The sequence below is a fragment of the Triturus cristatus genome, chromosome 7, assembly GCF_964204655.1.
Source record: "Triturus cristatus chromosome 7, aTriCri1.1, whole genome shotgun sequence".
NCBI lineage: Eukaryota > Metazoa > Chordata > Amphibia > Caudata > Salamandridae > Triturus > Triturus cristatus.
This window is the reverse complement of record NC_140590.1, coordinates 1,185,224,789-1,185,368,967: the sequence shown is the minus strand read 5'-3', so window position 1 is coordinate 1,185,368,967 and position 144,179 is coordinate 1,185,224,789. Positions and strand designations below refer to the sequence as shown.

Here is a 144,179-nt window from a genome sequence, read left to right as displayed (position 1 = left end):
CAATGATATTTTGTTGTTTGTTAAAAATTCAAGCAGGCATCTTGGACCTATAATCCAAGACACTTAACAATTTTGGGCCTTCTTGAGGCTTCAAATCAACTGGGGCAAGTCTGAGATATTCCCTCTTACTGATGGCACCAGAAATCCAAGGCTGGAGTTTCCAATGACCTGAAGGGAGGACTCTGTCTGCTACCTCAGCATCCTCATTAAAATCAACCGGAAGCTGAACCTCAGAGAGAACTATGGCCAGCGTTTGACAAACTGGCTGCTCAGGATGTACATTGGATTCAGCTGCCCCTATCCATGGCCTGCTAAATTACGCTAGCTAAAATGTTGGGGCTGTCCAAGTTTCTTCACCTCTTTGTCAATATTCCAGTACCACCTGGCAGGCCCATGTTCACCAGGCTGCGAGTTTTGTTCCCTAGACTTGTGTAGGGTGGCAGGAACCCGTGGATGCGTTCGAAAAAAAGTATTCAACCATATGATTTGGGTGGCTTTGCAGTACCTTATCTTGAGGAATATTTCTTGGTGGAACAGTTGCACTTCACTATTTACTTCATAATAGAGAGAGATCAGACTCAGCCGGGGACATTGAGTACTGTCCTTGCCACTAATTTTCTGAAGCCAGGCAGGTTCATAGAAACAGTCAGGTGTACACATTGGGTGATGTGGTCGATAGCCAAGAGTACCAGCAGATCAGGGGTTTATTCCCCAGAAATGTCCATTGCTGATAATCCGGCCCTACTGCTGTCACCTGCCAAGTCTGTGCAATTCACACCAACTGTCTAGGCTTGCTGAAACTAGGACAGTTCTTTCCTGGAGGAAATTTCCATACTCGAAAGTAGTTCTGTGAATTTGGAGACATTATTGTGCTAGATATATTTGCCTTTCATAGACAATGTCAGGCAGCACTGGCATGGTGGGATAAGTTCCCTCACAAACCTGCAGAACAAGAGATCTTGGACCGTTGTGTATCCAAATGACACTTTGGCCTCTTTGGAACTGTTGTTAGGCCTACTCTTCTATTTGTACATGAAGCTCTATGTTGTGAATGTAAAGCTATTAAATATACATATATGACTATACACTTTTCCTTTCCTTTTCGTCATATTTGTACACATGGAATTATATTGTGGCCCATTCACAAACTGCATTTTGTACTAGAATTGTAGTACTAAAGTACTACAAAATGCTATTCACAAACCTACAAGTGTAAATATCCACTTCCACCTCTTTTTTTCTAGTGGAAGATCCTCACATATGTAAGTTTACTATTTAGCAGTAAATGTGGGTGGTACCGGGGGTGGCTGGAAACCACACATAGCCAACCCCTGTTAAAGCACCACCCGCCTATAGAAAATAATGGAGGTCTGCGCCCCATTGCAAATAATTGCAAATTACATTATTTGAACTAGTTAAAAATATAATGCAATATAATTTAATGCTAAATAAAAAGAAAACAAATGTATTTTCTAATTATAAAATATTTTAACAAACTTTTTTGAATATATAAATTAATGTAACATTATATTCTATCAAAATAAAATGATATTACTTTTATTTAATTATTTACACCAATTTTTAAAATTATTAATGCAAAGTATTTTTTAATGTATGTGGGAATTAATTTTTTAATTTAAACTTCAGAAAATAATTTGTATTTAATGTAACATATATAAATTATTAACAATTTAATTCAAAATTTATTTAGTATTGCTGAAGATTGTTTTTTTTATTTTGTTCTACATTTAATATAACTAATAACATTAATTTATATTATTATTTAACATACAAATATATGTGCTTTTTTTTTGTCAATTAAATGTTTTACTTTTCCCTACTGTAGGGAAGCTCCACAGTCAAGGTCCAGATTTCCCTATAGTAAAGTAGTGGTACAATCAAAAATGTTTATTACACTTTATAATAAATTAGTAACAAAATTATATTAAATATTAATGTAAATTAATGTTAGATATTTATTTTAAATGTAGAACACTATTAACTTAATTGTGAATTAAGTCTTCATTTAAATACACATATAAAATTACATTAAAATTACTTTTATAAAGAGTAAATTCAAAATGAATTCCCACCAAACGTTAGAAAATATATTGTGTTTAATTATGGGTTAATAGTTATTAAAAGAGATTGATAATAAACATTAAAAGAAAAGTAAATGTAGTTTAATAAAAACAAATGCTAGATTTACTACTTGTTTCTGTTTCTGCAGTAGTAACTTACACTCGTAATTTGTCTCTACTCCTTTTTTCACGGGGTGGAGATGTGTAGGGCTACACTTTTGAGTAACTTTACAATCAGATTTTGTGAATAGACGACAGTACTAAAGTTACTCAAAAGTGTAAGAGTAAGTCACACTTGTAAATTACTCACAAATGTAATTTACCCTTGTGAATAGCCCCATTTGTAAGACCGTGGCTTAAAGACATGTCAAGTTACACTTGACCATCTGTCAAAACTCAATAAACCGAATTTAAAATAAATAAATTAGAATGGGTTTTCTTTAATATAAACCCATTGCCAAATTTCCAGCCATTCTTGGGGCATTCGCAAAGCCAATATCTTGTCTTTTGAAAGTGAGAGCCATTAGCTTTGCAAGTGCCTATTCTTGTGTGTTGTTTATTGCAGCATTGCTTCCTTCAAAATACATCATAGTTTCAGGCAGAACTTCTCGTATATAATGCCAATCCAGACAGTGACTTTTGTGTTTTTTTTAATGGATCTTTGCCACGTATGTTGTGGTTTTTATATTGCTAATCTAGCTGAAAGGCAGCTGAGCACTATACAAATTCAGAGGCTGGCAGTCAAGGTGTCATTGGATGGTTAGCTTGTATCGAATGGTGAAAGTTGACTGTTACTGCATCATGGCATAGTGCTCCATGCAAAGGTGCGTCTTCAGCTCCCTCTAAATTGTGGCAGGGCTGCTCAGTTCTGATCAATACGGGGATGTCATTCCAGATCCTGAGTGCATACATTTAGAAAGCCCAGTTTTTATATTTTTTGTGCTTCTTTGTCCCTCCTCTGATGGTGTCTTAGCTGAGCATATGCCAAGAGCCACTGGATTTGTGAGCTTGTCAGCCAGCTAGGCAGGCATGTAGGTTGTGATGGCTTTGTAGATTATACAGCTTGTTTAGAAGATGGTCCGAGCTGGCAAGGAGAGCCAGTGGGGTTCCAGCATGATGTGGGGAATTTATGACATTACATCGCATACAGTCACAGCTTGGTATTTTACATCACGTTCGTTATAACGCAAGTCGTTACAACGACTTGTGCCGGAGGGCGCTGGACTTAGGAATAGTATGATTTACTATTCCAACTCCAGCCTACGTAACAGTAGGGAAAGGGTTGGAATAGTAAATCATACTATTCCTTAGTTTAGAGCGCCTTCCAGCGCAAGTCGTTGTAACGACTTGTGTTGTAATGAGCGCATTGTAAAGCTATCGTGGTGTAACGAGCGCGTTGTAAAGGTCGTTCTCCGGATGTCGGTGATACGGTCATATTTCTTTGGGCCCTTGTTGAGGAGTGATTTGCAATGTAGGATGCTCTTAAATGAGGGCAGGGGCCTGGGAGGAAGTGGGGTATGGCATTGTAACCATTCAGATGAGAGTTGCTTTCTTTTTTTTCCTTCTTTTTCCTTTTTTTTCTTGAAGGATGATTACAATACCACCAGATGTGCTGATTTTTCTGTCAGGATTTAAAAAAAATGCATTCCACATAAGTTACGATCCCAACAATAATTCATCAAATCATTATTCAATCTCCATAATCTTCTTCGGAAACATCCACATGCTATCTTGTACTTATCCCAAGAAGCCCATAAAAAGAAAACTCTGACAACCCTCCCCGTCATACCCTGCCCCCTCTCTAAAGTGACTGTGGCAATATAAAAGGGAAAGAACGCCCACCTACCCCTTAGCTTCTAAGACCAACCATCTTCTCTCATTCTGCCATCTAAAGAAACAATACCTCTGAGAAATCCTTGTTACCACTTACCAATAAAGTGTCAGTGGATACCCTCTGACCTCCTACACTGTGCAGGCCAAGTCTCTCCAGTTCCTGTGGTATATGGTACATCTATTCACCTTAGCGTGGAACCATGCTTCCCGCTGACTAGTTTTCCTCATTTTTGTAACCCATTCCTCAAAACAGGGGATACCAACAGTCTTCCAGTAGGTGATCATTAATGACCAAGCCATTAACTTTGCTGTAGAAACTTAAACCAAGAGACCTTGTAAAAATCCCCTATCTTCAACATAGTTAAATCTAACTATTTCTGTATTATCCTCTTAGTCAAACCAGGAGACAGAGAACTACATTAGCATAGCATTGTTTCTCTGCATTAATAGTAGCTATGCCCTGACTTGAGAAGATTTTTTTGCCACTGAGCCCAAATGTGGGTCAGCGTCTTGTATCTCCTATTTTTTGGGAACTTTGGAGGTTTTGACACATCAGGAGAGGTATGACATATTCCTCTGTTCCCATTCAAAAACCTCTATCAGGACCTATATTGCTTTTAACAGAGACCTATACAGGTTCTCTCCTGCCAACCAGAATTGAATGATTAAGGATACATCCAATACAAAGTATTATTTAGTAGTCATTTTATTTTTTCACTTTTTTCAATTTTATAAATTCTACTTGAGTAATAACATCAAATATTTTATATACAATAAACCTACATATTCATTAGACCATCTAAGACACAAAGAAAAAACGTATTCTTATATGTGAATACCCCCGCCACTAATATAACACAAAACATCTCTCATCATACTCTCATTCTCAACCATACATCAGTCATACTCATACTGTTAAAATAGCAAAAAAACATTCAGAGGCTGAACACGGTCCCACAAGATTGTAAAAGGAGAGAGACAGCCACTAGAACAGTTGTTTTCTGATGGTGCTATTGTCTCTTCCATCAATTCTTGTACCGAACCACTCTCGAAATATGTGGATTCTTTCCTCTGTCCACTCACTAAACTCTATGCCTCTAACATCAAAGACACTGGACACATGATAACGACTGTAGAGCACCTACCCTTCAATCATAAGACACAATATCTGGTCACTCTAGATATAGAATCATTATATACAAACATTCCCCAAGATCAAGCTTTAGAAGCAGTGGCAGCGCTTCTAGCTAGAACCCCGGGTGAAAGACCCAATGAATTCATTCTGGAGTGTCTAGATATTGTATTACATAACAACTTTTTTGAATTTAGAGATGATCTTTTCCAATAGATCAAAGGCACCAGTATGGGCGCTTCATGTGCTCCCAGTGTAGCGATCCAGGCCTTTGAGGTAATCCTTAATTTGTTGTTCCATGACCCCCCAACCCTCCTACCATCTCTCCATGATACAGAGCAGAGTAATAGTGGTAAAAAACTTGTATAGTTTCCTCTGCCTCGCCTGTGAGCCAGTTAGTGCAACAGTTCCTAACTTGCGTGATTATGTTCTGGTTTTTTTTATCTTCTAGACTCACTAGGCTAAGAATCGACCAACAGATTCCCTTCTTCGTAGACCTGTCTCTGGAATGTCCGATTGTTTATTGACAACCTTTGAAGGTAGAAGTCTCTCACCCTCTCCTTTTTTAATCCCATGCCTCCAAGTGCTTCGCTTTCTTCTTTCTGGTTACCCAACGTGTTTCCTGCAATAAAATAATGTTAGGATTGAACTGCTTTAGCCAAGCAATTGTGAAGGCTCTCTTAACCCTGTTATTGAGGCCATTTGTATTAATGCCAACTAGTGACACATTTGTCATCGTTCAAGGTAAGCGATCAAGCCTCTCTTGAATGACCTTGTCCGACCCCCTCACCCCAAACAGCAGGTTTTGCACAATCTTATCAGGATATTCATAATACAGAACCTCATAACTCCTCAGCCCTTTTACATCAGAAACCCTTTTCGATTTTTTCAATGTTCTCCCCACTCCTGTTACTTCTCAGCCCCTCCAGCAGAGCTCCCCCCCCGGATTGACTGATAGGCCCGCCCTCCCACCCGACCAGATAGATGTGATGCCTTACATCTATACCCAAACATGGGGGGGCACCATCCACCCGGACCTCTCCACACACACTTCCACCTTGATTGAGTCTTGACAACTGGCAGTGAGTTTAGAATGATGATGTGAAGCAATACAAAATGCACAGAGGAGGTGTGCTTGTGTTACACTGCAACAGATTATAGAGGCAGCAGACTTCACAGTGACACTTTATTATCTCTGCCCAATGCCTACCTCAGACAAATAACCTCCAAAGGTGTCTTGCTGCTGGAAGAAATTGGTGTTTGCGCTGATATGTTGGTTGTGTGACAGAATATCGAGAACAACAATATCGACTTACCAGAACATTGTGTCAAAAATATCATCCACAAAAATATCGAGTTTACATACAATTGGGCCTATACACAGAGGTACCATACACTTGCGAGTAATTTACATGTGTAATTTACTATTAAACTTTTGAGTAGCTTAATTGCTTTTAGCTAATCACAAAATCGGAGTGTAAGGTTACTAGAAAGTGTAGACTTACATGTCTCCCCCCCCCCCCGAAAAAGAGGGTGGAGCCAAATTTACAAGTGTAAGTTGCTCCTGTAAAAAACGAAACAGTTGTAAGTCTAAAGCCACATGTGGCCTACCACAGACACTGCAACTCTTTTCCACAGAAAATATTGAGGTTAAGGACTTAAAATAAAACCTGTTAGCCCTGTCAGCCTTAGACTGGTGTTCCCCAAAATGTTTTGCCTTGCTCCTCTTGTTTTTGCTGAATTCATACTGTGTTGGCCTTAGGACTCTGCAAACTTTATCACTGCAAACCAGTGGTAAAGTGCTTATGATCTTGCCTTTAAACATGGTCCAATTGGATTGCACCCATTTTACACATTCCATTAACTTATACGTTCATACTACAGTGGTACTACAAGTACCCAGGTCCTGTAACTTAAATGCTACTAGTGGACCCACAGCACTCATTGTGACCATTTAACATGTCTTAGGCCTGCCACTGCAGCCTGTATGTATATCTTAAACTGCCTTTTCAACCTGTCAAAATAAACCTTTTACCTGGTCGAAACCTTCCTTTTTAATACATGCATGTCAACGTTAGGGTAGGCTCCAATCAACTCATAGAGCTCGGTGCAGTGTATTGTAAAAGTGGATATGTACTTTTAAGTTTTACATGTCCTGGTAGTAAAAAACTCCTAGATTTGTTTTTACTACTGTGATGCCTACCTCTTCCATAGAATAAGATTGGGTAATCTTAGCACATTTAATAAGTGAGAACATTTCAGTTAGGAGCAGGTAAGAAAGTTGAGTTTGGTCTCTAAAGAATTGTAATTGAAAAACCTATTAAATGGTAAAGTTGGATTTTAAGTCACAGTTCTGAAAATGCCACTTTTAGAAAGTTGTACGAAAAAAGAGTTTACAGTGCACACCATTGTTTTTGTTAGTTTCATTCCATTGTTTTGATGTTCATATTCTTTTTCCATTAGTTTAGCGTGCAACCAGGACGGCGAGATCCACCCTGGCATCCCACATTGAATTTGCAAAATAAGGAGAAGGAGCGAGTTTGTCACTCCAATCCGGTGCACAGTCTGCTTCACCATTTACTGAAACTTGGTTGATAATCCAATTTTGAAGAAAAAATTCCAAAATACTTCAAATGAATTTCATGTGTAGATTTTATTCTTCATGTATAATCACACGTAAGATGCAGTGACATTTAAAAAGCTTCTCATGCTTCAGATATGCCTATCCAGGCCTTTTTCTGAGCACGCGGAAAATGCAACGTACATCCCAACCTCAAAGCTTCTATTACCCAATGGGCCGTAATAGACCCTTCCTCAGGGGTTAACTGCGAGTGAAAGAACATAAGTGTTAAAATCGTGATTATTTTATAAATACTATTTTACACTGTTTACACATATAGAGTGTGATCTTAAGTATAAACACAATGCAGCATTTTTCCCTCTAATATAATTACATTCCAACAGCAAAATTGCCTGACCCAGCCTCTCTCTGCACTACTTCCCTGCCCAACAACTTTCAACTTTACAGATGACAGGTAAACACCCAGATGTAAAAACCCTCATATTTCCATTGACATCTCCCTCTCATAACACAATATGAGCGTGAAACAACCTCGTTCTCCCACATACCTGAATAGCTTTTAACAATCAAGTCTATTTCACTCAAGTTCTTCTCTGGAAAAAACAGCCCGCCAAAATGTGATAGTGACTTCCCCCTCTTTAAATTAAATGATCGTGACTCCACCCCTTACTTTCAACCAATGGCGTTTCACCCCACATGTTTACGATTGGCAACTTAAGAAACTGCTATATCCATCATTCACTGCTGAAAACAATACGACATTGTGAACGTGATATTAACCCACTGCGTTTACATGCAAATGATTACAGCCCCACAAACCTCAATCAAAACTTTCGCAAAGCAATAAGCTATGTATATCCCGCCCACCCTTCGGATGTTCAAAATGCCAATACTGCCGTAGGACAATTTCTTCAATGGTTACACGTCTATATCATCCTTAATTGATTTTTCAAGGTGTGTGATTCAAAAAAGTTCATAATCCGAAAGTAATCAAAACACAGAAAGTTGGCATTTTCATGTCCTAACCGTTTGGTGCCTCCAACCTGTATCCTGGGTCACATGAGTGTAACTGTCAGTTGGTCTTTGTGTATTACATCCAGTCAGTGAGACAAAGGGGGAATAGGTGTTAGAAGGATGAGCCATCTCTGTCAGGGTGAGTGGCAGGAGCTGTCGCCGACCACACTTGCAAATCACTTAGTGCCATATTATGAGTTTGGCGGTGTGGGAACAGGACAGACCCGCTCCGCACTGCCAAACCCATGTAGGAACGTCTACCTGATCAGGAACTTTCTTCTGTCTGGCAGGCAGTTCTTTGGTGTTCCCAGGGCGGTACCTATGAAATAGGCACTGTGTTGGACTTGGCCCTTTTTTGCAGGGTCATCCCTGAACTTTTTGTCTTCCTCCTATATTTTTCTGACCTGTTGTTGGCTCTTTTATGACTCTGGGCACTTTTATCACTGCTGACCAGTGCTAAAGTGCATATGCTCTCCCTATTGTAAATTGATGTATGAATTTGTGATTCCATGATTGATTGGTTTGGTTTACATGTCAGACCCTAGTACAGTGCACCAGGAGTGCCCAGGGCTTGTAAATCCAAATGCGGCTGGTGGGCTTGCAGCACTGGTTGTGCCCCCCACAAAAGCAGCCTGTAAAAATGTGTCTAAGGTCTGCCATTGCAGAGCCTGCGTGCAGTCTGGTACTGTCATGCTGACTGGGCAAGTGCACCCACTTGCCAGTCCCTAAACCTTCCCTTTTCTTCTTATCAGACACCCCTATGGTAGGCCCAAGGGCAGGGTGCATTGTAAGGATAAGGTAGGACATGCCCTGGTGTGTGTGGCATGTTCTAATAGTGAATTAAAGCCATTTTGTTTTTCACTATTGCAAGGCTACCTGTTCTTCATAGGCCAGAATGGGCAGTTTGGTTATTACATTTTATAATCTTAACTCAGCTCAGCTTATTAAACTTTATTCGGATAAACATCGTATCCATAAAAGTACATGATAAAATATAAATAACAGGAGAAGAGTAACAATAAGAACAATGAAAATTGACAATTTGTAGAACACAATGTTGCAGATTCAGAAATAAAAACGATAAATTCATTAACAACAATTGTAAAATGTATCCATTCGTACTTCAAAGGCTCAGGGGTTAAACATTGACTTGCGTGCCCGAGTAGCAACCCTCAGAAATGTACTAATACGAAAAATAAGCTCTTCATCAGTCAAGGCGCGCATACTCGAAAAGGCAGAGTCCAGGCTAATGGGCCTGCTCCTGCTGAAGAAAGGGTGAAGGAACCCCTTGCTATACTTTGTGTAATATATGCAGAAAAACAGAAAGTGAATGATAGATTGGCCACTCACACCATCACATGGGCAGGGTATCCAATCAAGTTTCGGGTGGTGACCAAGGGGAAAACACAATGCAAATTTAACAGTCCCTGCTAAGGCTGAATAAGAGGCTCCTTTCCTAGTGACTCATAGGTAGCATTAAATAATTTAATAGGGGGAGGCAGCACCGCTCACGGGACATATAGCTGGAAACAGATGATTTCTTCGATTCCAATCTTAACTGACTCAGGGAACATGGTAGAAATTCGAATTTAGTATGCCTGAACTCAGAATGATAAAGTACATCTTTTAGTGAAGTTGGTTTTAACATTCTGTGTTTGAAAATACCACTTTTAGAAAGTAGGTATTTTCTTGTCTAACCATTCAAACCTGCCTCTGCTAGGCTGTGTATTCCCTGTCTGGAGTTTGAGTGACAGGGCTGGGGAATTCCAGGAGACAGGGTGAGGTGTCCCAGTGGTGAATAGAGAGATCTGCATCTCGATGGGAGGGAGGAGCTGCACCTGGGACCTGAATAAGGCTGTGCCTTCCCTCTACAATGCTGGCTCCACTTCCTGTGGTGCGTCTGATGTCTCTGCCCTGCACTCTGAAAGGAAAGAAGGAGTCAGGTAAACAAAGTGCTCCAGGACTGACCAGAACCGGTTTGAACAAGGCAAAGGCCCCTCTGCCCTCAGAGGACAAAGGATTTTGGAGTATAAATATTGGGACCCTGATCCCAAGAAATTAGATAACTTTGGGAAACAAGAAGAAACTCTGCTGAGGGGAGGAACCAAGAAGAAACTGAGGAGAGTCTGTCCCTGAAACTGGGGGATTGGCCTGCAGGGGTTGCCTACTGCCAAAGAGAGAAGAAAGGAACTTTGTGTGTACTTTTGCTCAACTTGTGAAGGATCTCCAAGGGCTTGGAAAAGAGCTTGCCTCCTGCTGAAGTCTCAGGAACAACAGACTTCAACCCCCAGCTCCCCAGAGTTCTTTGGAAGTGCCTGCTGCTGTCTTTGGGCCTTCTGAGGGACTGCGTGTCGCAAGGAGCTGGAAGCGCGACTCAAGAAGGAGAAGCGTGCCGCCATCGGAGCTGTTGTCGCATCGCGTAAAGTGTGTCGCAGCTGTCGCATCGAGCGGAAGCGTCTCGCATCATCGAAGAAGTGTCTCGCAATGCCGAAGAAGCGTGTCGCCATCGCAGCCATCGTAGCTGACACATTGCACCGCATCAAGAGAAGAGTCTCACATCGAGGAAGAAGCGTGTCGCCATTGCAGCCATCGTAGTTGTCGCATTTCACTGCATCAAGAAAAGCGCCTCACATCCATGGAGAAGGGTGCCGCCGTCAAAGCTGTTGTCGTCGCATCGCGTAAAGTGGGTCGCCGCTGCAAGCTGTCGCATCGAGCGGAAGCGTCTCGCAAACGTCGGAGAAGAGTGTCGCCGCCAAGGCTGCTATCGTCGCATCGCGTAAAGTGTGTCGCCGCTGCAGCTGACGCGTCGAGTCTTCTCGCAACATCCGAGAAGCGTGCCGCATCTGGAAGATCTTCACGTCTTTATTTCTTTGCACCAAAATCTTCATCGCATCAATATCGTTGCAACACTTTCGTTGCCCTGCGTGTCGCATCTAAAAGGTACATTGACTTAAAGTGTCGCAATTAAGAACTACAGAGAACTAAGCTAAATTCTACCATCAAAAGTAACAGTATTGTGTATTTTTGTCGTTTATGGTCTTGTAGTAAATCTATATAAAGAATACTTATTTTTTATATAAAACCTGTGTGGTGTCCATCTATAGTGTTGTCACTTGATTACTGTATGTGTTCACAAATGCTTTACACACTGCCTCTGAGATAAGCCTGTCTGCTCGTGCCAAGCAACCAAGGGGGTGAGCAGGGGTTATTTTAGGAGTGTACCCCTTTACCCTGACTAGAGGCGAGGGTCCCTATTTGTCACAAGTGCATACCTGTGCCAACTAGAGACACACGGCAATGGGAACGTCAAAGGCAGTACCTGCACGGCATGGACTGCTGCAGTCCATGCCGTGCAGGTACTGTGTGCATGCACACAGGGAGCACATGTGGTGTCCCCCTATGTGCATCCACATGGCGTGAGGCACCTGGGGGCCCTGTAGGTCCCCCTTTGTTTCCTCACCGCCACACTGTTCATGGCGGTTGCACTGCCATAAAAAGTGTGGCATGAGGAAACTTGTAATATCTTGGTTGGGCCACAGTGGCTCCACAAAGCATATTGCAGCCTGAAACAGTCACACACATGCCAGGGATCTCTGGCCCCTGGCGGTTGCGGTGGTCCCAGAGCGGCTCAACCGCGCTAGTCCTAATAGGGCAATCAGAAGACTGCCACCGCCCGCCCAGCGAGTCTGGCGGTTCGTCGACAGCCAGACTCGTTATAAGCCCCAAAGACTCAGCCTCAGCACATTTGCAAAGGGTTTCACACCAGTTTATTGTGCCCCCAGACAAGCTGTGGCCAGGGCAGAGGGGCAGGTAATTCCAGACACCTCGGTAGGAGGAGCACTCTGGAAGCTTTGCCTACCTCGAAGTGGGCCCCAGGTATAACTATTGGACCCTTAGACCCAACTCTTTAGTACAGATCTGGACGTATGGAAAGCTCAGAAGAAGGACTACTGTGCTGTTCTGCTGCAAGAAAGACTGCTACTCTGCTGCCTTGCTACACTGTTGCCCTGCAACCCTGCTGCCTGAGTAAGAAGGACTGGACCTGATCTGGAACCCAGGACCACCGGAGTGACTCCAAGGGCTAGTCCTGGTAATGAAAAACTCCTAAATTAATTTTTCACTACTTTGAGGCCTACCTAATCCATTGGATAAAGTTTGGGTTGCCTTATTATATTTTTAATAAGTACTAACTTTTGATTGGGGCAGAAAGGGTTTTTCTTGTTTGGTGTCTATGAAAATTGTTATTAAAAATCCTATTTAATGGTTAAGTTAGAGTTTAAATTGCAATTTTGAAAAATGCACTTTTAGAAATCTTCCAGCCCTTTGCCATTTAGTGCCTGCAACCTGTTCTAGGTCACATGACTGGGTAAGTTTTGCAGTTAGACTCTGTGAATTCCTCCCAGAGTGCCATACAATAGATGGAGTAGGTGTGCCTGAATGTCCAATCTCCTGTCAGGATGAGGGGGGAGCTGGGAACAGCCCCACCTGCAAATGAATAGACTATGCTCTGACTTCACACAGGGGTCTAGTCACCACTGTGTTGTTCCTGCAGCCAGCCTGGAGCCAGGGGAGTCAGGATCAGGAAGTCCTGAGCACTTCAAAGAGAAACCACTAGAAACTTCCCCTACTTCAAACAAGACACTAGTTATAAAAATTGCACCCTCAGACCAACTCTCCAGTTCACTTTCTGGACCTGTGGAAGGACTCTCAGTGGACTGCCTGCTGCTGTGGCCTGCGTGTACTCCACATGACTGCTTTGCTGAATGTGGAATGGCTGCTTTGCTGCCTCGAGCCTGCCTTGAACTCTTAAAAGCCTGCCCTGCTGCTTGAGCCCTACTTCTTCACCTGAACCCATGTCTACCAGAGTGGCTCCAAGTGCTAGTTTTCAGGCCTCCTGTTCAGAGCCACAGGGACATAATAGGATCCCACCATCTTGAATCCACACCTGGACCTAGCCTGAGTGAGTCATAAGCCCCCAAGTTGTGCCCCTCCTGTCCTGGACCCTTGGTGATGGTGCTAAAGGTGCCCAGATTGCCAAACTCCCAAACTTGGGACTTATGAAAAATGTTGATTAAAAAACTGCTCTGAGAACCAAGAAGACCGTGACCAACCTGCTCGTCTGTCTGCCAAAGGCACTTTGCTGGTCAGCCTGATTCTGCAACAGCTCCTGCTACTTTCTTATCTGCAGCAGCGATTCCTGTTCAGCGGTCCTTCACCAAAGGGGTTTCCGGCCTCCTGGAACTCATTTTCTACAGCCTGCAGCTTTGTCCCGCTCGAGATTTTCGAATTCCAAAAAAGGGACTATGTTGAACATAGAAACTTCACCACGACTTCGTCCAGCGGCTCCCTGACGAGGATGCTCCCTCCTCAGACACCAACTGCAGCCTTGCCCCACTGACTTTACCTTCTTTTTCTTCAAAATTTCTTCCGAAGCTAAGCGCTGAAAGGGCTCATTCCACTTATTGTATCTGACTTGCACTTCATCATGGTCAGCAATATTTTTCGACTTTGACCCGGTCTCGTGTGACAAGATGTCCGCAGTGTGCCCTTTGGTCTTTTAGGCCCTAGATAGTCGCTTAAACTTTAAAAAATTGTAACTCTGGTTTTACTGCTTTGATTTTTGTCATTTGGGTGTAAAATAATTAATTAAAATGTACTCTGTTTTTCTAAATTGGTGTGGAAAAGTTCCTGTTTTGTGTTTCCACTTTATTACTCTGTAGGTGCTGCATAAATACCTTAAACATTGCCTGTAAGTTAAGCCTGACTTATTTTTGTGTCAAGCTACCCAGGGTTAAGCACAGCTTAATTTAGCGACTTTAGTGGTTCACCCTGCCAGGAATTGCGGCTGTTGCTTAAACAGGGATCACGCCCTATTCAACCAACAACCCAATTTCTCACACTCATGATTCGTGCATGTTCCCTTTTCCTGCTGTTCTCGGCCCCTTTGTCCTCTTTTAGGGTTAACGATTTCCTGCCACCCATGCTTTATCCTCCTACTCAATTGCCCATTCCTCAATGATTCACTTTACCGCTCCCCAGCATTTCTTATGTTGTTTGTGTGTGGGCATGTTTTCTTGTTCACGAATCCTTGCTGCAGGATGCCCAACTGAAATTGTCGCTGCTGTCGGGTTACCATTTTACTTTACATCAGTTAGCATAATCATTCTTTTAATATTGATTTTTCAAGAGGATTGCAAAACGAGTGCATCTTCTACAATTGCCTACTGAAAATTTTGCACACATTTAACATATATAGTAGGGAAGTAGAGAAGGTAGTTCAATTTGTTTCAACTGAGAGTACCAATGCAATCGTGCATGACTGTGGAGTTTTATGAATCTTCAATGTCAGTAGATTGTTGATATACCTGCTAGTTAAGTGAGAATAGCCATTTAGTTTGAAGATGCCAAAGCTTGTGTTGAGCTATGGACATAGATTTTTTTAGAAGTGCTTCCAACTTACAGCATATAAACCCAGAGGCCTTGAATTCAGCTCTTTATATTAAACTATTATTTTACTTTGCTCCAAAGTGCCCTGTGCAAGAGGCAACAGCTGTTCTAATAACTAAGCATAAGGAGATGAGGGCAACCAAGAGGGATTTTGAAACCTAGGCCAGATAGGAACCATTGGGGAATTGAAAGAAGGCTCCCTTGAACTAAAGTGCGGAACACACGGAAGATATTCTGACTGTCATCTCCAACCTAGAGACTAGTGGATCACATTATGCTGTCTTGCAGAACTGGTTGCCTCCTCCTCTTGGTGACCAAGGAGAGAGGCCAAGAGAACATCAGTTGTCCCTGTTTTGCCTCTCTCCCTCATGCCCCCCCATGACCCCAGAGAAATTTCTATCCAGGGCCAGACTGGGAACCAAAACCGGCCCTGGCAAAGTTCTCGGCCGGCCCCCCTGTGGTTTGGGGGGTGTCGCCGAGCTCTTTGCCGGGGCCGGTTTTCAGCCGATTTTGTCACAGGGCCGATTTTGCAGCTAAGCTGCAAAAAACGGCCCTGTAACAAAAACGGCCCCCAGGGGCCCAAAACCGGCCCCCACCCGTGCGGCCCACCGGGGGATTGCCCGGTACCCGCTACGGCCAGTACGGCCCTGTTTCTATCCAGTCTAATGTCCTTATGCACATTCCTTCTTCCCCTGCATACCAGTTATAGATGTTTTTAGGCAGTGGACAGTCAAATCAACAAATGTCCTATATGTGAAGTTCTAATATCACTAGTTTAGTTGCCATGTGATTTAAGCAGAATTGAAAATAATCTGTTATAATTTTGCTCTAATTCTTGGACAATGTGCATCTGCCAAACCAACTTTCAGTAAGCAGTTCCCACCTCTGGCAAATTACTTAGTTCCAATCTGAGGATTATGCTACAAAATGGTTTACATGCTGATGTTCTAGTGCTTGGAATAATTTTAAAATATACAATTCAGCATTTGAAATATTTGTCTTGAGTGTTTTTTGAAGTTGAAAATGCACACTGGAGAATATCAGAATTCAATTAACATCCCCTTTCATAAAGTATATGTATTTTGTGTGTGGCAGAAGACCGTGGGAACGAACCTGGCTGTAATGTATCTGGCTGGCTAAGTCATTACATTCCACGTGACTTAATTACAGGAAAAAGCCTTTACAACAAGGTTTTTCCCACGTTCTGCCTTTCCCATATATTTTTTACCGCGCATGTTTTTACTCTATATATACCTTTACAACGTATGCCTTTACCATGCATTTAGGGTAAGCTGGGCGGCGTGGGGAGTCTCCCCCCACAAATACATTTTTTATAAATTTAAATATATATAAACAATGTATGGTAATGGCATGCATTGTAAAAGCATTAGCGTTCCCAAAAAATGCTGGGTAAACAATGCGTTGTAAAGGCATGCAAAGTATTTCCCTGTGTTGTTCCATCATACAACCCTTAACCCGTTCCCCGCTCATGACGGAACCACTCCGTCATGAGCCACGGGCGCTGTGTGCTCATGACGGAGTGGTTCCGTCATGCTGCGGCCGTTGGCGGCCGCTCCTCCCACGCGGCGCTAATTCCCCGCCTGTGCGAGCGATTAGCGCAGTGGGTGGAGTCATGACGGAACCACGCCGTCATAAGCACAGCTCACCCGTGACTCATGACGGCGTGGTTCCGTCATGAGCACAGCGGCGCCGTCAAGCCCCCAAACCCCCCCAGCGCTGCGGCGGAATTCGCGCCGCAGCGAAGGGGTTAATTACACCCTTAATTACATGCATGTGGAATTGACCATTGGGGGCAATATTTAACGTAATGCAGCAAGACAACTTGCAACGCTGTGTGAAAGGGCAGAAATGTGCCATATTTAAAATTGTCTGGGCTTATTCTTGTCCTATCCTGGCCCTGGCACACTTTTGGCTGCTTAGAGCCAAACCAGGCATCCTTGCGTCATGGTGCAAGGGTGCCTGTGTTGCAGGCAGGATTATTTTTGTGCACAGAAAGACAACTTTCTCAACAAAAGCAATCCTCCGAGGCTTTTTCCTCTTTATAAGTATGCTGCAGAATGCACAGGTGTAGAAAGAGATAAAGACAAGGGGAAAATAAAGATATTTCTCTTCATTACACATCCCCTGAGAAAGCATAGCATTTTGAAGCATCCCTGGGTCTACCACTCATGGTAAACCTGGGAATGCATCAAAATCCATGGTTGGATGCGTGGGAACATCCACAAGCCACCCATGGAACGCCTCCCTTGGGCACAGTAACATAGGGCAGCAACTTACACTGCATTGCATTACTCCACATTTGCCAAGAACCACAGGGCCACGCAAGGTGGCCTTGCGTGCCTTGATAAGACTGACTTTAGTGTTGCTTTGCCCTGGAGTTCCCTTGCATGAACCAGCCAAGGCCAATGCAACACTGATAAATCTTGCCCTTGGTTTGGAAAGCTACATAGCCATGAGTATACTATATGTAGGCCCTCATCACTCCTCCCATGCAAATGTGGACTCATACATAATCAAAATTATCACTCAACCAGGGTCATTAATGGTGCACTAAAATCACTCCCCACAGTTTGAATCTACACAATTTTACCAGGAAAACCTGACACATTGTACAGGTAAGCACTGCATATTCCAGATTTCCACACTTCGGAATTATGGAAAACACACTTTTTAGGTAACTAGTTCAATACTCTGAATAGTGCAATAATTGTGAACTTATTGCATTGGGCTATATGGATATTTACTGGGTACATCAATAGCATACTGTACAGTGCACTAAGGGGAAGGTTTCAGAAGGTGGTATTCTTGCATTTGATTAAACATGCTGATCACCAAGGGTGTTACATTTGCGCAATTTCTTCATATCTTTGCCAAGAGCGACTGGGAGCACAATTCTTGGACCTTTGCTGAGACATAAGCACTAGAGCATCTAGTGAGTTTAGGATTTTAGTCATCCTCACGTGGCAATCCTACCTGAAAAGTAACTAAGATGTGTGGCCTATTTGGCCACAATGCAAAAAATCACAGAGCTACAAATGATTAGACAACCCAGAACACAGCACTCCAGACTCTCTCAGGAATCGTGGTAGCAAAACCCTTTCACTCTCTCACTCGTACTTGTCCACATTAAGAATTTGGCAGAGTCACTGTAATAGTTTGAAATATTTATTTTAACTATCGTGCTCTACAATACATTATACGAGCCACTACCAGCAGCAAAATGCATAAACTCTGAATAATTAGCATTGTTACAATTCCATAAAACACAAAGGGGGAAGTAATTTTATGAAGACTGTGGAATAAGGACTATGAGGCCTAACCACCCTCCCCTTGACTGGAAGAAGTTTATTTATATAAAGGAAGATCCCTGGGTTTGATAGCAGACCCCATACATTAAAGCCTAGATGCAAGGTTTACATCATAGGAACAGCGTAGCTCTTCTCCATGGAAAGGGCTCTCTCCAATTGTGTGTTAAAACAACATGCATCCCCGTAATATCAAAGCACGTGTCTCCAGCATTGCAGCTGTGTTTAGCATGTTGTGTCTAGGTGCTAGGGACTGACCAGAACAGAATAACAAGGGGCATTGTTTTTCGACAAAACTTCAGGAACTCGGCAGAAAACATGAAAAGCAGACAGTTCTCATGTGAAAGGCATTTACAGAGTCTTGCAAAAATAAAGTCATGTAGTAATGTGCGCAAAAGCAGCATCATGGCTGCAAAGCTCATGCTAACTTAGCAATGCCGACAATGTCCCTAAGGGCCATATAACATCCTCCCCCTGGCAAGGTCATAGGACATGGAAAAAGGACCAAAAACAGAGTTCAACAATGAAGCATTGCTCAAAGGCATGTAAAATAAGAACCAGAGTGGAATTTTTTTTTTACAAAAAAAAAAAATTTGTACGTTTTTGAAATACAAAGATTGGCGTTTTCAGGAGAATGGTACGATGAAAGTGGAATTTAATCCATCAAAGTAAGTGAACTCAAGAAGGCGATTCCTTCGAAAAGATCATCCCTATCGTTAGTAGAAAAAAGGTAAGCAATCCACTCGGGGAGATCAGAGGAACAAAGGTGCTCCTCGTAATCTGATGCTTCCAGAGGCATAATCGGTCAACTTGCGTGATATTCGATGAAACTCTGATGCAGGACATTCTGCGCAGCCGCACAGATATCACATTCAGCCAAAACTCCAAGTGTTGCTGCAAGCGCCATACGGCCATCCCCAGAACAAGCCTGGTATTGAGCCTCTAAGGGACCCATCAACTGGATAAAATCCGGGACTGGACATGACATATTGGAGAGGCACATATCCACAGCCCAATAGAAGGGGCACCGTTGACAGTAGAAAACTGGTTGCACGCAAGTAAAGTAGGCAAAGTGAAAAGTTAATCCATAACTCACTTTAAGCGTTGCTAATGACAAGCAAGCATCCAAAAACTTGTTGCATTCTATCATGGTACAGTTGCAATTGGCCTGGTCTGTGCATTAGCACAAGAGGAGCAGCCATTGTGCAGCAGGAACAGAAGCAGCAGCACTCCACCAGCTAATGATAGCAGTAAAGGAAATTCACTGAAGACGCTGGAAATAAAAGAATGAATAAAACCCGGTATTACTCCAAATATCGTCTGAAAGGAAATCACAAGGCCAGATCCCACACGTTTAAAAAAATGTGCAAGGCCTTTAGTGTCAGTAGCATTAGATATTTGAAGTATAAGCTCCCCAAAGTGAAGTGGAAGGTTAGTGTTCAGATTTCCTAGCCGCCTGTAACTCGAAGGTCTCGCGAGCTGAAGTGAGAGCAACCTCTTGTTGGAATAGTAGCGCATTGAGCCTGAACTCTGTTTTTAAAGTCGGAATGGAAAGCCAAAGCGAACTATCTACACTCCCATGCAGGGGCGGAAAAAGCACGTTGCTCCAACAAGTAACCAATTGTGAGACTGTTACTAAATAGGGAATTCCTGCCCGTAAACTACAGCTGTCTTGGTCATTGAAAATAAGATAACTGCCATTGGTAAGCAAGGTAAAAGCAGGAATTATTGATTGTTTTAAAACACAAGCCAGATTAGGCACCGACACATTACACGCGCCGTGCAACTTTACGTTTTTACAAACCAGGAAATGTCCTACTGTGGAATCTCAGTCCTCCCCTGTTAGGAAAACTTCCTTATCCTCACGTTGACATCTGTAAGTGAAAGACAAGGACCATAATTCAAGTAGAAATGCTCTACCCAGGGGTTCAAAGCAGCCAATCGGAAAATGTTGCATATGTGGTTTAAATTGAAACAGTGAAAGCGGGAGAGATATAACCCCATGAATTACCTAAAGATCAGAGTCCGTTTCCGCTACAGAGAACGGTAAAGGCTCCAATTGTTCTATATGCAATAGTGTATATGCAGCATCGTTCATAGACCTAAATCTCTGTTTAAAGGTTAGATTAAACGGTAAAAATAAAGCAGTAGCATTGAAAAAATCCCAAGGGACTTTCCCCATTTTGAGAGTTTGCAGCGTCCATGCAAACTGCATAACAGACCGTAATTGATTTTGACCATGGTATAATACGGACACATCACTTTGAACAATATCAATAACAGAAGAAACAATATTATCCAATGTATAAATATGTGACGAAAGTGTATTGATGCTATTGTCGACCACGGCAAGGACTTTTTCTAAATTGGCTTGATCAATTTGGCGCAGACGAAGTGCAGCTTCAAACTGCGAAAGTTTCTAAGTTTTATTGTTAGTGGCATAAATAAATCTCTTAGGTCCTAAGATAAAGTCAGCCAAATTGATGTCGCTAGACAAGAGTCTGAGGTGTATTTTCACTGATGATAAGGTGGAATGTTCCAACCACTGTTGGCATAATTTACCCACCGAGTATGTGGTGACCGAATGTGTAAGTGGATAACATGGATCCGGTCTAGGCTGTGTGAAACCAGGTGTAACATTATAAAAAACATAATTGACATGCATTTGAATTTGTTGGCCACACCAACCAGCCGTATGAATCAATTTCAGAGACATTAAAAGACTCATTTTGAAGCAAAGCTTGTAATGAATCAATAGTATAATTAGTGTGAGCATGCCAATTATCGTATTCCGCTAAGAGGGAATAGACAGGTTATTTAAATTCTCTACAGTGGCCTGGCCAAAACAAGTGGTTTGGTACACTGTATCGTTTAAAACTAAAATTTAAGTTTGGATCAGTCAGGCACGATGTAATGCTTCAGTTCCCTGAACCTGCCATTGCTTAGTGCCCCAGATCGATTTTAACTCAATGGTCTCTTTCCAGACATCATAACCTTGTGTGGCTAATTTAGTCCTGAAAGAGTTGGAGTAAATCAATTTAGAGTGGGTCAGGATAAATTTGGTTTGAGATGGCAATTGTAGCTAAAAGAAATAGGATTCCGGATTAAACTTGTCATAATCTGTAAAATACGTGAATTTATCTCTAAGAGTTCTTGAACTCCCTTTTATGGGGGTAGCACAATGTTCCCATTGTGTGTAATTATAAAAAGGTCTTAACATGTGCGTTTTGTGTATAAAATGATGCCCATAATGTTGATAATAAAAAAGATCAGCAGAATTTAAATATTAATATTCAGCATCAAAAGCAGCATAATATTTTAAATCGGAAAACAATGCGTGTACTGCTTGTACATTCCAATCGTCAGAATGTATGTCCCGTGTTACCACATCTCCTAAAGAGACGCAAAACACATATGGCACTCTGAGTACCTTGGTCGGACCGTGGATTTCGTAAGCTACTTTATAACAAACTGAGCCATCTGCAACCGGGAATGCTGAAAAGTTCACATGTGTCTGATCACGTTTCATGATATGGGACGATGTGTGAGGGGCCAGAATTCCATCGACCAAGTTCACAGCAGAGCGTTCTGGCAAATAATGACGATTGATGAGTAAAAAGAACACTGTCACAAACCCAATTGACATGAAGAGGAAAATAAGAATAAGCACCAACCAAATGTAGGTCCATGGAGGGACCAGGTAAGTCTTTTCCAACCAAGAGAATAAAATACTTAATTTGGCCGGTGGGACTGCCAAACTGGAAGTTGAGGAGGATGAGTCAGAAGAGAAGCTGGCATGATCTCCAAAGTAACCGCTTGCAGTTCTAGTAATTAGCGGTGGTAGCACCTGGTAAGCCTGAAGTTGTCGATTACTGATCGGTACCTCACTAGCCTCATCTGTAGGATAAGTGTACTCGACTTCTGCATTGGAAGATAGAGGCCTGACTGATGAAAGGTAAATCGAAGTGTCCATCACTTTCCTAGCCATACGAGCATCAGAGGATGAAGTCAGCGGATTCAATGAAATTGCGTTACATGAATCAGCAGGCATGACACTATTCAGAATTGGCCACACGGTGTAACTTGACATTGTCTACTGAGATATATCTGCTGTCTTTGTGACCAGGTAAAGGTGGTAGAATGACTATGCAAGTACCCTTCAGTCCAAGCACTGGAACTGATGCACGGTATGATGGACCAAATTCTTTTTTGTTCTCCAACTTTTCTCCTACCAGATCTCTGATTTTGGGAAGCCAGCCGGCAACAGGAAACAGCAGTGCTGCATCATTGGAAGAGGGTAAATGCTCACTTGCGCAGGTGTCACGGGTCTTTTGTAGATCCTGTAACACAATAGAATGATTATCTATGTCAAAGGTTGCGGCAGCCGCCACAGCGTCTAGACCGTCAAGGTCTGGCACAAACATTTTAGTGCCAAAGAGCATTTCGGATGGGGTCCGCCCACCCAGAGATCTCCGGGGAGATTATTGAGTGCACGTTGAATACCATATAAGTGGGCCAGCCAGTACCTAAGACACTAGCTGTCAAGGATTGCTTTAAGTCACGGTTCATTCGATCCACAATTGAATTGCCCTCAGGCCTGTATGAAGATGAAAACTGCACTAGGACCCCCTTTGACTTCATCGCATCCTTGTAAGCCTTAGAGGAGAACGCTGGACCTTGGTCAGAATGAAAGGTGCCACAGGCAAACATCCTGACAAAGACACGCAAATTCCTGATGACATTTCAAGCGTCAGCACTCGTTGTGGCCAAACCCAAAGGAATCTAGTGCATGAATCAACTGCAACAAATATGTATTTATATGCAGTATCAGATGATAGTGGACCGCAGTGATCAAGATATACACAGCCAAATGGTTGATTAGAGATACATAGCTGTGTTTGAGGTGGACGTGTGACCGTAGATGGCTTAATTTGCTGACAGGTGTCACAAGAAAGTACATAATTACGGGTCTGATTATATATACCACGCCACCAATAACGTTGCTGTAAAATTGAGACTGTCGCAGACACCGAGGCATGTGCAGAAGCCATGCCCTCGTGTGCCGCTTTTATCAATGTAAGTCTGCGGTCTGAGTTGGGAATCAGCCGATCCCCAACTGAAGGAATTTTAGCATAAGGAACTTGTTCAGCAGACATATGATAAGAATACTTCGAAGGGAAGCCCTGCTGGTGAGCCGCTCCATCCTTTGTAGCAGCAATTGCTGCCAAAATGTAATTATCAATCTTAGTCCTTGAGCTTGTAACTGCTGCAACGGAACACGTGGCTACTGCATATTTGACCATTTCATCAGCCAAAGAATTACCAAGAGCATGTGCTCCCACACACTGATGACCAAGAGTATCTATAACATGCGTGAGGGGCAGACGCTATTTAAGGTCTGCCACTCGAACCCAAAGCATTTTGTGCTTAATTTGCTGTGCCTTTAGAGTCTGGGTAGCGATTTTGAGACCAAAAGAATAAGTTGTCATTAAAAGACTGAACACAGTAATAAGAATCGCATACAATAAGAGTATTCACATTGGGATCAGCAAACTCGAAAGCAAGAACAAGAGCACGCAGCTCCGCCAATTGTGACGTACGGTTTCCAAGTGCCTGAGTATGCACAATGGAAGACCTAAATTCGCCATTGACAATTGAACCAGCAACAATTGCGCAAGGCGCTGAATAAGAGTGTTTGGACCCTATGGCCAGTTGAGCCGAGCCATCGGTATAAATGATACATTCGTACTCATGTAGTGGAACTAACGACAACGGAGGAGAACCAACATGTTCATACTGTAAAATCTCCTGTGTCTAAAGTGCAGGGTCAAAGATAAATGTGACATCAGATGATGTCAAAGATGTAGCCCATTGTATCCAACGGGGATGTAGTGCATTAGTCACGGCCTCCAAAGCGTGATCAGAAGAATGCGTATACCTTGCGCCAATGAGCGTTCCTTCAGAATCGCCGTTTGGACTGTAGTCAAAACTTTCTCAATATTGAAAAAACTAATTTCTGCTGCAGTGTACAAATGTGATTTGTATGCAATAGGTACTGTGTCCCCCTTATTGAACGTCAAGTAAGTGAAACCCACCAGGCCTGGCACAATACGTATCACCAGGTTTGCAGTGTTATCACGCGTCAATAAGTAGTTTGTTGCAAGCAAGTCAGATTGCAAGGAATATAGAATAGAGATATATTCTGGGAGCCAGGTGGCATAAGAAAATGACGGCTGTATCAACGCATAAAGCGGTTTGATACGCTGGGCATAATTGAGAGTGAAAGTCCTCCCGAAATTCAAAAAGCCCAGCAAAGACTGAAGTTTCTTCAGAGTATTAGGGGGTGCAAATGTTCACATTTCTCCAGGAAATGGGGGGCTTACCCCTTTCCTTCATTATTGAGCTCATAGCCCAAAAAAACCACCGCCAAATGAGCGATGTGTGACTTCGCAAAGTCAAATTTATATCCATAGTCGGCAAACGCAGAAATTATGCAGTCCACTTGGACAAGATGCGGCATAAGCTTATCCGTTAGATAGTTATCATCCATGTATGAGAACGCATCTGGATATATGTCGTGTAACACTGACACAACACTCACAGCAAATGTCCCAGGGCTATTCTTATACCCCATGGACAATCGTGTAAATGTTTTCTGATTTCCGATGGCTGTGAATGGTGTCAAGTCACGGCTCTCAGGAGCCAGATTGTGACTGTGGAAACCATTGGATATGTCCAGTGTAGTTTTGTATTTTTTACGAACAAGATTGTTCACCAGCGCTGAGCTGTGTGTGTTTTGCATTGCAAAAGTGTGGCAATGACTATTCAAATTTTGGTAATCCAATACAATGTGATATGAACTGTCAGGTTTTGATAGCGTAAATAGAGGATTATTCATCGGTAATGTACAGGATTCAATCACACCCTGATACTCTAACTGCGTTAGAATGTCACAATCATGAGCCTTCGCATCGTGTGTTTGATTGGATACTGCAGTTGTGGCTGTGGCGTAGACCTTAAAGATATCTCATGTACCGGTGAATCTATATCCCAGCCCACCTTATTATGGTACACAGCCGGGGCAAGGGCCAAAGCCCCCTCAGCTGCTAAAGCTCTGCATGCTCCACAAGGACGTAATGCGAAAAACTCGGAAGTATCACATCCTCCCGTCGAGAAGCGGCTAACACAAATGATGGAGGCCAATCTGCCTCCGCCAACAAAATGTCGTATGAGGAGGTTAGATTTTCCCAGAAAACCGCCTTGATTGGACGTTGTACATCAACTTTGATTTGAAAAATAACATCATACAGTCTATCCGGGGGGGCAACCCGAGTATTTGCTGTAATGAAGGTATCAGTTCTCCAGACAGGGACGCAGTGCCTCCTGCACTATGGTAACTTCCTCTGCGTTGTGGAGTAGAGTCACCGCCCATGTCGAGTCCAGTAGTCGTGTTCTCACCGTCTGAGGCATATCTCCCGATTTAAAGCAGCAACTTTCTTCTTCTGATAGGGCGGTCTAAAACGAGGCAGGTCCTCTTGTTTGGCTTTAACGTCAAACTGTTGAGGTTGATCTCGTCTCTGTTGTGTAGTCTGTCTTTTTGCCACGATCCTGGCACTCTCCACCACCGACGTGAGAGTCCGATGTGTCTTGTAAAGAACGAGGAGAGCGCTGATCACTGCCCTGAAATCTATCAGGAGTCTTAAGTTTCACGCAAGTCATAAGTACGCTCAGAAGACTCGGGTGTCGGTGAACCAGCACGCGATCCTTGCTTCTCTTGTTGCTGCCCCTGTTTCTTATTTTTTCAGTTCTTTTTTGGGAAGAACAGACACCCGCCTTTATCAGTCTGGGCTTTTTGTTGATTTTGAGTTTGTGTTTGCGTTTGAGTAAAAGGCTTAACTCCGAGACTATTGCAGCCAATGGTTTTATAAGACTTTGCAATAATCTTCAGTAATTTGCGTGGCTTGTCTGCATCTGGTACAACCTCCAAGATGTTTGCCACTTGAAAGCTTACCGCATCACCCTTGACATTAGCAAGGATCATATCAGCCACCACGTCGAACACCCCCAACAGTCTCATACCCAGCTCCACAGCCGCTTCGGCTCCGTGTTCATCTTGAACGCGTTTAATCACGGAGGGAAGTACGGTCATGGAGTGAGTGCTGAAACACTTCAAATATTCCCCCGCAAACACCTTGCCCCAGGTGTTACAATCAGCAAATTTGGAAAGTAAGGGCCATATGTATCTAAATAGAGTTTTGCGATTCTCAAAATGTGATTTTCAGCTAATTCCAATTTGAGAATCGCAAAATGCAATGTATGTGGGATTTGCTAATAATTTTGTGAATCCCACATATTCCTTATTTGCGAATCGCAAATTGAGATTCGCAAATAAAGAATACCTTCCCATTCATTTCTATGGGCTAGGAGGCCCATAGGAATGAATGGGAAGGCATTCTCAATTTGCGATTAGCAATTAGAGAATCGCAAATTGAGAATGCAATTTCAAGGGTGCCAGGGTGTCAAAAGGACACCCTGTTGCACCCCTGAAATGTAGATGTGTGCAATTGTGGCACACATATATGCCCTAAGGGCATGTATGTGCACCACATGGTACTTTAAAAAATGCAAATAAGTGCATTTTTAAGTGAAATCACAATTTACCACCAACTCGTAGTTGGTGGTAATTTGCAATTCCTTAAGGCCAAATAATACTTTCTTTTGTGCTTCTTACTTTGCATTTAAGGAAGCGCAATTTGTGATTCCTTAAATGCAATTGCAAAATAGGGAATCGCAAAATTTGCGATTCCTTATTTTGCAAGGGGGTTTTTGAGTGATACATTGCACACTGCTAATTTGCAATCGCAAAGGCTGAAATTCTGAGAATTTCTGCGTTTGCGATTGCAAATTGGCTTCATACATATTGCCCCAGGTCTTTAGGCAAACTAATAGGTAAGATCCTGTGTTTCTCCACAGGAGTGGTATTTGGGAAAACAGCCTCTAGTTGTCCAAATATTTCAGCAAGCCAATAAGGGAACTTATCCTTGTTTTGTGGATGCGTGCCCATCACTGAATTAACCATAAGGGGACTGATGGTCACAGCACCAGGACCCGCAGTTTGTACAGCAGCGCCAGGTGGTCCCACCTGGAAGTTGTGCGACATGAACTGTATAACAGCTCTATACACGCGTATCAAACAAGTATGGAATACGCAGAGATCTGCAATTGCAGCAGTCATGTAACGTGGGTGTGGGGTATACTCAGCCAAAACAGGCCATGTGGCCCCATCTATTGATTAAGGGCCTTGTCACAAGGTCAGCAGGGAAGGTGGCGGACAAGGGGTTGACTGGTGGGAAGCCCGTGAGTTCATGGAACCTATGCTTTCTTCTCGCCAGGAGGACTCGTGGCAGACATCACAAACAGACTTTTCGGACTCCGATGCCGGTCCCTTTAACTGGGACGAGCTACAGGAAGGCCCTGCCCCCTCTGATGACATCGTCAGCTGGCACCCAATAAGGAGTCCCGGGTATCGGAATCCGGTGTGGTTGGACACCGGAGAGAGACTCGAGCGGACGGAGAGCGGAAGACCGAAGAACCGAGGCCTAGAAGAGCAACCCAGACGCCCGGAGAAGACATCCAGCCTGGACAGAGAGAACGAGTGCGGAGACGGGAAGACAAAGCCAGGAGGCCACCGCGAACACGCATCGCCGAGCCACGCCCTGGAGGAGCATGGCTGACCCAGGTACGGGAAAGATTCTCGGGCTGGGTCGGGAGGCGGGAGAAGTCTGAGGGCTGACAACATTGCCGCTCGCCGCCTCCTTATTGTATATAGTAGTAACCTTCCTTTCACTGTCACTCCTCACCGCCACCCGTTTAGAGTCCTATCAATTCACTTGTGCACTAGAGTGTTACCCTCACTCCCTACCCTCGTGAGGTTGGACAAACGGGATGTAGTAATTGACCCACATCTTTCTGTTGTTATTTCTTTTCTTTGCGGACTCCGGAGCGCCACTCTCTGCCTCTGCCTGACGTTCAAGGGAGGACTGGGAATTCAACCTAGACTAACAACTTCCCGCCCGAAACGAAGAGGAAGACTCGTCGTCGTGTACCTGTTTGAGATTACTTTGGGTCTGTGTCTTCTTGACTCATTGAGTTTGTTACTCCAAACTGGCATCTCACAGAAGACGCGATTATCTTAAAATAAAACCATCCTTGTCCCGACGTAGCCTGTTGCGTAATCCTTCCGACCCGGCTACACTGGTGGAGAATGCGGGCATGGAAAACCCCATCTGTGAATTAAAGATGGATGTGTTGATCCAACATTTGATTAAGGGACAGGAAAAACTCGAGTGGGCTGTCGAGCGTCAGATGGCATCCGCAAAAGCGGACCGTGACGTGTTCAAAGACACCATTGCGGCGCAGATTGAGGGTCTCCAGAAAGCGGTGACAGAGCCCCCTTCCACATCCTTTCAGGAAGCCCGAAGCCCCAGTCACCCCAGCCCCGCTGGGGTCTCGCTACAGAAGTATATGCATGGGGAAGATCCAGACGCCTTCCTTACAAACTTTGAGAGGGTGGCCAGGGCGTGTAGCTGGCCCCTGGGGAAGTGGCCATTTTTATTAGCTCCTCTCTTGACGGGAGAGGCTCAAGCTGCATACCAGGTAGCCAATGCCACCGGGGACGCCCCTTATAGTGAAATAAAAACGATTATCCTGGACCACCTGGGCCTAGATGCCGAGGCCTACCGGGTACGCTTTCTGAAACAAAACGGAGCGCCCGGTGAAAATCCAAAAACATTATTTTTTAGGCTCAAAATGGCAGCCGATCAATGGCTAACCCCGGGCACTAGCTCTAAGGACGAGATCATGCAAAAGATATATCTGGAGCAGTACCTTGATGCGCTTCCATATAATACCCAGAGGTGGCTGCGTCAGCACACTCACCTGACGGCCCAACAAGCCATAGAAATGGCCACCACCTTTTCGCGAGCACAACCGAAGGTGGGCGGTTGGGAGGGAGAGAAACCGCGCAACCCACATTTCCAGATGGAAAAAAAATCCAAGATCCCGGAACCGACAAAACCCTGACAAACGATGTTTGAGCTACCCATCATAAAAGGACCCCAGTGCTTTGAGTGCGGGGAGTGGGGTCATATTGCCCGTGTATGCCCTAGGAGGAGGCCAACGGAGGAACCTATGGAAGTGGGTTATATTCCCAAGTCCATCATGTACACTGCTGAAATGTGGACCGCGTTTCATGTAAGTGTACAGGTGAATGGTAAGAGTATACGAACCCTTCTAGACTCCGGCTGCAAGCAGTCTGTCATTCAAGGTATGTGGGTCACACGTGAGCAAGTATTGCCCGAGTCCTCTCTGCACATACGCTGTGTGCATGGTGATGTAAAGCCCTACCCCCTAGCGGTTGTACCTCTTATCCATTCCGCAGGGATTAGAAGCCAGATAAAATTTGGGATCCTAGATAGTCTCCCAGAGGATCTCATTATAGGGACAGACAACCCAGATTTTCTAGACCTTTTTAGATGTGTGCTAAAAACCACAGTGGGAGGGAACCCACCACAGGTTAACGGTGCTAACCCTGCCGACCCAGCCCTGATAACTCCAGAGCCATGGCTTCTTGATCGTAGTTTCAGGTTCGCACAGGCCAATGATGCTTCCCTATATAACGCGTGGGAACGGGATCATAGCACCCCTGACGGCATACCCACCACGTATCCCCGGTTCCTCATTAAAGACTCACTGCTGTATCGACAGGCTTCCCCTAAAGAATCCCAGCAGTTATTGGTTCCCATGTCCTTTAGGGAACAAATCATGTTCTTTTCACACTCTCACCTCACGGCAGGACACACAGGGTCCGAAAAGACCACACAGAATGTATTGAGGCATTTTTACTGGCCGGGGGTTTACAAAGATATCAAAGCACATTGCCAGGCCTGTACTATTTGTCAAAAGAGGAACACACATAGGCCCCCAGCCGTCCCGCTACAGCCCCTGCCAGTGATAGGGACCCCATTTGAGCGAATAGGGATGGATCTCATAGGGCCTTTGCCTCGCAAAAAAAAAAGGGAACGTATATGTGCTTGTAATTGTGGACTATGCCACCCGGTTTTCCGAGGCCTACCCTCTTCGTACCCCTACCACTCCCAACATAGCGGAACGGTTCTTGGAACTCTTTTCAAGAGTAGGGTTCCCTAAAGAAATCCTGACGGATCAGGGTACACCATTCGTATCCCGTCTAATGAAAGAAGTATGCCAAATTCTGGACTTGCGTCATATCAGGACTTCCGTATACCACCCACAGACGGATGGATTAGTGGAACGGTATAACGGAACTTTAAAAACGACATTAAAGAAGATGTTAGAGGTGAATGGCAAGGAGTGGGACCAACTGCTACCCTTGGCATTATACGTCGTAAGGAGCCAGGTACAAAGCAGCCTAGGCTGCTCCGCCTTTGAAATGCTGTACGGTCGCCAACCACGGAGCCTCCTGGAGATGACGAAGGAGGCCTGTGAGAAGGAAGAAGCCCTGGAGACCAGAGGAATGCTGGAATACACTCAGGAACTGAAGGCAAAAATCGAAAAACTCCGCGACCTAGCATATTCAAGTCTTGCCAAGAAACAAGAGAAACAGACTCGCTATTACAACCGAGGAAAAAAATGGAGATCCCTAAATGTGAATGACTGGGCCCTGGTGCTGCTGCCCACGTCTACCCACAAGTTCAAGACCGAGTGGAAAGGTCTTTACAGAGTCGTCGCCACCATAGGGAAGACTACATACAAATTGCAGCTAACACCAAGCCGTACCCAGGTTTTCCACATAAACCTGTTGAAAAAGTGGATAGGCTCACCACCAAAGGCCGCCACCCTCACTGTACCCACCCTGACGAGCGACACTAACACCTTGCAGCACTTAGTCATCAACACCGAACTCACCACGAAAGAGAAGGGGGAGCTGATGGGGGCCCTTAAGTCATACTCATCGCTGTTTTCTGACCTCCCTGGGAAGACCCACCTCGCGGAACACCGGATAGACACCGTGCCCGGAAAAGTGATCAAACAGCGACCTTATAGAATGCCAGACGGAAGACAGTCCAGCAGGAGGTACAGGACATGTTACACCTAGGAGTAATCGGACCTTCCAGGAGTGAATGGTCTTCTCCCATTGTGATGGTACCAAAGCCGACGGGAGCACCCATTTCTGTATGGACTTTCGGGCACTCAACGAGATATCGTCCTTCGATGCCTACCCAATCCCCCGCATAGACGAACTAATCAAAAAGCTAAGGGAAGCCAGTTACATCACTACACTGGATCTAACAAAAGGGTACTGGCAAGTACCCTTGCTGGAGGAAGATCGAAAGAAAACAGCATTCTCAACCCCCGAGGGGCTCTTCGAGTTCACAGTACTGCCATTCGGACTGCACGGTGCTCCAGCGACATTCCAGCGACTCATGAATACGATCCTACGAGACCATCATACCTTTTCATCAGCGTATCTAGATGATATTGTGGTCTTTAGCCCCAACTGGAAGACACATATACAGCATCTTCATGCTATTTTACAGGCTCTACAAAAAGCCGGCTTACATGTTAACACTAGGAAATCACGGGTGGCCTCCCAAAAGGTAAAATATCTGGGGTATGTACTCGGTCACGGCCTCATAACCCCACAAGAGGAAAAAGTGAGGGCCATCACCGACACCCCCTTTCTCTCCACTAAACGAGACATGAGAGCTTTCCTGGGCCTCAATGGCTATTATAGACGATTTATATCCAGGTTCTCCGAGGTGGCTTCTCCCTTAACCAACACTCTCCAGAAAGACGTAAAACCCCAGATCCTCCTACACCCCACAGAACAGATGTTAGATGCATTCCATACATTAAAGCACATCATCACCTCTAGCCCTGTGTTATCTTCACCTGACTTCTCACGCCCCTTTATCTTACACACCGATGCCTCAAACCAGGGCCTGGGTGCCGTATTGTCACAAAGGTCAACAGATGGTATAGAGCACCCGATAGTCTATGTCAGTAGAAAACTGTTTCCGAGGGAGACAAGGTATCCCACTATTGAGCATGAGTGTCTTGCAGTCAGATGGGCCATAGATAAGCTGCAATATTATCTCGAAGGCCGTCATTTCACCTTGTACACCGACCACGCCCCCCTTCAGTGGATGAGCCGGGACATCGCTAATAATCCACGGGTACTCCGTTGGTTCCTCTCCCTCCAACCCTTTTCATTTACGGTTAGACATCGCAAGGGGTTGGAAAACGGTAGCGTGGACTATCTGTCCAGAATATTCCCTCTCCCCAATCGAGAGAAACCAAGGGTGGAGGAGTGTCACTAGGTCAGCAGGGAAGGTGGCGGACAAGGGGGTGACTGGTGGGAAGCCCGTGAGTTCATAGAATCTATGCTTTCTTCTCGCCAGGAGGAGTCGTGGCAGACATCCCAAACAGACTTATCGGACTCCGATGCCGGTCCCTTTAACTGGGACGTGCTACAGGAAGGCCCCGCCCCTCTGATGACATCGTCAGCTGGCACCCAATAAGGAGTGTGGTTGGACACCGGAGAGAGACTCGAGCGGACGGAGAGTGGAGGACCGAAGAACCGAGGCCCGGAAGAGCCACCCAGACGCCAGGAAAAGACATCCAGCCCGGACAGAGAGAACGAGTGCGGAGACGGGAAGAAAAAGCCAGGAGGCCACCGCGAACACGCATCGCCGAGCCACGCCCCGGAGGAGCGTGGCTGACCCAGGTACGGGAAAGATTCTCGGGCTGGGTCGGGAGGCGGGAGAAGTCTGTGGGGTGGCAACATTGCCGCTAGCCGCCTCCTTATTGTATATAGTAGTAACCCTCCTTTCACTGTCACTCCTCACCGCCACCCGTTTAGAGTCCTATCAATTCACTTGTGCACTAGAGTGTTACCCTCACTCCCTACCCTCGGGAGGTTGGACAAACGGGATGTAGTAATTGACCCACATCTTTCTGTTAATATTTCTTTTCTTTGCGGACTCCGGAGCGCCACTCTCTGCCTCTGCCTGACGTTCAAGGGAGGACTGGAAATTCAATCTAGACAAACAACTTCCCGCCCAAAACGAAGAGGAAGACTCGTCGTCGTGTACCTGTTTGAGTTTACTTTGTGTCTCTCTCTTCTTGACTCGTTGAGTTTGTTACTCCAAACTGGCATCTCACAGAAGAAGCGATTATCTTAAAATAAAACCATCCTTGTCCCGACGTAGCCTGTTGCGTAATCCTTCCGACCCGGCTACAGGCCTAAACGGACCAGCGTTATTGGGTGAGGAAGGGCACCATTAAACCAAATTTGGTGTTGCCAAGCTGTAAGCGGAACCTCCAGAGCCCTATAAGGCTGATAAACGTGAGTTGCCATAGCAGTGTATTCATGAAAAAAATTATCTGTTCCATCCACCGCCGGAAAGGTGACCCAAGAATAAAATAGCTTGAAGCGGTAAGCTGCATACGCTTCGACAACAAATATGAGCGCAACACCAGCATTGGGGACTCCATTCTGAGTCAAATAAGCTGTGACTGCAGCATGATTAGGCGGAGCAATGTTAACCGCCATAATGAAAAACAAAGAACGACAACCTAAAGCATGGCAGCGCAATAATGGGTTAAGAATAAAGAGAAGTAACCTTTTAAAACTTCAAGCTTGAAAGAACCTATGAAACATTAATATAGGAGGTTACCCCGTCACAGCTGTCTATGGAAACAGAAGTGAGGGGATTGTGGACAAGCACAAGCACTACTCAAGAGTCTCGCAGAACCAGACCAGACCAGACGTTGACAGCGCCATGTTGCTCCACAAGAGAGGCGTAAGGAGGCGAAATATTTGTATTTCTCCTTTATTCTTCTTTCTATGTGTCCTGCATTCTGCAGCACACATAGAAAGAGGAACATACTTCTAATGAGTGTTTTTGTGCAGGAAGGTATCCCTTTCTGCACAAAAACAATCATTCCTGAAACGCAGGCACCCTTGCACCATGGTGCATGGGTGCCTGCGATGGCGCATGGCAGGCAACTGTGCGCCAACGCAGGGGAGAGCTAAGGGATATGTCATATTGTAGTAAACATCACGCATCCCTTTGCTTACAAAGTAACGCAGCGCGGCACAGCCAAATGGCTTGCGGCCCAGCGCTGCGTCACTTTATTGTAAATATAGCCCAAAATATCCTGGGAGTTTGAAGTACAAAATGCAAAAAAACCTTAAGAAAAAATTAAACACATTCTGCTTTGCAAGGATACAGTGCCCAGTGTCATTCTTGAAGGGCTCATCCTATATGCACAGAGAGCAGTGGAGATCCAGTCCACATCAGGAGTTGCTTGTATAGGAAAAAAATGTTTTGCTTGTTCATATATATACAAATGCAGTTTCATGGCACACAGTTTGCAGGTCTAGTCCGGGATAACAGGGTCTCTTAGGACAAAAGACATTGTGTGATTAGACCTCACTGTGTCAATGCATTACCAGCGCTGGGATGGCCGTGATACAGCAATCCGTATGTTTTTGTGATACCAGAACAAGTGCATTATGGGCTGCAGGGGATCAGAATTGAGGTTTATTTAGAAACCATTGTGAGACTTATTGCTAGAGTAACGGGGGGGCGCCGGAGTCTTAGATGAAGGTGAGTTGGTAATGCTGGGTGTGGGGCGCATAACGAATGCCCAAACAAGAGAGGGTGCTGCAAACCAAGGTTAAATCACATTTATAGAGTGGTATATGGGCTTCAGAACTAGACTGGACAGAAGGAGGCCTTGCCAAGCAGACACAATGTAGCATATTTTGTCCTTCCTGCTTCAACTTAGAGTTGCCCTATATCAAAATGGCAGACAGAGCTGCGGGGTATGAAAGAAACCGAGTGCTGAACACTATACTCCTAGTGCTTTCTATGGGAAAAGCATTGAATGTGAAGAGGGTGTTATTGACCAAATAGAAGCAGGCACAGAGGAGGAGAAGGCAGCTCAGGGTCTCGAAGGCTCTGGAAAGAGCAGCCTCCAGTTGAGGGTGGCAGACATGGCGTCTGTTTTGGTTCATGTTGCACGTATGCCTATAGAGGGACAGACGGATATGTATGATTGAGAGGATTCCAAGCGAGATAGGAAGTTCAGCCCCAAAGATACTTTAAGGCACAGAGAACAGAATACTTCAAACTACTTGCATTCCATCAGCCACTGTCCAATTGGCAGTTATATTTGCAGGGAAGGAAGCAGATGTTACCCAGGACACAGGCAGGCTGAAGACCAGCAAGTCGACTGGTGACACCAAGAGAATCCAGTACAACAAAATAGAAAGCCTCACTCTTAACCAGGAGAGCAATATATGCAGTATAATTGCACTCCAAGCTATATTTTACCTACAATTTGGAGGGTATATTATCAACCAAGTGGTGTATCACCAAGTACTAAATGCTTAAAGCGCATTAGTTTAGCTCACATATTGTACAGTAAGGGTGGTCTCTTTTGGGTACTGACTGACCTGTTTAGGACTCTTGGGGACTTGCCTTTGCGTCTTTGGCTGTGGGAGAATGGCAGGGTTAGGTTTGCAGCCCAACACAATATTGTGGGTTTACAGATTTCTCCTGTCCGGGTAGAGTTGGGAGTTTCAGGCTCTGATAACACTGTGGCAGGGTCTGGAAAAAGTGAAGATTTCCTTTTTGATTCATGCCAACATTCACTTTGCATGTTTATCCTTAAGAGGGTCCCAGTTGGGGGTAAAACCCACAAATGGAAGAGCATTGTTCTTGGAAATATGGATAGTTCTTCATTGAAGAGGAAGAGCCTCGCAAGAACTGGGAAGCAACACATTAAACCTACCCTGAGACAGAGCAGAGGAAGAGTCTAGCATAATCTTCCAGGGCTGAAGAATTCTTTAGGGGAAAATCAGCTGCAGAACAAAGGAGGAAAATCAGAGGCAAAAAGTATGTAAAGTAGCCAAAGAATGCAGCAAAAAGTAAGGGGGCTCTAAAGCCTTGCGAACCATTCTTCTTTGATCCAAGTCCCTTTATAAATGAGTAGAGGAGGGAATGACTGCACAAGACAATGGCCGAACATAACCTTAGAGGAGGTAGCTCTGGCAGCACAACCTGGGGAAATTATCTTCTTAGTTAGGAATTAATATAACCCTGCACATTGCAATTGTGACAGGAAAATTGTGTTGTCCTTGTATGGCAAGCAAAAAAAACAGATGTAATGTCCAGCATCCTACCCTTGCTCTATCTGGCATCTCTGAGTGGTATATGGGCTTCAGAACTAGACTGGACAGAAGGAGGCCTTGCCAAGCAGCATCGAGGTGCAATTAAATAGCTGGGGAACTTCTGGTGCTTGACAAGCGCAGTGCACTCTCCATTTTTAAATATTCAATCTTGCTGCATTTAGTTTCTGCATTACGTAGCTCAATAGAAGGACACAGGCTACCACAAGTTAGAACTGAGGTTTGTTTACAGAGTAATAGGTCCTGCTTGATGTTCCGATGATCAATGATGGACAGGGCTGAACAGTTGTGCCACAGACCGCATTGTTTTCAATTCAAGTACCTTAGAGTTAGTTCCTCCGGATAGGGTATTGATATACCTAATTGGATACACCTGAGCCTGAATCTTCCAGAAATACTACAGCAGAATTACTTCCTTAGCCACAGCAGACACAATCTAGCATATTTTGTCCTTCCTGCTTCAACTTAGAGTTGCCCTATATCAAAATGGCAGACAGAGCTGCGGGGTATGAAAGAAACCGAGTGCTGAACACTATACTCCTAGTGCTTTCTATGGGAAAAGCATTGAATGTGAAGAGGGTGTTATTGACCAAATAGAAGCAGGCACAGAGGAGGAGAAGGCTGCTCAGGGTCTCGAAGGCTCTGGAAAGAGCAGCCTCCAGTTGAGGGTGGCAGACATGGCGTCTGTTTTGGTTCATGTTGCACGTATGCCTATAGAGGGACAGACGGATATTTATGATTGAGAGGATTCCAAGCGAGATAGGAAGTTCAGCCCCAAAGATACTTTAAGGCACAGAGAACAGAATACTTCAAACTACTTGCATTCCATCAGCCACTGTCCGATTGGCAGTTATATTTGCAGGGAAGGAAGCAGATGTCACCCAGGACACAGGCAGGCTGAAGACCAGCAAGTCGACTGGTGACACAAAGAGAATCCAGTACAACAAAATAGAAAGCCTCACTCTTAACCAGGAGAGCAGAGGATGGTTCAGAGGGAGGATCTTCATGCAGTAGAAGACACAGAGACAAGCAGAGACAAGAACCAGTGGCTCTGAACAAGGAAAAAAGAAACACTAAAACTCTGAACCTGCTTATGGTAGAGGCTCTCCCAAATATAATACACTGCATTGTCCAACAGACAGGTAGATGAAAAACCAATGTTATTCAGTGCCACAGTCACCAGGATCTGATCAATGTAGTTTAGCTTCTTGCCCTACACCAGCTCTGTGGCGTTTACGGTCACAATGAAGGAATTGGTGAGACCATCGACAAGAAAGTTGATCCCAAAAATAGAGGAGGTAGGCTAGGTCTGTCAAGGACGCCATGTTTGCTCCTGAGGGACATGTTGCAGACACTTGGGTTGTGTGTGTAGAACGCCCTTTTGTTCAAGGATAACTTGCAGACAGATGCTGATATCGCTTCTCACTGTCTTTAAGTTTTGCATTGTGACAGGAAGGAATCTGGAATTATTTCTGCGCCACGTAAAAGCTTTTCGCTGGAAATGAGAATGAAAGTCAGTGGCGTAGCTAGGTCTTCGGCCGCCTGCGGCAGCCCCTGCATTTATGCTGCCCGCGGCAGGCTGATCGAAGAGCAAGGGGGTTCTGGCCATTCATGCGGCCGCGACGGCCGCAGCTAAGAGCGGGATGAGCTGCCGTGAATCTTGCGGCCACGACAGCAGCAGGTATGAACAGGGTGAGGTTGGGCCAGCCGTCGCACCCAAAACTCGTGCCGCATGAGGCGGTACGCCCCTACCACCCTGCCCCAGCTACGCCGCTGATGAAAATGAGATCATTAGCTCCTTTTAAGAGATGCAGTTGAAGTTACCTTTACCATGTAAAAATGTCCTACTCTGTTCCCAAGCACAGGTAGATTGTGGACCTTGTACCCACAGGCAAGGCAGTCTCTTTTCTATGGAAGTGCAGGGATTTAGCTCTCTTAAAATCCTTTCAGCACAGTGCATTTTATAATTAGTGCACTATTTTATTTTACATAACATATCAATAAAACTGATCATGAAAAGTAGATATATTTATAAATAAAAGGGATAGAATACTTAGATTTAGCTTTTAAATAATCATGCGTCCTGATGTTACATCTCATTTAGGGACAGATGTACGACCGTTTTATGGGGTTGCAAAGGGGATTTTGGCCCCTTTGCGACCGCAAAATAGGTCAGCCCAATGTATTAACCCTTTTTTGTGAGTCTCTAATCAATTAGCGACTCGCAAAATAGGGTTATCGACTTGCTATTAGTGCCAGCCATTCCCAATGGGGTTGCAAATTGTGATAGCCACATCAATATTCATTAGGCATGCAATTTGCGACCCCATTGGGAATCGCAAACAGTGTCTGAGACACTTTTGTACATTGGGTTTTGCGACTCGCAATTTGTCGCAATTTGTGAGTCACAAAATCCATTGGTCGTACATCTGGCTCTTAGTAGCATTCTAAGCATCCTTTAAGTATAATTGCACTCCAAGCTATATTTTACCTACAATTTGGAGGGTATATTATCAACCAAGTGGTGTATCACCAAGTACTAAATGCTTAAAGCGCATTAGTTTAGCTCACATATTGTACAGTAAGGGTGGTCTCTTTTGGGTACTGACAGACCTGTTTAGGACTCTTGGGGACTTGCCTTTGCGTCTTTGGCTGTGGGAGAATGGCAGGGTTAGGTTTGCAGCCCAACACAATATTGTGGGTTTACAGATTTCTCCTGTCCGGGTAGAGTTGGGAGTTTCAGGCTCTGATAACACTGTGGCAGGGTCTGGAAAAAGTGAGGATTTCCTTTTTGATTCATGCCAACATTCACTTTGCATGTTTATCCTTAAGAGGGTCCCAGTTGGGGGTAAAACCCACAAATGGAAGAGCATTGTTCTTGGAAATATGGATAGTTCTTGATTGAAGAGGAAGAGCCTCGCAAGAACTGGGAAGCAACACATTAAACCTACCCTGAGACAGAGCAGAGGAAGAGTCTAGCATAATCTTCCAGGGCTGAAGAATTCTTTAGGGGAAAATCAGCTGCAGAACAAAGGAGGAAAAATCAGAGGCAAAAAGTATGTAAAGTAGCCAAAGAATGCAGCAAAAAGTAAGAGGGCTCTAAAGCCTTGCGAACCATTCTTCTTTGATCCAAGTCCCTTTATAAATGAGTAGAGGAGGGAATGACTGCACAAGACAATGGCCGAACATAACCTTAGAGGAGGTAGCTCTGGCAGCACAACCTGGGGAAATTATCTTCTTAGTTAGGAATTAATATAACCCTGCGCATTGCAATTGTGACAGGAAAATTGTGTTGTCCTTGTATGGCAAGCAAAAAAAACAGATGTAATGTCCAGCATCCTACCCTTGCTCTCTCTGGCATCTTTGATTCTCTATACCACTTCCTTATAGCTCTTCCATGGTCACAAGTAGGCTAATGTCTCCTTGGAATCAAGGCCGCTCTCCTGAGAGTTGTGTCTGTGGATGTAACTTGCTGTTGGAGACTAAACCATGTGCTGTGCTCCAGTGGCTTCTCTGGCTCATGTCATTGGACACAGAGTACTTTCACATGCAAGGTAGGTTTCTGGACATCTTACAGGACTACTGTCTCTCTGTCTTGATCTGCCTGCTAGTCAGACCAGCAAACCAGTATGCCATACACCTGCGACCCAATCGGTGGAAACCACAGTGAAGAAACTATAGAAAAGTGCATGTACCAACTGTTAAAAAGAAGGGTCTGGTAGGGGCCACTCACTCTAAGATTTGTTCACCAGACAGGCAGTGTTAAACGACCTTGCTCACTAAGTCATAGAGGACATATATATATATAATGAAAGCTCCTGGCACAATCCCACTATGTCACCTTCCTCCTAAATTCATCATTTCTAACACACCCAGTATGTTTCAGTCAAAAAGCAGAATGGTGTACACTACATATCACTTAGCAACGGTCGACTGTGAAGGAGCAATACACCAAACACACATGTGCTAAGTTTCTTTCAGGGAAGGAAAAGCTGGCAGTCATCATAGAGTGTCGGTGCGGTCTTGATACAGGCTGTGAATGCTGAGAATGTGCTATAGGTCAGAGTTCCATCAATGAACTATAGAGATGGTGGACATCTTGTATACCTATTTATCAGTTTCCTTGCCAAGATTTGTTAGATATTCATTTATCTTCCACATATCCACTACATCCTACAGATGTTTGATCAATAAAAGTGGCGGAGTCTTATTTCTCAGTTTTCTCTCTAATCCCTTTCCCTGTTTCTACCACTGGCCCTCGTAGCTGTGTATGTGGCCACAAGTGGAGGAGGTGAGAGGCGAAAAAGTGTTTCACTCCCATTGGATCCGGAGCACAAAGCTTATTGCATCCTTGCAGTTCCCTCCAGAGGAGAGCCGTAATTTCATAAAAAAAAGCATGTTTAGTACATTTTTAAGTGAATTGTTCAACAGGAAAAGACTCTGCTTTTCTGGTGACGCCAAAGAACAACCCTATAGGTTCAAAATAAATGGAAGGAGAAAATTGTCTGCAAGCAAACTCGCTTTTGAATGATAATGGAATTTTAAAATGTGGTGAAATAGATTAAAGTTTACAAAAATATAATTAATATTGAAGAATTGGTGATTAAGAGAAATTAACTAGAAGTGATAATACAATTAAGCTGTGTCTAAAAGGAAGTACAAAATGTGCGATGCTGCCCTTTCTTCTGGCTCATTCAGTTAAGAAACATGGCGTGCATCTATTAGGGCGCTAGTGCATTGCCCCACTGATTAATTAGAGGCACTCAAGGAAGCCTCACACAAACCGTCACTCACTCACATTTTCAATCCCAGCAGGCTGGCCGGGACACTCCCGAGGCAGTGCTGAGAAGGGGGCGGGGCAGCAGGAGTTCATTGTGTGCAAGTGCTGATGACCGAGTACAGAGCATGAGTGCGCATGTTCTGTTTATGGCTGAAAGAAAATGTTGTGATCCAGCCAGAACATGTACACTAGGCTGCTCATTAGAAGAGGAGGGTTGTTCCATGCCTAATGCCGCAGCCCCGTCTCCTACTGAGCGGCAAGTATCACTGCTCAAGCCAATCCTGGCGCTGCAGGAGCAGCATCTGGATTGGCTGAGACATACGCGTACTTGCCAGCCAGCCAGCCAGGCGGGAGCGAGGTGACGTCGGAGCCTCCTCGAGTCAGACTCGTTTTCACAGGTCGGTTTGTGGTGCTCATTACGGTACCCCGGACGCGGCCAGGTACTTTTTTTTTTATTTGTTTTACCCCCCCCCCCCCCCCCCCCCCCCCTGTATTGCGAGCAGATTGTGCAAGAGTGTTTTGTGGCCAAAACTTTATGCGCTTTGGTTCGGCTCCGTTAGCCTCGGGGACTTTACAATTACAAAAGGGAACGCTGAAAACAACACCGAAGATTGTTCTCCAAGTAAACGCAGCCACAGAGGGAGCAGGCCCGTCACCGGGCAGCTGAAAGGCAGTGGAAACAGCCTGAGTGAAAACATACCTGTTGCATTATGAATAGAGGAGTGCGCTGTTAATAAAAGACACCTTCCTCTGCTGTTGTAAAACCTGCACCGACAACCTTTCTGTATTCGTGTCAAAAACCTGCTTTTCAGCAATGAAAAAGCTGTTAAGGCTTTGTATAAGTCAGCCGTCCACGAAGCCAATTTATCGGCTTTAGGATAGCGATTCCAACCCTCGTTCAAAACAGCCCTGGTGCAGCTGTGGGGCCCCGTCTCTCTCCCAGGCCCCCCGCGAGGCTACTGTCACTCCACGCGGCACAGTGAGGCACCTTTCCAGCCGGTTGAGTTATCCTGTGCTCGCCCTCAAATGTCGGAACCACTCGTTCCGACATTTGAGGGTGACCACTACTGACTCGTTGTAGCGTGAGCAGTATAGCCTCTGGCTGCCGTCAACCAAAGGGCCCGATTCACCCTCCGGCCTCTGTTGCATTCACACAAGGCCACCGAGGGGCCTCTGCTGCTGTTTGAGACAGACCGGGCCGTACTCGTCAGGGCCGACCAGACTGTCACGTCTCGGAACCCTTCAAGCACACTGAAATCTTAATATTTATTATATTGTGCATTTTTAACTCGAGGTAAACCCACACTTTAATATTTATGTAATGGTTTCCGTAAAGCGCTGCAACCCTTACGTATCGAAGCGTGACTCTGTATGACCAATGCAGTGCGCGTGACTCCTGCGCGAGGCACAGGTGATTTGAACAGGATCGTAGTTAATTAATATCAGCTGTAATGTCGTCTAGTGTGGGCATGAGCAGTCTTTATATTTTTTATTTACTTTCTGTTGAATTCCATGCAGGGTGAGAGGGACCGTGGGGTAAACCGTCTAAGATGGCCGCAGCTGCAAGCCAGGCCCTGGGCCCCGCTCTTTTGGATGTCAGGTATGTTAGTGCATCACTGCTGTAATATGCCAACAGCACTAAGTATTCAGGGACTCAAACCTAAAATGCCACGAGTGACAATAATGGTCTCGGCATGCTCACTGTAGCTGGCTGAAAGCAGGGCTGGCGGTAAAGTTCTCAGATGGTACATGCTGTGCACCAAATGCTCAGCCTCGGACAGAGACAAGCAGCTGGGCATCCAGAGAAGGTTCTTAACCCCGGTGCCTGTATTTGGAAACCTCTCTTGCACGAGCTGCGATGTCCAGCTGCATATACAGAGCATGCACTCTGCGGGGATTGAAAAACGATACGCGTATTCTTAAAATGTAACGAGGCGCTACATATGGAACTTTACGCATACCTAGTCTGGAATTTTAAAATGCTATCCACGTGCATTTGTTTGCTTAGGTGTTCTGCGCGCGCACACAAACTCACTTGAAATGTATGGTGATGCTAAACCTGTACCTGAAAAGGTATACGGTCTAGGCGATAGTTTTAAAATATAGTGTTCATTATGCATAGCCTGTTTTCCTGTTTTGTGCACTCCACACACACTTAAAATGTAACGCGCTTCTTGAGGTGCACACGCGCATGGATTCTTTAAGAATGTTAAAATGCTATCTGCAGTCGAGGCATGACTATGGTACAGTTCATATTCTTGTGTGTTTTTTTTATTTTCATGAGCTATTTTTGAGTGCGTTTATTGCTTAAATACTTTAGTTAATCAGATGCTAAACTCTGTTAATAAAAAAGACTGAGAAATAACCTATATGCATACGTGTTCAGAGCTATCGCTGGTAACAAATTTAAAGCAAAGAGCCCAAAAGGCAAGGCAATCAGAAAGCCCCAGGTGTGGGTTGGCTTTCGAGTGTGCAGACTCTGGCGTGACATTTAAGGGGTACGTGTTTCGCTTGTTTTTTTTTTTTTGTTTTTTACTGGTATGTTTTTACATTTAGGATTTTGCTAAAATAGTCATTTTACTGTTATGATTTGAATTAATAAAAGAGAGGCTTTCTTTTGAGACAATGCGCTTTTATTTCGGATAGAAACAACGTGATTGTTTTTTTTTCACAGTAGGTAGTGTTCATGTGCACACACCTACCTCCAAAGTTGAGAATCCACATGTGTAATTCAAAATGCCTCCGTCCTTAGACAATTATTCCGCTGCATAATGCTAATGACCTGCACCAGTTGGCAAGTCTTTATTTTATTAGCTGGTTGGGCTGCTCCAAGCTCTACTGACTTAATAAGTTTACATCTGTATGAGTAACAGTCTTCCGGAAAACTTAGGAATCGATATAACATCCAGTAGTTGGTTTCTAAATGACCCCAAATATTTCTTAACTCTTTTTAGCAATAACATACCCATGCAACGCTCACATTCTGTTTTGAAACATCAATGCATTGATTAGGTCTACAGTCCTCCACAAGATTTACTCCACAAACATCCTTAGCACTGCCGCTGGTCGATACTGCCTCATTGCAATAGACAGCTTTGTTTTATTCAGTGAAAAAAAATCAAAGCTCAACAATTGCACAAATTGGCAGCATACTTCTTTACACAGCCATCTCCCAAGCAAGAACGTAAAAGGAGCATTAGAGGCAAATGAGTGAAAGAAACCATTTTAGTAAGATGAGAACAGATTCACAATAGCTTTATTAACCTAATTTCACACTTGTAAGGAGCACTACAAATAAATGTTCTTGCCAATGATGAATACTTTATATCCTTGTTCCATATCCGTCTTAATAAAGCAAAAACTTTTTTTTTTTTTATCCATCCAAATTAGCAGCAGAATTATTCCAACTAAGTAAGACAACAGGCTCCGGGGTGAGGAAGGATGTTCAGACTAAAAGTCTTAGGGAGAAGTTTCTGAAATTAGAGAAATTAAAAAAGTTGGAATTATCAAAATGGTGGGATGGGGTGACCTTAAAAAATTATCTTGATTAAAAAAGGATACCAAGAGGCTGTTGAGAGTATTGGACATTAGGAATGGAAGTATAACCTCTGGATTTAATGATTGGATCATACAATATAATATAAAATTGGAAAGAAACAATGGATGGATAAAAAGGATGATAAAGTGATTGGATCATAAAAAATTGGTAACAACGATTGATGGATTAAAAGAAAAATTTGGATGGATTAAAAAAAGAAAAAAGAGATTTTTTTTTTTTTTTGCTTTATTAAGACGCTGATATGGAACAAAGATATAAAGGATTCATCATTGGCGAGAACATTTATTAATGGATAAAGGACTAACCGAGGTATCAAAGCAATAAGACATTGGTACCTGAACAATTGGACATTCTCCATGTTAAAAAATATGAGATTTGAGAATAAATGTTTTTTGAATCAAAGATATTTGTTTGGAAATATTGTGTATATTTGTAGTGCTCCTTACGAGTGTGAAATTATTTCAATGTAGGGATGGTTTAATGGTGACCATTCGTTAAGTGAGCACTGGTAATTTAAATATTTTGAGGAAGTGACTCCCTGTGCACATGGGTGCGGGACCCTCATCGTTGTGGTACTTTATTTGATTAGCTTTATTAACCTTCCTGCTGGCTCAAATTTTCTTGAAGATGCAGCATTTGACCACTCTTTTTTCAAAATGTTCTCGCTCGTCTCAGTACAATTGTTTTACCCCCCCCCAACCACCACTTTCAAATGTCACCAGCCGCCACTCAAGCTAGATGGCACAAAATTCAACAATTACCCAAAATCAAGCTAGCCCTATCAAAGACAATTCCACCATACATACCTGACCTACTGAATACTGGTAGAAAACAAATTCCCAGCAGCTGTTGTGTGCCCAAAGCTTACAAAACACTGCCCCCGATAAACTCCTGCTAGTGTCAAATTGCGAACGAAATGGGAGAATGTCTTTGACCAAAGTTGCTCTCCATTTAAGCCCATCACATTCTGAGAAAATATCTGGTCAACCTTCACTGTCAACAAAATTGCTCCTACACTTGCCCAATGCAGATTCTGGAATGCCTACAACATACACCTTACCCCTCCACAAATTAGGACCAGTAGATAAGGACTTCTGAAGCTGCCAATTTGGATTGTGTGACCTTGGACACATGCTACCAGAATGCAATTATATCAAACGATTTTTGCGGGGAGATGAGGCAATACAAACACACTTCTAAACTGACATTGGATCCCATACCTTCCATCACTAGTGGAACCTTCTCATCTTTTCTGTCTTCATGATTCTGCCATAGTGAAATGGCTCTACGGGACATGGTGATGACCATGCGCGCTAAAACATTCTCACAGAATGGATCAATGTTAAACATAGTTCAATACACACATGGTAGGCATGGATCCAGTTCAATATAGGGGAAGAAAATTCATATAACACATATTTAAACCAGAATAAAGCAAAAACACAGTGTATTCAACAACGTGGACAATGTCATTGCATCAACAAAACCATTTTAGGAGTACAGTTAGTATTATGTTGTTCATACTCACCCAAACAACAAAACAACAGTATCATGCAGCACTATCCGACTATAACTTAAAGTAAGGTGGCTAATTCCCAATCAGACAAAGCTAGATCTAGTCCCTTCCCTGTTTTCATCTTCTCACTACTTCCTCTTCCATCTCTTTTCTTCTCTTCCTTTTTCTATCTTAACTGCAATATATGTGCTTTACAGACAAGAACTCCATTGCTACGTCCAATATAATGTAAGCAAAGGAATAATGCTTGCTGGGTACAAGCAACAAATCTGCTCACTTCATATTAAAATGTCTACCCCAAACCATCCTTCAACAGTAAATTTGACTGCTCTCCTTTTGCTATCTGAGAGTGAAGGCCTAAAAAAGCCTTGGTGTTAAGTGAGCTCACAGTAGCGGTGCCAGGATCAGGTGCTGCTGATGCCACAGGAGTTACAGGTGGTGCTATACTTGTATGTGCAGTTGAAGAGGGCATGGGGGAACTAACCATGGTTATGCGTCCTGGAGAGGAGTGCTTCTGGATAGCTAGAGAATCCAGGGAGAGTTGCCTCTCTGTTTGTTCTATTTGATGGGTCAAGACCGACTCTGTCCTCGTTAAGAAGGAATCTAATGTCCCTGCTATTCCACCCCCGGATGAAGACAGGTTTCTTTGCGCTTGACCATTCTTCTTAAAATGTACTAATGTGTGAATAACCGAATCAAAAGCCAGTACCTCAGATGAAGAATCTTAGGAAGTCACAATCCTGCAGTTAGGGAGTGGGCTCAGCCCAGCCTCCCCTGGGCTCTGACGGGCCCACCCTTGGCTCGGGCATGCCCACACACGTCCCGTGCCAGCCCTGAGCCACTATTAAAGCGCCTCCTGGCGTGGAAATGGACGTCAGCGGCTCCGGTCATAATGACAGGTGGGGGATGGAGTCCCCTTGTAGTGCAGGCTAGTGTTGGTGGCAGATAGGCAGTGAAGAGCTCACAGTAGCATCTGGGTCCTGAGAATCAAAGGAAAAGAGGCTATTGCCGAATCACCTCTAGGTTCCTGTTGGACCTGGCCCTTTTTTGTAGGGTTGTCCCCAAACTTTTGCCTTCCTCCGACTATTTTTCTGATCTTCTTTTTGTTGGCTTTAGGACTCTGGGCACTTTACCACTGTCAACCAGTGATACAGCGTATTGTGCTCTCAACTATAAACAAGGTATGATTGGTTTACACCTGTTTGGCATATTTGATTTACGTGTAAGCCGCTTGTAAAGTGGTATACCCTATACACAGGGCCTGTAAATTAATTTCTACTAGTGGGCCTTGCAGCACTGGTTGTGTCACCCACAGAAGTTGCCTTTCAAACCTATCTCAGGCCTGCCACCGAAGGGCATGTGTGCGCAGTTTACTGCCACTTTGACTTGACATTTAATACTACTTGCAAAGCCTCAACCCCCCCCTCTTATTGCACATAGGTCACCCCTAAGATAGCCCCTAGGTAGCCATATGGGCTGGGTGCTGTGTAACTAAAAGGTAGGACATTTGCTTTTATGAGTGTCAAGTCCTGGTAGTGACAAACAGCCTATTGTGTTTCTCATTGCTGTGAGGCCTACTCCTCTCATAGGCTAACATTGTCAGTTCCCTTATATATACTTAAGTGGTAATTCCTGATCTGAAAGGAGTGGCATTGCCATGTTTGGTATGATTAGAATGGTAGTGATAAATCCTGCTTACTGGTGTAGTTGAGTTTTACATTACTATTTTATAAATGGCACTTTTACAAAGTGGAAACTGACCAGGGAGGCGATTGTCAGGCCCCCAGCTGCTGCACTGCTGAGTTGAGGATACTTCCTCTGCGCTCCATTTTAGCCAAAGTATTCAATAGTAATCAAAAAGGTCGTTTATCTGAGAATTCAAAATATACAGTCTTTAATGTACACTCTAGAGACAGTGATGTTAAGTAAAGAATGTTTAATTTTGCATTTTCAAATGTCTTATGCTGCAATATGCTTAAGCGTAGACATGTGCTTTAAACGTTCCTTCGAGCTGGCGCCTGAAAAATCACCCAATGCATTTCGAACTGTGAAAGTTCTTCGTCAGGGGTACTAAAACAAATCGAAAAGAACTGCATCAATGACCATATTCTACAAACAGAGTCTAGAAGTAACACAGAACTGCAGTGAAGAAATAAACAGCCAGTTATTTTACCCCGTTATTTAACCCCCCCACCCCTCTTTCTCCCCTCGTGATTGTAATCTGAACAAACAGAAACCATAACGTATAATCATCCTTCCTTTCCACAAACTTCCATGAGGAGCCCACCGTGTTTATTTACCTCCTAATCCGCAACAAACCGTTTCAAGTGCGCTTGGCGTTCTCCGAGTTAAGGGAGTCATCGACTTCCCGCCTCTGCTAAGCTTTTTTTTTCAAGCGTTCTCGCGCACACGTTTTACCTGTAACTCCCTGATTGCAACCAATCACGTGACCCCCTATGCCCCCTGTACGCTATTGCAAACAAATATAATGCCTTACTTTCCCATAATGCATCAACCCGGTGACCGAGAACCCATGAGCCCAATCAAATGCAAATAAATCAACACAACTGTAATTATTTGTTTGAAAACATAACTGCTTGGAGTAAATTAGTAAAACAAAAAACTGAACGTGAAGACATGCATTCAATCAAACACCATAAATAAATCACCATAAATAAATCAATGAAAGTCCATAGCGAGTGAGCAAGCCTGCTTCCTTCTGATTTTTTTTTAGACAATGCGGTCCAATCCAAATGATGTTGTTGGCCATGTGCTCACGATGGTAAAATATTGTACAGTCTCTGAAGTGATGCTTTGAATATCTCTATATGATCTTCATGATGTTATCATTCTGTTGGGGTGCAACTCGCGTTTGCGGGACGACAAGTAATACAAATCCAAAATCAGAGTGGCGACTGCACACCTTCCCTTCATGTATGTTTAAGTTTTCCTTGCTGGCACCAGGGCCATGGAATCCTTGCTACACACCGGATTCCAAGTGGGAATCCATTCAGATTTATGAGGAAACATAGCTTACAGACCTTAGAGCCGAGCTGACCTTAACAAACCATAGCAAGCTCATAGCAAATCCTAAAACACAAAATGATAAACCTCAGAAGTCAAACAGTTCTTGCCTAAGAAATGGAATCTGAGTGACCGTATTGGTATTGGCAAGCATAAACTGCCCTACCCTGTGTCCCAAACACAGGCAGGTCGAGGCAGGCCCAGGTGCTGCTATTTCTCTTCAGAACCCACCTTCTTCCTCTCAACGATGGCTGACTGTGTTCTACTTGACTGTTCTTTGGCTAGGGCTGATATTACACATACTCTGTAATTTGCAGTACAGCATTAAGCCCTGCACTGTCATTCACACTGTATATATGACCTTGGCTGAAGAAATATGATCGGGAGTGGCCGCAGAAGCTGCTAATTGGTCCAAAACAGAGCAGTCTTAGTCATGCAGGCCCGATTTACTGGCAAGCGAGATAACACTGAGTGCCCAGCAAACACAGCGGATGGTAAATAAAATAAAAAGAGGTTATTAACCCTCTGGAATGCTCTTTCTGATGGATACTCTAACTGCAGATCCATCACCTATAGAAACTATCCCAAGAGCCAGTCTGGGTCTGGAGAGTGTTTCAGTAGTTCTCCTGCACAGCAATAGGTAGCATTGCACGACTCTGTACTGGCTCCATATCACCTCAGAAGTGATAAAGCCAAGCTGCATATAAGTGCCACCCGTGCACTCTGACATCGGTGTCTTTTCCTTTTCCGCACTGTCAGACTGGGAGTGTAAAACAACTGTGTGCTGATCACTAACGGGGGTGATTTTAAATGTTAACAAGATCAAACCACAGAATGGAGAGGGGCACTGAAGAATCTGCAGTTAAAATATCCACCAGAAAGAGTGTTACTGGAAGTTAGTAGGTTGTACTTCTGTTGGAGACCTCTAACTCTAGATTCGTCACCTTTACAGGCTGCCGAGTCCAGTGTACCAGTTTGCCCAGAAAGATGATGGTACCAGGCAGTTGCACTTAAAGTGCCCGCAGTTCACTCAGGCAACTAGCTGATGCAATGAGAGAGACATTTTTCTGGATCAAGACACTCAGCAAGCAACTACATAGACTCGAATGGGAAGGGGGGGGCTGTTTCAGGAATGGCGTCATGACCGGGACGAGACTGCGCCTTGGCCCCTCGAATGGGACCCGTGTAATGTTTGCAGATTCTTTTTGCTTGGTGACCTACAGCTTAACACTCTGGCTCCAATCGTCTTTGGGTGCATTAGGGTGCCTACCTTTTGACACAACTCTGAGTCCTGATTGGAGCTCAGACATCAAAGACACACCTCTTGGGGATCTGTAACCGACGTGTTTGTGGCAGTCTCAGCATGATTTGAATCCAGTTGTTTTCAATGGGGATATCATTCTTTAACACATTGCAGTTAAGAATTTCTAAACATCTGGAAGATCACCAAATTGAGGAGTGGAGCTCTGGATCTGCGTTGGAAGGTGCAGAAAAAAGAGGCTGATATGAGCATGGAGGGGTGGCTTTTATAGGTGGCTTTGCTCCATCAATTTCATGGTGGTACAAATCCAGGCCCAATGCCACCTATCTGTGCATGGGAGCACGGGTGTCAAATTCTTTAGATTAAGTTTGGTGTCTGGGGGATAGTCAAAAGGCGAAAACTCTGTGGTTAGAAGTCTCAATAAGAATGCTGTGTATTTATACGTTCATTTATAAGTGTGTGAGCCGTGAGCGCATGAGTGTCAGTTGGCTTGTATGTCTAAATTTGTATGTACATGCAGGTATAACCAGGGCTTTAGCGTGGCAGGTCCTATAAGTGCTAAGGCCCAGCAGTAATTTAAAACTGACCTTGAAACAGTTCCATACAGGCTGTTCTAGTTGATGTCCTTAATTTTGCATGCAAAAATACTGATTGCTTTCTCATCAACCATTGAAAATCCTTACTCTAATCCACGACTGCGATGCAGTCCAGTTTGCATTTGCCATGTTTTAATTTATCTTACTTTCTCTAAGAGTATTTTCTTTTATATACATAGTATTCTTTCATGTATTGCATGTCTCTTGCACAGGGTAAACTATGAACGGAATCACTTCTAGATTAGTTCAATTTGTGAGTGGGTGTTCATGACGGGGCACAATTGCGCTTGAAGTCAGTGAAAGTTTCTCAGTGTCTCTCAGTAAGTCAAGAAGGTGTTCAGACTACATGCTCATCCAATGTTTGATGTCTCTGCAGAAAGCACAGAATGATAGTCACATATGTACCAATTGTTAATTACCATTTAAATGAAAGTGCTTAAAGACGGTATAAGCAGTAGATGTTAAATATTGACATTGCCAAAGCAAGACATTGCTTTATTTGTATGTGAGGGGAGAGTGGGTTACTACTGAGGTGTGTGTGTGTAGTGAAGTTGAAGTAACACAAAGAAGGTCATGTAGAAGGACAGAATGAAAATACAGTTATGAATCGGAAGGATGTAATGCATGAAAAAAGCAACTGTTGTACTTCAGAAAGATGTTGGGAGAAAAAGTGTGTATTAAACAGAGTGAGAGACTGCAAAGAAAGAGTTGTGAGTAGGGTAGTGATTGAGATACTGCACAGATCACTCCCCCCCCCCCCACAGACTTTAATAATGGTTAATTCACAGTCTCATATTTTTAAAACTTAAACTGTTTCAATTGTAATTACTCGCAACATTATCATTGTTTTTACTCACTTATCTGCTATTGCAAACAAGCAATGACAAAGCCAATAAGTCTGGCTTACTTTAGGCGCATGTTCATTGCTGTGTGATATGTCTGAATGCAATAACAGGAAATTCAGAATGGCACCAAAACACAGGTTAGGTTGCATGCTTTGTGAACCACACTAGTTCCTATGGTTTAACCCCACCTTTATTCTCATAGGCCACACCTATTCAAAGGGTTCCTAGTCATGCCTTCTGGCCACACCCTTAGAGACCTCCCACTCTTTTCATACCACTTAAGGAACTGGGTATAACTCTGTCAGAACAGTTGCATATGGATCTTTCAAGAATAGAAATTAGATTCCACATGCTTGAAAACGTTTTGTGATGCAATAAAGAATAACTTTACACCATTCTCAGTCATAAGTTTTAGACTGTATCGAAACAATACACATATCAACTCCACGAAAAAGAAAGCCCTGTTGTAAGTGTCCTGGCTTAGAATCATAACTGCACTTTGGCACTTTACCACGGTTCCCTGAGGAAGTATCTCGTTAGTCCTTACGCTTTATGAAAACCAGTCCGTTGCCAAATTAGCGGCATAAGACACTTGTGAAAGCATGTGGATGGTTGTGGGGCTGCAGCTAAAGTCTGCCCAATAAGGTGTCACACTATCACAATGATGAAGATGACAGTGGTATTCAGACAGAATATCGAGTTGGAAATGTTGTCTTACACAAATATTGAGTTGGAGATATCGTGACACAGTAATATCGACAGCAAGAATATCGTGGTCAAGAGTATCGAATTTACGGTAAGAAATATTGTTTTAAAAATATAGGAGTCATTAATATTGTTTGCGAAAATATAGTTTGAAATATCGATTTTCTTAATTAGTGTTATGTATTTTAGTTTATATTTTAAATCTATGTAATGTTTTTTTGTATAAGTATTGTTTGTTTTTCTTTTTTTTTTTTTGTTGAAACATATTTTTATTGTTTTCAAAGCAACAACTCAACACACGTTCCACTACCCCCACCCTTCAAAGGAGTACTGTACATTTATCGTCGCTACCAATTGTATTGTTTGTTTTTCATATATGTTAAATTTTTAGTAGTCCTCCTATTTTATTTTGATTACATTTTGCATTTTGTAGTTCCGTAGCGGGTTCTGGGCTTATACGGGCATAGGGTGGGAAGTAATTTAATTATTATACATTATTATTTTTTATTTATTAATATTTATTTGTTATTTTATAGTGTTAATTTTGGTAAGTAATTTGTCAATTGGTTGGTAATTATATATGTCGGGCGGAAGCCCCAGGTTTATAAAGCACTTCGCACCTTACTCTTTGAACATAGGCTGGTAGACTTATGGCATGTTAACTATCCAGCTCATGATGGGTTCACCTTTTATTCAATACCCCATCAAAAGATGGTTCGTATTGATTTTGTTTTCACTTCTCTTGAAGTTTTGGGGTCCACTAAGGTTCGAATCGATCCTCGGACTATATCCGATCATAATCCTATAGTTTTTAGCTTTTCGTGGGACCGCCCCGTTCACCAAATAAGATCATGGACCTTTGATAGGAAATTACTACTGGATAAATTATATCCTGAACGGAAGTCAGTCTGGATCCCTGAGTTCTTCGAAATTAATAGTTCCACTGCACCGGTTGGCTTAGTCTGGAACACTTTTAAAGCTGCCTTGCGCGGTGAAACCAAGAGAATTGCGTCCTATAGATGGCAAACAGAACAGCTGAATCTCAAAAACAGAGTTGCAGTACTTCAACAAGCGGAGTTAGATCTGAGTACTAGTATTCGTAATGGCGAAGATGTAACAATTCGCCAGAAAGCGGTTGCCCTCGCTAAGGCTAACCTCCTGGATCCTCTTTATGAGGATATAGCTGCTAAGTATTTTCAATTCCGTTCTTCAATGTATGAGCTGGGTGAAGCTTCTGGAAAGGTTTTAGCAAAACGTTTACAACAAAGGGTAATAGCAAGTCAAATATTAAAGGTCAAGGATCGGTGTGGTACATTACAAGATTCACCCAGTGGAGTGTTAAATACTTTTGTTGAGTTTTACTCAATGCTATATACCGAGGAGCCAAATATACTTGAGCAGCAACAAAAAGTTAGAGTATTTCTTTAAATCTCTCGATACCCAGACGCCTTCTCTTGATCAGAATTCAATTCTTGCTGAACCTATTAGCTGGGAAGAAATTGTAGCTGCTATAAAATCTCTCTCTATTGGCAAAGCAGCGGGGCCTGACCTTATTCATCTTGAATTTTATAAGACTTTTTCACATCTATTTAAGCAGCAGATGCTGGAAGTCTTTCAACTTGCCCAGATGGGGGTCATTCCTGACTCCTGGCGGCAGTCGACTATCGTACTATTTAAAAAGAAGGGTAAGGATGAACTAAATCCAGCATCATATCGGCCTATAGCATTAATAAACACCGACAGTAAAATTTACTCAAGGGTCTTGGCGTTTCGTCTTGTGCAAATAATTTCTCCCTTAGTCTCTATCCGTCAGCACGGGTTTATCCCCGGTAGAGATACGACCGATCACATCAGGCGGGTCATCGCCCTTTTAGATTGGGCCCAGGTGACAAATTCTCCCCTCGGGGTGATCCTGTTGGACGCCGAGAAGGCGTTCGACAGGGTCTCCTGGGGGTACCTATGGGCCGTCTTGCATTGGAAGGGGATAGCGCCCGAATTTATCCTGGCTTTACAAACCCTGTACATATCTCCAATAGCCAAAATTCGTATTTCAAGAACTGAATCAAGTTACTTTCCCATCACTCGTGGTACTAGGCAAGGATGCCCCTGCTCCCCCCTCCTTTTTGCCTTGTTTATTGATCCTTTTCTTTCTTTGATAGAAAAATCTCAAAATATCTCCCCAATTACAGTTCATGGTACTGAGTATAAGGCATTGGCATATGCCGACGATATAGTGGTATTAACAGACAACATCACTGTTTCTTTACCGGCATTGGAGACTCTAGCAGCTCAATTTGGCCTAATTTCAGGCTATAAGCTAAACATCACAAAAACACAAATACTGCAAACATCGGCTATGCCAACGTCGTCTGCTCTTATTAGTACACAGGCAACATATCTTGGCATTCAGATCTCGGCTGAAGTTGATCAGATTTCTGATTTGAATTATTTACCTGTTATTGATTTGCTTCACAACAAGCTAGAACGGTTGAATCATCTTCATCTCTCTTTATTTGGGCGTTGTAATGTTCTTAAAATGCTGGTTCTCCCAAAATTCTTATATTTATTTAGATCCATTTCATTATTAATTTCTAATCTTACTTTAATAAAAGCACAAAGGATCTGCCAAAGGTTTTTATGGGCATACCGTAAGCCAAGACGAGCTGCTAAATGGACCTGTCTTCCGCAGGAACGTGGGGGCTGGTCAGTTCCAAACTTAGTTTATTACTACTGGGCAGCTATGATCCAGCAATTCGCCTTTCCACTATTAGGGAAGACTGTGGAGTTATCGCCGTATCTGGCCCCATCAATATACTCAATCGCATTAGGTGATGCCACAAAAGGGATACTAACACGTATCCTTGAGCCAAGTTATTTAAAAAAAACGAGGTTCAAGGTTGCATGTGCCCTGTTTACGATCTGGCAAAAAATCCGTCGTCTCTCTTCCATTCATAAGCTCAATTATTACACACCACTGAATGCTTCCGGATTACTTCCAGTGATATTTCAAGATGGAGTAGTTTCCATCTGGGCCTCTCAAGGCCTGAGGGATATAGGAGACTTTGCTGACTCTGGCCTGTTGGCCTCTTTTTCTTCTTTGAAACACAAATTTCAATTACAGTCTAATCATTTTTTTAAATACTTACAAATCAGAAGTTTTTTCGATAAAAAATCTCTAGAAAACCAAACATTTTTTGATAAAATTTTGATATTTGAATTATTCAAAAGGAAAGCTAAAATCGGTACACTATATCAAACTCTTTTTTTCTCAACTCCCAGATGACTTACTTGATTATAATAACAAATGGGCGGTTACATTCGGAGTACCCTCTATTGATTTAAAACTTCCATTGATGTTAGCTAGGACGGTTTTTGTCTCCGGTACCCTTCGTACCCAAAGCTACATGGCCATGTTTAATCTCTACTATACTCCAGCAAAACTAGTCAGATGGGGGACTGCCACTGGGGGTAAAAGCTCATCATGTGCAAGATGTAAATTTCCATCTGCTGATTCTCTTCATATGTTTTATGATTGCCCTGAGTTGTCACTCTTCATCAATCAAATCGAAACGTTTCTTACACAGATCACTCAATCTTCAATTAAAATCTCCGCTGAAATGGTAATTACTGGTTATCAACATGCCATGATCTCCGAGAGATCAAGATACTTCCATTCTTTTTTGTTTATTGCAATGGCAATGTTTAGACTGTGTATTACCTCTCTTTGGATAAATCCTGAGCCCCCCACTTTTTTTCACTGGCAGGCCAGGATGTTGGCATGGTTTAAATTAGAAACTGCTGTACAAAAGTTTCAGGGAAGGAGAAGACATCTAATTGCCTCTAAGAACTGGGCCCCCTTTCAAGATTGGTTAGCAAAAAATGTATTCCTGCTCATGTATTGTCTCTTTGTACATACTCTTATATGATTTGGTTTTCAACTTTTTTATCGACAATGCATTTCTGTGCTGTAATATTTTTACGGTATCTGTTTGTATGAATTGTACATTGCCAATCCCTCCACCACCACCACGGGGGGTAGGTTGAATAAAATAAAAAAAATAAAAAAAAATAAAAAAATGAAATCGATTTTCTTAATTAGTGGTATGTATTTTAGTTTATATTTTAAATCTATGTAATGTTTTTTTTGTATAAGTATTGTTTGTTTTTCATATATGTAAAATTTTTAGTAGTCCTCCTATTTTATTTTGATTACATTTTGCGTTTTGTAGTTCCGTAGCGGGTTCTGGGCTTATACGGGAATAGGGTGCGAAGTAATTTAATTATTATACATTATTATTTTTTATTTATTTGTTATTTTATAGTGTTAATTTTGGTAAGTAATTTGTCAATTGGTTGGTAATTAATAATTAATTGGTAATTAATTATGGTAATTGTGTAAAAGTTTAGATTCGGGTTGTGGGTCTTATAGGAGTAAAGGGTGGAAAGTAATTTATTTTGGATTAATTAATAATTAGTTGTTAATTTAAATTAATTGATTGAAAATGTAAAGGGTGGGAAGTAATGTATGTTTAATAATTAGTTGATTATTAATCAATTAATATTTAATTGTTTATACTTTTATAGGAGTAAAGGGTGAGGAGTAAATTAATTTTACTTTATAATTAAACACTATTAGTTTTTATTGAAAATAAGTTTTAATTGTGTAATTATTTTACAGTTTGAATTTAACTGTAGGTTATAGGGATTAAAGTGGTAAAGTGTGGGGAGTTAATTAAGTTTTTATGGGCTTTAATTTGTTTTTTAAGTAATATGTCTTTAATAGGTAATTAATTATGGAAGTACATGTTTCTTTAGATGTGGGTTGTGAATTGTGTGGTGTTATAGGGTAGGAAATAAAGTACATTAATGTAATTAATGTTTTTGTTTCTAAATTTCTAATCATAAATATTTATTTGTTTGAAAATTATTTTTTATTTTATTTAATATAGTATTTGTCAGTATAATAAAAAAAATATTTGTATTTTTTTAATCATATTTATGTTTCCATTTATTTTGTTTTTTAAATATTTTTGTTGTTAATATTTTTGTTTGTTTTTAATTTTGAACTGGCTGGAGTAAGAATAATAGTTACCCCTCCGCAATCCAACAGTTTCCCTACTGTTGCACTGATTCGAGTGGGAATAGTAAATTTTATCCCGCCACTATCCAACACTTTCCCTACTGTTGCACTCACTGGAGTGGGACACACTTTCCCCACTGTTGCACTGACTGGAGTGGGAATAGTAAATTGTATCCCTCCCCTATCCAACACTTTCCCTACTGTTACACTGACTGGAGTGGGAAATTTAGGTTTAAAGATTTTTAAATAGTTTAATGTTCTAATATATAATAGAATGTTTTTTTTATGAATTAGATTTTATGCTATTGGTATATATATATATATTTTTGTTGTTGTAAACTTGTATATAATTTCAAAATTATAAAATAAATTAAAATTAATAGTTTATTAATTGTATTAAAGTAAATATATATGTATATATTCATTTTTATGTATGGGTGTTTACCTTTTTGTAATTAAGCTTATTTGCTATTTGTTAAAATATATATTAAATCTAAAGTTTTTAAAAAATGTTTTGATTTAATGTTATATATATATATTTATATTTTTCACAACTATATTTTTGACATCAATATTTCTTTTCTTCATATTCTTGCACTTACCTGTTTAAGAATAGGCAGTCGATATTTATGCATTTTATATTTTTTTACATCTATATTATTTACATCAATATTCTGTCAGTGAACCGGCATTGCCCCAAAAGCCGTACCTTTGCTATGCAGTGAAATGAAAATTTGATTGTGATGGGTCCAGCAGATTTTCTTCTTGATGTGCAAACAGTTGCAGATTTGAAGTGTTTTCTATGATTTTAGATGGCAGTGGCAGCAAAGAAATGGGTCTGGGGTTTGTAGGTAGAGTAGGAGTGGAGGTGGGTTTTTCAAAAGTGACACCATCATGGCCTTCTTCCAGGATAGTTTCTGTGGCTAGATTGAGCACAGCAGCAAGAATAGGACCTATCTGGTTAGTTGCAAATCGCATTATGTGAGGTAAACCAGATAGAAGGGTGAATGAATTGCTGGTCTGTAGAACGCTCCGGACTTTGTGTTTATGAGAGAGGCGTAAATTCAGACATAAATGTCCCCGACGTGGAGAAGATCTTGCTGAAACATGATGGGGGACCAGAAGACCTGGAAGTGAGAGTCTGAATAGGTTTTCTCAATTTTCTTTTTAAAAATGTAGCCAGAATGTCTCAGAGCTATTGTAATGGGGACGCAATTACTTTACTCACAACAGGCTTTGAGAGATTTTGCACTAGGGAGAAAAGTTCATGAGTAGAATATTTTAAATATTCAATTTTGGATAAATAAAAGGCAGCCTTGGCTGTTTTAATTAGCACTTCGTAGCTCCTAATTGCAGTTCTATATTTAGCTTTGGGTTTACCGTCACAAGATTTCCTTCAGATTTTCTTCAAATGTTTGCAATGACGTTTGGCTGCATGGAGGTTGTCTAAGTGCTAAGGGGCAGAAGTAGCCTGTCTCATGTTAAACCTGGAGCGTGTGGGCATAGAATCCAGGGCAGATGTTCACTACACAATGAAACTGGAAGAGAATATTGATGTTATCCTGAGTGGGCAGAGCGCGATCACTATGTGCCTCTCTGGGGCTCATGTGATTAATTTTATGTCAAGGGTGGCATATTTGAGAGTTGGTGGATGTCTTAGGCCTTTGGCTGCATGATGGGTGCAGATTTTAGATGGAACTACTGCGTCATCAGACCAGGACAGCGATAGTGTCTTTTCTACGTAATATGTTTGTGATTGTGGAAAATGGGATCAAGGGAATGTCCAGCAGCCTAGGACGCCTTATTCGCCGATTTAATGGAGCCTAGGCAGTCCAGGCTTCAAGTACAATTAACTTCTCTGGGATAGAGATGTCATCTAGGAGGCAGTTTAAATCCCCTAGGATCATGTAATCGGAGGCGCTCGGTACAGAAGATTCCAGGAATGAGGAAGCAGCATTAATTAAATTTGTTCTAGGGCCAGGGGTGTTAGATAAGATCCCTGTGTGGGAGGTGAAATGGCAGAATCTTTGAGTAAGTATAAGCCCCTTTGCGTGAAGAAACAGTATGATTCCAGAAGGGATGCTTAGCCCTTGTAGATTTTTGAAGAGGTGATCAGACTTCCTGTTTAAAAAGACAAGAATCCTTCTGCCAAATTCTCTAAAAGCTTGTGTTTATAACAAACAGACATGATCTTCAGCAATGATAGACACTAGGGCCGGGCTAGATAAAGAGTTCAAGGGGCCTGCCACACTCGTACACCCTCCATGCTCTTCAACTTCTCTCTTCCTCTGAGGGAAGAAAATGAGGGAGCAAGGAAGAGGAGGTGGAAAAAAAGACTGAATTAAGAAGGATTGGGAAGAAAGAAAGACCACGTGAAGGAGGGAGCTGGAAAACGCAGCAGTGAAGAGGAAGTAATAGAACTTTAGCTACAGAAAGGAGGACCGAGATCGAGCAAGTGATGGGAGCGCGGATCAGTGGAATTCGACTGACAGAAGAGAGGGTAAATTATTTTGTCAAAGCTTTTGATGCGCCAATGGCCCTGCACTTGACCTGTAACCTTTATTAGGTCTCGCCGAAGCAGTGCGCATGCACTGGATAGGAGACATTTAGCTGCTGTGCAGCTCCTTTTCAAAGCACATACTTGTGCTTGTGGCGGCATACGCCTTGCGGGAGCGCGCAGGAGCACGCCACAAGCATGTGCTTTAAAAAAGAGCACAATGTGTATGTGCGCGCACACACACACACACCATTTCCGGGCGATCGCTTTCACTTTCGCGGCTGCAAAAGCGGCCAATACTTGTTTGGAATTACAATGCAATGGCCAAGGAGGAACTCACTCGAGTGCATCAGAGGCTGGTGTTTGTTTGCTAGCGCGAATACCCCTCAGCCAAAAACACGTGGCCATCTCTCTCCAACTAGTTTGTCACTGCCCTCCTCCCCCGTGTGCCTGCAGAGGTATTTATTTTTTATATTTACACATTGTACTGGGTCACGATAGGGCAATATAACTACTGCACCAGAACCCGATCCAGAAGCCAGCCAGTTCTGTATTCCGCAGATCACCGGATTGAAGCACCCTGAAACTTGTGGGCTGCAGTAAGCTGTGGCCTCCATTTACATTCATTTGTTTCTCTGTTTCTCGGACAACTTTAATTTTTTCATTGGACCTTTGATTAACTTTTCCTGTCTGCATGCACTTGTTCGCTTGTTGGCAACTGACTCCATGTAACTAATGTTTCCGAACTTTTCCGAAGTGGGAGCACTCCTGACTACATTTCTTTCTTTCTCCGATACTTTTACTATTTATTTGAGCCTTTAATTAAGTTCTCTGCCTTCACACATTTGTTCGCGTCTTAGCATTATACTCCATTTAACTAATCTTTGCATACTTTTGTCCTTGCATTTAAAAAATCTTCGTGTGGCAGCAAGCACGTCTACATCTGTTTGTTTATACGACACTTGTATTATTTCATGGGGCATTTATTTAACTTAACAGGGCTGCACAAATTTGTTTGCGTACTTTTGCTCATTTTCGCTGTTTGAAAAGCAATGTATTACGTGTAAGCTTGTTAATTATAGACAGCGGGAGCATTATTTTCTGGCTACATTTACCCTCCCATGCGAGGTGCTTTCAATCAAACAGCAAGCATAGCAGCTGTTTTCCTTGTAGCGCAGCAGTTGAGGGGGGTCGCCCAAATACTTATCAGCCTTTCACTCAGTGACAAGAGTTAAAAGGGCTGAACAGCCTTGACTCTACAGCTGGTTTTGAAAGTGACGGCATGGTCTTAAAACAAGCATTTGCAATGCAATAGGTCTTGCATTACTGAAAGTTTGAGTTATTGGCACTGCTAATAATGTAACGCCAATAGCTCAAACGTTTAGTAATGCGAGACCTATTGTATCGCAAATGCTTGCTTTTTTATTTTGCTTTTCGCCATTTAGGATAACTGGCCAACCATTTTTTCTGATTGCCTGGGCTTGTGTGTTTGGAATGTTGTGTGTTTGCTTTCGGAGGCAAACTCGTGCCGCTGATGTTTTCAACCACACTTTTTTTAACTTCAGACACACACTTGTTACTTGACTTCGCCTTTGGGACCTTATAGGTGTTTAACCATGCAACAGTTAATGTTGTTGCACCAAGGATATTGTGCTGCATAACTAAATACTTATAAGGTCCCAAAAGCGAGACCTGTTGGCTATGCCAATGCTTGTTTTTGTTGTGCTGCAAACCTCCAGGGATTTTCTCACTTCCACTTGCTGCCTGCAGTCTGCCCCTCCAGGACAAAGGAAGAGAGGTAGTTTGTTGATTGCTGTCTGCATACTGCACCTCCTCAGCCCCGACCCTACCTTTTTTGAATGATTGACACTGCGCAATTTAGCGGCTCAAAGGCTAATGATTGTTGAAATGTTTATTTTGAGCAGTTGAACCTCGCCACGGAAGATAGGAACAATTAGTACCAGACATAGTCTGATGTGTTGGTCTGTCCTAATATTTACACAAATAACAATTTTAAAAACCAATTTTTTTGTCATTTCTTTTATAGCGCTACTCAACCCGATCCAGGGTGTCGGAGTTCTTAACATCACACATTCACATTGACAATAAAGCATATGTGAGAAAATCTATTTACATGATGTGTTACATAAAACAGGGTTACAAGGTTTAGGAGTCACATGTCCTTTCCTTAAAAGTTCACTGTGCTGTATTAGAAGGATTACAATTTATGAACTGCATGTAACTGAAGGATCTCTGTGTTAAAAGCAATAACCCACTTACCCATCCATATAAAATAAAAATCGGTCATCTGTGTATCACTTGATGTGCTTTGTAGGACACGTTAACCCACTGTGCTACTTGTATTCAAAACTGGGACTTGACTAAACACCTGTCTCTCCTGCAAGTTCATTAACCTCCAGAGTTATCTTACCATTATTATTATTTCCTCAGATTTACTGGGCACATTAAGATCTATGCAGCAGGTGCCTTAACCCCATAATATATTTTAAAATGTAGACTTTGCAAGCAATTAAGCAGAACAGATATACAGCCAATTTTCTCCTTGTTGCCAATTTCTTTCTGGAAGTCTTTTATTTAATGCATACGTTGAGGCCTAGATCTTGCACTGGGGTTGCATCACCTCTTTGGCACAACTCTGACGCAAATCTAATTTGTTTAATATTGTAATGCGTTCAAATGCACTCATGACCGAACTGCATAACATGTGAGGTCTCAAAATCTGATGTCAGTTTTTGTGATATCACTTTTTTCTGTGATGTCACCTGCTGTGATGCCACTTAGAGACTGCCTAACTTGGTTAGTGCCGCTTTTCTTTTTTTAGGACTTGTACCCTAGTGAGAGAAGTATACTGGAGAACTGGTGTTGGTGGTTGTAGGAGGATGGCTTAGTAAATGGTGCGCACTCTCAGGAGTGATGCACCTTGCACTAACCCAGCCAAACCTTATGGTGAGTTTTGGTGGTCTTTGATAGCCATAGAAAGCTCTCAAAGGTTAGCTGTGGTGGGCAGCCTCCAGGCTTATCTTGGAGTGTAAAGCAGCTTCTTTTACCACATTGAATTGACAGTGTATATTAGATAGAAAAGAACCACACCGTGTTTATAAAAATAAGTTTATTTATTAAGTAACACAATCACTAACACATTGGTAGATCTCCTACTCGGAGATATCACCAATTCACACTAGAATACTTCATAAGTAAGTAGCAAAAATATACACTAGTCTCCAGGGGGCGACCAGTGAATGCGAATACAATTCACATTCGTGGAATGCAAAGTGTAAAGGAGAACGGGACTTGGACCAGAAGACTCCGAGGAGCTGGGGACACAAGGAACTCCCCAAGGTAAGTACCTAGGAGCCCCACGGAGGCTGTGTGCAGAGTGAAAGTCAATACAGAAGTCGCCGTTGCAGTTTTAAAGAAGGACCACCATTTTCAGGAGGTGCCAGGCTCCCTTTTATCATTGCTGTGTCCTGGGTTGAGTGCCCAGTTTTAATTGTTTTACATTTTCACTTTCTCCCTGTTCTTTTACAGTTTATATTAATTTACCTGCAGGAGAGCATGTCGGGTGGGATTTGGGGTTTGCTGGACCCCGGTTTGACTTTATTTGCTCTGCTTCTTTTACTACGCATGCAAGGTTTCGCCTCGGATCTACAACCACGGCTACACCCCCTTGATAACGGGCCATTTAAAGGGCTGAGAAGCACGTCCGTGCAGCAGCCTCTAACCACTGCTCTTTTACTTTACTTGTAATCAGCACCCAGTTCCGCCTATCTTTTCTGTGTCCATGGTCAAGTGCTCAGTTTTAATTGTTTTATGTGTTCAATTTCTCCCTGTTCTTTTACAGTTTGTATTAATTTACCAGTAGATCTTACCTGCAGGAGAGCATGTCAGGTGGGATTTGAGGTTGCTGAACACTGGTTTGATTTCAATTGCCCTGCCTCTTTTACTAAGCGTGTGAGGCTTATCCTCGGAACGGCAACCGCAGCCACTGCCACTTGATGACAGGTCATTAAGGGGGCCGAGGAGCACGTCTAAGCAGCAAGTGCGCGGCTGGCGCCCCAAAGGCAAACCCGTCTGTGCCCATCCGTGACCAGACTGCACTGTGCGCCAGAACCCCTAGCCGTTTTTCACCCCAGAGGTACTCCAAGACAGAGCTCTTAGCATTAAATCAATCAGGTGAGCCCTCAACTTGTGCTAAGTTTGATTGCAATGTGACAACTGGGCTTCAGAAGTGCGCAGGCCGTAACCACACCCTCCCACAGTAAGGTGAAAAATGTAAGCAAAACCAAATTCTCAGTCACCCCCAATTCACGAATAACACAGCAGCGAGGGTTATTTCCGGTCATCTACTAACTAGATCGTTAAATAGGCACAATATTGAGTTTGCAGACTTAATGGAGACTTGCTCCCCCAATATAGCCTTCATTACAGAAATGTGGTTGGATGAATACTTCAGCCCTGACCTAACGGTGGAAAGTCCTGAAAGTTATAAATTTAACAGGCTTAACAGGGTGGGTAAGATGGGTGGAGGAATTGGAATAATATATAGGACCCTAGGCAAGTCTTCATTTATCCCAATAACCTTAGACCAGGGAGAAGCTTTACTGTTTTCTTTCAAGTTTGACAACAAGGCTGATTTTAACGGCCTTTTAATATACCGTCCCCCAGGCCTTAGAAACACTTTAGTGGAGAGTCTACAGAACATCTTGGAATCATGTCTGGAATCCTCGAACTTTACAATTCTAAGGGCCCTGAACGTCCATTTAGAAAAGGCGGCCAAAGGGACTCCGAGCTGTTAATTGACTGTAGTAGTAGTTTTAGTATGAAGCAAATTTTCAATGTACCCACTCATAATTCCACCCACACATTGGATGGCATTTTTACAGATAACTTGGGGCTTAAGCTGGAGCGTGTGCTGCCCCTGACCTTGACTGACCATAAGGCGGTAATGTTTAACTTGAAAATCGCAGTCTCAATACCCCAACCTAGTGGTATAGGTGCTCCAGTACGTTCTCGGCGGAGAGTTAAGGCAATGCAGCTTGCAACCGCCCTCAGTGTCACTAGTCCCAATTTGACAGCAGACGTAGACTCGGCCACCTCCAACTTTACGAGTTGGATTCATTCTGCGGTGAAACTACTAACACCAGCAAAATCTGTAATGAGCTTTAGAAATATGCCTCAACCCCATGGTATACCCTGGAGCTGAGGAATCTGAAACAAAAATGCAGAGCAGCTGAACGAACCTGGAGGAAAGAGTACAACCTAGAGGAGAAAAACAAATATATCATCTTATGCAAAGATTATCAAGAACTAACCTTGTCAGTATAAACTCAATACCTTTCTAATAAAATCAGGGCAGCAAAGAACTCCTCAGCCGAGCTGTTTAAAATGGTGGTAAATTATCAAATTGTAATGGCTTTATCATTTTTGCATTGACTTGGTAGTCTTCTTTAAAGAGAAAGTCAACTGCATCTTTAAAAAATTTGCAGCAACAGGTGCAAGTGTAGCACAGATCCCTCCAATGGTCTCATGTCCAGGTGGTTGGTGTCCGGCCAAAGCAGCAACAATTCTTGGTAGCCACTGTAGGAGAGTAGGATCTGCTTCACATGTTTACCCCCACATTTTGCTGGAGTTTCACTGTTTTTCGACTTTAATCTGGCTGGGACCCTGCTATTCAGGGCCCCAGCCTAGCTGCTTCCTCTCTAAATTGACTGCATGTACTTTAGGTACATAACAGATTGGATCTGGAGTGCCCTTATAAGTCCCTAGTATATGGTATACTATGTACCCAGGGCATAGGTACCCCAGAGGCCTACCAGGGGCTGAGGCATGTATTATGTCACCCCTGGAAAGCCACCCAAAATGACACCACAGGTCTGCTACTGCAGCCTGAGTGAGGTTGTGCATGCACCCCTTACTGAGATATAGGTTCACTATATCTCACCATATACTTCACATAGAAACCTATCAGTCACCCCTATGGCCGGCCTAATCAATCCTGAAGGCAGGGTGCTTGGTTATATGTGAGAGGGTGCCCATGCATGAGCTGCGCACCTCTGCAGCCTTCGAAATCAATCCAAAGGGGTTGTCAGTAGTGCAGCCTGACCATATACTCTTAATAGCATTCTAACCAAACGGTAAATGCTAACTTTGGACTGGCTGCACGGAAACATGTCGTGTTTGGTGTCAAACACCTTGGAATCATACCCCCACACCAGTAACTGGTGTGGGAGTATGATACCACCTTTCTAGAGAGAGAGAGAGAGACATGACAGTACTGGTCTACCTGGTAGAAACCTAATAGAGCCCTGGAATCACAAAATGGATGCTGCAGCCACAGACCCGGGTCTGGCCTCCTGCTGCTGACAAACTCCGGCAGGGGAGGCCTAGACGATAGGTTTCCTGTCACAAGGAGGTGTAACCACCTCCCAGACAGACCTATGTGTATTGGGGCTGGGTGGAAGCACTCTGAGTGCTTTGAAGTCATGCACTGGGGGCACAGTTGGTGTTCCTGTGCATAGTCCAGCACAAACCGGTTTAGGGGATTCCAGCCCCTGCTCTGGCGCAAAACTGTACAAAGGAAATGGGTGTAGCCACCCCTCTGTCCAAACTCTCCCATAGGTGGGTCCCCAGAGCTAGCCCAACCCCTTCCTTAGGTATAAGTAAGGAACCTCTGTAACCAGAAGTTTTGATTACCCTGGATGAAACTCTGAAGCTGAATCCTGGACCTTTGACGCTCTACTCAAGACTAGAGGACTGAAGAAATCTCCCTTGGGGTCAAGGAGTGACTCCCCTGCTTGGCAGGCACCAACGAAGCATTTTGCCGGTCTGCATTATCGAAGCTCCCACCAGACTCCGAAGTATTTGCAGCCCAGGAAGAGGATTTCCAGACATCTGAGGCTGACCCGAGTCCCCAGCAAAGCTGAGACCCGCAACCTTCGTGAGTAGAGTGGAACTGGAACCCCTGGTCACCGTGCATTTCTGCAAGTGCAATGACTTCTTGACGTCTCTTGAAGTCGTGCTTGGGCTCACTTGTAGCCCCCACCTCGAGCACTGAATCCACCGAAGATTGTCGGCCTAGTCACCCAGGGTTACCCGTGGGCCGCCATTTTGTGTTTAGTCTCGAGGTCCCTTTGCGATCCCTGGTCCGTTGACTGACTGGTGGGTCTCTGAGAGGGTAACTTTGATTTTCCTTGGGCTTCCTTGGTTGCTCCAGACATGCCCTGACTCCCAACTAAGTGGTGAGTCCCTCAGACCTTGCTGGTCTACACCGAAGCATTACTTCACTTTCTGCGTGGGTTGCTGTTGCCAAGGCTTGTTGTGTCCAATCCGGGCACTGATGCTGCAGCACTCAACATCCTTTGTGGGACAGCTCGAATCCAGCTCCTGGTCGTCCTCAACACCTCCTGGTCCTCGTGGTTGAAGAGTCAAGCTTCACCTCCTTCACCTGAAATCACCTGTCATCGGTGGTCATCGGTGGGCATCTGCCGATCGCCTTCCTGGTCCCTGGCTAGTGACCCAGACTCTGTCCCCTCTGCTTTCAGGTTCTTCTCGACTTCAATCCAGGCTTGGATCTCTTTGGACACTTCGCATCTTCCCAGCAGCAGCACTTCTTTGCCAGCTTCCATTGAAATCGACGATGTGACCCGACACCATTTGACACCTATGCACCCGGATTTCCTGTAACACGAGTACTCCGGTGCTCCCGTGGGTGTTGACCCTAGAACTTCCCAAGTCCCAAAGGGTTTGGTCCTGACGTAATTCTAGGTGTCCCTAATCTTTAAAAATCTAACCGCGACTTTCCCTATGTCACTACCTTGGGTGGTTCCTTGGGGTCCCAGCGATTCTACAGGCTCTAGGCCTTATGTCTAGTTAAGTCGTGGTTCTTTTATCGCTAGTTTAGTATATGGTTTGGCTGGCCCCTAGGGCCTGACGTGTATTTGTGCTATTTTACTGTGATATTTGAAGTGTAACTTATGTGTTTTGACCCCTAGTCTCATAAAGAGACTAGGAGGGTGTGTTTAGTAATAAATACATATATTTTATATATATACCTGGTGTGGATGTCTTTCATTTAGGTACTCAAGAGATTATAGACTGGTAGAACAAGCTGCTTTACATTCCTTCAAGACTTAGCCTGAAGGCTGCTCTCCATAGCTACCACTAGGATAGCTTTCAATAAAGGTTGTCTTTAAGCTATAACCAATAAGGGGTTGTTTGGACTGGTACAGGGTGCCCACTATAACTAGTGGACAGCATATACCAGGCCAACTTCTCACAGCCACAACTGGCACGGAAAGTAAAAAGATGAAAGCGGTGGGGCCAGCAACTTCCAAGGGACTCACCAAGTGTAGAAGAGTCCGAGAAGGCACCAAACATGCAGGGGAGTCCCCTGAAACAAAGGAAGACCCTCAAGAGGACCCACAGTCCGAAGGCACAGGAGCCGCAAGAGAACCTCAGGCAGGTTACCAAAGTTGGAGGCCCACGGTACAGAGGATGAGGGAGGACGCTGATCTTCGACGGATGAGGTACTGGAGGCTGGAGATTCTTGTAGCCCGAAGATCTCTGGAATGCAGAGCCAACAAGCCTTGGCAATGACAAGACGAAGCAGTGCAAAGAGGTTCAGTCCCAGCGGATCCGACGAGGGATACTGTCCTCAAAATTGCAGAAAAGGCTGGTCAGGATTCTGGGGGCTGCAGAACCACCACCTGTGTTCCTGGGCCATGGGAAGCCCATAGGACAACAGGAGCAGCAGACCGGTCAGCTTCGTTGTGGTCTCTGCAGATGCAAGGGAGTGACTCCTTCACACCAAGGGAGATTACTTCAGATGTCCTTGATGCCCGCAGGCTTTCTGTAGGACCTGGATGAAGCACAGACAACGCAGAAGACTTGATGAACAGCAAGACCAGGAGCAGCAAGAGAATTCCTTGATGCAGTCTTGGTTGTAGTCAAAGTCCAAGTGTCCAGACAGTGGAAGAGGGTCATCTTGGTTTCAGAGGTGAGTCTTGTTCCACGATGAATCTGAGGACCCACCCCCATGGGAGCCCTTAAGTACACTAGGGAAGGGGTCAGAATGACTCGGGGTTCCTTCCCAGAGGCAGTGCTGGACAGAGGGGAAGATATTCCCCTGTCCTTTGTCCAGTTTCTCACCAGAGTGGGACCCAAGGGTTCCTGAACTGGCTCAAACCGGAGAATGCAAGGAGGGGCACCAGATATGCCCTTCAAAGCAGTCTGATGGCCTGGAAAGCACCTCCGCTCCAGCCCAATACAATAAGTCCTGTTTGGGAGTTGGTCATACCTCCTGTGACAGGAAACCCTATTGTTCTACCTTCCCCTGCTTGAGCTCCGCAGTAGGAGGGAAGAATCATGTCTGTGGTCGGCAGCAGCACTTGCTTACTGGCAAACCCTAAAAGGCTATTACTGGTAGTAAATGGGGGTCTCCCAAGGAGCCCCACAGTACATGGGATCATGCTTCCAGCACAGGAATGGGTGTTGGGTATGTATTCCAACATGTTTGATACCAAACATGACCAGGTTTGGTGCAGCCATTATATAGTTTAAAATCTCGTAATGACTGATGTCCACTATAAACCTTAAAATCGCTGACCACACTTGCAAAGCCTGGAGAATCGACTCCGGGGTTTGTATGGGGTGTCCTGCTTATGCAGGGGCACCCTCACACTTATAATAATAAACTTCTTTATTCGGTTTTTACAAATTGTAAAACCATAAAAGGTACATTTCACACACAAAAAATATACAAATATACAATAAAAATGATAATCATGGGAAATGGTTACACAAATCCAAAGTCAGGTGTTTTTCAGAAAGCAATTCTTATGTTTTCGATTGCATTTTGTCTTACAGATTTTTCCTGTTTTACAATACATTTTAGAAAATTGAGAACGCAATAACAGACCAGTTCAGATTCTAGCAGTTGAAGGCGTAACATGGCTGGACGACATTGTCTAAATCCCCACTGCTTTAATAAGGGAAGTAGCCAAACCCTCCTGTGTGGGTGATGAAATTTACAGGACAATATTGTGTGTAAATTTGACTGTATTGATTTTTCATCACAGGGACAGGTAGAGAGAATTAAATCCCACTTTTTTCTATCAGGGAATGCTACTAATCTGTGAAAAAGCTCTAGTCTGAATCTTGTTAATAGCATTCTGTCATAGGTGCTAATCTGTAATGTAAGATAGGGCTGGATTAGGAACGTCAGCTGGATCGTATTGGCATGTAGAACCGAGGGTTTTGACCACTCAGATGCCAGCCTTAATGATTCTAAATGTGTCAGGGCCAGTTGTTTCAATGATCGTTTTGATAGCTCGATAACGTTTTTGGGTTCGAGATAATATTTCTCCAATCCAAGATCTTTGAAGAAATTTCTAATGTGTCGAAGCCATTTGATTTTTGATGATTGGTCAAGGATCATTGAATCTGCAACAACTTCCTGAGTTATGCTATTTTTTTCTGAGGTCCATATGCGCCGCCAAAGCAATAATGGTTGGATCTTTAATAGGTCCTCTAAATAAGGGATTCCGAGTTCTAGATGGGAGGCGTAGATCGAGGTGCTACGTGGTGTTGCTAACAGGAAACTAAGAAAGGTGTTTTCAATCACCTGTAGAGCACTAACATCTACATGTCCCCAGAGCCCCGCCCCATATAGTGCAATGGCCTGGCATTTGGCTATATATATTCTTAATAGTTCCACTGGGGGCCTTTTCCCCAATCTCTGAGAAAAACTCATCAAGGAAATTATTGCTCTTTTGAAAAGATGACATCTGGCCTCTACTGCTGGTCTCCAATTGAGTTTTTCATCAATCATGATGCCCAGGTAGCAGTACTGAGTGGTTATCTCCAATTTTTGGTCATTAAGGAAAATGTTCTTTAAACGTTTTTTCCCGCTACCTGTTACCATAACAAACGTTTTTTTTACATTTACTTGTAAATCCAGCCCACCCATAAAATTGACATATCTGTTCAGGGAGTTTTGCAGTTCTCGTGGTGTGCGTGCCAAAATGACGGCATCGTCTGCGTAGAGCAGGGCGGGAATCAGGCGTTGTTTTACTCGTGGTAGGTCCTGCGCCCCCCTCAACATCGCCTCCTCTAATCCATTTGTGTATAGAGAGAAGAGGAAGGGAGCCAGGACACATCCCTGCCTGACTCCACGCTCTACTGCAAAAGGTGCTGTCAGCTCCCCTCTTGTGCCAAAGCGAACCCTTGCTGTTGCATTTGAGTACAGTTCTCTTAAAAAGTCTAGAATGGGGGAATCCACTCCCATGTGGGCCAAAATCGTCCAAAGTTTTGCGTGCGAGACGCAGTCGAACGCAGCGGACAAGTCCACATAAACCATGTAGACTGTGTCATTCTTTGCTTGAAGATATTTGGCCACTATCATGCTAAGATTAAGAGCCTGCTCCACAGTTCCAAAGCCCTCCCGAAAACCGAATTGAAGATCTGAGACAATATCTTTCTCTTCGGCCCAGTTCTGGAGTCGCTCAAGCACGACTCTGCCAACAACCTTTCCCAAGGAGTCTAATAGGGAAATCGGACGGTAACATTTCACATCTTGACGGTCTCCCTTTTTAAAGATAGGGACCATAATCGATTTCGTCCAAGATTTTAGCAGGCCCAGCTTCACTGATGCAGTGCATACTCTCGTAAGGATGGGGGACCAGAGATCTAAATTAAATTTAAAAAGATCCACTGGGACCCCATCTGGGCCTGGCGCTTTCCCACTTTTGCTCGCTACCAAGGCCTCTATAACTTCGGAAATATCCATGTACAGGGAAATTGGGTATACAACTGTAGGAAGTAGCAATTGTGCCCCTGTCGGTGTAGCTGTATTATTAAAAATATTGGAGAAATGAGACACCCAGATATCTTCCTCAATTGCGACTTCTATCTTTGGGCCGTCTTTATCTTGTAGATAAGGAGTTTTAACAGTTCTCCAAAAGGCAGCGCTATTATTAGAAACGGCGCTAGAATGTAAATCATTCCAAAGTTTCTCTTTTAAGTCTTTGGTTCTTTGCTTGCGAGCCCGTCGATATTGATGTCTCAAGAATTGGATCTGAACCTGATCTCTATCAGTTTTGTTTAACGCCTCCTTTAATTTAGTTAAGGCCATAGTACAGCTATGGTTAAACCATCCTTTAGTAGTTGGATTGGAGTTGTATAAAGTTACTGTGAGAAGTTCCTTAATTTTCTCTATAATTTGTGCAAAATTATTTAGGACTTCTACATCTGTTACTCCTAAATCCAAACACTTAATTATATTTTCATATGCCTCGTTGACCAATTTGCCTGTAAATTCTTCCGGATCCACTTTTCCCCATTTTAATGTATAGCCATTTTGCCTTCCCATCTCAAGATTATTTTGTGCGAGGGTCTTTGCTATAACAGCGGTTGGAGATTGACAATCGGTTACATGACATTCCATCCTAAGGGCAGAATGATCGCTTAAATCGTTTGTCAACACCTCAAACAGCCTGACTCGGGGCAACAATCCTGTTGAAGCGAGGATATAATCTACTGTGGTTTTATGGCCCCGACCCACGTATGTTGGTTGCAGGGAATTTGTACCTGGACTTGATTCATTGATGATTACAAGTTCCAGGTCTGTCAAAACATTATTCATTGCGTTTCCCCCCCTGCTATGAAAAAAATGCATCATGGGAATATCATTTTCGTCCACGATCCCGCAACGATTTTTCCCTACATGTGGGCATGGGTGTAGATTCAGGTCTCCTCCCCATAGAAGATGAACTGCCCCTTTTCCCATCCTTAGTTTATGGGTTATCCTTTCCTTGATGTCAGATAGAACAGACAAAAATGTATCCTCTTCCAAATTGTTGTAAAAATTAAGCAATAGGATCGTTTCTTTGTTATTTTTCACAAGGGAGAGTAGCTGAAAGTTTAGTTCATACACAACTACAGAGACTTTCAGAAAGTTAACTGTGTTTGCTATGTATGTGATCAACCCTCCCTTGGGTCTACCTACATTGGTGCTCTGAGCGGGAGTGAAAAATGTTTTATAGCCCTGAAGATGGAGTTCGGTCATAGACCATGTCTCCTGGAGACATATGATTTTCCCTGACTCCAGGAAAGAGACGGCCGTCCCATCGTTAATCTTGGAGCGGAGGCCCGCTACGTTCCAAAAGAGGATGGGTAAATGCTGCAGTTCTATATTGACCAGGGCTTTATTTATTATATAGGTCATTTTTTCTTTAGGTTCTGGATGACATGTCTTAGTGTTTGTAATTTCCGAGTTGGTCACAAACTCAGTTGTTGGACAGATTGTTTTTTCCTTAGACTTTAGTTTGCATGTTGTTGTTTCTATCATGTCTGGTAGTCAATCAACTGATTCGAGAACACTATACCTATTTGTCATCGGAATACTAGACCAAAAATCACTTTGGGGTAACTCTCTGTATACCATTCGAGAACCCCATTCCTCCCGCCCTCCTCTCCAATGTTGTGGTCTCGATGCGTGCCAGGGGCCATCGTTATCATAGTGGCGGGAACCCGCTACTTGCCAATGGTTAGGTTGTTTCCCCTGAGGTGGAACTATTGCTTTCCAGGGGCGAACGGCATAATTTGGGATCCCTTTAACAAGACCAGAAGGATAGAAAAAGGAAAGTCTCCTAGTTCCTATTTCCTCATTTGCATTCGAGAACTCCCAAGAGCAGATATAGTTTACCACTCTTGGGTCCTCAAATGTGATCAAAATGCAATCTCCTGGTATAGTTTTTCTACTGTTTCCCACCCATGGGGTCCTGCGTACCATCAGAATCCTACAAGTCCAATTTACTGGTACAGGACGATTGGTATTAAGCCAGTATTGGACTTTATTTTTTAATGACCACGTAGGTTCTGTATTTGGGTTATCTATTTCAGGGACGCCTGTCATTACGACCACGAAAGGAGTTGCTTCTGGGGGCAAATCCACAGCCAGTCTAGGTTCAGGAGGCTTCCTTACGTCGCCACTGTTACTATCGGGCACCACGATTTTTTGGGGGGCTTTGTTTGTCGGCGTTATTTTTTTGTTAGGCATGAGTTTTTTTTGAGGCCAAGGTTATCGGAGCTGGAATTTTTTCTTTCGGGGTGTTATTCTGGGACGGAGATGTCACGAGGTTTAGGGTGGGTTCCACTACTCTATTGCCATTTCGCACTTTAGAAGGAGGTAATTTTGGTGTTACTTTTACTGATACATTTTCTAAAACTTTATGTTGTCTGTTTGCTGGCTTTTTAGGGGGCAACTTAGTTCTTTCCTTGCTACAATCCCCTGGGCCTTGCTTAAATTTTATATCATCTATCCGGTTCACTAGCTGTTGCTCTATCCGCATTAGTCTTGATTCAAGTGGAGCAAGGGAAGATTTTAGGAGGGCCGTGAGATTGTTAATCAATTGTGAATTATCAGTCTCATTTCTTGTTTTACTGTGAGGTGAGTGCATAGGAATTTCTTCGTTTGTTAATTCTAGAGTGTCTTGCGTAGATTGATTTATCGCTATTAGATCAGATAGATGTTCTGCGTTGTGAGGTTCTATCTCTTCCCCACTACACTGATCAGCAATTTGGCAAAGACTAGAGTTTTTTTAAAGGTGTTTTTTTGTTTCCTTATGGCACCCTCTCTCCTCCCTCTTGATTGTCTCACTTCTTCCGGTGTTAATTGAGGAATCATGTCTGGTGTCTTCTCTAAATCTAAACTTGTCTGGAACTCAGATAGTTGGGAGGCCGATAAATCAACGTTATTTGGGAGGCTACGCCTACCCTCACAAGGTGGCCTGCGCCCATCTGTACTAAGAGTTTCCGGGCTTTTTGCATTCCTGAAGTTTCCAATGGATGATCTTTTGGCCAAAGCTAAATCCAGAGAGACCCTATCTTCTATTAGACTGATACTCTGGTCAATGAATGTATTTGCCTTGGCTATAAGTCATCCATGGGGCCTAGGCACTTCCCTCCACCCCCCTTCACTTTAGATTTTTTCCCTCTCGTTAATACCATGTTTTCTAGATACCAATGGAAAGTGGGTGAGGGATAAAGTGTACGTATTCAGGTATCGTTGCACTTTTAAAACCATAAATATACACTAATAATATAATCTGATAAAATTACATGAAGTAATACGTACACTATTCGCACAAAGTTAAGGGCGTTAGGGGGATGGCCCGGTCCGGTCTCTTCCGTTCTCTAACGGCCTCAAACGGCCCGCTCTTTGCCCGGTCTTAGCCCCGTGCTAAGACCCGCGCGCGTCCCGCTAGCGCGTATAGGCAGGGAGACGTACATATAATGAGGGGCAGCAGTGTTGGGGGAGGAGTCAGGAAGAGGACCAGGTGCGGCTGATCTGCTTCGTGCACAGCACCCTGGTCCTCGCAGTCCTGAATACGCCGGTTCTTGCAGGGTCAGCACTCCAACAATGCCCCAAGTAGCAGCAGCAAAGTCCCGGTCCCTCGAGCGGCTCCCGCGAAGCGGGGGCCGCGAGGCGCGGTATTGGTTCCAAGAAAGCTGGAATGAGAGTCCGAGGAATCCCTTCAAGGGCAGCAGCACCAGCCAAGTTCACAGACGGAACCCTCACACTTGTAACCAAGCACCCTGCCCTCAGGACTGAAGGGCCTACCATAGGGGTGACTTATAGGTTTTAAGTGCAGTGACCTCAGATATACGGAAACTTATCTGTTGTGAGAGATGCAAGCACCATCTCACACAGGCTGCAGGCCTGTAGTCAGAGTTTAAGTGAACTCCTGGTGTACCTATGCCCTGGATACCTTAGTACCATACACTAGGGACTTATAAGGGTACACCACTAGCCAACTGTGGATGTACCAAAGTACTTACCAGAGCCAATTTAGGGGAGAGAGCACCGTTGCTGGAGTCCTAATTAGCAGGATCCCAGCAGGCTACAGTCAAAACACACTGACACCAGTCACAAAGTTGGGGTAACCATGAAAGCCGATCCTACACCCCCCCCCCCCATCCATCGTTAGGACATTTAAAACGCAGAGGACTGCATCTGCGCTTGGGGGATTTCGTGGACTCTAGTGGCGCCCTGCCCTACCTGTGTGTTTGTCGCCGCTCCTGGGTCCTGTAGCCTACGTGTCTCCCTCGCCATTGCTGCCGACGCCACAGCGGGAGGAGGACTTCAACCCCCAGACACCTGAGCGCCCGGTGACGCTACCCACGCGCCCGGAGGCGCGCACAAGATCCCGGCTCCCTCGGGGGAGCGGAAAATTTAAAACGCAGAGGACTGCATCTGCGCTCGGGGGATTTCGTGGACTCTAGTGTCGCCCTGCCCTACCTGTGTGTTTGTCGCCGCTCCTGGGTCCTGTAGCCTACGTGTCTCCCTCGCCATTGCTGCCGACGCCACAGCGGGAGGAGGACTTCAACCCCCAGACGCCTGAGCGCCAGGTGACGCTTCCCACGCGCCCGGAGGCGCTCAAAAGATCGCGGCTCCCTCGGGGGAGAGGGAAATTTAAAACGCAGAGGACTGCATCTGCGCTCGGGGGATTTCGTGGACTCTAGTGGCGCCCTGCCCTACCTGTGTGTTTATCGCCGCTCCTTGGTCCTGTAGCCTACGTGTATCCCTCGCCATTGCTGCCGACGCCACAGCGGGAGGAGGACTTCAACCCCCAGACGCCTGAGCGCCCGGTGACGCTACCCACGCGCCCGGAGGCGCACAAAAGATCGCGGCTCCCTCCGCGTCCCGGGCAAAGGGTGGGCCCTCTGTGGTCCTCAGAGGCCAGAAGAGGCTGGGCTGGGCCAAAGACTCTGACCCTATGAGACTGCTGACTGGAAGATAGAAACATTCAGTGAGTTGTGACACATTATATTGTGTGTGGGAAATTGTTTTAGGTCATATTTGTTTTATATATGTATTTCTACCAGTTGATGGTATAACTATTAGTCCAATTCAGTAAGCTTTGTTTTGGGCTGTCGTCTCTTACCAGTATGTTGAAACAGAAGGCTCCTTCTGGGCCACGTACCATGGATAATTACTTGGTGCAGGTGGTGAGCAAAATAAATACTGAAAGGCGACAGTCATTAGGGATAAGCATTTCTCCACCACCAGTAACCCCTACTCAGGGCCCGTCAGTTCCTATATCATTGGATGAGAACAGTCGATTTAATATTACTAATGTGGATGTTTTGGTTGAGGGACTGCCCGACCTTGAGCAGACTCCCCCCATTTTAGGGGATTTAGAGGATTGCCCTGATAAGGTACTAGAATGTTGCCCTACCCAAGTAGCGCGGGCAGTTAGAACATGTAGGAAAACCCAAAACAAGAAGGGGGGGACACGAACTGTAAGGAAACGGGCAGCCTCACCATTAAAACAACCTGAAATAGATGTGGCTGCTAAGTCGAACAATGTTAGTTTAGATGTTGATACGACAAAGAACTTAGCGGATATTATTGACTTAAAGATCAGAGGTATTATACGGGGAACAACCTTTACAACGCAACTTTTACAACGCACTACACTTACAACGCATTTTTTTACAACGCACAATCCATTACAACGCATGACATTACAACGCAGGACACTACAACGCATTTTTAAAAACTACCTTTACAACGCATTCCATTACAACGCATACTACCATTACAACGCATACCATTACAACGCATAAAATAGTAATATACTATCTAACACTTACCCTACTGTTGCACCCCCTGGAGTTAGAATAGTAATTTTTACCCCTATACTATCCAACACTTACCCTACTGTTGCACCCCCTGGAGTTAGAATAGTAATTTTTACCCCTATACTATCCAACACTTACCCTACTGTTGCACCCCCTGGAGTTAGAATAGTAATTTTTACCCCTATACTATCCAACACTTACCCTACTGTTGCACCCCCTGGAGTTAGAATAGTAATTTTTACCCCTATACTATCCAACACTTTCCCTACTGTTGCACCCCCTGGAGTTAGAATAGTAATTTTTACCCCTATACTATCCAACACTTACCCTACTGTTGCACCCCCTGGAGTTAGAATAGTAATTTTTACGCCTATACTATCCAACACTTACCCTACTGTTGCACCCCCTGGAGTTAGAATAGTAATTTTTACCCCTATACTATCCAACACTTACCCTACTGTTGCACCCCCTGGAGTTAGAATAGTAATTTTTACCCCTATACTATCCAACACTTTCCCTACTGTTGCACCCCCTGGAGTTAGAATAGTAATTTTTACCCCTATACTATCCAACACTTACCCTACTGTTGCACCCCCTGGAGTTAGAATAGTAATTTTTACCCCTATACTATCCAACACTTACCCTACTGTTGCACCCCCTGGAGTTAGAATAGTAATTTTTACCCCTATACTATCCAACATTTACCCTACTGTTGCACCCCCTGGAGTTAGAATAGTAATTTTTAACCCTATACTATCCAACACTTACCCTACTGTTGCACCCCCTGGAGTTAGAATAGTAATTTTTACCCCTATACTATCCAACATTTACCCTACTGTTGCACCCCCTGGAGTTAGAATAGTAATTTTTAACCCTATACTATCCAACACTTACCCTACTGTTGCACCCCCTGGAGTTAGAATAGTAATTTTTAACCCTATACTATCTAATACTTACCTTAAATGCAATTTAATATTATGCGTTGTAATGGTATGCGTTGTAAAGGTAGTATGCGTTGTAAAGGTAGTTTTTAAAAATGCGTTGTAGTGTCCTGCGTTGTAATGTCATGCGTTGTAAAAAATGCGTTGTAAAGGTATGCGTTGTAATAGTATGCGTTGTAACGTCATACATCCGTATTATACACCCTCTTGTGTCAAAAATTGAAGATCTAACGGCGGAAATCGCGAGATTGGGCGGACTTCTTAAAAAAGGCCTTGGAAGAACCAGGAAGAGCAACTACTACCACAATTAATAGTAAATGCAATACCCAGGGTGTTCTTGCTATTAAGGCTACAGGCAGTAAGGAAAATGTCATAGCTAACCCCATATCCCCTCACGTGCCAATTCATTGTGACAATCAGGTTACTACTGTTATTAAAAATAACGAGGGCTGGGAAGAAATTAATAGAGGACACGTTGCCAATCTTCCGCCCGAGTGTGCACCATATGTGGTGGTATTAACAAATGTCCCACCACTAGAAAGTAGGGGTTACCAAGAAACACATGACTCTTTAAAAAATAAAAGTTTATCATGGTTGAATAGGCAATGCGGTTTCCCGTTAAACTTCTCTGACCAAATCCTGACTACCAGGAGAGTTAAATGGATAGGGAGTTCTAAGAAAAGCTCGAAGGGGGATTGTGTGATTGTAAATTTTAAACACCCACAACATGTTGCCACTGTCCTCCTAAGAGCTGCATCCCTTCCAACCTCTGATGTCAATGTATGCGTTCGATCGCTAGGTTTCTTTTATAGTCATCTTAATAGCAATCAACGCGAGAGTAGCGGAATCATTACCCACCCGGCTACCTATAGACCTCATTTTGGAATCCGAACTCAAAATAGATTTCATGTCCTTAGTTCCCTGGACTCTAATGATTGACTTATACAAGAGAGTGAGATGTACTCAGTGAGGACTAAAGGATTTGGTGTAGACATCTGTGTTGATAAAACTATATTTACGGTCACACCACCCACGCCCCTTTTGATTAAGGCAGATATCGTCCATGAGGGTCTTGTGGATCCATGCAATTTGGGGCAATTTATTGGGGGGGCCACTGTTACTGAATAGGTTACTGGTCCTGTAACTAGGAATGCTACCAGAATAGGCGCATGTTCCAGATTGGCTTGCTGGAACGTGGCCGGTTTAAAATCTAAGGGTAGAGATCCAGGTTGGGAAACTTTTATCAACAAGTATGACATCTTATGTTTCCAAGAAACCTGGTGCAAAAGAGATGTTGATTATGAGGGATTTGTGTCCTATAATCTGCCAACACGGGGAGAGGGGGGGGGTTTACTTACACTTATATCGGTTCATCGCCGAATATTGGTGAAAAAGCATATACCGGTAGGTGATCTTGTTCAGATGCTCTGGATCTCTGAAGGCAAAGGCCGTAATATCCTTCTGATCAACTATTATAATAATATATTCGACAGCACCAGGGGTAGAATAGTAACAGATTTGGCCAATACCATTGATACTCTGAGTTCGGAATCTAACGTTGTATTTGATATTATTTGGTGTGGGGACTTTAACACTACGATGTGTGAATTGTTACCTTTAAAGGCATGTGGGGTCACTAATAACGTTGGATGGGAGGTACCGCACTTTGGTCATGACACTTATGGGGAAATCTTGAATAAATTAATGGGATGTCATGACCTAGAAATACTGGATTGCTGTAAGGATGGAAACGGCTTGCCCATCCCTACATTCAAAAATTGGCGTTCTAACTCAGTGATTGACCATGTGTTAGTATCTTCTAGTATTGTCGACTGCTTTGCCCCACTGGAAATCGAAATATCGGTCACAAGTGACCACAATATTATTATTGTGGCCATGTCTCTGTGGGAGGAGAGTGATGTAGAGGTGGGGACAACAATCGATAATATAGAAGCTCACCGGGCCAACGGGGTAAGACTTGGGTGGGTAGGGGAGAAAGCTTCAGAATTGACCACATCTATAATAAAGGGGAATTTGGTAGACATTGTTTTTATTTTAGAAAAAAAAATTCGACCATGAGCGGGTCTTATCTTCTTTTAAAGGGATCAACACTGCCATTGATGCTAAGTTTACCGGTCATAACAGGGGTTGTTTAAGAACTAGACCTGGCTGGTTTGATCACACCTGTTCGGCAGCTCTGACTAGCCTCAAGCAGGCTTTAGCAATGAAGCCTAGGGATAAAAATGTAGTCATAAACTTAAGGTTAGATTATAAAAACGCTATTCAATCTAGGAAGGTGGTTCTACAGCAGCAAGCTTGGGATTTACTTAACCAAGCTGCAGAACTTTCTAATTGCTCACTATTTTGGGCAACGGTCAACTCTCCATTTCTCAAAGAGGCCAGTGTACCCGAGTTAACAGCTAATGTTTCCAGCGAAGGCTGGATTACCCACTTTTCGACGATTTTTGACTCTGGTAAAATTACTGATGTTGGTTCATCTAGTTGGCCTATTTTGCCACTCGATATCTCTGTGGAAGAGGTTGAAAGTGGAATTCGGGCGAGTAAGGGCGGGAAGGCTCAAGGCCCGGACGGGGTCCCGATTGATGTTTATAAAGCTGCACCTAAAGTCTGGGGTCCCCTGCTGGCCGTTGTTTTCAATGCTGCTGTTTGTATTGAGCCCCCTTCAACCTAGGGGGAGTCTATTATCGTCCCAATTTACAAAAAAGGAAGCCGGTCTGATGCAAAGAATTATCGCCCTGTCTCCTTATTGGACTCCTCTATAAAGGTTATGAGTAGAATTATGCTTGTAAGACTGGAAGAATGGGCGGAACAGGATGGTATTCTGGCAGACAGCCAGTATGGTTTTAGGAAAGGCAGGGGTACGCTTGATCAATGTGTCAATTTAGAACTTTTGATCGGGAAGTACAGTGATGCAAAACCCGGCCTTATGTACCTATGCTTCGCTGACTTAAGCAGCGCTTTCGACATGGTTGACCACTCAATTTTGTGGCCAACCTTGTTAAATATGGGAGCACCGGAGGGTATAATATTTTTTCTTGCCAGGATGTATGAGAAATTAAAAACTTGTGTGCGTTTTGGTAGGAAGGGAGAATGTACCCCAAACTTTAGTGTCAAACGTGGCATAAGGCAGGGTTGTGTTTTAGCTCCTCTTTTATTCATTTTATTTATTAATGGAATCAATGCTATTTTAAAGGAAGTTAACGCAGATGCTCCTATGATCAATGGTGTCTCAGTGCCGGTGTTGTTATACGCCGATGACGCTGTTTTGTTATCCAGAACTCCTGTAGGATTGCAGCGGTTGATGGATAGCTTTGCATCCTTTATTAAAGATAGGAAATTAGTTTTTAACAAAGGAAAAACGTACACCATGATCTGTGGTCCCAAGAATCCAAAACAGACTATGAAAGGGTATTTTATTGACAATATAAAGGTGCAACAAGTGGATAAATTCTGTTATTTAGGTATTACCTTTTCTAGTGATAAGAAGTGGACTTATAAATTCAATAATATACGCAAAAAAATGGCTAGAAATGCCCACGTCATCTTTAGATTTGCCGCTAAAATTGGGGACCGTAGGACTGAGGACATGCTTAAAATTTACCAGGCCAGATGTGTAACAATTGCACTGTATGGGGCAGGAATTTGGGGTTATCGTTGCGCCCATAACTTGCAGCTGGAAGAAATTTTTTTCCTTAAAAAAACTTCTATGCTTGCCAGCATCGGCCTCTAATGTTTTGAGTCATCAGGAATTATCGGTTAATTACCTACTTGACTTTTTATCCCTTAGGCCTTTGATGACCTGGCGGTCTATTTGGCTGAAGGATGAGAAGTCTTTTACTAGGTCTACTATCCAGGACTGTTTGCGATTAGACAAATTTGTAGCTATACCCTGGATAAAATACATCATTGTATGTTTTTCAGATATTTTTAACCTGAACATTGTAAATGATCCCAAAGCAGTTTTACTGATCCCTAAAGTCGAGCTAAAAAGGGGTTTTCTGGCCTTTGGTGAGAGAAAGAGGGCTGTTGCTGCCGGAACTCGGTCCACTGTCACGTTTTATAACAGATATTTATCTACGGATGGATTTCCTGTCTACTTAACCTTGGTCACAAGACCGTCGCATAATTTGTGTTAACAAGACTCAGATTTGGAATGGTGCACCATCTGGTAGCCCATCCAACAATGAAAAAACATCCATATGGGCCTTGTAGATGTGACGGGATTTCCACGCAAAGTACATTGCACTTTATGCTGTTTTGTAAATTGTATTCTAATTTTCGTATTGCCCTTCTCAAACCGATGTTTATTAAATATGAAACACGGACAGTTGAGCATGCAATGAAACTGATTTTTAACTTGCAATCTGCGGATATTTGTTTTTATACTGCAACCTTTTTAAACAAATGCATCAATTCCAGGAAAAGTATGTGTTTTTAATCAAGGGTGCAAATACTCCTAATTTTTAATTAGTATTAATTAATTTATTTCATGTCTACTATAACTTGCCCTTGTATTTTCTTATCATGTTTGTGTATTATGCTTTTATGGTCATTAACTTGTACCGAATAAAGCTTAATTGAATTGAATTGAGACTTACCTTGCCCAGATAAGTCTTCATTTTCTAAGGGGAAATATCTGGAACGTCCATCTGTGTTGGCATGGTTACACCCAGGTCTATGTTCCACTGACACGCCCATCCCCTGTAGGGAACTAGACCACCTCAAACGTTTGGGCTATTTACCCTTCATTTGCTTAAGCCATAAGAGGGGCTTATGGTCTGTCTGAACAATGAAGTGAGTGCCAAACAGGTATGGCCTCAACTTCTTCTAAGTCTTGACCTCAGCAAAGGCATCCCCCTCATTAGCTGATCAACTCTTCTCCCTGTGGGTTACCCTTCTTCTTATAAAAGCTACTGGTTGCTCCTGTGTCCCTATTTCAGAAGCTTCTATATGGACAATGAATGGTTTGGAGTAGTCAGGACTTTGCTCAATATTTTGGCTCGAATAATCGTAGCACGAGGAATATTTGCTAGTTTTGAGCATTTCTATAGTCTAATTTAGCCACACAACTCATTCTACATATTTAACTATACCTATCTTTTGTGAGCATCTCATATGTAACTCTCACAGCAGGCTTTTTTTTACATTGATAAGCGTTTCTCTCTTCCACACAAACACTGTAAATCTGATTTCTGGGAGCATCCCATACAAGGCTAATTCTTATTGCAAATTTATCTCATAGGGCTTCTTATATTTTTGTGCAAGATAATGCGGTTTGAGTGCACTCTACTCTCATCATCCATCTGCAATAACGCTTCTCATCGATTAGGCATCAAAAGTTTCAGTATTGTGTTGTATAGTTTGCGATGCATTAAGGGTTTCTCCACCCTCCAGACACAGGAATGCAGGTGATATGCTTCCAGTGTTTGAAAAACTATTCTCACTCTCCTTTTTGTGCCCTGCTAGACCAGGGGTTTCCAAAAGGGATCCGACTGGCTTCAATATTCGAACAGACACACAGAATCCTATACCATACTATTAAACCTGCCAGCCTTAGGGTGGTCTTCCCCCAATAATTTTTGTTTTTGCCTGCTTACCTCCTTTTTTCTGATTCTTTTTGTTGACCTTAGGACAATGAGCACTTCACCATTGCTGACCAGTGCTAAAGTGCATGTGATTCTCCCCTAAACATGGTAAAATTGGTGTATACATGACTGGCCTTTTTGATTTACTTGTAAGTACCTTGTACAGTGGTATACCATAATCCCAGGGCCTGTAAATCAAATGTTACTAGTGGGTTTGCAGCACTGATTGTGCCACCCACACAAGTAGCCCTTTAAACATGTCTCAGGCCTGCCACTGCAAAGCCTGTGTGTGCAGTTTTACTGTCATGTCGTCTTGGTATTAAAAACCCATTTCCAAGCCTTAAATGTTGCTTTTATTACATATGTCACCCCTAAGGTAGGCCCTAGGTAGCCCATAGGGCAGGGTGCTATGTTACTAAAAAGTAGGACATGTACTTTTAAGGTTTGCATGTCCTTGTAGTGAAAAACACCTGCATTTGCTTTTCACTACTGTGAGGCCTACTTCTCTCCTAGATTAACATTGGGAATTCCTTATAATAATAAGCAGTAATTCCTGGTTAGAGAGGAGTAGCTGTGTCATGTTCTATAACTTTGGAATGGCAATGATAAATCCTCTTTACTGGTGAGGTTGTATTTAAGATTATGACAAATTTAGAAAGTGGACATTCCTCTGCTCTTACAGATGTGTGCCTGCAGCCGGTCTCCAATTTACTTGAATATTCGTCCAATTGCATATTGTGATTTAGGAATTTTGCAAAGCGCATTCAGTTTATTATTCCTTTTCTTCGCCCCACCTTTATTTGCTTGGTGCATGAAGGTGTAAGATTCAAAAACAAGTTTTCTCAAATTTGGTCTAATTACTTTGTGAATGTAAATAACAGTTAAAACATATTTGCAAACTGTGACTGCATGCCTGCCTTTATCAATTTTTCACTACAACACTATGCAATTGTATTCCTTTAACGGAGCGGACGGCTCTCAGACAATGGGCGATTTGTATAAGGTCACTGAAAAGTCCAAAAGGTTGTCCTTGTCCCTCCAGAAATGTAGTGTCTCCTACGCCCCTGGCCAGGCCCTTTGTTTCTGTTACGCATGCACGAGCAGATAGCAGCAGAAACTGGAGCGGGAGTTGGGACGAAAACTCGGAGACTGAGCCAGCAGGCAGCACCTGCAGAGTTGTATCTGTGCACAGAATTTCTAAATGTGGTGATGCGCCAGCTTGCTGCCTAATCATTCCACATCACCCCCATCCACGTGGCGATAGCGCTGAAAGCAGAGGTGTGGGGTGTGCTGCAGCCCCCTAAAATAACCATGCTGGAATATTGATGGTGAAGGGGCAATAAAAAAAGCCTTTACATTTTGTTTTTATCTTGTCACATTTGTTGTGCTTTTAAAGGCAGAGGTCACATGCAAGGGTGTGTCTTCTGACAAATTGTTGCCTATTCTTTTAACCTGGATATTGGTGTTTTACTTTTTATGTTTTTCTTTCTCTCCAAACGAAGGGGATTTTGTAAAGTGAACTATTTGGCAATCTTGCTGGGGTACAGAATTACTGGGAGTGTGAAAGGAAATGCTGTAGAATGGCAATTTTATTCTAGCACATAACATTTAAATTCCTGCCAATGAACTGTACAAATGTTTCAAAATATATCAGCCATTAGAAAGGAGCACGAGGCAATTCTGGGGAGATTTCTGACAAAGGTCCTGATTTATAGTTTGGCAGACAAGTTGCTCCATTACAAATGTGACAGATGTCTGTCAGCCATATTACATGTGCATTATAACCTATGACACTTGTAATACGGCAGAAAAACCCCTTCTCCAAACTATAAATCAAGCTCAAAGATTTTAAGAGGTTCAAAACATACCAAGAGACTTTTCTTGGTGATGGGCAGGTAATAAATGTTTGCTGGAACCCTATTTCCACTATTTGCATTATATTGTTTTATCAGTAAATCTGCAAGTCTGTGACAAATCATTGGCCATTTCAATGGAAAATGCGCTGTCTGTAAACAAGAGGGCGCTACCACAACGTGCTTTAGTAATATATTTATGACCGTGTTCTCCAAAATGCACTGAGTGACCACTACACCCGTACCACTCTCCTTCTGAATGGACGTGACTCATTTGCTACACTTGTGCCTTGTGTGACACTTGGATTTTTTACAATCCCTATGACTTCAGTGACGCAACATTGATGGCAGCGCACCCACTGTCAAAATTGTTCCAGCACCACCGCTCTTTACTGCAGCAAGCCCGGTTCACACTTCGAAAAGAAGATATGTATGGCATTACTGGCGTCATCAAAACTGACGGCAGCTGTAAGTGTAGTGCAGGTCTGAAGTAAAATATATTTCCTAAAGATGGCAACTGTCTTACCTCTCAGTTCACAAATGGCATTATCAGGGAAGTAGGGGGACTTCTAATAAATGTCACTGAATGCTCTTCACTAGTACTTTAGATTTTAACTATGGTATCACTGTCTTTATTTGAACCCCGCACCCCTCATTATCCTGTTTACAATGCCATTAGTAAACCAAGAGGCAAGCCCATTGTCATGTGTTGGTGGAAGAGCTGTAATAAGGGGTATATTCACAAGAATGTGTGATAACTACCGCAAGAGTAGCGTAATGCAACTTTCAATATCGCAGCCTATCGCGGGAAAATAACCCAGTGACAACGTGGGGTTCACAACAAGGCGGTAGCATGCGATAGTCATCAGATAACGTGCCAAATGTCCACGTCAAAATCAACACCACGCCGCATAAATGCGATACGCGAACGCAAAAAAGAATGCGATGAGGCCAACCGCGGTACAAAAAGTAACGAAAACTAGCCACAGGCCTGCAAATCCCACACGTCTGGTGGAACAATGCACTATAAAAACCACAGAAAAAATACACCAAAAACAATCCAAAGTGCGTAGCAACATGGATGCACCCTGACACAGCGCAGGGGCCTACCCGAACCCCACAACCCCCACAGACTACCAGCAAGGAACAACTGGGACGGGGAAGGCCAAGGAGAAGAGGGAGAAGGCGGGGTGCAGACCACAGGAAAACATGACCAGCATCCCGGAGGTGACAGAACACTACCAGCAACTGACCCACAAGCAGACCACCTGGATTTCAGGCGGAGTGCCGAGGAGGAGCCGGCATTATGTGACTACCTAAACCAGGCACAAACCCGCTGCCAACAGGAAGGCAGCAACGGCGACAAGAGGTGGCAGTCCAGCGGAAGAGCTGAAGGAAACCCAGGCCTCAGTCATCAGTGTAGAGACGGTGCAAGGAGTAGGGAGTACAGACACAGCTCAAGAGGACCTGACACAACATCAACAGGGAGTGCAACGAACAGGGACTGGGGGGCGGGGGAGTGGGCACAAAGGCATACATGCACAACGAGGTGTAGCACACCCACAATCACCCAGGTCCCTGGCCCAGATCCCCTTGCCACACTGTAGCGCACACACATAGCACGAACAGCACACCCATATTGACGATGAAGAACAACGCGCATAGCCGACACTGCAGAGCAGAGAACACAATTGGCTCCGCATATGCACAGAAACATGCCTACTACATCTGACGGAGCCGGAAACTGTGAAATGGAAATGTACGCGTACCACCTCACGTCCGTCATGTAAACCAAATGTACACTGTCCCGCAGAAGAATCCTGCACTTCCCAAACAGTCACAATGTACATTGCCATGCAGTCTGCATGCAAACCTGCACAATGCGCCAACATATATGTCAACACAAAGTAAATACGCACCTCCCCTTTACATCGCAGAGTGGCACACAACACATTCAGCAGAGCACAGAATACAACACATCAGTGATGCCCGAGAGGACCACCACACCGACGCCCTAAAACAGCACATGGATATCCCACGCAACCCCTCACCAGGACCCGGACAGCGAAGCTACTCAGAGGAGAACACTGAGCCTGCAACAGACCATTCAGCAGGAAGCACCCGCAAGCACAGCTGGCTCACGACACTTCACCCACCCACCCACATATTGCACCCCAATGCCATGTTCCTACACGCCAAAAGGAGGTGGCCCAACAGGTGTGGTTGGGGTCTGAAACCATACGTAGGTATCGATCACCCTTCGGGGCCCTCCAACACCCCACTAAGGAGACCCACACTACCATAGAGACACATGCAGATGCACATTCATAGTACAGTACCACTGGCAGGGGCGCTCAAATAGTCAAACAACCCGCTGCCTGCGATGACACGTCTGCATCCGATGTACACAGCACAATGTAATGTCATAGGGCCCTCATGCATACAACAAGACCACAGGGACACACGCCGATAACATGTTGAACTGGCTACAGGCACATGTGCCCGACCCCTTTATTGGCAGGGCCACATGTACAGTGACGCCTGTGCAGGATGCGAGTGTGAGCCAGTCCGCACGGAATGCTTGGTGCTGACAACAACTTGAACATTGGACACCAGTGCAACGGAAACAGCAAACACATGCATAACAACTGCACAGCAACATGGAGGAAGCCGGAGTAAGGACAGAGGTCACCCAAAATTCAGTCAGGAGGTTCCGTGAGTTGCAGTGCACTGAGGTAGGGGCACTAGAGAGTAGCGCGCTCATGTGAAGGAAATGCTAGTATCGTGTCCCTTCGTGTTAGTGCAGATGCAGTGGGGTGTGTTACACCTGCATCAACTTCCTCATCAAAGTCCCAGATCTCCCACAATATCTGAGGTGACAGTTGCGTGCGCAGTCCACAGCGCAATACCCAGTAATGGTTCCATGTGTATAGCTTGACTACCAACTCCAGTCTGCATTCCTGCCTTGGGCATGTTGCCTCCTGCCCTCCCATTGTCTGTGCCATCTCCCGTCTGCACACTTGACGCATCTTCTTCATCATAGTCCCAGGTCTTCCCCACTGCATGAGGTGACATTGCTGCGCAACATCTCCACAGCACAAAAGTCAATCAGTAACGGACAATGGCTTGCGGTGCACTGAGTCACTGGCACCTGGAGTGCTGAGCAGGGTATCGGGCCGATGATGGCATCCACGACAGGTCTGAGCAACTCCGTAAGTCTGTCAGGACCACCGTGTCGACTGTGACAGATGGCTGTTGGAGGTGGTCCTTGCTGTGGTGGCGTGTGCCTCCTGCGGTGAAGCCACGTCCAGGCCGGTCAGGACTCGATTTGGTGTGTGAGCCCTGGTGGGACGCATTTGGGGCCAGAGGCTGCGTACAGCGCTGGGCCTCAGACATGGCGTTGATAAGCCCCAAGGCCAACGCTTCAGTGGCCATCCTATTTCTCGGAAGGGTTCCCGGACAGGACCAGCACAGAGTTAGTGGCCCCGGATGCACTGCGGCCAGCACAGACACCCAGCCACGGGACGTTGACTTGCGGTGCACTCAGATGGGCCATGCGACCTGAGTGGGTCCTCATCAATGAGGTGTATGTTGTAGAGTGTTTCTGGGGACAGTGGAAGCTGTCCTCCAGGGCATGATGTGGAAGGTCTGATGTCATCTGGAAGCAGCAAATGGAGGAGTGGAGAGCGCAAACCCCGTTCACACCAACAACTTTGTATCACCAGAGGTGGATGAAAACTAGCCCCTAGTCCATAGACTCAAACGCCACAAATGTACGACCAGTGAGTGTCCATGAATGTTGGGGAACAGACTTAGTGGCATAGGTGCTGAGAGGGTGTGCAGACTGCGATCCTGGCAGTACACTGATATGACCTCCATCATTGCTAAATCAAGACTCTGTGCCCTACTGGCCTGCAGTGTAGGCCGTAGCCAGCGCTCAGCAGTGTCCCACAGCCATGTGTCGTGGGCTCTCAAGGCACAGAGTTAGTGACACAAGGGCAGTTGTCGGTAGTGTTCGCTCACCTCCGTAAGGATGATACTGTTCCCTCTGGATTGCAATGCGTCACCCTCTTCCGCATCTCCATGCGTGCGATAAAATGCATTCTGTCTTGAAATGACCGATGTTCAGTACCAAATGTGTGACCTAGTTGGCCGTGGCGTTGGCCTGAGGCAGCAGTCGGCACTGGCCATTCACAGAATGTCTCCAGCATAGGTTGGATGGCCCCACCAGCCTGCATAGTTAAGGTTCAGTGGCACCACATGTTCGGTCACCTCCGTGACTGTGACCCGGCTTTCGTCCGGACTATGCCGCATCTTCCTCCTCTCTGTGCGACCACTGGTGTGGACTCTGCCATTCGTGATTTGCGACTAGGTGCTGGATGTCTGACCTACTGGTCCGCAGGGTAGTCCTGGTCCCCCATCCACGTGTCGCCGGCTGGCGTTGCACAAGGTTAGTGGCACCACGTGTCGCCGGCTGTCGTTGAACAGGGTTAGTGGTACCACGTGTTGCTAGATGCTCATATGGAACTATGCCTCACTGATCGGGGTGGGTCTGGTGCTGTGGCCGCTGGCCCTGAATTGGGGTCACTGCCATTCATGAATCTGGACACATTTTCGCACATGTGACCAACTGGGCCGAAGAGTAGTCCGAAGGCTGCAGTAGAGTGTCCACGAGAAAGGAATGAAGCTGGCCTGTGTCGTGGAGGCCGTGATGGACTAGGGTGGGCCCTCATTGACACACGCCAGTGTCTGCAGTTGATCAGGGTGGCCTGGCTGCGCAGGGGCGGGCCTGTCTGGTTCGTGGTTTAGCGTGCCGGGGTCCGGCAGGCGCACAGCATGGCTGGCAACTCCACTGACAAGGACGGCGTCGGCCTCGTGGCAGGGTGGGAGGCGCCGCCCTGGCAGAGATTTTGTGCTTTCCGGAAGAGGACCACGCCCAGAGCTACGTGCTTTTTATTCACACCCCTACGCTGGCGTGGCGTACGCCGGGCCATCCCACTCCGGTCACGCTTGGGAGGGGGGGGGGATAACAGGCAAAATTTCTGCAAGGTCCCCTACTGGCTGGAGTGAAATGGTTGCATCCACTGTCCACTGGACTCCATACACCAGAGGTGTGTGTTCCCATGGATATGGGTGTGTTCTGCATACTGCGGTCTGTCCAGCACATCTCTGCCACTCTTGGCATTGTGTACTTTCCCAATCATGGTTCTACTGCATCCTTCACACATGTCTGGTTGCCACCTCTCCCCACGTTTGAATGTTGTGTGGCTGAGATGTCATGCCGTTGATAGGACATGTACAGGGCTTGCCCAGGTTAGCATTGTTAGTTGTTCTGTCGTGTCTGGTGGGTGGTCATGTTGTTGTGCATGTTGGTAGTGATTTTGTGACATGTGCATTGCCAGAGTTGTGAGTTGCATGGTTGTGGAGTTGAGGTGAGTAGGGTGTCCATTTGAAACTTGCCAAGGGGATGTGCATTTCCATTGTTGCCATCCTGGGTAGTCTGGTTGATGATGGACTGTCGGAGGGTGAAGGAATCGTGCACACTGGCTGTGTTTTTGGGAGGCAACATTGTTGGAGGTTCCACGGTGTTCTGATGTTGCCTGCACATTGATGCGAGACGTGTGCTTCCTTTTGCGGTGATTGTGTGCTGTGTCACCAGGGGGCACAGGTGGGACATGTGTGCTGTGGATTGCCCGCAGCCGTGCGTGCGTCCTGCTATGGCGTATGGTCCTTGCTTGGTCTCCAGCGGATCCAGCTCATTGTGTTGGACGTATAGGGACTGGGGTACCAGGGTGATGGTGATGTCCAGGACAGGTGTGGGGGACTTGGATGTGGCTGGCTATGAGACTCCTCTGACTCTGGCGGGTGTTGAATGGGGGGTGTGCCATGGGCCAAAAGGTGCAGCCAATCCAGCAGCTTGGTGTCGGGTGGGATGTTGGTTGTTCGCTATGTTGCTGCCGTAGGCCTGTTAGGTGATGATGGTGAGGATGCGTAGGATGGTTGTCCCTTCCAGCTTGTAGTGGCCGGTGACATCAGAGGATGGGTCTGTGAGGCTGGTGCATTTCATGGGGGTCCACTGTCTGTCTGCTCTGCCTCTGTGGTTGTCCGGGGGGGGGGGGGTCCGGGTGGGGGGGGGGGGGTCCTGGGGTGGTGTTGGTGGATGTTGTGGCCCTCTTGTATGTCTGGGCCGCATGATGAGTGGCTCCTTGACATCTGTTGCACTTCCGATGTGGCCTGGGCTGGTCTACCTTTTGTGGTGCTGGCTGCCGTCCGACTTAATACCAGATCAGAGCAGGTGTAGATTTCCTGGTGCTAATGCGCCTTATCGCCTGTTTTGTGTTTTTATCGCCGATCTGTCTGGTTGTTGAGAATGGTGAGGTTTGGTGTGGTCGCAGCTTTTGGCACGGGAATGCCCTCTCTGCATCTCATTAGCGATAGTTGCGGGGGTCTTCTGTGGTGATGTTTTTTGCGGCTGCTATCGTGGGTAAACTGGTGCTGTGAGTTGTTAGCACCAGCTTGTGAATGGGGAGGTAAATTGATCACGACTTTGGCTGCGATAAAGTGCCGTTAATGTGGCGATAGCTCCTTGTGAATATATGGCCCTTAGTGTTCTCAAAACCCTGAGTTCAATCCCCAGCTTTGCATGGTTCTGCCATTCTTCCATTTGTTAGCAGTTTGGTATGAATGAGTAACAACAATGATTTTGTTGTAAATAATTAGAATTGGTCGTTAGAAATGCCGCATATTTGACCATCCTTATTTGTGGACTGGAGATAAGCCATTGGTTATATGTGAACGTACTCTAAACATTATGACCCACTAACTCGCACTGCCTTCGCCCTCTACTCCAGAGCTATCAACCGTGCCCTACTATGAACACCCTCCTACAACCAAAACTCACCCGGACACCAAATGCAACTCCTCTCTCATGTACCATTGTGCAGGAACAGATGGAAATAAGGCATAGCGGGTAGTTTTATTTTGAGGAAAGGTGGCAGTTTATTGGATACACTACATTTAAATAGAAGAGTGGGCTTTTCCACCATTAGAACCGTAACAACCCCCCACCCCATGTACGCGGGGAGGGAAAAAACTATCGTGACCACGTCGTCCAAGCTCAGGTCAGGGTTTTGTAAACACACTCTGGACCCAAGGTGTTGATTAGGCAGGTTAGACAAAATGGATGGCAGTTTCCAGAGTTTGGTTGAAGTGGATTCAAAATTCACAAAATGGCCCTCAGAAGGTCTTTGGATTGCAGCGACTGCTAAAATAAACTTTTTGATGGGTATGGCTGCTCTAAAATGAAGTTAAATTGGTTGGTGTGCTATTTTATGCCATGACAGTTGTTTGGTTCCAAGAAATTCTATATTTCCTGTTTTAATATGTCGACCTCGTGATCCCCATATGCATGTTTTCTAATCACTTTTACTGGCTGGTAAAACTGCATGCAAAAAATCAATTGTGATAAAATTGGGTGCTATGAAACCGAACCTGGTAAACCCACTTCCACTGGATCTGGGAAATATAGCAAGTGATTTCCTCGATCCCACAAACAATTTCACTAGCTAGTAATGGGTATAATTTTACTACACTCAAATATTTTAAGACTTGTGATCAGTTTCTAGGACGAGCTGTCCACTCCAAACCTAATTACGTTGGTAGTGCAGCACACAGAGCAACTGTGAGCAGGGCAGTGATGGTAAGTGAATACATTACTGTTAATTAAAAAAACACACAACCAGAGCACCAAGTTGAGGATCCTTTTGAAGCATGGCTGCTCTGAGGTACGATATTTGTCCGCAGCCTGTCTGCAGTCTTCCACAAGAGAGCAGACCTGCTGAGGGATGTGAGCCTAGCACAATCTGTCTAGAGATGCCTGGGGCAGTCTGTAGTGTGAGACTCAATGTGATCTGTATAAGAAGCACTACAGTCTCAGCCAGGGTCTCGCATGAGAAACTCCGCTCTCAAATCAGGGGCGCGGCTATCAGTGGTGTAGCCAGTGCATTGCACCGGGGCCCAGAAATCAGTGGGGCTCATCCTGCTCAGCACAGGCTGCAATCATTTTAGCAGCTTCCTGAGGCCTGGTAGACAGGATGGGGGATTAGAACCTTTCTTGAGATTGAAGCTTGCCCTTTACACTTCCTGTAAAGAGTTCGTCATCACAGATTTGTGTGCATTAAAATAAATGTCAAAACTCTGATGCCCTTCATAACCCCTTTTCCACGCAGAGATGCAGTCGCTGTTGAAAGATGCTTTGGAGAGAAGATAGGACTGGGAAGAGACACTGAGGCTATGGAGAGATGCTGTGGCTATAAATAAATGCGAATAGAGAGGTGAACAACTTGTGAACAGTTATAGAGGTGTACAAATGTGCTGGGGCTGTAGGGAGGAGGCATGACATGGAATAGATGCTGCTGTGGAGATCTGCTGGATTCTTGAGAGATACTTGGAATGTGGTGATGTGGGAATGTTAACAGATACCGATTCGGTTGAAATATTGGTGCTGTGAATAGATGCTGGATATTTGAAGACCAGACATTATGAAGCTGTAATTAATTAAATAACGAGATTCTAATGAAAAGACTTGGGTTGGGACAGTTAGAAGTTGATGAGGCAGACCAATTTTGGAGAGATGAGGATCAAGTTGAGAGAGAATTGAGTTGGTTATTAAGACATTACTGTGGGTTGGAAAGCTAAGGAATTGTGGAGAAATTAGTGGGACATTGAACAATGGGACAGGGTCCCAAAAGCAACATTTGTGGAGAAAGATGAGAAGACCTGCAGGAGCTATAAAGCAATGTACCAATGAAGAGATGTAGGATTTCCAGAGATGTTGCATTTCCAGAGAGATGTGGCAATACAAATCGTACATGATGTGGAGAGACCTGACCATGAAAAGATGCGTGGAGTATGGAAAAATGAGTGTGGACAATGGAGAGAAGCTGGGGATGTTCAGGAATATGGCAGCGAAGAAATGCAGGGCCCAATTTTTAGAGATTGCACACTGAAAAGATGCGGTAGCTAAGGAGAGATGGAAAGTGAAGAAACTGCAGAGAGATGTGAAAGCGTAGTGATGCAGAGGCTGCTGTCAAGATATGGAGTAATGAAGAGATGCAGGGGTTGTGGCGAGATGTAAACATGGAAGAGATACATGGGCTGAGGAAAGAGGAGCCAATGAAGAGATACAGAGAATGTGGAGAGGTGTGATTGTGGTGAGATGCAGGTACTGCTGTCTAGAAATTGGACAGTGAAAACATACAGGGGTTGAGGAGGGATGTGTTAGTGAAGATTTGGTGCAGGGGTTGTGGAGTGATGTGTTAATGGAAAAAATGCAGTGGTTGTGGAGAGATGGGGCAGTGAAGAGAACCAGGAGCTGTGGAGAAATGGTCTCATAGTGTTCATGTGGCTTGTGCAGTTCACATTCCTGGCAAACAAATCATTCAAATTAAATCAAGTTAAACATTAGACTCTTACTCAAAATAAGGAGGCACGATCGAGGTATAGAAGGAGAATATGGACTGGTGTATGTTTAGGGAAAAGACGGTGTATGTGGCGCGAGGCAAGCCAGGGAAATGGACTAAGGTGTGGGGTCCATGGAATTTATATCGTGGACGTATCTGCACCCCGCCTCTGCCATTAGAGGACGATATTGCTTTGTCCCCCTAGCCACACATTCTGCGTGACGGTGTGAGGTATGTTCGAAGCTTTGTTTTCCCGTTGCCCCCCTCTACCGCTTCCAGACAAGAACTGCTTTGGATACTGTATGTTGTTCCCCGTCCTGGGACCAGCACGCTGCCATTTCGGACTCTCATTGTCTTGAGTGTGTTTTATATTTAATAGAAAATGAAACTGTTTTTTCCGAATGCTCCTGGCCTCTGGCCACGGCCTGTTACATGTGCTCACGAACTGCCGGGAGCTTTGCCTCTGGTACATTTGAATGTGTGGCGTTGCACTGCGGGCCCTCGGGCTCTATAGCGGCCGGCCCTGGTGGTTGTAGGCCCTTGTCTGTATTTTGTGTACCAACGGTTTCTAATAAAAAAAATTTTAAAACAAAATAAGGAGGCATACAAAAAGGATTTGTTAAGACAAACCATAAACTTGTTTCACAGTAGGATGATGATAATGCAGCGCTCCCACTGCTTTTCAACACTGTTTATCATCTGACCCACACCTCACCCTACCACTGCACCATTCTTTCATGCGCACAGCTTAGGAGGGAGGGGGCCGCCCATAGATCAAGTCATACGAGGTATCTATGCTCCGGTGGTTAGTCCATCACTTGCAAAGGCCACCAAGTTCAGTGGCTCACTCCAGTTTTATGCCCCTTCCAGTCCCTACAATTAACCCTCTTTTTACAGTGCCCGGATACCAGCCCTGCCCCAGGCTGCATAACTCAGCTACAAAGTGGCCATATGTGTTGTGTCCACCACCAGACCTGGAGAGGAGGGCAACGGTCTTAGCAGAAATACAGCTATAATCCTAACATTGCATCCCCATTTCATGTGGCATCTCCCATAAGGGGCAACTAGCCCATGTGTTGCCCTCTTACAGGTGATGCAAAAGATTGGAGGGAGGTTCATTTAAAGGGAGAGCAGCAGACGTCTTCCAATATGGAAGACGGGCTAAAGTATTCTGAAGGCAAGCATTCTGGGGCTCACACAGCGGGAGTGCCACAGGGACCAGCTTTGAGCCCTACCTTATTCAATATCCATCTTACACCCCTTGCCATACTTGCTGAGGCTCTGGGAGCAAAAATTATTTCTAAAGCTGATACCACCCAGCTATTGTTTTCCTGGGGTAGGGATGATGTATTCCTGTGTTCCAGGGTGAAAGATCAGAGCCAGTCTGACAACAGTCTTTCAGTGGCTAACACACCACCAGCTCAAATACAATGCAGGAAAGACTGAGCTACATTTCTTTGGTATTAAGGCCTGTGAGCCTTGGCAGTCCTTTTGGCGGGTTGATGCTCCTCCTCCAGGTCGCCAGGCTAGCTCAATAAAGGCATTCATTTCAATGACTGCCTTTCTTTTCTATCTCAGGTCAATGTGGTGATGAGGACCTGTTTTGGGTTACTGCGTATGCTAAGAAAGTTTCTTCACTTTCTATCTTTCGTAGCGAAACAATAGGTAGTACAGACCCTAATAACGTAGAGTCTTCACTACCGCAATATATTGTACCTGGGCATTCCGGACTACCTCCTTAACCCCTTCCATGCTCATGACGGAACGGTTCCGTCATGAGCATCGGTTGAGCTGTGCTCATGACGGAACCGTTCCGTCATGGCCCCGCCCGCGCTCGAACCCTTCAGCACCGCGGTGGAATTCGCCCAGCGCTGAAGGGGTTAATAAATTACAGGTGGAACAAAACACAGCAGCCTGTACCCTTTTGGGTCTAGTGTTGAACACATCACTCTCCACATTTTGGGGCATTGCACTGGCTCTGTGTTAAGAAGAGGATTCTTTTTAGGACCGTGGTACTGGTACATAAGACCCTCTATCAGTCTGGCATAGGGTATCTCAGAGCAAGGATAATTCCCCATGCTCCGTCTAGATGCCTTCGTTCAGCTAACATTTATTTTGCCAAAAGCCCTCGGATCCAGCGCTCCAGAGCTGAAGAGAGGTCCTTTTCCTTCTTAGGACCATCAGCATGGAACAAACTTCCTCTGGAATTGCAGGCCATTTCGGCCACTGACAAGTTTCAGAAGAAATTGTAAACGTTGCTCTTTAATCCGGATCAATAGATTGGTCTTTTTAGTCAGTCAATGTTTGAGGTGCAGAGTGCCAGGACACTCCTTGAAGTGACAGAGCTCTGTACAAGTGCCCTTTACATTACATTGGACAGGAGAAGCTAGACTGAAGACACCTGTGCCATATCAATGAATCAAGAAGCCTCAACTAAAAAGAGGTGATTTATGCAGATTAAAAAAATGCACTCTTGAAAGATAGTCCTCATGCATTTAATAGGGAGCTGTCTTCATAGTGCCAAGATGTGTGTTCTTGTAAGTTAAAACACGTTTTTTCCCCTCAGCATTCAAAAGAAGTGTTGTATTGTTTAACAAGAGGTGATTTGCACATTACAACAAGGTATAATTCAGTTAAATGAAAGTGCCTTTCTCTGGACCCTACTGCCTGTGCTTGGGCTCCTCTTATTGGCACCACATACATATTGCAAGATGCATTAAATCAACCTCCCTTTGAAGGGCGTAGAAATACAGAGCTAGCATCTTTTATTGTCAGTGGCGGAAGGTGACATTTGAAAGTGGTGAGGCGTAAAATGTTTGTCATACTTCAGCTAGCGAGCGAGCCCGAACAACCTAAGGGGGGTTCGGGGGCGTTCTCCCCCCGATAAAATTTTCAAAAAAGAGTGGAAAAATGGTGCATTTTCAAGCAAATTTCCAGCTTTCTCGCCATCAAGCTCCCCCTGTCCACTTTTTATTTTACTTTCTTTGAGCCCTTCCTCTGATCTTGTTTGCTTCTCTCTGCCCTTCTCCTTTCTTGCCCTATTTTCTTACTCCCTTCCTTTCCAGTTTCCCTCCGTTCCATCGTATTTCCATTATCTTGTCTCCCCTCCTTCTCTATTTATTTTATCCCTTGCCCCTTTCCTTCCTCGCTCGTTCACACTTCCTCTCATCTCTGCATTTACATCTATAACAACATTTCCCTCTCTTCGCATCTCTTCTCTCTTCCTCTCGCGGGCTCCTCATTCTACTCCCTCGTAATTGCTTTCTTCCTTCCTGTTCCTCTTCATCTTATTGACCTTGTCCTACCCCATTTCACCCCTCTGTCTTGGAGTCTCTCACCTTTGCACTTCATACGCTAGTTACTCTCCCCTGTCTCTTCTTTTGCCCCCCCCCGCTTCACCATTCCTTTCTACACCCATTTTTATCTCTACTCCGTTGTCCCCTTTTTCTCTGTCACTATTGTTTTCACTTCCTGTCTCCCCTTTGCCTCCCCCGTTCTCTTCTCTCCCTCTTGCGGTTCATTACACTCTTCCTCCCACGTCTTTTTCTGCGGCCTTTCCCTCCATCTCTCTCTGTTTGCTCTCCCCTTCTCTTGGGCGCACCCCCTCACTTCGTACTTGACAGCAGGATTGGGAGCATTCCTCGTATTTTATTAGCTTTCTGTTATACTACTTAGTGTGTGTTGTGTGATGTTATGCTCTCTCGCTGTGCCGTCTGTACTCCTCCACGCTAGCAGCGCACTTCTTCCTAATAAGCCTTGTGCCACACACACAGGCCCCTGTCCGACCATCACTGGAGGCGGGAAGGGGGCCTCATCCACCCCTCCATCTGCCCTAGGTCTGCCCCAAAGGGTGAGTCGCAGTCGTACACCCCGTTCTCTTGTCCCGGAGCCCGGGGGCAGGGTTTTATGTTAGTCAGATTTATTTCATTCTGTCAAAATGACGAAAGGGTATAGAAATGGAAAGGAAGCTCTGATATTTAGGATGGAAAGTAACTAATCATTTTAAAAAATTGCATTTTCAGCCCGAAAAAGATAGTGTCAGATTTTTCTGTAGCGGTATTTTGGAGGATAGAAACACTTGTAGATAACTACTTTTGTGTGTATTTTTTCAATTTAAATTGGGACTAGTGTGTAAGATAACAGAATGAAGCAAAAATACCCCAAATGGGAGCCCTCGTGCCTATGAGTTGGTCGATACCTCCTACCGGAGGCACCTCAGAGCAGGGACTGGCCCTGCCTGGCCTGGGCTCACCGAGGGTGCTGTTATTTTGCCTGTAGCTAGGGTGTGGACTGCACTTTTAAGAGCACATTCCTGGATCCTAATTGAGAATAAGTTGAAGAGTGGAGGTGGGGGCCGGGGTGAGGAGGGGAATTGTCTTGGAACTGTACAGTCGAACCTGGGTGCAAGGAGGGATCTTTGTGCTGTGACGGGAGGGGCTGGGGCAGTCCGGTGTATGAAGAAAGCATTTTTAGGCCAGAGCATGGACCGCCGGCTGGCTAGAGTGCTGGGTAAGTGCAAGTGAGGAGAGAGAGGGGTTCTTATGTGTAAGGGACTGGGCCTCAGTCGAAGGGCTCGGTGACGGTGTACTGTACAGTGTACACATTACAAAATACAAAAGCTTAAGCCTCCACATTATAGTGAGTGATACATACTAGAGTCAAAACTCGCTGCTGGCTGCTGCACTGTGTCTCGTCTGCTCGTCGTGCTCGCTCCGACTTGTGACTCTCTCTGACCGTGACTCCTCGCACCTCGTGTGTGTCGTGTGGCAGGCAGCAGGCACTGGCGCGGTGACGTGGTGCGCCGACAGCGTAGAGAGAGACTGAAATGGCCAATCACTACTGCATGGCTTCACATTGCCGCAGTGTGATTGGCCATACCATACGTACGGCGCACCATGACTCACTCGAGTGCTGCACTGCGCGGACCGCGGTGAATAGACTCAGCCAACCCTGGCGCTGCATTACCAGCGCCACTGTGCCAGCAGCGCCAGGATTGGCTTAAGAGCAGGGTTAGTCCCTGCCCATAATGAGACCCGGGGGGCTGCGTTATGAGACGCACCCTCAGGTCCCAGTCACCACTGTAGTAGTCAAAGTTTCTAAGTGCCACACACACACACGTGTGCGCATGTTCGGGCCAGGATTCCAGAATAGAGCCCAAAACTTGACATGCGCATTGCGCACTGCTGTCTGCTGGACTGCTGCGTGCCGCTAACCCAGATCTCTTGACTGGGGGAGAATGTCTGCATTGTCAGCATTCCGTCCATCATTTGTTTGTTGTAACGCTTTTCGCCCTAAGCGGGATGGGTATTCCCAGACGTGGGACCCGTGCTCACTACGCCACTGGAGTCAAGCTATCCTGGCTGATGACGGCTGATAGCCAGAAACCGGTTCTAGGATGCTTGATTCCGGTCCAGGGAAGACATGGCTTGGAAGTTCGGGCTGGACTGTTCCCATGAGGCACAGGGTCAAGACTGATTTGCATATGGCCATGTCTGAACTGGGGTGGTGTAGTGGGCAAAAGAATGATGGATTTAACCCAGATCTCTTGACTGGGGGAGAATGTCTGCATTGTCAGCATTCCGTCCATCGTTTGTTTGTTGTAACGCTATTTCCGCGGCAGCCCCGCCCCCACACACACCCACAGACTGCGACGCGCACTCAGTGAAACTGAAAAGGACTTCCAGGCTGGATTGGAACGTAAATGCCCTTGCAGGAGTTTGCGTCCATTGGGGGCGTTGGGGCTGTTCCAGCTTAGTGGGGCAATGCCCCAACGGCCCCAATGGACGCACCGCCACTGTTTATTGTGCTACAGGCTGCAACTCTGTACAGGTACCATCTTGTGTGGGCCTGTGGCCAGGGGCACAGGAATCACGAGTGCTGTAGGATGGTGGCTCCTGGTCTCTGTGCGAGGGGCCCACCGCAATGCATTCATGCCGCCCAACCAGCGATAGGGGCTATTTGCCTTCCTTGCACTGAGACCCATAGCACCCTGGCATTGCCACTGCCTCAAATGCAAGACTATTGGAACACCTGCCTGCCCTTGCACCAGTAAGGAGCTTGTCTCAATAGACAGAGTAGCACATTATATATGGGGAGACAGGCAGCTGAGAGGCATCATGAGACTGAGGGAAGTGATTGATATTCTGTGCTCTACTGGACAGACAGACAACCCCTGCTGTCTGACTGGTTCACAACTGGAGCTTGCAGCTTTAGCACCTGGCCAGCACTATAGTTCACAAAGCTTTAGGTTTGCAGTTTTATGAGCAGTGTCCGTTTTCATTAAGTATAGGTTGTAGGGTCTTGCTCACTGCTAGTCTCCCCCATCCTCCCCGCCCCCCAAACTGCTTGGACATTTTTTAGCACAGCCAGTGTGACACCTTCAAACAGTCACATTATCCAAACCAACAACCCATTCTTGCGATGCTGAAAAATAAAACACATGTCCCACAATGCATTTTTCCCTGCTGGTGGCTAAAATCCAGCGCTGGTTAAAGGTTTATGATAAAAAGGGATGTGGAAGAGTTACCTTGAAGAGGTAAATAGCAAAAACGATTTTCTCCCTCTCTTTTTCGATTTAGTTCACAAAGGTAACACAGGATCATGGTGCACTAAAGAGCTCTTGCGGTGCCCAGTGTTGGTAAAGCACAACACGGTCCCCTGTTTTTAACTCTGTTTTTGCATCTGTGTGTGGGTTTTATTGCTGAATAGCAGGACAGGAACTACTGATAGCTGGAAGAGTTATCTTTATGGAATAATACAATAGGATTGAGAGTCAGAAAAGAAAACTGAACAATTGTGAAACCGTCCTCTTTGCATGAATTAAAGTACAACAATGTAATGCATTCTGCCCAAATGCTTCAAAATTGTGGATTGGGGCTTTGGAAATGGATAAGAACAGCCCCTTGTGAATACACCTAAGCTTGTCTCACAAAATTGCTGCACAATTGGCTCCTTAGCGACTGTGAACTCAATGAATATTTTTAGGATATTTCGTTTCAACTTGGAGTTGCCCTGAATCAAGATGGCCAACTGATCCGTGGGGTATGAAGCACTGAGAACGGTGCACATTATATCACCCGTAATTTCCAGGGGAAAAACATTGAAAATGAGCAGGTTATTTGCCAAGTAGAAGCAGAGGAAGAGGAGACCACTCATGGTCTTGACCACTCTGGACAGAGACTCCCGCTGAGGTTGGCTTATGTTGTGATTCATGTAACGTGCACGTCTAAGGAGGGACAGAAGGATGAGTGTGATGGAGAGGACGCCAAAGGAGAAAGGCAGGCCGGCTGCAAAGATACCGTAAGCCAGAGTGTAGGGAAGGATCCAAACTAGCTGCAACCGAGTGGCCTCTGTCCCATTGGCAGTTACATTTGAAGAGAAAGCTACAGAAGACTCCCAGACCAGAGGTAGATTTAGGTCCAAGGCACCAACTGTTGATTCAAACAGCATCCAGTACACAAAAATAGAAAGTCTCAGTCGAAACCAGGGGAGCAGAGGATGGTTGAAAGGGACAATCTTCACACAGTAGAAGACAGAGTGAAGCAGTGAGCCGAGAACCAGTGGTGTCCAACAAAAAAGAGAGGCAAACACCTGGAACATGTCTGTGACATAGTAGAGACTCTCCCAAAGATAACCCGCCATGTTGTCAACTGCAGAAATTAACAGAGTGTAAAGATTTTTCACTGCCGCAGTCACCAGGATCTGATCAATGTAGTTTAGCTTCCTGCTATGCACCAGGTCTGTGACATTTATAGCTACAATTAAAGCATTGGAGAGACTTCCGACAAGAACGTTGAGTCCAAGGAAGAGGAGGTAGGCTAGGTCCTTCGCGGACAGCATGCTGGTGCTTGAGGGATTCGTCGCTGATGGTTGTGCTGTATGCATAGAAAGCACTTTTTGTTTAGTGGTGAACACCCAACAGATGCTGATATCATCCTGGTCTCTCTTTGGGTTTTGTATAGATGTAAATCTGAGAGGAAGGCATCTGACTTTTTTTCTGGTCCATGCAAATGTCTTTTCTGGGATGTGAAAACAGAACTAAGAACATGCTAAAGTGATCCTCTTTGAACAGGCTGTTGAGATATCTTTGCCAGGTAAACAGCTCACAGAAACAGAGGTGGTGGTGCTTGAATTTACCACAAGTTACTGTGTCACATGCTTGTTGACTGGAGTGCAGGAATCTGGATTAACTCTGGTGCAGTCCACTCAGCCCAAAGCAATTCATCGTTAGCATATCGCTTATTTTGGATAAAATTCTGATCACACCAAAAAAGACAACATTTAAAGGGAAACCTACTAAGATCTAGCTTTGATATAATCACATGTACTCACACTGAATCTCTGTTAGGAACATTTTTTTTCATAGTCACAGAAACATGAAGCCTTACTAGAGTATCATATTTACATGCAGTTTTAAAGGATGTATGCTGGAACCATGACCGCTTTATCAACAAATGCGTCTTTGCAACAGCTTTTGTTTACCAAGAATATGCCTTTCCCATGAATGCCTATATAGGGGAGGTGCTGGACATTTGCCTGTATTCACGGTAGCACCAGTGACTAACCGTTGGATTTGTGCATAAAGGTATATATTCATAAGGTGTCATGTCTGACGACGTATTACGGGAAATGGCAGCTGATTAACTTTTTCTTAATTTGCCAAAAGTCGCCAATGATGGAAATAGCAAGAAAACAACAGAAATTGGCACTAATGACGATACGAAAAGCCTAATCAAAGCATTAGAAAGAAACAGTAGGAGTGAACTCACAAAATGGTGGGAGATCAAATCATTGGAGAAGTACCACGAAGTTGGGAGAATACCAAGGGGCCTGAGAATTATGTTGGCACCCAGTTTCGATAGCCCCAATCCCATGCTTTTGAAGGAATGGGCAGAAAGCAATCTCAATGCATCTATGCGTCTAGTGTGTTTGCTGGTCAAATATGCTAAGATTGACCGCGATACAAATATGGAAGAGATTGCAAGAATACACAAGGAACTGAGTAAGCCAGAACATCAAAAGGAGTATATTGACAAAAGTATTAAAGAAATCGATGACCGCCTGAAAAAACAAGTGGTAGTGATTAAAACTAGGAAAGCCTTCAAATTTGTGAGGGATAAGAACGATTATGAGCAAGGGCAAGTATTTACATTTGCACGAAAGTTCGATAACCTACGCAGACAAAAGGGCATGATGGCTAATAAAACACCAACAGTCACCAGACCGCCTGAACATGCAGGAAGCGATTCAAATCTGTCCACGACGGACGCTAATCTAGTTCACAGCGACACGGAGTCTGATATAAGCAACCCAGGTTCAGAACAAGGGGATTTGGGCCAGTTGACATTTGCAGAAGAACTGGAATATGTCAGAATGGAGAGAAAACAGTCACTGAGGCCACGGAATCCAAACGCCTCAACAAGCAAAGGAGAAATGCCCGAAGGCGCCAGAGAAGGAAATTCCTCGGGCATAAGAAGGTGCAAAAAGCAGAACCAACGCTGGAAAAATGCGCAACAATAGAAGATAACACCATCATTAACCTCACTAATATAGACCTTGATCAGGCGGAAAAACAACTCTTTACACTAGGATTTTGTCCTGAAAGTAATATCGGCTACTGCAACACTCGAGTAGATATGTACAAATTTATCAGGAAGATGAAATTGAAGAAATATTTCACTATTAAGAAAAATTTGGAAATAACTAATATAAATGAAGATCTGAATACATCACAAAGGACAACCTTACAAGCCAAAGACATATCTTTAATGCAAACATTACACGAACTACGTGACCTTCCTTCTGTAGAGATAAGCACACAAAAAATAGCCGATACAGAAAGGGTTGATATTGCTAAACCAGGCAGGAGCCCCTTTAAACCGATCTCCACGTTTGTCCCTAATATGCCACGTGATGCCATCCATATCTACCATGAGCGAGTGATAGAAGAACTTAAAAAACTATCCAAGAACACACAAAGGCAACAAACTATCTCTAATCATAGCACTAAGCAATATTTCGAGCTCATGAAAAAATTGAAAAACAATGATGCAATAGTAGTCAATAAATCTGACTAGGGTGGCAACGTAGTAATTTGGGACAAAAAAGAATATATCAAAGAAGCTTATAATCATCTGGATGATAGTGCCTGCTATTGCAAAAGCAATCTGATTAATGTGAAAAAAATGTAAAAGAATTACAAAGATGATCTTTGCAAATGGAAAAAAGGACTAATTTCCAAAGATGAATTTTCATTTCTGAATAGTGACTTTCCTGTGTTACCCAATATATACTTTATACCTAAAGTACATAAAGGGATACTGCCTGTCCCAGGCAGACTCATTGTTTCATCTATCAAAAGTACTTTCGAAAACACATCTAAGTATATTGATTTTTATCTCCAAGACTTCGTGATACAAATGCCAAGCTTCTTAAAAGACACTACGGATTTTTTATTCCAACTTAGCAAAGCAGAGTGGTCAGATGAATATTTGTTTCTAACCATGGACCTCACTGCGCCGTACGCCAGTATAGCCCATGAGGATGGACTTAAGGCAGTGGGATACTATTTGGGCAAAAGACCGATTCAAATGTATTGTCATAACCAAATGCTTTTGTGCATGACCAAGTGGTGTTTATATAACCATGTATTTATTTAAACAACGATATCCCGGCACTCCAAAGTTACAGTTGCAATTTGTGTTGGTTATTAACCACAGAAGAATAGAACAGTATATTAACAATGAAACTGGCTGCAGAACAGATTAGGTCCTCACAGTTTCGTTGTGAAGAAGACACGGCAGGCGTCTTTTCGGTTGCATCTAACACATCTACGCGGGCTCACCATAGCCGGTTTTCTGACCCCACTTAGCATGGCGGAGCCAATAACCATATTAAGAACTAATAATTAAATAATCATACGAGGAATGTGACAACGACCACTTATCCGAAAAGACAACATAACCAAGTACCCTGGCCATAGCACATCATAGTTTGGTCTATATTTCCTCAATATTAGATACAATTGATGGAGACTCTTTAACTTTCAAGACAAGTTGTACAAATATCAGAACCACTCCTTAGGAAACAGACAATACTTACAAACAACTATAAGGAATCTCCCTTATTCTTGAATGGAGTTTTGGAAATATCGTTGGGAACAAGTTTAAACAAATGACTGTTACTTGAATTGTCTCTACTAACTTATAATAAAAGCCCTGAGGAAGTCACTATACGTGACGAAACACGTGTCGGCTGTTATCCATCTGGACTAAGATTTGGAGACCACATGGTCTCTTTTCAGGAAATATTGACTGTTACCTATTGTATTAGGGATTTCTGAAGTGTACTCATGATTGCGATTCCTTCCTATCTTTGTAAAAATTCGTAATTAAATTATCCTTTTTCTACATATTACTGTGAGGACCTAATCTGTTCTGCAGCCAGTTTCATTGTTAATATTCTGTTCTATTCTTCTGTGGTTAATAACCAACACAAATTGCAACTGTAACTTTGGAGTGCCGGGATATCGTTGTTTAAATATTGTCTAGCACGGGGATTGTTTGCATGACCCATGCATTTCAGCACCTAGGTAGTAGGGTGCTCTTTTATCTCGAGTGGCACCACTAATCGATCTTGCTATGTGACCTATTTTCTTGTTCTGACAACTATTACTGTATACCCAACTCGAAAATACTAACCTTCTTTGATGTGCGCTCTCATATGCATTACTACCTTAGATCTTTCTTCTTCCTTTGAACCATGTATTTATGTTTAACAACACTGTATTTCAACAATTGCGCGGCGTGGCCATGGGGGGATGCTTCTCCCCGAGCTACGCTTGCTTGCATGGGGGCTGGTGGGAGGAGCATGTCCTCATGGTTCGTCACGCGGAAGAATGGTCCAAGCATATTATAGAATGGTGGAGATATATCGACGAAGTTTTCGTCATTTGGAGGGGAACCAAAGATCAGGCCCAGAATTTGGTCGATTCCATCAATACCAATGATTTGAATCTTCAGTTTACTGCTCATATCGATAAAACTACTGCCAATTTCCTAGACATTACTGTCCAAGCCAAGTAAGGGGCAATAGAAGCTAGCCTCTACAGAAAGCCCACTTCTGGAAACTCTGTGCTACATGCTACGAGTTTCCATCCTCCCCATACGATAGTTAGTATTCCGTATGGAGAATTTTTGCGGACTCATAGAGCTTGTAGCACTGAGGAAGCCCGTGATTATCATCAGGAACTAACCAAGCAACGGTTAGAGGCCAGAGGCTGTGCCCCTAAAAAACTGGACATAGCACGGCGAAAAGCCAATATAAATGATAGGACTACTTTACTAGATCCAAATAGAAAAACTACCAACACCAACAGTGATGTGGACAGAAAAATACAAGGTGTGGGAGATGATTTCAGACTAGTGACCACATATAGCAAACAAGCTAAAGCTATTACAGCCATAATTAAGAAAGAATGGCCTATAGTCATGACCGATCTGACTCTTAAAAAGGTGCTCCCTCCCAGTCCCACTGTAACATTTCGCAAAGCTTAGAAATGATCTAGTTAAAAATAATCCAGAGAACACCAAGTCTAGAAATTGGCTCACACCGAAAAAAGGTTTTGTAAAATGCAATTCTTGCAGAGCTTGCACATTTGGCATTTAATACTTCCACCTACAAAACACCTTTTTCAGATTTTGAGTATCCCCTGAGAGAACACTATACATGTAGGACTGACCATGCTGTCTATGTGCTGAGATGCAGCTGTGGTCTAGGCTACGTTGGAAGCACAAAACTTCAAGTGCATATGCGTATATTGCAGCACCTCCGTGCGATTGACAACTCTGATCCAACATATCCAGTCGCGAGACATTTTAAAGCGGTGCATGAGAATAACTTATAACATTTACAATATTTTGTAATAGACTCAGTACCCCTCAATAAAAGAGGTGGGAATCGTGAAAAACAATTGCGCCAACTAGAATCGAAATATATTATTGAGTTAGACACCAAGTTTCCAACTGGATTAAAAACAGGGGAAGATCTACACAATTTTCTATAAAGAGGGGCTGCGACTACTATCTTATATGCATAAGTATCTGCTAGATTTATATAGTCTCCCCTCAAGATGTTTCTGATTACTTTTATTCTAACAGGACTTATGAGTATGCAGAGTTTGTTTAGCATTATGCCATGCACTGTTGTTTCCATTCCTAAATAGATTGTCTATATTTATATGTATATTTATATGTATATTTATTCGAACATTGGGTCCCATGTGGCATTATTGGAACTACGTTACTATGAATTACTATGCATTGCACATGTATTAGCACATTGTATACCTTATTCTATGAAGTAGATTCCAGTCTATAAGGGTATTCGTTGCTCATTCCATTATGGGATTAGTTTTATTATCTTTAAAGCAGTATTTTGCACATATTATTCATTTTTTGCACCCCTCACACCAATAGCACTTTAGCGAACAACGTGAAGGTATGAAACTTAAATTTTTTTTTTACTGTGTTTTTATCTGGCTCATCAATTCCAATATTGCGTATTTGCTCATTTGACTGACAATTTTAGCTTTTTTTCTGTACATAGGTGATACAATGATACACTGCTGCTAATACTACAACTATCTCTCTCTCTCTCTCTCTCTCTATTTATATATATATATATATATATATATATATATAATCTATTATCTACTGGCGGTCGCCAGTAGATAGTTATAGTTAGGACCGTGTTTCCATAGGAAATCTCAAAATTCTATTTTGAATAACTTTGGCGCCGGTTGACGAATCCTCGCGAAATTTTCAAAACTAATGGGGCGCTCCGTTCAGCTCCTACCCTGAAAGTCTCGGGGTGATTTGTCAAGCGGGGGCCGAGAAAAAAGGGGGGTCCCAAAACACGTTTTCCCTATGCATTTTTCCATAGGACCTTTAGACACAGCTACAGCCCGAACGGCTGAACAGAATTACTTGAAATTTGGCAGAGAGGTAGCCATAAGGTCAAGGAAGTGCCTTTTGCAGGTCTGGTGTAAATCTGTTCAGTATTTCCTGAGAAAATAGCATTTAAAAGCATATCAATATCTATACGCGCGCAGGGTGCGCGCACCGTGCGAGCACCCTAACGTGCGCGAGCGTAATTCTGATTGGTGGTTACATGTTAGTCAACGTTCGAATCGGTCGAAATCGGGAAGTGTCGGCTGCCATTTTGTTTGTTTTCAGTGCGAGAGTGAAAAAGGAAGGTGGCGAACGTGAAAAGGGGGCAGGGTAGAGAGTTCCTGACCCCCTAGCCTTTGTCAGGGGGTCCCTGAAGGACCCCGAAGGCAGAATTTTTTATTTTTTTTTAAATCGCGGGGGTGAGCGCACCGTGCGCGCACGGTGAAAAAACAATTTTTTTTTTTAATACGTAGTTTATTGTAAAATAAATATATAAAAAATAATAATACATAAATAAATTAGCATTTAAAAAACCGTACAAATTCACTGAAAAAACCATAGGTTTCACACACGTGATAGTTAGGAATTAGCATTTAAAAAGCCTTGCAAATTCACTTAAAAAAACCATAGGTTTCACACATGTTCTAGTTAGGTGGATATTTCACTTGTAAAAAAACAATGAAATTCCCCCGTTATAGTTAGTTCAGATAACTATAACTCGCGCGACCGCCACTCTATCACAAGGATGATGTCATCAGTGATGTCATGAGTGATGCCACTGACCATGTCATGAGTGATGTAATATGTGACGTCATGAGCAGTGGATTGCGGGCGCGCGAGTTATAGTTATCTGAACTAACTATAACGGGGGAATTTCATTGGTTTTTTACGAGTGAAATATCCACCTAACTATAACATGTGTGTAACCTATGGTTTTGAAGTGAATTTGCAAGGTTTTTTAAATGCTAATTCCTAACTATAACGTGTGTGAAACCTATGTTTTTTTCAGTGAATATATATATATATATATATATATATATATATATATATATATATATTTTAATATGCTAGAAAATAGCTTCCTAATTTATTCAGGTAATAAATTATTTTAGCTGTAATATATTTTGTATCTATAATCGATTTTTTTAGTGCATTTGCACATGTCATATATAGTTTACATCCCTATCATTACCCCCTATTTTGATATATATTAGCCTGTTTGCACACTTCGTTATTTATAGTGGCTTGAAATGTACTTTCGACTTGCAAAAGTTCATATTAGTGTATTTGTACACTTGATGAGGATGCCTTAGCAATAGAAGCAAGCACCTATTAACATGATCCAGTGTATTTGCGCCGATATTACAAATTGGCGGTGTTTGGTTTCATGTAATAAGATCCTTAGAATTGTACTATGCTTAACATGTACGTCCGTCTTTCGCATTTTAATTGGAGCCATGATTAGTTACTCGCAGTGAATAGTGTCTCTTATTAGGAACACTATGTATAGTATTTCTTCTAAGATCATTGCCTGTCGATCGCGCAAACCGGAAGTGCTGTGTGGTTTATATATCCTGTCTTTCAATATGTCGACAAGTGATCAGTCTGTGTCCGAAACGCGTCTTAGACTGCAACTTTCCTTTTGAATAAATAACCGATTATTGGCAACAGCATATTCAGAGTCTGTGGTCCTGTTTGTGCGCGTCCGCACGAGGATACTGCTAGCAGATATATACCAACGATGATGACGCCTTCAAATAGCAGCATGCCGTGTTCAGCAGTCTTTGCAAGCAGTATTTATTTAGGCTTTTGAGAAAAATACCCTACGCTTTTCGGAGCTAAGAGCTCCCTGCTCACAAGTAACTGTGTTTGTGTGAAACACTAATTTAAATAAAGCAACCATGTGATCGAACCCAAATTAAAAAACAATTAAAAGACTCCACGTCATACAAGTTACTTCACTTGATAGCATAGTTACAGCTTAGTTAAGCGTGTCCAAAATCGGACACATACGCTATGAAAATTTGCCAAAATGAAACCGGTGCAACTTTGCATACCACATCATCTCGTCGCAAGTAATATCTTGTATCATTAAATGAAGATACAGCCCAAGTGGGCGGGTAAAAAAAGGCGGGGGGACGGGCAACCAGGCAACTAATGGTTCACCAATGTGATATGGTCCCCGCATCACATTTCGGCCACGCTTAATCCCCCGTCCGTGGATTAGATCACCAAGGTGACATTATCGGGACGGGTGATTCTATATGGCAAGATTCCCAAAGTTCAATATGGTGGTAACGAGCACCAGAAGAAGATTGAGATGGTCCTGAAACCCGGGTGTCTGTCTCAGATGACCAATAAAGTTTTGGGCTTGTTGTACTTTTTCACAAGCCGGACTCTCAATAGAGACATTCTTTTTCACTGCAATGAAAAGAAAAATAATGATGTACAACTGTATTCTATTAATTATCACGTGCGGGAGCGCTAGGGGGCGCCGGACCGACATGGCCGCCTAACGGAGCGGCTCCGAGCGCCCGGCCCCGTCTTCTCCTGCATGGTCCAATCCTAGATGCCCTGGCCGGCAGCCGACGGGCGCATCGGGACACGGAACAGTCCTGCAGCCTGGGGGAGAAGTTTGAAGCGCTCCGGTCCTCCCCGGGCGCCGCCAGCCGTGTTTGAAACGGGCTTGGGGCACGGACGCGGAGCGCCTGGATCGGAGTCCGGCGGCGAAGACTACTGGAGCCCGCGGCGCCCACGAGGTATCCGGGCCCCGGGTCTCCAGAGGCACAGTGGCAGCAACCTGTTCGCGGCGATCGCGGGGGCCCTCCCTCAGTACCCGCCTACATTCTGCAGACCCTGCTTGCCGGTGGGGGAGTGGAGCTGCTTCCGAGGGACGGCCTGGCGCCAGGTGGAGGCTGGTGAGTGCGACGACATCGGCGCGGCCAGCGGTGCCATAGAGGCGGTGCGGGGGCTTCGGTGGCGGATCCAGGGGGGGAACCGGTGATCCCTTGGCTACCTTCCCCCCCCCCCTCCCCCCCTCAATTGCTGCAGCCCCTCCGGGGGCGCCCGCCTTGACCCGCGAAGGGGCGCTGTGGGGCCTAAGGCTGTCCCCGAGTATCGGGCCGCGGTCGGGAGGCCTGGCTCCCTCTTCTCTCCCCCTTCCGTCCTCGCCCCAGGGGACCGCCCTGCAGCGTTTGCTCACTGGTGAGGAGTGGAGAGGTACGGAGCCCTACAGGCGGCGACGGCATCGGCTGAGGGCGGAGTGAGGTGGCGGCGTATCACCTTGGACCCCGACAGGCTGTGGAACGGCGGCGGTCCCTGGGGAGGGCTCGGCTGTCATATCGGGCAGCGCCCCGGGAGGCGATTTGCGGAGCTTGGGTCTGCAGACAGCCCGGGTGAGTGGACGCCCTGACTGCATGTTCCTCCTCCTACGGCCCAGATCCCCGGTCCCCCTGGGCTTGCCGCGATCCTCTGCGGGGCCCACCGGTGGATGCGGTTGTCCCCCACGGACTGACGTGAGGCCATCGTGGGCAAGGACAGGGCCTCTAGACCGGCACCTGCGGCCACCCAAACCAGGATCGACCAATTTACGACCTCCGAGAAGGGAACTGGTTCGACCGGGGAGGCGGCTTCGGCCCCTGCCACGGATCTGGCGGCCATCTTGCAGGCCATTAATGCATCCCGTTCCTCCCTGGAGGGCATGGTAGGTGAGGTCAAGGTGGATGTTTCCCTTCTCCGACAGGACTTGCGCAATGCTACTGCCCGCATTTCTGAGGCCGAATCGCGAATCTCGACAGCGGAGGACGACATCCGTCAGCTGCAGGATCAGGTTCGGGAGCTCACCACCCACTCTAAGGAGCTACACCGCCGGGCTGAGGATGTGGAAAACCGGGCGTGTCGCAGTAACCTCCGCTTGGTGGGGTTTCCGGAGGGGGCTGGGTCGGGCAGGGCTGATGACTTTTTGGAGGGCTGGTTCCGATCCTGGATGCCAGCGGACAGCCTATCGGCCTGGTTTGTTGTTGAGGGCCCACCGCTCCTTGGCCCCGAGGCCTCTGGGGGCACCCCCCCGCCCCTTCATTTTTAAGATCCTTAACTTCAAAGCCAGGGATGCCATTCTCCGCGAGGCCAGGCGTGCTGACTCTCTCAATTATCAGAATCATAAAATCATGATCTTCCCAGATTACACTCTGGAGGTCCAGGAGCAGCGGCGATCCTACACAGAGGTGAAACTGAAGATGCGGTCCCTGGGCCTTCAATACCAGCTGCAGTTCCCGGCCCGCCTCCGGGTCATCTTTCAGCACAAAGCCGTCTTCTTTGAGACACCTCGGGCCGCTTGGACTTGGTTGACGGAGAAACATCCGCTGCATCGACCTGGGCAGGGCTCACCGACGAAGTTGCAGGGGACCGACTACATCCAGTCCCCGTCGTAGGAGGCGCACCGTGCCGAGGGGGAGATGGTGGTCACACGTTCCATGGGACCGCTGCGTCGGGCATCTGGAGCTTCCCCTGCCTCTTCGGTCGCCCCTGCCAGCCCTGTTGCTGCGGACTGCCGGGCCGGGTCCCCGGTGCAGTCGGGCTCTACGGCCCCGCCTGCTGCACAAATGGACACCTCGGACCTCTCTTGCAGTCCAATTATTTGACTCTCTCTTGATGAAGGTGGTTTATTTGATTGCTGGGGGACTGGGGGTGGCTTACCGGGCCGCCAGTGTTAGTATTTGGACTTCCGTGCTCCATTTCAGAGATAGCTCTCGGCCAGGGCGGGCTATTTGGTCATTATCCGGTTGATTGGGGGTCCACTAGGTGCTCAAGCCCGAGCGTTTTAGCTTGGTCGTTGTTCTTCACAGTTAGGGCGACAGATGCTTCCGTTCTCGAAATATAGGGTGGGGGGTTGGGGTGGTTTTGGGGTTGTTTCTTTCTCCTAGGGAGGATTCTGTTGGCTGGAGAGATCCTCCTCAGTGTTACTGTTCAATGGCATCACTGCGTTCTTGACCTTCCCGCTGGCCTGCATGCCCATGATCTCTCCCCTTGGGGAGCCCCTGTGACTGCGTCCCCCCTGGTCTCCCTGCTGGGATCGCGCTCCCCCCCCCCCCCCCCCCCCTCTGCGTACACTAGATGCTCCGACCTGGGGTGATAAATGCAAAAACAACAATTGATGGACAGAATGCAGAACAATGTCATACATTCACCCCAGTACAGAGATCTGGGCCTAAATCCATCGTTTTTTTGCTCACCATGCCATTCCAGTTTGAACCCAGCCATATGCAAATCAGTCTTGACCCTGTGCCCCATGGGAACAGTCCAGCCCGAACTGCCAAGCCAGGTCCTCCCTGGACTGGAAACAAGCATCCTAGGACCGGTTTCGGGCTTTCAGCCCTCGTCAGCCAGGATAGCTTGATTCCAGTGGCATGGAGAGCACGGGACTCACGTCTGAGCATACCCTTCCCACTCGGGGTGACAAATGCAAAAACAACAATTGATGCTTGATTCCGGTCCAGGGAAGACATGGCTTGGCAGTTCGGGCTGGACTGTTCCCATGAGGCACAGGGTCAAGACTGATTTGCATATGGCCATGTCTGAACTGGGGTGGCGTAGTGGGCAAAAGAACGATGGATTTAACCCAGATCTCTTGACTGGGGGAGAATGTCTGCATTGTCAGCATTCCGTCCATCATTTGTTTGTTGTAACGCTTTTCGCCCTAAGTGGGATGGGTATTCCCAGACGTGGGACCCGTGCTCACTACGCAACTGGAGTCAAGCTATCCTGGCTGATAATGGCTGATAGCCAGAAACCGGTCCTAGGATGCTTGATTCCGGTCCAGGGAAGACATGGCTTGGCAGTTCGGGCTGGACTGTTCCCATGAGGCACAGGGTCAAGACTGATTTGCATATGGCCATGTCTGAACTGGGGTGGCGTAGTGGGCAAAAGAACGATGGATTTAACCCAGATCTCTTGACTGGGGGAGAATGTCTGCATTGTCAGCATTCCGTCCATCATTTGTTTGTTGTAACGCCGACCTGGGGTGATGGCTGACAAACATTCCTAAGGCCGCCATGCATATTTTGTCCTGGAATGTCAACGGTCTTCTGGACCGTTTCAAGCGCATGGCAGTCCTTAAATACGCGCAGCGTCTGGGGATTGATGTCCTTCTTTTGCAGAAGACCCATCTTCTAGGCAACAACTGTTCTTTTCTTGCTCGTTACGGGTATGATAGGGTGTGGCACTCGGGCTTCGTTAGGGGTTCCCGGGGAGTGGCTATCCTGCTTTGGCGGACTTTTCCCTTCGTTCTTGCCCAGGTGCATTTCGACTCCCAGGGAATGGTGGTTGCGGTTTGTGGTGCTCTTGAGGGGCGTCCCTTAACCCTCGTCTCCCTGTATGCGGCACCGTCCCAGTTGCAGCCCGTCCTCTCGTACACTGCAAACTTACTTCCCACACTCCCGGCCGGCGCGCTTGTCTTGGGGGGTTGGGGGGATTTGAACACGGTATATACACCCAGCATGGACGCAACGGGCCCGGTCTCCCTTGCCAGGGCTACCCGCTCGAAGCTGCTATCGGGCTGGGCCGAGGCCCAGGGTTTGTGTGATGTGTGGAGGGTCTGGCACCCGCAGGCCCGCCAGTACACCCACACCTCGGCGGCGCACCACTTGCACGCCCGGATTGATTTAATCTTTGTTCCCTCCACTGAATGCGCGGGGGTACAAGATGCCCGCATTCTTCCCAGGGGCCTCTCGGACCACTCTCCGCTGCTTCTGGCCCTCGGCCCGCCTCCCTTCTCCGCCCGCCCTCTGTGGCGCCTGAAAGCTTGGTTCCTTCAGGATAAGGACTTCCGGAAGTTGGTGGGAACTGAGATCTCTAATTACTACCACCATAATGTGGGATCAGTCTCTTCCGCGGCCGTCCTCTGGGAGGCTGGGAAGGCGACTATTAGGGGAGCGGCTAAAGGTCTTGTGCAGCAGCAGCGCCGGAAGCATCTCCAGCGGCTTCCTGAGTGTGAGGCGCAGGCCCTGGAGCTTGAGCGAGACCTGGAGACTTTGGATGATGCCGGGCGGGCGCGACGACTGGCCTTTCTACGGGACGAAATTCGCCTGCACTCCATGGAGGCGGCGAAAACTTTATGGCGCTCCTCGGTGGCGCGGGTGTACGGCTGGGGGGGACAAGAACGGTGCTCTTCTCCACCGACTGGCCACGTACCCCCGGTCAAGCAGGATTATCCCCGCTATTGAGGGCCCTACCGGTGAGACTCACACAGCCTCCGTGGCGGTGGCTCAATCCTTTGCCGATTATTACTCCACGCTGTACCGTGCTCGGGAGCCCAGAATCCCCCTTAAGGAGCTGTTGGGAACAGGTGGTGCGGAGCTGCAGTGCTTGGGGCGTGAGGCTAGGGAGTCCCTTGACTCGCCCGTTACTCTACAAGAAATTGACGACGCCATCAGCCACCTGGCCCCCGGGAAAACCCCGGATCCAAACGGCTTCCCACAAGAGTACTATGCCCACTACCGTGAAACCATCGCTCCGCAGCTTTTGGGCCTTTATGCAGAGGTGATAGAGAAGGGTTCTTTCCCACCGGAGACGGACACGGCTACGATAGTCGTTCTCCCTAAGACGCAGCCTCCGTCGCAGTCCTGCTCGGACTGCCGACCAATATCTCTTATTAACACTGAGATCAAAATATACGCCACCATCCTGGCACAACGGCTGCGTCCTTGCCTCGACTCCTTGATCCACCCGGACCAATGTGGGTTTATGCCGAACCGGGGAACTTGACACTGCTTGCGGCGCCTGCATCTCGCCATGGCACACCGAGAGCGCCTCTCTCCTTATCTGGCTTTGTTGTTGGTCAACTTAGAAAAAGCCTTTGATTCGGTGGGGTGGGTCTACCTTGGAGAGGTATTGGTGTGGAAATTTAGCTTGCCAACTGAACATTATCTGCGCCATCTTGCCTCTCCCCAGCGCCACGCACAGCGAATGCACGGCCGCCATTTTAGGCACCCCACTCTCTCCCCGCTCACTCTCGACCGCCAGCGCTTTCCCCTGGCGCTGCGAGCATCCCCCGCGCGCCGGCCACCCCCGCTCTCTCATACAGGCCATAAACCCTCTCCTTCTGCGCGACCCTGCTACGGAACCACATCCGACCGACATCCCATACATGGTCATGCCTCTCCCTTGATAACCCCCTTCCTCTGCGCCCCATTGTCCGAACGGGTCCCAGGCCATCACCTAGCCCTGCGGATACAGTTTATTGCCCCTACTGTAAGGGAAACACCCCACATCAAAGGGATTACAGTAGATCAAAGCCCCTACTCCCTGAGACCCGACCGGTCGCACACACCCCCAGGAATTGGCGGAATACCCTGCTGCGCAATAGCCATCTCCTACTGTGGGTGGGGTGGGAACTTCTACTGTATCTATGTGTGGGAACGGATCTGAACCGGGGCTTCAGGGGATATTCCCCCACACATGAAGGGAATCTCAAGAATGTACTATGTGAAATAAAGCAATAAACCAGTGTATAAGAGACCAGGTCTCAGAGATGCAGTTAGAGCACCTCGTGACGATACCTTGCTGTCTGATCTGATGTGTTCTGCTCCGACGGAATAAAACCTTGTTTCCTGCCTTCCAGTCTCCGGCGCCTGCCTCTTTTATTGGTAAATTATCGAGTGGTATGAGAGGCGATTACCGCCGGGCAAATACTTGAAAGGATACCGACTGAAACTGCCGCTACCATTTAACATTGGAGAGGATGGAGTTCGGTCCTCAATTCCGCGCCATGGTCCGGATCTTGTACGCGGCTCCACGGGCCAGGGTGTTGGTGAATGGGGCTCTATCTCGCCCGTTTTCTATCGGGAGAGGGACGCGTCAGGGCTGCCCGCTCTCGCCCCTCCTCTTTGCCTTGGCAATGGAACCTCTGGCTGTTCTGGTCCGCTCAGACCCTGCTCTCCGTGGGTGGGACTGGCCGGGCATGGTCCCCGATAAAATAGCTCTGTATGCCGACAATGTCCTCCTTTACCTCTCAGACCCAGCTACTTCTGGTCCTATTGTGCGTGGGATTCTTCGCCGGTTTGGTCGGGCGTCGGGTCTCCATCTCAACCCCAGGAAATCGGTCTTGGTTCCGCTGCACCCGGCTAGAGATTGCTTCGATTGGCAGTCCGATATTCCCCTCCGGAGGCTATCTTTTAAGTATCTGGGTAACCCTTCTACCGGAGCTCTGTTGGGCTCTTAACGTGGCTCCCGTGGTCAACAAAGCCAGATCAGACCTGGCGAGATGGCAATCGCTCCCATTGAATCCGTTGGGGAGGATTGCTCTCTACAAGATGATGATCCTTCCCAAATTCCTGTACATGCTGCAAAACACGCCCTGCTCTTTCCCTCGTCCGTGGTTCCGGGACTTGGATAGTATGACGACCAAGTTTCTATGGGGTGGCGGTAGTGCCCGTCTGGCCCTCGGCCGGTGCTGGATTCCATCACACGACGGAGGTATGAGCATGACCAACCTATATTTATACTACCTTGCGACTCGGCTCCTGGTGGTCCATGACTGGTTCTCAGGCGGGTGGGACGATCCGGCCTACAGGTTGGAAGTACAGCTACTGGGGTTTCCTTCTATTCAAAATATGCTCTACGGGGCGACGCTTCCTCGGTCGCTTCCAGATGTTGTACGGGCCCCCTTTTTGGCTTGGCGTGCCGCTCTACGACATACCCGGTGGTCGGGGAAACTGACCCGCGTTACACCACTCTGGCATGGCACTTGGCTGCGGGAGGTTACGGGCTTGGAAGGATTTCGGGCGTGGGATCTCCTTGGGATCTCCTGTTTAGGCGATCTGTGGCGGGGGAGTCGCATGTGCTCCTTCCGGGAACTTCAGGTTCGCTTCTCGTTGTGCCCCTCACAGTTTTACAAATATCTCCAGCTGCGCCACGCGATTCAGTCCCACGTCCCTCTAGATTTGCGGATCCCTGACCATAGCCCACCAGAAGCGCAGGTGATGATGGGGTTTCTGGGTAGGGGGGTATCTCCCGTATTTACCGGGTCCTGGTCAATAACACCCCAATGGACTGGGAGGACACGAAATTGCACTGGGAGGCCTGGGTGGGACCACTGGATGAGGCCGATTGGAGGGACGCCCTTATGGCACCTAGGACGATCACCTCCTCGGCCAGGCTGCGGCTCATCCAGCTGTATTATTTGCATACCGCCTATCTGACCCCGGAGCGCCTCCACCGTGCGGGTCTCTCTCCAGATGCTTCCTGTGCACGTTGTGGGGCGGACCCGGTGGATTTTTTCCACATGGTGTGGACCTGCCCGCGTCTGGGAACCTACTGGGGCGAGATTGAGACTGAGCTAACTGAAACACTGGGGTGGGAAGTTCCCCATGATCCCAGAATGGCCCTGCTGGGGATAACGGACGGTCTGGACGGTTCCCGTCATGAGAAATTCTTCCTCACTACAGCTTTGGTAGTAGCGAAACGAGATCTTGCCGCCGCATGGAAGCGGTCTGACCCACCCAAATGTGCTACGTGGAGGAGGGGGGGTGGACTGGTGCGCAACACAGGAGTGCATGATGTATTCGGTACGGGGCTGCCCTAAGAAGTTTCGCAGAGTGTGGGGGAAGTGGCTAGGGGGTATAATTTAGGGGTGTCAATGCGGGTGGGGGGGGAGTGAAGTGGTCGGGGAGGTTTTGCTGTTGAAGGTCAATGAACGTATAAGATATCTTTTGATGCCAGTTCGCTTGGACAGTTGTCCATGTATTTTTGTATGTTTATTTGCAACAAAAAAAATTTATCACGTGCATATGTAGCGCATTATCAATTTTTAGAAAAGATACAATGTAACTGTCAGGGCACACCAGGTGCGAACGCACTAACTACGGCAGCAGAGATGAACGGGATCGGAAACCACATCTCCTGTCGTCCACCGGTGCCGTCAAACGTGCGCGAAGACGTTGCACGCAGTAGACGTACCGTCAGCCGGATACAATAACTAGAGATGGCACCTTCATGAAGACGCCGATTATTCTGTGGACGCCCGGAGTGTCAGGAGTCCGGGTAGGGTGCACCAACCCTTTTGTGCCTTTACAATTTTGTCTTTGGTCTTGGGTTCGACGGAGGCTCCCCGAGCACCGTCCCTTGCTTCCTCCCGTTGGAGAAACACGCAACTTTCCAGCGATCGCATGCAGGAGGTAGCGCTGTGCATCTCGTGAAACATTTCCAAGGTTCCTCCCGTTGGCGAGACACGCAACTTTCCAGCAGTCTCATGCGGGAGGCCATGTTGTGTTGAGTGGGATTTTGAGTAAGCACCTTACGACTTGGAGGGCGCTTAGTGTTCTCGCTTTGAAGCAAGAGCGAGAATGTTCTTTCTAATTCTAAGTTGTGCACCAAGTGCGAGGTTTGGAAACATCCCATACACTTCTGTATTTGTGGTGGTCAGTCTGGATAAGAGTTTAAGCACTTCCTTATTATCCGAGGAGACTGGCTACCGAGCTATTTGTGTATCACAAATCAAACCATAACCTCGCTGTGTATTAATACCTGCAACAACCTTTGGCTTATTGCTTTGTGTTCCCATCCTTTAGGGGAGATCGGTTAAGGGGGTCTGGTAAAGGCAAGCACGTTTCATATGCAAAGGTACGAATCACAGGAGCTGAACTAGGTTGTTATAACAGAGGGTGTCTTTTTCCATGCTGCATGTGATGTGTCATTAACCATACTCCTTTCCTCATTAGAATATGAATGTGCTGTTACTTCGTACTTACCCTCACATCTCGACCCATCAGTATTTTCTTTTACAGGTAGTGTGAGTTCCCATTAGCATACCACCCTTATGTTACCCTATGGTTAAAACGTTGAATTGTGTGGTGATCTTGTTTTCTCTCTCTTTGTCTGTTCTTAGGTCTCCCTCCCCGCTGTTCCTACCCTTTCCTCGCTTGACCATCCCACTAGTCCGAGGGGATTAATTCTATCTGGACTTGGGGCTGTCGAGAGGTGGACCCTTTTTAACTTCAATCCAATCCTGAGGATAACCTGGGGACCGTGACAGTAACTATGCCATCAAGTGAAGTAACTTGTATGACGTGGAGTCTTTTCACTATGTTTTTTGATTTGGGTCTGATCACATGGTTACCTTATTTAAATTCGCGTTTCACACAAACAGTTACTCGTGAGCAAGGAGCTCTTAGCTCAAACGCGTAGGTTTTTTTTGTCAAAAGCCTAAATAAATACTGCTTGCAAAGACTGTTGTCCACGGCATTCTGCTTTTTGAAGGAGGAGACAGCGTTGGCTAATGTGGAGGGACTCGCCATCCCGCCGTGGAATGCCGTTGCTTGTGGCTGGGGTAAGGCGACTGCGTTTCGCGCTTTGCTGTGGGATATATATATATATTTGAGTGCTGCACAAACCTCCTTCTGGAGATCCCTCGATGCCGGCGGAGGAACCGGTAAAATCAATGCATACGAGAACGGCGTTCCCAACGAGCACCACAATTAAAACACCAGGGTCCAACTTATGCCAAAACAAAGAGGTTTATTGTAGTCATAAACCTGCCGTGACGCGTTTCGCCCTGAAGAGGGCTTGTTCACACAACAAATTGTGAATATTTGTTCATTAAATATCTTTCAATCCAGTAAAGTGATTAAACATAGAAAGAGGACAGACAGACGGAGTACGCACGAAATCGCGCGCCATCTTGACATGGAGTAAAATACATGGAACAAAACATGTTATAACATCGTCTTCATATTTAACAATGCTAATGTTTTAGGGGTAATCATTGCACATATTAGTAGTGTGTAATCTACTGCCCGTGGTTGTTCAAAAAAACATATTGAATATTTCCCAACCTCATAAAATGAGAGCCAATCCGCTTTCTTTGACGACATCATGTGGTCAACGAGCCTCGTAGTGGTTCGAAAAACGAGAGTTTCAGTGCGTAAAATACGGCAAGGTGTCTTATGGGAAACGTAGTGCTGTTTCCACAAATCATTGTTGATTGCTATTACTGCCGTCGTATATGTATCACATACTCGCATTTGCTGTTTACGTGTGAATGTAACAAAACATAGTCAAAGATGGTATGTCTTCGTGCAGAGTTGTACTCGGGTACCTCATTAGAACCCTGGTTGATGGGGCATTATGTGGACTTGTCCTGTCATGTAAAGATATCATAAAATAAACAAATGTAAAACCTCAATTCTCCCAGTTAAAGTGCATGAGAAATCTAGTGCATCATCTTCTTTTTCAACATATATCAGTGATGTGCATTAATCCCAACATAGTACATAACTCCAAACTCAAATATAAATCCTTGTGTATTACTTGTCATGATGGAGAGAAAATGGAAGAATCACGGAGAAAGGTTTAGGGAACAGGTGCCGCAAGCCTGTGACAGCGTCCCTCCCTTTCATCCTGTGAACGAAAGGAGAAAAGAAAAAGAGAAATGCATATGTTAAAAAATGATCAGCAAAAACTTCAGATGATCACTATCATTGTTGTGTGAACAAGCCCTCTTCAGGGCAAAACGTGTCACGACAGGTTTATGACTACAATAAACCTCTTTGTTTTGGCATAAGTTGCACCCTGGTGTTTTAATTGTGGACCGAGTGCTCGTTGGGAACGCCGTTCTTGTATGTATATATATATGTATGTGTGTGTGTGTATATGTATATATATATGTGTATATATATATATATATATATATATATATATATATAAAAGGGATTACAGAACCGGGCGAATATTAACCTTCGCAAGGAAGTTCGACAAGATTAGAGCGGATATGGCAAAAGATAAAGCCCTTGGAATAGCAGATAAAGGCACAGACGGCTCCATCACGGATCTGAGCTCCGATCAATAATCTGTGGATAGTGGCGCATCCAATCAGGGGGAAGTGTGTTCTTTTTCCGAGGAACTGCGCCTCATACACAGAAACCAGGAACAGTCGTTCAGGGGAAAACCCGGGGGAAGAGGAAGAGGCGCCAATATGAGAGCAAAAAAAGACGGCGCAGGAGAAGGAAAGAACAGCAATACTGGTGTGGGAACAAGAAGCCAGAACAACAAGAGGAAATAATGGAGGATAACTTTCAACAACTAACGGTAATGAACCTCTCTAACAGACCTATAACTGCAATAGAAGAACACATTTTAAAACTAGGCTTGTCTTTCTGTCCTGATGCTTCCCAAGACTATGCGCAAACACTCATTGACCTTTATCAATTTGTACGTAAAGTTAAACTGTTTAAAATGCATAACACACGGGGTAATACAAACCGCAAGAACATTTCCCCATGCGGTTTAAATAATGACACGTCACCAACATTAGCGATAGCTGACATCCCCATACTGAATATCATGCAGGATGTACAAGACCAAAATTCTGCATCTGCAGACTCTCAGAATCCCTTGAATTCCGTGCACAATGACACCATTCTATCCACATTAGGGATAGACATAGGGGCTCCTGGCTCAACTAAATTTAGAGCACCATCCAAATACGTTCCCCAGACACCGAAGGACAATATTGATCTGTTCCTTGAGATAGTAAGCAATGATTTATTAAAACTTATCAACACCAATCCCAAACTCAAGAATATAAGTAAAGAGCAATGGGAGGCAATCTCAAACTTACAAAAGGACGAGAAGATCGTCATTAAGTCATCAGACAAAGGGGGTAACATTGTGGTGATGGACAGGGAAAGGTACATACAGGAGGCCCTCAGACAGCTCAATAACACCATTTGCTATGAGAGGGTAGACAGAACATATTTAAACATCTTACAGACCAGATATCATGGTAAACTTAAAGAATGGTTTGACAACAAACTCCTAAGTTGGGATGAGAGACAGTTTCTACTCAATGAGACACCCACTACACCGACCTTCTACCTTTTACCAAAGGTACATAAAGATCTGGTGAATCCCCCGGGACGCCCTATTGTGTCCTCTAAGAACAGTTTGTTAGAAAAAACTTCTGAATATGTTGATCACTTCCTCTTCCCACATGTTAGAGACCTGAATTCCTATCTAAGAGATACAAAGGATTTCCTCCAGAAAATCCAAAATCTACACTGGGAAAGTGACTATTGGATGGTCTGTTTAGACGTTGAAAGTCTATACACGAGCATTAGACACATAGACGGCCTTAGAGCTTGTCAATACTTCCTTAAAGCTAGGAACATTGAATTTCTTGAACATACACGCATGTTATTCCAAAGGATTGAAATATGCTTAACAGAAAATATTTTCATGTTTAATGGGAATTGGTATAAGCAACTACAGGGCACTTCGATGGGTACTTGCTTTGCCCCCAGCTACGCCAATCTTGTGGTGGGCTGGTGGGAGAAGCAGGTACTCTGGAGTGAGGAGATGGCACCATGGTCCAACAACAGCGGACTATGGTTAAGATTTATAGATGATGTATTGTTTGTGTGGAAAGGTAATGAATGTGATCTCCTTGAATTTGTGGGACATCTAAATTGCAATACTATGAATCTGAAATTCACTATGCAACATAGCCAGCAAAATATTGACTTCCTTGACATCAGGTTAACCGTAAAAGACGGTGAATTGACAACAGATTTATACAGAAAAAAGACTGCAGGGAATTCCATCCTCCATTCAGCTAGCTGCCACCCGCCTACTGATGAATACAAGCCCCAGCTAGGCCCGCAGGACACAAGGGTTCGCTCTCCTGTAATGTTATCTATAAGGAAGTTGGCACGGAAACTGCAAAGTACAAAGACAACATTTATTAACCCTTAAGGGTGGTCCTACAATCCACACAACACTCTTCAGTATTGCATAGAGTAGCACAAAGAACTTACGTACATGGTCCCCTTTTATACACAATAGAGGGGCTCATAAGTGGGTGGATACAACATGAGGCCGAAGAACATTACCATTTATGGTCATTTTCGATACTGAATCAATATGTGGGCGGAGCTAACACACTCCTTGAGCCCGCGAAAACATGGTCAAGCAAGGCTAACTGATAACAGATGTGGTCAAGTCTGGGCATGCGCCAGATGGACAAAGGAGCTATTTATAGACTGTTACTAGGCAGATTACAAGAGCAACTAACACAGAGGTTGGACTCTTCTCGTGGTGAACACGTGGAGGCATGACAATACAAAATGGAGTCCGAACTTCGGTCAACATAACAGAGAAAACATGCTCTAAAGGAAGGGAATTAATGTCTTTAGTAAATGCTTAATCACATCGTTGTTTCAATTTACAACAGACGACCCTTTCAGCATTTACTGAAGACATCCGGTTTGTTAGGATAATCATCATATATGTCAATTGTCATCATTTCTTCGACTTCTTTAGCTAAACGTTTCTGATGAGCAACATCGGCAATAGCTTTCTTATCGGGGATACAGAACGATACACATAAGGAACAGAGCAAGGGACCACATTGAACACAGATACAACAAGAAAACAGAACTGCTACAATAATACAAAGACCAGTTAAGACCTTCCATCCCCAGGCAGTAATCAATGCCCAAAACCATCCAGAAAAGGACCAAGTGCCGTTTTCTGTATGGATTTCAGCTGCAATTTTGTGTAGTTTGTTGATGGCATTATAAACTGATGGCGTATGATCAGGAATAAACACACAACAGCTACTTCCAATAATTTTACAAGCTCCACCTCGATCGGCTAACATGACATCTAATACCATACGATTCTGCAATGCAACAATTCTAGTAATTTGCAATTCTTCCGTAAGATTCCCAAGAGCAGCAGCAGTCTGGTTTGTCACAGCCTCTACTACTCTTGTTAATCTTCGGATCTTCCTACTGTTCAAAGCGGCTCCAACAAAGAAAAACAGTCCTAAGTTAAAATCAATATACTGTTGCAGGCTGGTATCAGTCTGATCTACATCATCAATTGATAGAGTACGTTTATACCTATTTACAGTCACATTATTCAATAATTTCAAATCTTTATGATAAGATGCTGGTGCTAGGAATACAGGAGGTAATAGGAATGATACATAGCATACCCCAGACCACCCAGCCGGCAGACGGTAATAACCTTTATTTCCACACACAAAGTATGTATTATGGGACGCTAGAAAGGTACTATTATTCAATCCATCAATGTTCAGGACAGTGATGCAATCACTGACACCAACAGGAATAAAACCCACACTCTGGACACAGGTCCGCTTGAGCTTGTGCCACTTGAATCACAAATTTGTCCTTTCCCACAGTGTCTCTAGTGTTCGTGAAGATATAGGGAATGGATTCATTGTCTGGTCGGTACTCTTCCCATTCCCAAATTGTCCCATTCGCTTGCGGATACCCATTTTTATCCTGGTGACATTCTTTATTGAGTCTGAAGAGTAATCGTCCCACTGTCGGCTTCCGAGTGGCAAAAAGCAAAGTGTACCATGCTCTACAAGAGCCATTATGAGAGAAAGTAAGTGGTATGAATGGCGTTCCTCCTTTCTTCTGATGGGCTGGCATCATCCCACATATCCAACAGTTCGTAGCGTTCGTAGCAACGTGGGTATGATGCAGCATCTGGATGAAAGTGTTATTCAAATAAGACTGTCGATGCTTCAACTCTTGATACGGTAATGTATAAAAATAGTGCTCCTCAGGCACCGGAGTCGTCAACACAAGTATTTTCCGAGCAGGAGTTACCTCCTCCACAAACCATGTGGTTATCCCCACAATAGCTACTGTCAGCATGAACCCTGATGCACAAAGGATTTTCTTTTTCTCCATGTCAAAAATAAAAACCCTGATATCTTCCTGAAACTAAAAGTCTGTCAGAACTCTTCCCCTTGGGCAGCGGTCGATTTCTTCACCAGCGGGCCAAGACGGGTGTCGCTACACTAATGCAGGGCTGATCCCCCCCCCCTTGCCTCATCGGCTCTCCGTTTCACTAACCCAAGGGCCGTTCTGGCAGTATGTCCCGTTACTGGAAAACTCACTTCCTTGGTCTAAGATGATATCGTCTTCCTCCAGGGGTCGCGTGGTCCGGAAAGAGCTCCTCAGTGGCGTTTGGCTCCGCAGCACGGCCTGTCTCTGCAGCCAGGATCTCTCGTTGATCGGTCAGCACGGCAGGTTCCACCAATCCGGGCGGCACCTTCCGACAGTGCAGGGAATGGATCCAATTCTTTCTGTTGGAGACTCGCACAGCCGTCCTCGTTGCGAGGAGGACCTGCTCAGGGCCCACCCATCTCGGTTCCAAACTGTTTGTTCTGTCGAAGATTTTCACCATTACGTGGTCACCAGGTCGGAGACCATGTCCTTCACCGGTAGACCGATCAGGGAGCGCCTCTCGGACCTGTTGATGAATAGAAACCAAGTTATCCGTTAACTGTGCCAGATAATCGTTCATCATTACACAAGGTACATCATACACAGCCTTAGGTTTTGGTGGACCCCAAATATTCATTGGGCGCCCAAAAACAATCTCGTACGGTGTAAGGCCAGTTCGAGAGTGTGGTACTGATCTAATTGACAATAACGCCAGCGGTAGAGCATCTGGCCAAGTCAAAGACGTCGAAGCTTGAATTTTAGCGATCTTGAGCTTCAGTGTACCATTATACTTCTCGACTAGTCCTGCAGACTGAGGGTGGAATACCGCGTGAAACTTCTGGGTGATGCCCAGGCCCTTCAAAACGTACTTTATAACATCCGCTACAAAGTGAGGCCCATTATCACTCCACAGAAGTCTACAGACGCCATATCGAGGGAAGAACTCTTTCAGCAGCAGCTTCGCAGTAGTCATTGCAGTATTGTCTTTCGTAGGGTACGCTTCAACCCATTTACTGAAGGCGCAAACCACTACTAGAACATACTTCAAATTGTTACAGCGCTCAATCTGGATGTAAGCCATCTGCAAAACCTCGAAGGGTGCAGTGGGTGTCACAAATCCTCCTGCTGGAGTTCGAGTACCCTTTCCTGGGTTATACCTCAAGCAGATCATACAGGTCTGCACCACCCTCTTTGCCGTGCTGGCAATCTCTGGATGCTCCCAGACTTGGGTAAGCAATTTTACAATTGCGGAAGCTCCAACATGTGCTAGCCCATGTGCCATCTGAACCATAGGTTGTACAAAAGCCGTGGGTAATTTCCATCTATCCATCTGCTTATTTCTCCAGCAGCCTTCGTCATCCAGTTCTCCCTCGCTAGCCCATTGTTCCCGCTCTTTGTCAGAAGCGGTCCTTTGCATTTCTCGCACTTCCTCCTTCGCATCATGCCATCTTTCCACCTGTGACTTTACTACATACATGGCAGTAGCACTGGGCTGCATCGCAGTCTCCCGTGCCACTCGGTCTGCTAACGCATTCCCTTCTCCAACTTTATCAACTACTTTCCTATGGGCGCTACACTTAACGATGGCAATTTTCTTTGGGTATGTCAATGCAGTTAAAAGATTGTGAACTAATTCTCCATGCATTATCTGTACTCCATGGGACGTTAAAAACCCTCTCTCCTTCCAGAGCAGGCCGAAGTCATGCGCTACTCCGAAGGCATAGCGGCTATCTGTATAAACATTCACACATAATCCTGTACTGAGCTCACATGCTCGTGTTATTGCTATCAGTTCCGCTGCTTGAGCTGATTTCTGTGGTATGCGTGCTGTCTCCACTATCGTTTGTAACGTGGTAATTGCATACGCTGCTGAAGTCGTACCATCTGGTAGCTTCAGGCATGATCCGTCCACCCACAGTTCTCCATCTACATCTGGAAAGGGTGTATCCTGGAGATCAATACGACCCTTTGTTTGTTCCTCAGTCACGAGAATACAATCATGTGCTTTCCGCGCCTCAGGCTGGGTTTCGGGGTATGGCAACAATGTGGCCGGGTTTAACGTTACGCACCTTTTCAACGTAATACGAGGAGCCAAAATCGTCAACTCATATCCCGTTAAACGGGCACTGGTCAAATGCTGCGTCTTTGTTTGATTAAGCAGGGCATCAACAGCATGGGGGACTAATACCAACAGCTTATGAGATAACACAATTCCCTCGCTTTGGCGTATTGACACAGCTGTCGCCGCAACCGAGCGAAAACACCCAGGTAATGCTCGGGCGACAGGATCAAGTACAGCCGAAAAATATGCACAAGGGCGCTGCTTATCGCCGTGCATCTGCACTAAAACTGATAATGCACATCCATCTTTCTCATGCACATACAACGAAAAGGGTTTTGCATAATCAGGGGTCCCTAACACTGGTGCTGAACAAAGGGCCTGTCGTAGTTGCTGAAAAGCAGCATCACACTCATCTGACCAAGGGATCGGGATAGGCGTGTCTTTTGTCAAGAGGGCTAACAATGGCTTAGCTATATGTGAAAACCCCAATATCCACTGTCTACAAAAAGAAACAAGACCCAAAAATGCACGCACATCCTTCTGCGTGGACGGTCTCGGTGTGTCCAAAATTACTTGGATACGATCCGGTGTGAGTGCACGCCCCTCCTTAGACAAAAGGTGACCCAAATAAGTCACCTTTGGTCTACAGAATTGCAATTTCTTCCTAGATACCTTATGATTGTGGGATGCTAAAAAGGAAAGGAGGGATAACGTGCTTTTTTCACACAACTCCAGGGTGTCAGCCGCCAGCAAGATGTCATCGACATATTGAATGAGGGCGACCCCCTCGAGCAGAACAAAGGAATCCAATTGTCTTTTCAAAGCCTGACTGTAAATGCTAGGGCTTTCTGTGTAGCCCTGGGGGATCCTACAAAAACGATAAGATCTATTATTTAAAGTAAACCCAAAAAGATATCGGCTATCGGGGTGAATGGGAATGGAAAAGAAGGCATTTTTCAAATCAATCACAGAGAACATGGTTGCCGTAGGCGGGACCAAAGTTAGCAACGTCGTGATATCGGAAACCACTGGGTACTGAGGTATCACGATCTTGTTTACTTCTCTTAAATCAATTATAAACCGATAAACTCTGGCATCCGTATCCTTTTTCAGAATGGGAAGAATCTGACTATTACAGATGTTGTAGGGAACTTCCTCCACTACCCCCACCGCAATCAAATCCTGCACTATCTGTATGAGAGCCTCCTGGGAAATACGGTACTGTGGGAGGCGTGGTAACACCGCCCCCTCCTGGACACTAATGTGGACCGGCGGAATCACCATTTGTCCCACATCAGTATCCGAAGTTGCCCACAAAGCACGAGGGAGGGTAGCTAACAGCGCATCCTCTGAAATCGCACACATCCGTTCAGACCGGGGGTAATTATCGTTCAATATTACCCGCACACCAGCAGGGGAGCAGCGGATCGTAGCCCTAAAATGCTTTAACATATCAAGGCCCATAATGTTGTCCGGTGCGTACGGGGCAAGCAGAAACGGACAGGGTGCAGAAAAAGAATCAACCTTAAATGTGAGGGGCTGTGAAAGAGGGCTTCGGGAGAGTGTACCGTCAAACCCTACCGATGTAACCATTAAGCCGGATGGGGGAGCCCCCGGAACCAATTGCTTAGACAGCGCACTACGTGTCGCTCCTGTATCCACTAGGAACTGATCAGTAGAGCCCAAAACCTCAGCCGATACATAAGGACCCTTCTGATCGACCGGCACCTCAACTGATTCTAACCCCCATCCAACGCTTTCCTATGCATGCTGAGAATCATGGTACCCCGATTGGTCAATCCCCGACACTTGATACTGATGCTGGCGATCGAAAACATTTGATCGATCTCGGTGCTGCCCAGCAGAGTCAAAACGAGCCTGTTCGTTAGAATTCCCTCTAAAGTTCGAGAAACCCCCTCTACCTCTCGGGCCACCCTGAGTATGTCCCTGACGCGAAGCATGCAACACCGGGCAATCCCTAGCCCAATGGCCCGATTGCTTACAATACGCACATTGGTTCCTATTCAAATCAGATCGGCCCGAGGGAGGACCATAAGATCCTCCCCTACCTCTGTTAACACCCCGTCGGGGCGGGCCATATACTTGTGCCAACATCACCTTTGTTTTGAGATCTTTCGATTTCTTTTCCTCCTGGCCCTTTGCTTCTTGCTCCTGACGCTCATAATACTGAGCTATAGTCAGGAGGGCCGTCGGGGTCGCGGAGGACCAAGAACTCTCACTCGCTTTTAAACGGGCCGCAACTGACGGCAGCAGATTAGCCACATATTTATCCGCAAAAAGGTGGCGACCCGTATCGTCAGTAAGCGACTGGCCACTAAAGTCATGAAACGTCTCCTCAAAGCGCGTAAAGAAGTCTGCAACTGACTCATCAACTTTCTGTTTACATGAAGCTAACATGTTCCAGTCGATCTTTTTAGGGGGGATAATTGTCTTCAGCTTTTCCAGAATAGCAGCGGGGAGATCTAAGATAATCTGTGGGGGTTTCTGCGCGGGCTTCCGATCCTTATCCTCATCTTCAAGCACAGACCACCGAGCCTTAAAAGCAGTTATATCATCCACCTTTCGGACAGATCGCCACGTATCCGGTGGTAGAATAAGGCCAAAGAACAGGTCTATATCTGCTAAGGTCATAACGCAAGAATTCAAGGCCCCCTCGACTTCTTCGTAGAAGGCCGCTGGATTCTTGCGGGGATCAGGCAATGCATTCTTCAATGCCATAACATCAGCTCTATGCCAAGGAGTATAAACCCAATTATACACAAAATATCCCTTTGCATCGGCAGAGGAGGTGTCCGAGCTAGTCCCCGCTCCTTTAGGAGGAACATACAAAGGCGCCGCCTCTCGCATTGGTTTAACATGCACTATGCCATCCTTATCTGACTGGGAGGTGGATGAGTGGCCCTCTGCTGTACACGAATCCGACTGCTTCTCCTCCCCTGCTCGTTGGCGCGCTTTTTCTTTATGGGCCAGCACCGCGTCCTGCAAGGCGAACAGCCGCCGAGCCGTATCAGGAGCCTTAGAGGAGGAGAAAATACCATTATGCAATGCTTTAGCATCCGATGTCACTTCGTCAGGCTCAAAAACACCAGAATGTTTCCGGAAAGCAGCAATCACTTCCTCAGCGAAATGACCCAGAAAATACAATTTATCTCTATCCTGCCACGGCCCCCAAGTATGGAGTAATTCATCCACGGATATCTTGCCCTTAAGTGCACGGAAGGAAATTTGCCGAAGCTCAGCCATTTGCTCGGCCGACAGCATGGACCGCGTATCTACCTTACCCGGAACCGGGTCAGAATCTTGTGGCCTCGGAGCAGATGCGCCAACATAAGGGGGCGGAGAGCGATCTAGTAAATAAAAATCATCATCAAGATTATTAAGGACAGGATAAAGCGGCTGCCGAACAGCATATTGACCCGAGACTTGCAGCCTACGCTCTCTCTTGTCTGTCCGTCTGTTCTCTGTCCTCCCGACGCTTCGCTTCCTGTGCTCGCACATGATCATTCTTCCGTTGTTCTTTATCAAACAGCGCTTTCTCACGCTTCTCTCGCTCACGCACTTCCTTCACCCACAACCGCACACACTCAAACATATCCTGACGAGCACGCCGCTTACACATACACTGTTCCACATACTCAATCTTACGTATATCAAACGATCCATACAAAGGCCATCGTAACTCAGGATCTCTTTTAGTATATTTCCTCCATACTGTGCTGTACATTATGGAAGAAAGACCATGCTTCACATACATATCCCTATTAGGAGTCCCCTCTGGGGGAGCCGGAGCAGATTCCTCGAGGTTCAACCGGTTTCCAAAGCAGCAACACCATTTACGGAGTGCGCTAAAAGCAGGCATGCTCAGAAATAATGCAAAATATGCAATATTATAAAGAAAATGGCACTTAATCGTTGCGCCGTTCAAAGTTACACAGCTCCGGAGAAATCTCTCCACATTACCTGCCTATATGTGTTGCAACGCATATATTTTCACAAAGACAAATACAAAATATGACTAGTCATCACAAATCAAACTCAAATAGCCAGACCAGGCTTCAAAAACTCGGAGCAAGTACCGTACAACGGTTCTTACCAATCAAGAGTCCAGATTCCAACTGCCAAGCTCCAAAATCGCCCAAACGGCTTTCACGGCAGGACCGACAGAAGAGGTCTCAGTCGAGGACCGGCGCCACCCAGACGGTCAGCTCGGAAGGGAAGGAAGAAAAACCTCGGGATGCCAGGGCTAAGACGCCGCTGGCAGTGATCACGTCCCCGGCCAAATTCCTCACCTTCGTCGCGACCAGTCCTTCGAGCATCCGAGTCGCTGATGAGCCCCACGTGACGGGCGCCAATTGATGAATACAAGCCCCAGCTAGGCCCGCAGGACACAAGGGTTCGCTCTCCTGTAATGGAATCTATAAGGAAGTTGGCACGGAAACTGCAAAGTACAAAGACAACATTTATTAACCCTTAAGGGTGGTCCTACAATCCACACAACACTCTTCAGTATTGCATAGAGTAGCACAAAGAACTTACGTACATGGTCCCCTTTTATACACAATAGAGGGGCTCATAAGTGGGTGGATACAACATGAGGCCGAAGAACATTACCATTTATGGTCATTTTCGATACTGAATCAATATGTGGGCGGAGCTAACACACTCCTTGAGCCCGCGAAAACATGGTCAAGCAAGGCTAACTGATAACAGATGTGGTCAGGTCTGGGCATGCGCCAGATGGACAAAGGAGCTATTTATAGACTGTTACTAGGCAGATTACAAGAGCAACTAACACAGAGGTTGGACTCTTCTCGTGGTGAACACGTGGAGGCATGACAATACAAAATGGAGTCCGAACTTCGGTCAACATAACAGAGAAAACATGCTCTAAAGGAAGGGAATTAATGTCTTTAGTAAATGCTTAATCACATCGTTGTTTCAATTTACAACACTACCTTTAGATGGAGTGTTCCATATAGTGAGTTCCCTAGAGTAAAAAGAAATTGTAGCACAGAAATCTTGTATGAGAATAACAAACAAGAAATGGTTAGGAGATTCAAGAATAGGGGGTACCCGATTAAGATGCTTCGTAGAGGTATCACAAAAGCGGACTCTGTCAGTCATAATGACGCCTTATTTACTCCCCCAAAGACTCCCAATGAATCAGACCATGTGGCTACACCAGTAAGGTTTATCACTACCTATAGCACACAGGCGGATGAATTAAGAAATGTTCTTAAGAAAAGCTGGCACAGCCTCACACAGGATCCGTCACTCGAAGAAAAGCTAGGGCAGTCACATACAGAAAAACCTCGTCCCTTAAGGACATTCTGGTAAACAGTCACCTGAAGACAAACAAAATGACTTGGCTAGAACAAAGGGGAGGCTTTTACAAATGCAGCAAATGCAAAGCCTGTAGCCATAGTGAGAATGTGAAGGAAGTGCAACTTGAGAGGTCAAAAAGAAAATGGAGAATCACTATACCAATAACATGTGGGACAGAGTTTGTAGTCTACGCCATTACCTGTCCTTGTGGCAAATGGTATATAGGCTCAACCATATTCCCAGTCAAAAAGAGAATCTTGGAACACTGGAGAGCGATCCCTAATCGCGACTTCAGTTACAGCACATCTCGACATTTTAATGAGGCACATGAGGGCGACTGGACCAAGGGGAAATATTTTGGTTTAGCGACAGTCCCTAAACATCCTAGAGGAGGAAATAGAGCACAGACTCTACGTAGACTAGAGTCCAGCTTGATTTTGCAGGCTGGCAGTATGTTCCCCATAGGTATGAACAATGATGAAGAATTATATGTACATTTATAACACCTAGACGCTTCCCGTCAACCAATCCATTAGTCTCCACATCAGTACAACTACAAGTGTTTTTTCTGCGTACTGTTCAGTTTTGAATCTCTAATTATTATCCACTGTCACTTGATATTCCTTACCTTCAACATGAGACTGATGTACTATTCTTATATTTCAGATAAAACTGAGTAGAATGTCCAATTGCCTTAAAATTGTATTGCCTTGTGATAAATGAAGAATTATGTTGTTATGGGTTAAGGGGAGGGACTAATAATATTATAAAGAATTTGTCTCTAACACTCCTATGTTCTTTTATTTTTCTAACAGATGGGTAACGCAACATAAGAGGAGACTAGCCACTGAGTTATCGATATAAGCACATGAGATCCATCATGTTCATATGAACTGTTATCTCTATCTCACTATCGACCATGTTAGCGTTATGACTTTATAGCAACAACTACCACCAATAGGAGCATTATATCACCCATGTATGAGTATTAGACCCACAAATTTATCAAGATGAGGGTCAAACAGGGTACTATACCCTTATTACTTTTAACCTGAGATAACACAAGGCATGGGGACTTGAAACACAATAAGAATCAACAGATATATAAGAAAGCGTCACTCACTCTGGTTGTAGGGAAAATGTACTATACATCTACTCCTATTTATCTTCAAATGTCTATTACACATGTTTATAGTGGAATACTTTTAACACATTGTGACATTCACATTATTTTGTTTTTTTCTTTTTTGTTTAAAATTAATTCAACAAAACAATTGACGTTGAATAGTATTTCTTCTATGTCACTATGCACGCTGCGCCGTGCATTTGAACTGCACCTTTAAGTATTTGTGGATTCTATCTAAGGTCATGTGACCAAGATCTCGGCTGAGATCGAAACGCGTCTTTTTTGTTGCTGCAAATAAACCCGTAACATTACAACTACAAAACCGGAGTGGCCCGTCTTTCCTGCTGGGACTGCAGGGATTTTCTTTATATATATATATATATATATATATCTCCTCCCAACTCCCCGTCTCTCCGCTCCTCAGAGGCCAAGACAGGAGACCGCTCTGGAGTAGCGTTTTCTTTATTGCCAAATAATCAACATAAAGGACAATGGTAGACCGGCGCATTTCAGCTGTAGCCAATCACAAGGCCATAGAGTGTGTGTGTGCAGAATTTCCTTTTTTTAAAGGACCACCACCAATTTCACACCATGCAATTTGAAATCAATTACCAACTGGGTTGCTAACTTGAACATTAGTTTCAAGGCATTTCATGTCATGATGTCATGTTTTTCAACTGTTCCTTCTACAATCAATTCTACCTGTTATAAAATATAACAGTGAGGAAGCTCATCAAAAAATCACTAACCACTTTACGGTTCACTGACAAAATATTGATGCTAAAAATGTAGAACTAAATATTGATGCAAAAATATAGAATGCAAAAAAATCAACCCCCCATACTTAAACAGGTAGGTACAAAAATATTGAAAAGAATATTGATGTAAAAGTATAGTTGTACAAAATATCGAATTTTAAATATATATTTAAGATAAGATCATAAATATTAAAAAGATTCAATTATAAAATTGATGTAAAAAATAAAGTAGATTTATAAATAAACTTAATTAAAAAAGTTAAACACATACATAATAATTCATATATATTTTCTTTAAAGCAATTAAACTATTCATTTTAATTTATTTAAAATTTTTGAAATGAAATAAAGATTTACATATATATATTTATATATATATATATATATTTATATATATATGTGTGTGTGTGTACCAGTAACATAAAATCTAATTTCAAAAAAACTTTCTATTATAAATTAAAACATTAAACTATTAAACAAATCTTAAAACTTACATTTCCCACTCCAGTGAGTGCAACAGTAGGGTAAGTGTTGGATAGCGGAGGGGTAAAAATTACTATTTCCACTCCAGTGAGTGAAACAGTAGGGAAATGTTGGATAGCGGAGGGGTAAATATTTCTGTTAGAGTCGGGGATCTCTGGTTGGCGCAAGGTTGTCCTTGTGTCAAGCAGGAACCCTCTCCTCCACGTCAGGGCGCAGGATAACCCCTTTTGAATGACCCTTGCTCACCGTCTAGGTGCGTGGCGTGAGCAGCCAAGGCGATTCTTCAGGCGTTGTTGGTTAAGCACTTAGAATCACACACACAGTAAATACATCAATCCCCCCAGAAACGGACACCAGACTTGGATATGTAGAAAAATACGCTTCTTTATGTAAAAATAGGTATATATATCTCAGCAGACTTATCACAAGACCAATAACGTTTTCGCTATGCCGCCAGGTTGTAAAGCAGGCAAATGTTCTTTGTTCGTAGCTTCAAGTAGATACTTTGCAGTCTCTTGCAAATGTCACTTGTGGTTCCAGTACTTACAGAGATCGACTCCTGTGAACGGGGAAATAAGGCGTTGCGGGCCCCGAGCCCGATACTGGAACCTCTTCCGTGATGTGGAGAGTCGGCACAGGTCGGTGCGACTCTCAGCTTGAGAAGTGGTCTTGGGTCCTCGATCAGTGGGTGTGGGCAGGTAGGCAGGCGCGGCCAGCGACCCTCAGCACGGCGGTGCAGGGGGGTCTCCACAGCGGGGGCGGCGCGGCCTGAGATGTCCGGGGATAGCGAAGCGGGGTCATGGGGCACGGTCAGTGCAGCTGGATGACCTGGCGTAGATCACAGTCGTCGGACGGTTTCCGGCGGGAGGGGTGATAGCGCGTTCAGCGTGCTCCAGTGGCAGGCGGTGACAGGGGTGCAGGCGGCCTAGCCCGGGGACAGAGAGCGGCTCCGGACGGAGCGGGGCTCTCACGGGGTTGCGGCAGGCGAGCTCCTGAGTGTCACGGCCCTAGGAGGGGCGTTGAGGGGCGCAGTCTCTTTCCAGCCGGATGCACACACGGCTCGAATCGGTGGACGAGCAAATTACAGAGAACCCACTGGTCCTGGTGTTCAGTTCAGGGGGCAAGCTCAGATCAAGCCCTTGGAGAATGTTTAAAGCACAAAGCAGCAAAGCCTTCTCAGTAGTCTCTTCCTCTCCTTTCTCAGCAAGGCAAGCAGCAGGCCAGCTCCTCCAGCGTCTCCTTCTCCTTCTAGTCGGGCAGAGGTTCTTTGTGGTAAAACAGGATTCTGATTTCTTAGGAGCCAGGCTCCTACTTTTATACCATGATTCTTTTGTTCTTTAGCGCCAGGGGGCCTGGGCCTGGCTCAGTCCAGCTCTGGAGCACTTTGTTATGGTGACTCTGCTCTTTCCTTTCAGCAGCAGGGCAGAGACATCAGCCGCCCCTCAGGGGGCGGCGCCGGCTTTGTGGTGGCAGAGCACAGGTCTATTCAAGAGTCAAGGTGTACTCCTCCCACCCATCCTGGGGTCATCTCCCTACCCACCACCTGGCAGCCAACCTGTCTCTGGGGATTCCCCAACCCTGCTCCTTACTGTTGCTAGGCAGAACACACACACACACAGCAGAGGCGGACTGAAATGGTCAGGTCAGTAAATACTAACTTTCTAAAAGTAGTATTTACAAACCCAGGATATTAAAATAAACTTGACTACAAGAAGTATTTTATTATTCTGAGTTCAGGCATACTAAACTTGACATTCTACCATGCTCTCTGAGTCCACTGGGGTCACAGCGTGTAGTGACTCCAGCAGCCCATTCTGGCCTATGGAGAGCAGGTAGCCTTCAATAGTGAAGAACGAAGATGGCTGTAATTCACTACTAGGACATGCCACACACATCAGGGCATGTCCTACCTTATGCCTACAATGCACCCTGCCCTTGGGCCTACCAGAGGGGTGGCTAATATGTAGGTAAGGGAAGGTTTAGGGACTGGCAAGTGGGGGCACTTGCGCAGTCAGCGCGACGGTCCCAGACCGCGCACAGGGTCTGCGGTGGCAGACCCTAGACACATTTTACACGGCCGCTTTCTGTGGGTGGCGCAACCAGCGCTGCAAGCCCACCAGCAGCATTGGCATTCACAAGCCCTGGCACCCCTGGTGCACTTTACTGGGGACTGACAGTGAATCCAATAAACCAATCATGAACATCAATTACAGGTACACTTTACCTAGGGAGCACTTGCACTGCGGCACGGATTAGCCGTGGCGCAGTGCCCTGAGCGGACAACACCAGCAAAACAATCGAGGCACACCATCAAAAAGTGGAAGGGAAACTCACGCCAAGGTGCCAGGTCTAACAATTTCTATTCCCGCTTCAGTGAGTGCAACATTAGGAAAGTGTTGGATAGCGGAGGGGTGCAAATTACTATTCAAACTCCAGTGAGTGCAACAGTAGGGAAAGTGTTGGATAGTAGAGGGGTAAAAATTACTTTTCCTACTCCAATGAGTGCAACAGTAGGGAAAGTGTTGGATAGCGGAGGGGTAAAGATTACTATTCAAACTCCAGTGAATAGAACGGTAAGGAAAGTGTTGGATAGCAAAGGGATACAAATTACTATTCCCACTCCAGTGAATGCAACAGTAGGGAAAGTGTTGGCTAGTGGCGGGATAACATTTACTATTCCCACTCCAATAATTGTAATTGTAGGGAAAGTGTTGGGTAGCAGAGGGGTAAAAATTACTATTCCCGCTCCAGTGAGTGCAATAGTAGGGAAGGCCACCATCCCTGGGAGGGCCAGCCATTCCCAATGGGGTCTCAAATTGCAAGTGGCTCATTAATATTCATGAGCCTTGCATTTTGCGACCCCATTGGGAATTGCAATCAGTGTCTCTGACACTGTTGTACATTCCAAATTGCGACTCGCAATTTGCGACTTGCGATTGAGCGCAAATTGTGTCTCACAATTTGGAATGGTCGTACATCTGGCCCTTAGTCATTAATCAGCAAATAAGATAGCATGAGGCACTTTGAACCTGTTATGTCCAAATTATGCAATGCGGATTGGGGAAACTGTTCGCACTTTATAGAGATTCTATTGCATCAGCAAGGACAGCACAATGCACTTTAAACCTGCCATATCTCTTTAATCGGATCAGAACTACATTTGAATATTATTAGAAACAGATTATTTTTGCGTTTTATTAGCAAATGACATCCAACCATTGTCTAATCAGAATTAGGAGACCTTAGCACTTCAGCCTTGCTTTAGGTAGGCATCTGCATATTTACATTTTGGATCATTAAATCAATATGTACTCTTTATGAATCTATTAGGATCTGAAGGCAAGCATGAAAATATTTTATATAAAAAAATGCTTTATAAGAATTTACTGTTATTGTCGTAGAGTACCTTATTAGGGATTTATATGAGCTCTTAGCACTTTAGGCCAGATAGATGTGGCATGAGAAACCATAGACAGAAAAAATTAAAGGTTACGGTCTTTTTTCAGAAAATATGGCAGACAATGGCAGCGGTGTGACTGGTGCGGACCGCGCCCGGCTGGGCGCCTGTAGGGAAGCCATTTTCTCTATGTAGGTTGTATGCAAAAAGGGAGTGTGTGCATACCCCAGAGCGCCGACCAAACAGTCAGGGCCCACAACAGTTGGCAAGCCACTCTCCTCCTGCCCTCGAGCAGGACCGCCCACCCGCCTGCCCCCAACCAGGCACTTATGCTTTTTCACTGTGTGAGAAGTAGAAACCTAAAATGGTAGTTTTACCATTTTAATGTTTCTGCTTCTCGCACTGCAAGAAAGCAGTGGGGCAACGCACCTCCTTCCTAATGAAGGAGCCGTTCCTGTCTAGTGTTAGCTTCACATGAGCATTACACCCTGAGCCACCCCTCAGCAGTGAGATCAATGCTCCCCTTTGCTACTCCTTGTAAGTGTAAACTTTTAACAAGTCCTTGCATTCCGTCAGCTCATGGCATTATTTGTTCGAGGACAACAGGCCAGTGCCCTCTTGCCTCTACGCTCCTCAGACCCTGGTGTACGAGTCTGACTTGTGCACTCACTATATACTGGCCCTCTTCATCTAATTATCATCTTCTACATCAACTGCTGCAAAATGTGTGTCTTACTGCGGGGAGTGCTCCTCGCCCACACAGAGGGCTCTGGCCTATATACACCACTCGGGAAAAGGGAGTAAGTTCCTGGGAGGGTGACTTCAAAAGGCACCGATGCTGAGGGGTGCGCTGTACTTGCCATTTGTTGCTCTGTTTGCTGGCGTTTCCATCTTCCAGTTTTAGGAAACGTAAATCTGGTTTCCTAGTATATACAGTGCTTTAATTATATTAACCTGCCAAAGGTATATTGTGCCGGGTGCTGTCTCATCTGCCCAGTGCCACCCATAGCCTCCACAGCTCAGACCTCTGTTAAAGTGCCTGTATTTATGGTAGTTGGGTAAGCTCACTTCGTGCACGCAGGGCCGGCTCTAGGACGGTGCGATCGATGCCACCGCACCTGGCGCTGACTTGGTTGTGGGGGCGTCATTTTTGCAAGTATATTCTCATTGTAAACACACCTGCTGCCACATTCCTTGCCTTCAGCAATAATCAGGCATCAATTAAGATGTTAAGATAACTCCTGTGATTATTCGTCTTCCTGGAAAGAGACCAGAATTTTGTCTAGTGGACATTTTGACTCATCCTAAGGTAGTTCAGAGGGTTAAAATGCCTGCTGCGAAGAACGTGTACCATGCAGAAAACAAAGTGCATATAATGGGAATAGGTCAGTGGGTTACTGCTACTGTAAGAGAGCTCCTTTTGTTACTTGTCGTTTCGAAGTCAAAATCCTAATATAGAAAAGTGCTCTGACACCTCACACTGGTATGAGTAGTCGTATAAAACTAAATGAATCTGAGAGGCAGTGGTTATGGAGACTTGAGGTGCACGTGTGGGGATCCATGGCAGGAGTGGTCACTGGGGGGCGCCAACAAACATTGTTGCACAGGGCGCCACCAGTGTTAAAGCCAGCTCTGCATGCACGCACACCAGGTTGGGAAACCCTGGATAGCGTCTGTTGAGGGATACAATTCCTGGCCCCCTTAGCAAGAGATGATTACCTTTACCCATGCGGTGCCACCAGCGGTCGAAGTGGGGGAAAAGAAAGTAGGGGGAACTGTGGGCGGAGCATCAGGGGGCAGGAATATTCTGAGGAATGGGTCAGTGGGCGGCGTCAGAGGTGTGGCTAGAAAGAGCAAAACATCCCAATTTTTAGTATGTTTGGCATTTCACTGACGAGTTACAGCTTATAATGTTATTTAATGCAACCAATAGATACATGTTTATTTGAGTTTTAATATGAGTTATTGACATTAAAATAGAATTACAATGTGGGAAACGGTTTCAATCACAGAATGTCCCAAATACGCATATAAGTGGAATCCTAAGCCATTTGTGTCCGAGCCATGCAGTTTCTTTCATCAGCACTTCTCCTCCCTTTTTCTAACCATTTCTGAACATAAAATTTGGCTTTAGATTCGATGACAGGAAGCCCCACGTGTTGGGGGAGCACTGTTGATGACATCATTCTGTGCCCCACAGTCAATGCAAAATTGTATTCATGTGTTTTTTACGTGCTTTACGCAACATGTCATGAAGCCAGCATTGGATGCCTCTTGGTTTCCTGTTATTGTATCTAGACATAGCACTCTAAAACAACCCAGACCTGTTGGTTTTGCAGACGCTTTTAGCAGTATCCGATGAATGAGATACAACTATTTTATGAGTAGTTTGTGTAATTACCAATCAAGTTAGATAGCAATCAGAATTGCAAATGCATCAATTCTGAAATTATGAGACTCAAACATTGGTAGAGTCAAAAATAGGTAATGGTCCTCAGATTATCTCAGTTATTTTTCCCCTTCAGGCTACTATCCTCTGCAATCACTATTAGGCACCTTCCTCCTTTGTCTCTCCATGAGCACTGTAGGTGTCTAGGAATACCACCCCCCAGAGACTGCATAAGAGAAGTTCAAACATGAGTGGCAAAATATCCTAGTTTGCAAATGTTACCACATAATTATAACTCTGCCGTGTTTGCCACATAAAGCACTATCTGCGTCATAAGCTGATGGGTTTACCTAAAAAATTCTTTGTATCTCAAATGGATCAAAACAACGTGACTTGTGTTGCTGTGAAGTGGAGGGCCCTTTACAAAGGTTGACTGGTCACATTCTCAGTGCTGCTATTAATGATGCGAAAGCTTTGCAGAGACTGTTTGTTATTTTGACATTTTTACACATACTAAGTATCAGAAAAATGTACCACATTAAGTTGCAGCCTTTCTTGCTGCATAATTTAGTCAACACTGCAACATAATTTTGTCCTCCATTACTGCGTAATTGCAGCGGCCCAAAAGCAGGCATCACATGTTAAAAGTGCTTGCTGCTTGAAGCAAAGAGACAATGTGAAGTTTGAGAACTTAGGGACATTTACGGGAATGGTGGTGCAACGCATCAAGTTACTTTGCTGTGCTGCCCTGCGTCGCAGGCAAAGGGCAGAAATGCACTGTCTTTATCCAATACGGTGCATTCCTGCCCTTTCCAAGTGTGCTGGTGCCGTTTCGTCAGCCTAGCGCCAACGCAGGCACCCTTGCAC

General features: G+C 45.0%; 1 long non-coding RNA gene across 1 annotated transcript; it reads left to right on the top strand.

The window, feature by feature from the left end:
• The first annotated feature begins 41,793 nt into the window (after positions 1-41,793).
• Positions 41,794-122,309, top strand: LOC146811413 (uncharacterized). Its single transcript, XR_014965821.1, has 3 exons — positions 41,794-41,875; positions 42,954-43,035; positions 121,874-122,309. It is a non-coding gene; the product is annotated as an uncharacterized LOC146811413 (long non-coding RNA).
• The last annotated feature ends 21,870 nt before the right edge of the window (positions 122,310-144,179 follow it).